Genomic DNA, 115,397 nt, shown 5'->3' with positions numbered 1-115,397 from the left:
TATTATAAGACACTTCAAAAAGTAAGTTCCATTACAAATTTGATTTATTGTCTTAAATGACTTATTTCTACTGTTGTGATACTTAAATAAGTCTCATGTAAAAGTTCATTCTTGTGTTATACCAAATTGACTTAAAAAATTGATTATATTGTGAACATGTGAACTTGGGAGACCATTCTGCAATGGTCGGAGACCATTCTACGGGGCAATTTTCCTTAAAATATGTTCTTATATTTTCTTTGTGAGTGAAACATAATGATATTAATCCATTGTTTCTGTCTTATATTAAATGACTCAAAAACACTTGTTAGATTACAAAATCATCATAATCAAACTAAAATTTAATTAAAATTGTTTGTTATCTTTAAAACATCATACTAGGATTTTGCTTCAACCTCCGTAGTCAATTCTACTACTATAGCAAGCAAGACAGAAGCTAGAAGGCTGCTATGGCCCCGTAGTACTTTGCTTCGACTGTAGCAGCAGAAAAATAAGAATTTCATTTGGTTTGGTCTCTTCATTTCATGCATTGATCATGTACTTAATCTATAATAATGTCTTGTAAGTGGTGGAACCAGAAAAAATATTGTGGGTGTGTCGAAAAATAGTCAATCTATTTTCAAATTGAATTTTTTTGTCCCTCTATTATCATATGTTACAATTTTGGTACTAACGATCTATATTTTTACTCAAAAAATTGTGATTTTTGGCCATAAAGGTGATTTATTGTCTTCAACATTGAATCTAAAGATGAAATATCAAATTTGAGACCAAAATTCACATTTTTTTGACATTAAAATTCGCTATTTTTACGACAAAAAATGAAGAAAAACAAAACAATAAATAGGACTAAAATTGCAACAAATGTGAAAATATGAGACTTAAAAACTTAAATATTAATTAAGCATATTTTTTTATGTAATTTCATATTTAAATATGCTAGTTCAATTGTTAATTTTATCTAATACTATAAATTCAATTAATTATGAACTAATATTTAAATATGTGTACCGGTTACTTATAATCATCAATAGTAAACTCTAAAGAGGAGTGCTAGCAACACACTCTTTAACAAACACACTCCAACACACTCTTTTTTATTGGTTAAAATTCACTTGGGACCCATGTAAATTTTAACCAATAAAAAAGAGTGTGTTGGAGTGTGTTTGTTAAAGAGTGTGTTGCTAGCATTATTCAAACTCTAAATTAATATTCATACAAATATATATATTGAGTGACTTAAAATGATTAATAATACATTTAAATTAATAGTCTACATTATAAAAAAAAAATGGGATGGGGGCCGTGGCCCACCTCAGCCCATCCCTAGGTCTGCTACCGGTGGCTGTTGTGTTGCACGAAATTAAGATCATCTAGCTAGGCTATAAATAGAGCTTTATGCTTATGGTAAAGATGAACTTTCAATCTTTAATTTTACCCAAAAATTAGTCCACCAATCATAGCTCAATTAAAAAATTGTTAAAATTGTTAGTGAATTATTGTCACCACGGTTTAAATCCTGACTTTTGTACTAGTGTGTGTGAGTTTTCAATTACTATTATTATTTGGTCTCTACACCCTAATTTAATATTTTAAAACAAAATCAAATTTCATTTCATAGTATTAAATTATCATTATTATTTTTATTTTTTTGATAAGCTAAATTATCATCTATAATATGTAATAAGCCAGACTTATTTCCCTTTCTCTCTCCTCTCCTCATTCAACCTCATTCCTCACATTTAATGTTTCTTTTGCAAAAGTTATTTAGTATTACTATAAGTGGACGAACATGTTAATTGATTCAACATTTAATAGTGGATTTGTCCAATTACTCATTCCCCTATTCAATTTTGTCCATATCATGTTATCGTTTACTATTATTAAGGATCGAATCAATTTTGACTAATAATATTAATGATAGTTTTTGTATATATGGTCATCTATAATATGAATAAAGTCAAGGTTATTTGTCTTTCTATCTCATCTTCTCATTCATTTTCAATCCTCATGCATTTGATATTAAATGCTATTATTACAATAATTAATAATTAAATTAATATTTTTAAAAACAATTCATATTTGATTAAAAATTCCCTTATTTTGAAATTAATATATTATTTTCGTGCAAGTTTTTTTATAAAAGTTCTTTTTTTTTCAAATATAAATTAAAATAATAATAGATTTTAAAATATTTTATAATAAATTTCGAAATTATTATTATTGTTGTTATTATTTTATTGGAAGGAATTATTATTAATTTTTATATTCTACTATTTTTATTATTATTTTATATTTTATAATCAAATGGAATACATATGCCTTTCATTAATAGTGAATTAATGTGTGTAAAAGTCAAATAATTGTTATCATTAAAAAAATCGTTATTTTTTAAAATTAGAAAAGGAATCAATATATTTGTTTTTAATGAGTTTAATTGTACATGCCCATTTTTTTCTCTATAAATATGATCTTTGTGTGAGCATTTCATCTCATTCATTTTCTAACTCTTTTCTCTTTCTAACTCATATTTGTTGTGTTTACTTTTATTTTCTTCTTTCTTATATTTTTTTTAATCTTTTGATGATTTTTTCTTCATCTATTTTTTCAGGAATATCAAGAACATCTTGGGATGAGTCACAAAATTGAAAACAATAATGGCATACTGTTAATCTAGATTTTTTGTAGAAAAATATTTCTTATGTAGATGTTAGTGGGAAAAGTGGTTATGAGAAGATGAACAATAAAGTTTTTTGATTGATAATATATTGTTTATTGCACTCTAAACTAACCATTTTGTTGCTAAATATTAATTAATAAAATAATTTATGTAGTATGTATTTTTCTTTTTTTAAAAATAGAATAAAATAATATATACAGTTCTATTTACTAATTTATAATAAAATAAAACAGGCTTTGTGCTAATGTTGAGTGTTTTTTCATTTTAATACAATATGTTCCTCGGTTTGAAATTGAGGTGATGTATATAACGAGAAATAAAATTGGTAACAAAAAATTGAGATGATTTAGCAAATTATTAATGTGAAGAATTATATACGACATAAAAAAAATATATTATGCTATATATAGTAATATAAATATGATATTGTAGGTGATCATATATAATTGAAAAAAAAATTAATTGAATATCATAAACATATTAAATTGGAAAATAGATGACAACGAATTAAATTAGAATCTATTATTATATTATTTGGGACCATTTTTCAAAGAAATTTGTACACATGACATTTGTAAAAATGTAAAATGCCAAACTTATTTGCCTTTCTCTCTCCTCTTCTCATTCAATTTCATTCGTCATGCATTTGACATTTATTGTAATTAATAAAATTAATGACAAAAAAAAAATCTGTCCAAGGCACATAAAAATGTGATTGATGAAAGTTAATTTTCTGGTCATAAAGTCGTGGCAATGCACTAATATGTTTTACGTAAATCAACAACTCATTACATCTAAATGCATTAATATTCTTTCCTTTTTTTTTCCTTCATAATATGATGTTGACTATCAAAAAATCTCTTCGTAAAATTGAAAAACTAAGAAACAAAAGTATATAACTAAATAATGATTGATAAAAAAAATATAACTAAATAATTTTTTAGAAAATATTACTTCTATTGTATTACTTTTAAATTTTTTAGAAAAATATAACTAAGAGGCATTGTTACAGTTTTTTTTATTTAAAAAAAATCATCTTTTTTAGAAAATTAATCACTTTTAAAAATATTACTTCTATTGTATTACTCACATATTTATTCTTCATATTACTTCCTGATATATCGTCCAGCTCCGTTAATAATATTTATTGGCTTGACCATAAAAGACATGATAATTCAAATAGTTACCGTATTTAAAATTTAGAAATAATAATATAGGGAATACGAATTATTATTTTTTGATAAATAGGCTACGAAATTTTAGTGGTACATCTATTCCTTTTAATTGCTTCAAAAAAAGTTATTCCTTTTAATAGTCAATCGGTAGCAATGCACTATTCAGTTATGGAAGAAAGTTTTTATATGGATGGGTGTTGAAGCATCCCTTCAGGTAGGAGGTAGGCAACACTTTACGATATTTGGCAACAAATTATCCAGCCTATTAGCGTATTGATAGCAAGTCTTAAAATGTTGTATGTATTTAATATGCTTTTTATTGTTCTTTTCTTTTCTCTTTTGATAATAAAACGCTGCAATTTATTTGATGATTTATAGTTGTACCATTAATACTAATAATATGCAAAACTGGACGTTATTAAAAACATTCTATAATCAAATAAGCGATGCAACATTCTATTAATAGCTCTACAGAAAATTCACATCGTTAAAGAATATTATTTTTATCGCAAACATTAATTTTATTATATTTTTATAGTACCGTAAAAATAATATCCAAAGCAATGTTTTATATTGGATTTAACCATTTATTATATTTTATTCGCGGATGAATAGAAAGACTATGAAAATAATGAATTAAGACCAAGATAGTTGCGATTGAACTTGACGGAATCAATGATATTCTTTTCTTAGAGTGGATTAAATTTATTTGATTAGGTTAAGATTATTTTCTGTATCAATTTTTTATTTATTTAGAGAAGACCAAAAATAAAGAGGAGGAAGAGAATACAATTATTTTAAGACATTTATACGGGATTTTAAGACATTCTCCTTTTTTTTATTATTAATTTTCCTATTTTCCTATTTTTTTATTTTTTATCGTGGTTATATACTTTTATTTTAAGACATTTATATGGGATTTTATACTTTTACTTATATATTAATACATGGACCTATTTTTTTGTATTTTTATGTGGCCTGTGTTTTTTTATTTTTTTTATTTATATATGACCTATTTGTTTTTTTATTTATGTGAGACTTTTGCACATGTATTATTTTGAGGATACACACGTACCTGGCGGTTGAACTATTAATTATCAGAGAATTCTTCCCCTAAGAACAAGATGGTAAATACCAAGCACGGGTAAAAATGCGATTAAAAAATATCATCTTAAGACTAAATTTTTTATAATTAAAAAGAGTTTAACGAATATGCTCTGTCGGTGTAAATTAATTTTACATTGACATCTAATAGGAATCTAAAAATTTTCCATGTCATATAATTGAAATGGGATGTAGTGGAATGATTTGGTGAAATACATGGTTAAAATTGATTAACAGTATAAAATTAGTTTTAAAAAAATGTGATTAAGGGAATTTTGTCACGTGCTTGGCACGAGTCCGAATACTAGGTGAAGGCAACTGTTCTGGTGGATTTTTCTTTTGAGTGTCATGCTTTTCTTATCTTCTTAAAAGACCGAGAGTGAAGAATAATGTTAGGTTTACGAGTATAGCCGAAAAAGGCTGTGGTGAATTGGTAGGGACAAATGCATGTTTTATGAGAAGATTTTTCTATTGTATTCTTTAATTACCTTTATCATTTATGTTTTTCTATTGTGTAGGAAAGTATTACTGAACATTTTGTTATTGTTAGTTTAAACTTCACTCAAAACTTCATTGTAGAATGAAAAGGCTTTTATACCATAGTAATGAGTAATAAATAATGTTATTATTGGCTAAAAACTATTGCGTTATATTTCTCTTCTCTACTATAGTAATATTATGTTTCTCTGATTTTAAGTATATATGGATATTGTTGTATTGTTAACAATATGGATATAATGATGTTGTACACTTCACTACAATTCTAATTTTTTTTCCGATACCATAGCGTATAATTCAGTTTCAGATTTTTTTCTCCTGATTGTTTTGCACTTCAAGATTTGGTGATGCAAAAATCCTTGAGGTGATTAGTACAATCTATATAGACAACTGAGTTATTTGAAACGTTGATGTGGAATGTGGATAGAGTATCTCAATAGTCATCTTTTTTTTCTTAAGACAGTTACTCAATAATCTCATATAATTTGTTTCTCTTGAACTGTTTGTATAAAAATTATGTTCAAGAGATATCATATTTGTGGAGGTTGACCATCTCCTTCCACCTTTCTACCTCCTTCAAGAATACAAGTGTATGAGGAGGGATGAAATTAATAAAATATAATAAATTAAAAAAACAAGAGAAAAAGTATTAGAGAAATAGGCACAAATTAGTAAAGGAGAAAGTGGGACAAAATTGATTGAAAGAGAGGATCTAAGTTCATATTTGCGATAGTGCATGACTTTATAACCAAAATGAATAAGATTTAAATCCTTCAAAGACAATTGTAAAATAATTATTATTAACACTATTAACAATACTAATTTTTTCTTTTGTAATTAAAAAATACACTCTTCTCTTGTGCATTTAACAATTAATTCTCACTTAGTCAAAAACAAAATAATTAATTATCATATTAAATTATTTTTTGGTTTATAATTAAGGTATGTTTTAATTAGAATATGTCTGAAAATTCTAAAAAAACAAAGTATGTAATTTAAATTCAAGGAAGATCGATGTTGATAATTAGTGTATTAATATTCTTCTCTCCTACCACATGGCATGCTTGCAATAATCCTCTCTTCTCCTTGATTTGATATTTAGTCTATTAATATTCACAGTTATTACATGTTGACCGACCTAAAATTCCACCATATCTCAATTTCTTAATTTATGCTATCAGTAAAAAACAATTTATTGATTGCATATTCTTAAATTTTAAATTGGTAAACATTTATGTCAATTATAAATCACATTTATGTCAATTTTTTTTTTGTTAATTATAAATCGCATTGATGCACAATGAAAATTGTATTACATGTAACTGTAAAAAAAATTGATTTGATGCCTTCTCATCATGATATATATATACACACACATACATATATTAATTACCTGAGTGCAGATCCCCATTGCAAAGGTCCAATATCCATGGATTTATTTTTGTAGGAGTTATAGGATTATCTGTGTGATTTAGTTTCTTTTTTACGATTATGTAATGTAGTTTATTATAGGATTATTTATGTAATGTAGTTTTTTTTTCTTCTTCCAATTATGTAAAGTTTATGGATATATATAATTGATAATTTTATATGGTGGCAGAGAATTATGAAAGTGGTGCGATGCATTTGCGGTTTTTGGATCCGTAAAATTTGGCAATTAGAAATCACATTCATTCTTTCTATACACTTCTTTTTTCGCAAAATTGGTGCTGATTGATATTAATTAATTGATTCACTCATCAATACATTTTTTTTACTGCAATTAAAATCATATATGGCAAGAATTCAAAGAATTCTAATTCTAATAAATGTTTACTAGCTCATTTTTTTTCAGCAAATAAAATAATGAAATTGAAATATATTAATATATTTGGGCGTAAATTAGCCACGCATTTTTTTAATTAAAATCTAAATATCAATCTATATAATTATAGCAAATTCGAATTAAAAGTATGAATAAAAGAATATCTCTAAAAATAATTTTGTATTAATCTTTGGCATAAAATAAAAAACTAATTAAAAGAAGTATTTATCTAAATGATTTTTTTTATATTTTAAGGAAAAAGATTTTAATTTTTATATTTTAAATAAAAGGTTTTTAATAATTTTTATTTTTTAAAAACTATAGGTACATTAAAACGAAATAAATTTTTTTAAAATGAAATATTTTTTATAAATAATTATAGCTAAACTAATTTCTTTTTATGAATACATTAAAAAAAATTGACTGTAGTATATATATTTATTGACTGTAGTATATTTAAAATAGTTGGAAAATATATGGTAATGCAATATATTTTTGGAAATGTCAAATATTGGATGAACCCCATAAATTAAGGCATTTTCAAAAATTAAGGGATTAGTAAAAGCTTGTGGTGGTAAACAATTTCTCTACCATAAATTCATATTACATTTTTTCATCGATGGTTGAGATGTAGAAAACCCTGCATTTATACTTTTTTTCTTTGCTCGGGGGCTTTATTTTAACACGTTTATACGGGATTTTATACTTTTACTCATATATTCATATATTGACCTATTTTTTTGTATTTTTTATGGGGCCTGGGTTCATTTTTTTTTTGTTGTTATTTATATATAACTTTTTTTTTGTTGATTTATATGAAGACTATATATTTATATTCATATATTAAGACGAGAATCTATCTTTATTCTATAATTTATGTGAGACTTTTGTATTTATAATTTATATGGGCATATATTTTTGCACATGTATTATTTTGGGGCTATACTTACATGGCGGTTGAACTCTGAATTATCAGAGAATTCTTCCATGAGAACAAGAGGGTTAATACCAAAAAAATATATTACTATAAGGACTATATTTGTATTCATATATTAACACAAAGACAATTTTTTTTTTTAATTTATACGACGTTCTATATTTTTTTATTTTGAGGATATTGATGTGAAAATTAACTAATATAAGATATATTCATATAACTTTTTTAGGGTATTTTTGTTTCATATTTATTTTCATATGGATATTATGACATTAATTTAACTTTTTTTGTTTGTTTGGGGGACTCTTTTTTTTTTTTTTAAAGTTTACACACAAGTCTATATTTTTTTTTTGTCTTAGATGAAGTGATAATCCACTGAAATTAAACTCACGTATAATTGTGAGATCCCGGATTCGAACCTGGGTCACGACGTCCAGCGTAACAATTTCGGCATTTTGTCAGTTGAGCTAGGACTTATGGGACCATCCGTCTATATTTTTATGTATAAGAGAAATGATTTATTTTTTTGTAATTTATACGAGGCCTCCTTTTTTTTTTGTGATTTACACAGGAACTATATTTATATATTAATACAGGATCATATTTTATTTAACTTTTGACAAATACGGGATCCTTCTTTTTTTTTTTTTAAAGTTATAACTTTTCATTTTTCATTCTTTTTATTTGAGAATTATGAAAATTTTAATATTAAAATGTTAAATTTTTGTCTCATTTTACCCGTGCTTGGCACGGGTCCGGATACTAGTTATGTAAGATAAGATATTTTTTCATAAAAAATGGTTGTCTCTTTCAGGACTGTCTCATTATAGAATAGAGGAGTAATTATTTTAAATTTAAATATTTATGCCAACATTAGTCTGAAATAAATAGTAAATATTTGAGATCTTTTAACCATGAATCTCATCTCATTTAAGATAAAAATCATAAATATCACGTGACATTTTAAATTTTTTTCCTACAAATACCAACTTTTAGGCACTGAATTTTCTTTTTACTCAGTTTTAGGCACGTGTTTAAGGTTGATATATTATTTTTATTTTGACAAACGGTTGATATATTATGAGGAGATATTCGTTGACTCGAGGAGTAAGTTTTTATTGACTTACTCTGCTTAATAACTCAATATCGGCATTATATTTCTTCAATCCAATCGTTGAATTTAAAGATCTCATTGAGTAGATCAACTCCACAGAAGTTTTATAAAAATTCAAAAAATGTAGTTATGCATTCAGACTATTGAAATTCAACGGTTATTTTAAAAGTTTATTGTACGATCAATTGAAGTTATCAGAAAAAGTATCAAACAATTTTGAATTTTTATAAAAATTTGTGTAGTTGATCTACTCAATGAGATCTTTGAATTTAACGGTTGGATTGAAGAAATATAATGCCGATATCGAGTTATTAAGCGGATAAAGTCAATGGAGACTTACTCCTGGAGTCAACGGATCCCTCCTCATATATTATTATTTAAACAATTCACAAAAAAAAAGTTAAAGATTCAGATATTTTTTATCAAATCATTAAAAATCATTATTTTGTTTCTCAAATTAGGGTTATAGCTAGTCACTCATTGAATAATTTGTGTGGCACTGAATGCACTTGATTCGGAACCTATTATTATTAATAATAATAAATTAATAATATTTATTTTTATATATTATATATATAGAGAATTGAAAATTGTTGAGATTGCGTAGCATTGCAGGGCAAGGTGGGTAGCCAAAGGAAGAAGAAGAGGCTGCTTCTTGATACAACAGTGTCATCTTTTTCATTCTATCATCAACTCTCTCTTTTCTTCAATTTCTTTCTGTAAGTTCTATGCTATTTTTTTTTCCTTTGCATTTTTTTTTATATATTCAATTATTTATGAGACCTTTTGTTTTGCTTTTGCATGTATCTTTTAAATTCCCTTGATTTTTTAATAAAACATCGTACCTTTCGTTTAACGTTAATTGGGTGTTTTTGTTTGATTCAAAGATGCAATTTTGTATTTTTGGTTAACCTTAATTGTGTGTTTTTTTTTTCTGTTTAATTTAATGGACGTGGTTAAATTTCAGGTCTGATTCAATTTTCCTTGATTTTAATGTTGTTTTTTTCTGTGGGTGTTAATTTTTTTTTTTTTTTTTTTGAAATTTGTGAAATTGATTTGCTAGAAACAATTATGAGAATATCTTAGAAATTTAAGCGAGTTTATAATTTAGAGAAGAGGAAAGAATAAGCTATAGATTTCTATTGTATAAATTGATTTTTTTCTTTGTTTTTATTTGTTTAATTGAAGTCACAATTTATATCTTGAATTGAAGTGTTTTCTTTGTGGTTGATAATGTTCATGTGATTCTGTTTTATTCAATAGGTTTGCGTCTTTTATGCGGATTTGTCTCTGGATTCAGCTTGCTGAAAAAGAATTTATTTCACTCTGGCCGCTATAAAAAGTTCAAATAATTCTCGCACCTCTAAAAAGGTGTGGGGTGATGAAGGAGGAGTGATTTCGGTTTGTGTTTTACGTAGAACAAAGGCATCAGACATATGGAGATTGTGCCGTGTTTCGGTTGGATTGTCCGTTGATTATGGCTAAGGGTGGCTTTTGATTTGTCCCCAGAAGCCCTCTAGTACAATAACAGCAAATTTACGGATTTTGGTTAGGCTTCTGGAAAATTGACGAACAATATAGATTAACATTGGTAGTGGTTAGATGTAGCTCTCAACATTGTTGCAGCGATGTTTAAATTTTCTTGTTTTCATGTTAATGTCCAAGGCAACAAAACAAAGGTAAGAAGAAATGAATTGAAGTATAGACTTTTGTATAACTTGGATGTTATTACATGAATTTGTTTTGACTTTAAGCTTTTTCTTTTAATCAGAAAATAGCTCAACCTTCTTCTGAAGAAATGTCGAAAGCTTTGCGTGATAGTTCCAAAAAGCTAGTTAGTAAAGATTTGTCTACCCCTACGAGCTTAAATTCGTCACCTTCAAAACAACATTCACATAAGCTAATGAATGTTTCCGAGAATGATATTCTTGACCAGGATTCAGTAGAGCGCATTGGTAGGTTAGAGGATATGAATAGCAAGTTTCTCACTGAACTTGACAGAAAAGTCCACCAAATTGGGCGTCTCAGGAAAAGTCAGTCGGATAGTGAGCTTTGCCAAGGGATAACTGAGGGTGATCATGATGATATGGGGTTTTCCAAGAGCCACCATGACTCACCAAATTCAATAGGCAGCCCTAATGATCAATCTAAAACGGATTCGAACTTTGAGTTTCAAGTCATTCCTGGCCGTTGCAATGATAGCTCACTTTTTTCAATAGGAGATCTGACGCCTTCGGAGAAAGATGCTCGTGAAATTTCTGATACTCCATTATCCGTCGATCATGCCGGTGACTCTGCTGGCCGGAATTCTGGTCCCAATACACCATCTTTAAGGAAGTCGTGTTCCTTGCCCAATATCGTTGCTTCTATGCTTACTTCTGGAAATAAACATGATTTTAAACATGCATCAGCATTGTCAAGATCTTCTGATGATCTTTGCGCTTTAAGCTTGAGGAAGAAAGAGGTATTCATCAACGAGTCTTATGATCAAATTAGGGAAACTCAAGAAAGTATCATGGAAAAAACTGAAGATAATCATATGGACAGATACTTTGACGATGGTTTTGATTCGCATCTTCTTTCTGGTGTACCAAAAGACTGGACAAGACCGATTACAGACGATATAAGTGATGCAGAACCTCTTCAAGGAGATTCCTCGATTGAATCTCCTAACATGAATTTTAGCTTTAAGCGGATTGAGGATTGGGTAAGCAGTTTGCAGGACTGCGAACCACCTCCAGAGGATATAATTGAATTGCCTGAATCTGTTGTTGATCCAGTAGTTGATGTTAACACCGCAAATGCTGTGGCTGCTTCAGTTGTGGATCATAAGATCACTCCGGGAATGGAAGCCGCTAAAAGATATATATCTTCATTGACTGCCAATGCCACTACGGCTCAGCTGGCAAATCATGGGCTGGTTGTGATCCCCTTTTTGAGTGCATTTGTGAGTTTGAAGGTGCTCAATTTGTCTGGAAATGCAATTGGTTAGTAGCATGTTTTATTTATTCGTTACTTTTGAGTTGTGACAATCTTTAACTTTGGCATTAAATTTAGTTCATTTATTTTGCAGCAAGAATAACTGCCGGTACTCTTCCTCGAGGACTTCACACATTGAATTTGTCAAAAAACAATATTTCCACTATAGAGGGATTACGTGAACTTACACGGCTTCGTGTCCTGGACCTCAGCTACAACCGTATACTAAGAATTGGACACGGTAAAAGAATATCTTGATTACATCTCTAGTTTGCTACTTGAAAATTAATCTGCTTAGTATAATTTTCCTATGTCATTACCTGTTGAGAATGAATTGTTGATTTGTGATACTCCTTATCCTTAAATGTGTTTTGTGTCTTTTGTTTAATCTTTTCCTTCTTTTCAAAGGTTTGGCATCATGTTCTTCTCTAAAGGAGCTGTACCTTGCTGGAAACAAGATCGGTGAAGTGGAGGGTCTGCACCGCCTGTTGAAACTAAGTATCTTGGATCTTCGTTTTAACAAGATTTCAACTGCTAAATGTCTTGGACAACTTGCAGCCAACTACAATTCTTTGCTAGCTATCAACTTGGAAGGTAACCCTTGCCAGAAAAACGTCGGAGATGAACAAATTAAGAAATATCTGCAAGGCCTACTTCCCCATCTTGTCTACTACAATCGGCAGCCGTTCAAAGCAAACGGTTTGAAGGACGGTGCAGATCGTGCAGTTCGATTAGGAATGAATTCACAACAGTTTGATCGCAGTCTTAGAGTGGATCGCAAGTCTTCAAGGAAGGGGTCATCATCTTCTCGGAGGCCATCATCTACGTCCTCACCAAAAGTGTCCACGCCAAAAGCGTCCAAAGGAAAACAAGCCCACCTCCCACCTATCAGAACCAAACCATCAATCCAAACTCGCTCTCATTTTAACTCACCCAACAAATTGAATTCGGACAACTTCATGCGCAAAAGTCACAGCGAGGGCACTCTTCTTGGAGCTTTGTAAGAGGCTATTGCATTGCAAATTGATTCGTTCGATGGCCATGTTTCGGTATGCATCAATTTACGTTGGTGATTCATATTCATGTCATGTTTCCAGTTTTTTTGTCACTCCCTCCTGTTTAATTAGTTTTGTTTGCTTGCTGCACAAGGTTTTTAATACATTGGATTGTGTGTTGTACTTGGTTGCCCAATAAGTGGCTTTATGCTTCTGTATTTTCTATTTCATTAATGTTTTTGTGGTTCATTATGTTGTTCAAAACATCATTGTCAATTTGTTTGGAAAGAAGTTTGGTGCAATGCAATTTTTTTTGTACAACTTTCCTTTTTTTCCTTTATTAGTTGCATTTATGATCATTATTTTTTTTTAATAATTAGTATTTTGAAGTGATTGTTATTTTGTTGCTCTATAAATCTAAGAGGAGTGTTGCGCAATTGTGGAAGAAAAAAAAAAATCAAAAGATATTAATTTTAATGGTTTTTCTTTGTTAAAATACATTATTCAAAACTACTCAAAGCTACAATCTTATTTAAGAAGGAAATTTTTTTTAGCCAAATCCAACAGCTTGTTTCATCTACTCAAAGCTACAATCTTATTCAACTGTTTGCTCAATTTTCCATTTGATTAATTTGCATTTTGAAGTATAAAATAAAATAGGCTAACATATGTCCTAAGGGCACATGTTAAGTATACTTCAAGATAGAATAAAAAAGATAAAACTGAATCTTTTTTTTGAAAATAGAATCTCTTTTTTTTGTTCATTATTAAAAGATAGAACAGAAGCTAAGCTATCAACCACAAACAAATTGGATTCTACATGGAATGCGGTAAGTGGGTTGCCACTTGGCACGCGTTTGAGGGAAATGTCAATTTAGTAGTATTATTTAAAAAAGAAAACAATAAATTATATGACTATATTGGCTAAAAACAAATTAAACAATATACCTATAAACAAAGCTACATGTGGTAAAGTGGGGCGACCCGCCCGCCGGCCCCGTTTAAGTCCGCTAAAAAGTGGGGTGGGGTGGGGCGGGCCAACTTAGATGTCTGAGCTTAAAATTTAAGCACTTCTATTTATTAACGAGTTGGCATGTCGGTCCGTCAAACATTTTTTTTTAATACAATTTGATTTACTATATAATTTACAAAATTATTAACCGTTACCAATGAGGTCGACTAAAAATATTTTTTAACAATGTATAATAGAGCTTCAGCAAATTTTAATATCAATGTCATATTTTTCAACAACATAAACAAAATAACTTAACTATAACACCAAAAACCGAAAACAAACACATTAAAACACAAAAATAATCCACTTGGTTCAAAAGGAAGAAAACATAGTTTTAGATATGGAAAATTCTATGGTGCAGCCCCTTATTTGAACTGTTTTGGAGTCGTCCTAATCTGGCCAATGAAGATGTAATGTTCACTCACTTTGAATTATCCGGTACAAACCAATTATATGGTACTTACCATATATCTTTATATTTATTAATATTTCAACTTAGTCCCTACCATATTAAAAGTTACAAAATTACCCCAATGTTTAAATTGTTTTTAATTTTAATCGTGATCGTAAATCAATTAAAACAAAATTACAACTAAAATTGAAACAAAAAACAACAAAGTCACAAAATCAATAAAATTGAAACTTCTGTTCATGACTTGCGTTCATCAAAGTCACTAAAATTTGAAGGAGTTGAGAGATACAATTAATAGAATTTACGAAAAAAACTCCACAACGTGATAATCACTACCACTAATAATCGATGGATATGCATCTAAAGAATGTAGAGGACCACACCACCAAGTGAACCAATTTGCCATTCTTGTACACATGGTATAAGACTACCAGTAATACAATATCCGCTATGAATATTTGACAACCTCTTGCCCTCATAGAGAGAAAATAGCAGTACAGAGAAATCTTAGGATCTCGAAGAAAAGGAGAAATTGATGATTTTTCAATTTCATTGCATCGTTTTCTTCCGGAAAACAAGAAGATGGAGACGAACAATAGGTAGAATTTGGAATTTAGGATTTTTAATTTTATTTTTAATTTGGTCAAATAAAAAATATTATAAATTATATTATCTGATTTGTTTTAAATTGAAAGAAAAAATTGTAATTTTTAAATGAATATTTATTTGATGGGGGACTTATATGCAATAAATAAAAGTTTGTTAAAAAAAAAGGACTCAGCATGAACTTGCGCTGATGTTGGAATTAAATTGAATTCTATTGGTCAAAAAGAAGGACCGCACCAAAACAGTCCAAAAAGGGAATGCACCATATAAGCTCCCTTTAGATATATAAAATACGTATATTTATATAAGAAAGAAAGAGAGAAATGTCAATTTTTTATCAATAGAGAAGGAAAAAAAATAGTGGAATGGACTCGTAAATACTATCCCAATTTTCATTTTAAGTATAAAAAAACTTGCGGGCAAAACCCGCCCTGCCAATGCCTATTTTTAAGCAGGCTAGGCGGGTCAATTTAATGAACCGAGTCGAAATCCTTAGCCGACCACCAAAAATGGCGGGTCAAATGAGTCGGTCCGACCGGACCGACTTGTTTTTCCACCTCTAAACACAGCCAACAAATTGGCTATTAAGCCCAACAAAAATATATACTAAATTTTTTATAAATTAGGATGAACTTTATTTTAATTTGATTTCTGGTAATTTCTTAGTTTGTTTTTATTTGAATTGTAATAGTTTTAGTTTTGATTAAAGGGTCATGCTAAACAGTGTCCCGAGACACTAGTTAAGCATACTAAAAAAAGAAAGAGCAAAATTAATGATGAGAGATAATAACTTTTTACATCTTTAAGATATTGAACTCACAATTTTCAAGATAAAATTTCCATTTTGATATACTTAACCGGTGCCTCAGGGGTACTGTTTAGCATTTTCCTTGATTAAATAATGTAAATCTAATATGGGCCTAAAATGGTGTTACTTATGGCCCATGTAGATTTAGTGTTTTGTTTTAAATAGACATTTGTAATCTTATTTGTAAAAAACATTGAAATGAAGTAGAATTTCTCTCATGAGGATAGAGAAATGTGAGTGAGCTGGGTCTCCTCTTTTAGGTTCTTGGATTGGAATTCTAATTGATTTTTATTATTGGCATCCTTACCATTGTGACGAATCCTCTTGGCTTATCAACTTTCATGATTATGGCGCCTTCTTTTTCTTCATCTTCTCGCTCTAATCCATATTTTGTTTCATTCTTTTCTTCTTTTATTTTTCAATTTGTTGGAAGAAATTATTTAGTAAATCCTTCATTATATGTGGAATAAACTCTATCCATTTTGTGTGGGATGACGAAACTGAGCAAAGTTGAAGAGAAAGCCGATCAAAGCACATGTGTTGACTATTTCGGAACCAACCCAAAAATATGTAGTGTTTTGTGATGCTTTGTCAAAGGCACTCATATGTACTTATAACGGATAATAAAGTAGTAGTCGATGCATCCAGATAGCTGAAGTCTCATGAAGAGAACTACCTCATTCATAATCTTGAGTTAGAAGCTTTAGTTTTTGAATTGAAGATATGGAGGCATCACTTGTATAATGTCCAATTTAAATTATTTAGCGACCACAAGAGTTTGAAGTACTTGTTTGATCAGACAAACTTAAATACGAGGCAAAGGAGATGAATGGAATACCTTAATGATTTTGATTTCGAACAAAAGTACCATCTTGGAAAAGTGAATGTTGTTGTGGATGCTTAGAAAAATGTAATAATATGTATGAAAATTTGAGAAACCTTAACCTTAATGCCACGTCTAAAGGGTGAAATCATGTTAATAAATTAGAGATTTCTTGTGACCTAAGGTGAAAAATTGCACGAGAGCAGGAGATGGATATGAACCTTAATTACATAGAGATTAGGACAACATGAGTTTGCCTTAAAACCGAATGGAGTGATCCTTTTTTGGACAGAATTTATGTGTCGAGCGACCTGAAATTGAAAAGATTGATCTTAGAGGAAACACACAACAATTGATTCTCAATTCACCTAGGTTCCACTAAGATGTATCAAGATTTAAAGAAATATTATTGGTATTCCGGTACGAAGATGTACATTGCAAAATTTGTTGTCAGTTGTGTACCAACAAGTAAAGATAGAACACCAAACACCTCCAAGTTTATTAATTTCAACCCTTGGAGTTTCCATAATGGAAGTGTGGAACGAATTTCCATGAACTTCGTAGGAGGTATAACGCGCACCCAGAAGGGACATGACTCAATTTAGGTGATTTGCGTATCGATTGACTAAGTCATTTCATTTCTTGGCTGTGTAAAGCTGTAACAATAAGAACTTCAACATTCTGATGTGATGGTGATGGTTATGAGGATTTAGTTTTGGATATGTTTGGATTGATCAAAATGTGATGATGTTGGGTAGTCAATTAATGGTGTGGTAACATCAATCAATTTGGTTCTTGCCATTATTTAGAGAGGTTTAAGGGTTTGAGAATGAGATAAGATGAGAGAATGGTCATGATGAGAGAGCTACGTGATTGAGAGATATGAGATCTAAAAATGATTTAACAAAAATGGAAATAGTTGTTTATAGGCAAGAGAGAGATAGGTCTAATTAGATTTGAACTAGGATCATTAGACTTAATCATTCTCTTAATCATTGTATGAGATAGAGAGTAAAATTGAAGAAAGTTGTTAAGCCAATTAGTTGTGATGTTTACAACTACATCTTGTAATTTATATTTCCTTTTAAACTTTTAAATTAAAAATAGATAATTATGATCTAAAAATAGATAATTTATATCGTGAATAAAATATATGGAGAAAAATATGTATTTAAATTTTGATTAAATCATTACTCGGGTAAATTCCTACATATGTGAACCTAATAAAAGAATAAATATTTTGTAATATCTATTTGATTTACTTGGCTTATTTTCGGTTCTTAAGTTTTGACTTCGGTTGCTTAAAAAAAAAGTTTTTACTTCGGTGATGTGCTTGGTGTGCATAAGAAAAATATGTATATATTTTTTTAAAATATTCGTTCATTCTATTTGATCAACTCATATAAAAATACATATAATTTAATTATTGTAAAATATAAATTATTTAACTATTTTCTTTTTTTATTTTTTATTAAACGTGTGTCATCAAATTAAATAACTAAATTTTTGTGATCATCTAAAATAAAACTTCTTCCTTGCATACCATTTCGTGGTGTGGATACCTGACACTTGTCAAAGAAGTCCAAACTATTAACTCGTAAAACCATAACAAATGTAAGATCAAGCATTTACTAGGAATCTATGACTTTTATCTAAAACAAAAATTTACTAGGACACAAGAGACAGCATCAAATAAAATAAAATAATGGATGCAATAACGATCATTTCGTATGAAGAATTAATAATAACAAAAAGTAAATAAAAACAAAAACTCTATTTGGACTTTTCTACGAAGTGTAGGAAGGAAATGCCCATGAGTTGAATGTCGCACATCTAAGACCATATGGTTTATAGATTAAACTAATTTTTTCACTTCCCGATACTTTATATTATTTTCTCTCTCTTCTACATAATAATTAGTAAATTATTATTCAACTTTTATTACTACAATGGTTTAGTTTAAACCAAATACTCTTTCTTTCAACTCACTTTCATATACCCCACAATTTTTATTCTTTATTTATATTATTTAATGAGTTTTATTGTTAGAATATCTGTAATTCATAACTGAATTGAGTTAGTTTAGAAGTTAGTTAATTAGTTACAACAAATTGTAAGTGAGTTAGTTACTTGAAGTGTTGTTACTTGTCTCACAAGCAATGTTATGTAACTACTATAAATAAACTTTGTAACTGTGTAATTTTCAATCAATCAATAATACAATTTTACATTTGCAAACTTTTCTTTGTTGTTCTGTTTTCATTCTTTCAACATTTTTACTATGTTCATCTTGCTTAATTAGCAAGCCATGCCCGCGAGCTGAGCCTGCAACATTGCCAAGCTTGGTCCTTGCATTGTGTGTGTGCTGCGCTAACATTTATTTATATTCTTTCATTGCACAAAGAAAAACTAGAGAATGAAGTGTAAAAATGAGTTTTTTTTTATGTTGAAAGTATATCAAACCATACCTCTATTTATAGAGTATTAAAAATTATGAATTTTGGTATTAAAAAAAATATTGAAAAAAATATGTTATGTAATAATTGCCCTGAAAGTATTAGAATAAATAAAAATGTACACACCCAATTAAAATATGACACATATATTTTCTTCAAAAAAAAAAATATGACACATATATATACATTTAAAAAAAAAAATCTGAAAATCATGATTCACCTTCCTCTTGAGCAAGTGCACCTTACTTGCTGGAGCTGGCATCTCAGCTCGCGCCAGATGTCTCATCCACTTTCCCACTTTCCCACTTTCCCATTCTCCCACTTTCACTTTTTTCTACTTTTCTCTCCATTCAACAACCCCTCTCTTTTCCAACTAATTCAACTTCTAGATTAAACTCACCATTGTAGCATTTAAACTATTGTTTTCGGTAGAGGTGGGAATAGGCTAGGCCGAGCTAGGCTTTGCCAAGCCTGAGCCTGGCCTGTCAAAAAATCGAAGGTCTGAGCCTGGCCTGTGGCCTATCATAGGCTTAAATTCTAGGCCTGAGTCTGGCCTTTTGAAAGTCTGATGTGGCCTGTTAGCCTGTTTAAAAGCCTATTTCATATGAACATATTTAAATAAATAATTATATTTATTTTGAAATATACTTATGAACTAATAAAATAATGTTCCATTTGATATTTTAGAGAATTTGACTATATATGTCATCATATTTCAATTCTAGTTTATAATAATACATTTATATATGTTAAAAACTAATGTAGATTAATAAACTTAAATTACTTAAAAAGTTAATAGATTTATAATTTAATCAAAGTATAAATTTTAATATATAAATAATAATCGTAATAAAAATATTATTCATGTTAACTTAAATAGGCCGGCCTAGTAGGCCTCAAAGGCTTTTTTAATGGCCTGCGGCCTGGCCTTTTTAGCTAAATAGGCTTATAAAAAAGCATTGGTCTGCTCTATTTAAAGAAATAGGCTGGCCTGGCCTGAGCCTATGTAGGCTAGGCCTTAAGGCCATGTAGGCCGGCCTGGCCTGTTCCCACCTCTAGTTTTCGGATTTAAACTCAACCATTGTAAGTAGTCTAAGACCACGGACAGAGCTTTTCTATTAATTTTTTCCTTTGTTTTTAAAATTTTTTCATGACAATTTATTTTTTTTGGAGACACAGACATCCTATATAATTGTTGGGAAAAACCGGCATAGAGAAAATAAATGAACGCAATCAACAACACAAGAATATAACGTGGAAACTCCAAAACCGGAGAAAAAACCACGGCCGTTGTCAAAACCGACAACCAGAGAATAAACACTATGTGAAAATTGTTACAACACATAGACTACCCTCAACCTTCCCTTGGCCCCCAATACACCCACACTTTCCAAAGCAAATACCTAACTACATCTCTCAACCCTATACAAGAGTACAAGAGAAAAACAAAAAAGTCAGATATAAGTTTAAAGTGCTACTGACTGGTGCAATTATAAACAAAGAACTTAGGTCCATTATATAGTCTTGATTCCCTCATTGCTTCACCATTCTAAGTGATGTGTGACTTCTTCAATATAATTTTTTTGACCTTTTTTTTTCTTCATTAGCAATGTGGGACTTACATTGCAATCAATCCCAACAATAATTTTGTAGTTTTTTAAATTATTATCCCTCTATTCAAGACTGGTGTTCATATAAATCCCATTCAATAATTATAAAATGTCGAAAATTGTGTATTTATGAATAATAAGATGAGGTGACATTCATTTTTTATACACCCATATGATACCTGATAAATCACGTTAGAAAAAATAACTCATTAAATTGGTCTTATTTTTGTAGGGACATAGCATTAAGTATTAACCAGGCTCTGATACCATACCATATTAGAATTTTAGAGGCCTATACTCAACCATAAAAGCTAGCTTGAGAGTTGAGGTTTGCACTACACTTATAAAGGCTATCTTTGTCATATCTCTAGCCAATGTGGGACTTCTAACACACCCCTTCACGTCCAGAACTGAACAAGCTGGAACGTGGGATCAACAACAACGGGTGGCCCAAATATGGGAGGTCTCCACAACAAACAACAAATGGATCTAGGATAGGCTCTGATACCATATTAGAATTTTAGAGGCCTATACTCAACCACAAAAGCTAGCTTGAGAGTTGAGGTTTGCACTACACTTATAAAGGCTATCTTTGTCATATCTCTAGCCAATGTGAGACTTCTAACAGCCGCATGTGTTAGTTAGATATACACACTATATCAAAGATCCAGAAGTAGTAAAATGACACTGCTACACATAGAAATTGATTACATCCGTTAATTTGAGATTAAACAGTTTTTTAGTTTACAATGGAGTAAGGAATCGAATCCAGAATCGCATGAATCTATTGGAATCCCTCGCCACTAGGCCAAATATAATGGCTTAAATTAAACAGTTCAAATTAAAATATCAATTTTAATCCCTCGGACGGTTGAGAACAATAACTTCGTCAACACTACATTGCGGCCAAATCCAGCTGCATTACAACACTCACTTTCAATCTTCTCAGTCTTTGTTGACTTTGGAAACAAGAAAAAAATAGAAGATACTATCATCATTCCAACACGACCAAGTCATTTGTTAGACTCATTCTTCCATATTTTCTTTTCACATTCCTCACCCATCAATCACATACTAATATACTAATATCTTACTTCTCTGACAACATTTTCATCTTTGAAACCAAACTATCAACAACAGTAACAACATGAAGAAAAAACCACTCTTCTCACTTTCTCTCATCATCATCTTTTTATCTTTTCACACATACCCTTCACTTTCTGCTCTAACCATCATTTCATCAAATCAATCTCTTTCTGGTGATCAAACACTTGTCTCCAAAGATGAAAAATTTGAATTGGGTTTCTTCAATAAAGGTAATTCTTCTAAATTTTACATTGGCATGTGGTACAAAAAGATATCTATAAAGACATATGTTTGGGTAGCAAATAGAGATCATCCAGTTTCTGATAAAAATTCTTCTAAGTTAACTATATCTAATGGTAATTTAGTTCTCTTAGATCAGTCTCAAAATCTTGTTTGGTCAACAAATTTGAGTTCTAGTTCTAGTTCTAGAACAAGTTCTGTTGTTGCTGTTCTTTTAGATTCTGGTAATCTTATATTAAGTAATACGCCTAATGCGTCGGTATCAGAAGCTCTTTGGCAGAGTTTTGATTTTCCGACGAATACATGGCTTCCTGGTGGTAAAATAAAGCTTGATAAAATAACAAAGAAGCCTCAATATCTTACTGCATGGAAAAACAGCGATGATCCGGCAACAGGTTTATTTTCGCTTGAATTAGACCCTAATGGAACCAATTCGTATTTGATTCTTTGGAATAAAACCAAACAGTATTGGACAAGTGGTCCTTGGAATGGACAAATATTTAGTTTAGTTCCTGAAATGAGGTCAAATTATATCTACAATTTTAACTATGTGTCGAACACGACTGAGAGTTACTTCACGTATTCTGTTTACGACAGTTCTTTGATATCTCGTTTCGTGATGGATGTCTCGGGGCAAATCAAGCAATTTACTTGGCTTGAAAGTACTCAGCAATGGAATTTGTTTTGGTCACAGCCAAGAGGACAGTGTCAGGTTTATGCTTTCTGTGGTGCATTTGGTAGCTGTAATGAGAATTCAAAACCATCTTGCAATTGTTTGAATGGTTATGTACCGAAGTCGCAATCTGATTGGGATCTTGGTGATTACTCACATGGTTGTGTGAAAAGAAACAAATTTCAATGTGAGGTAACTTCCAATCCTTCTAATGGTGCTAAGGATAGGTTCTCACCCAAATCCAATGTGGCTTTGCCTGAAGATGCAAAACAAGTTGTGGAAGCTGGTTCAGTTGATGAATGTGATTCAACTTGTTTGAGTAACTGTTCTTGCAATGCATATGCTTATAACAGTAGCGGATGTTTCGTTTGGCGAGGAGAACTCTTCAATCTGCAACAGCTTTCTCAAGATGATACTAATGGACAGACTTTGTTTCTAAAACTTGCAGCATCCGAGTTTTCTGATTCGAAAAGCAATAAAGGGACAACTATTGGTATTGTTGCTGGTGCTGTTGGTGGTATAGCAGTTGTTCTTGTTCTTGTCCTAATCGTCGTGATTAGGCGAAGAAAAAGACTTGCTGGAGCAAGAACTACTGTGGAAGGTTCATTGATAGCATTTGCATACAGAGATTTACAAACTGCTACGAAGAATTTCTCGGACAAACTTGGAGGAGGTGGTTTTGGTTCTGTCTTCAAAGGAACATTACCTGATTCAAGTGTCATAGCAGTGAAGAAACTCGAAAGCATTAGCCAAGGCGAGAAGCAGTTTCGAACAGAAGTGAGTACTATTGGAACTGTCCAACATGTCAACCTTGTTAGGCTTCGTGGTTTCTGTTCCGAAGGCGACAAAAGGCTTCTGGTTTATGATTACATGCCAAATGGGTCTTTGGATTCAAGTCTGTTTCAAGAAAATGTGTTGGACTGGAAAGTAAGATACCAAATTGCTCTCGGAATAGCTAGAGGATTGACTTATCTTCATGAAAAGTGTAGAGACTGTATCATTCACTGTGACGTGAAGCCGGAAAACATTCTCATAGATTCTGATTTTTGTCCAAAGGTAGCAGACTTCGGGCTTGCAAAGCTTGTCGGAAGGGACTTCAGCAGAGTCCTCACTACAATGAGAGGAACAAGAGGTTATCTAGCTCCAGAATGGATTTCAGGAGTGGCTATCACTGCTAAAGCCGATGTATACAGCTACGGAATGATGCTTTTTGAGCTCGTTTCAGGTAGACGGAACTCTGATCCTTCTGAAAATGGTCAAGTTAAATTCTTTCCTACATTGGCTGCAAACGTAGTACACCAAGGAGGGAATGCGATTAGCCTATTGGACTCGAGATTGGATGGAGATGCCGATGCTGAAGAGATCGCTAGAGTCATAAAAATAGCTTCATGGTGTGTTCAAGATGATGAAGCTCATAGGCCATCCATGGGTCAAGTAGTTCAAATACTTGAAGGTGTTTTGGATGTGACTTTGCCTCCAATTCCTAGATCACTTCAAGCTTTTATTGATGACCATGAGGACATTGTTTTCTTCACTGATTCGAGCTCAACTCATAACTCACAGGTAAAGAGCAATGCTTCAACAGCCTCATCTCAAGCCAAAAGCAACATCTCATCTGCTAGCACATAGTCCTTAAGACAAAATTAGCAGGATACTTTTTAGTTGTTTCTCTCAATTGTTTGTGTTACAATAAGTTGTGCTATAGTTTTGATTTTGAGGTATATAATTGTAATGTATGGTTTCTTTTGATGAATTATTTCAATGATTGCTTGTATATATATATTCATCCTAAATAATGTCAAATGAAAACTCATTGTTTGCCTTGTATTTTTGTATTAGTGCTTCACTGGGATATCACACAAAATAAATCAGTTAGGTGGATGAAGCAATAGTTTGTTAATATATAAACTTTTTTTGGTTAACTCAGATCTTTCTCGTCCTGACTGAAAAGTCATTGAACGTGGGTTTGTTAGGATAAACAACTTATTTGCAACTTATAGCACAAGCGCTTTATGTATAAGCTTAGATAAGCAATTTTTATAGCAATAGTGAAATAAAACTAAATTGTTTCTACATATGCTACGAGCTGTTTTCATAAGCTATATCAGAGAGCTTATGAATATAAGCTGAACTTATGAATATAAGCTGCACAAAACTTATGAAAATTATCATAAGTTGTTTTCTTAAATTCTCCAAAACGGTCTCACAAAACTTATGTCAATAGATGAGCTCAAATAAGTCAATTCAAACAAGAATATAAATGCATTTTCTAGTAAAATTGATTTACCATGTTGTTAGAGACTTGTGTTGCTGTTGGACTTGACTATCGTGGGTTGTTAATCTGTCATTCTATCATTATGCAATGATTTGCTTCTAGTTCGAATCCTGACTTGGCATGCAACAGTGTTAAAACTTTTTGGAAGAGTTTGCCACTTATTTGAATCCCACAAGGTTCAAGGGGTTAGTTTATGCCGTTACACGCAGAAGATATATGTTTATACTAGGGATGAGAATTAGACCCATATCTGAGGGGTATGTATAAAGTGAGGCCTAGGTTGCCTTTGGAGAAATGTGATTACTTTGAAAGATAGGCAAAAAGTTGATATAATTACTTGTAAATAATTTTTACTCTTTCAATCAAATACCAAAATACTACAGTATAGTTTTTTCTCTTTTTCTTTTCTTCTGACCAGAAAGGAGCACTGAACTTCCCATCCAAAATTTACTTTTCATGAAAACATTTTTTTAGCTCAAAAACCATTTATTAGACACTGGTTTTATTTTCCATGAAATGAAAATTCTTTGATGAAGTAAATTTTCATTAACCTTCTGTCAACAACTTTTTCTACAATCCTAGTTAGATTAATCTAATGTCAGAAAGCAGTTCAAAAGAAAAGCTAAAGGACCTAAATATGAATCTGTTTTGTCTCCTTCACTGCCATCTGTGCCTAATAAAGCCTTGTCTCAGGGAGCACACATTCCATAATGACCCTTTACTGTATCTTGGACAATTTAGCAGCTTCTTCTGGCAGCTATAGTTTGAGTTCCAACAAAGAGAAAAAAAGTAGAGGCACATTGATGTCAAAATTATTCCAAATATTTTCCCCCAAAACACAGTAAATACTAAACTTATTAGAACCAAACATGTTGCATAGAATTCAAACTTCTTTTGCTTCTCTAGTAGTAGTGTTCTTCCACTGCTGCTTTCTTTCTCCTGTTTTCCTTTGGTTGACATGTTCTTCAATTGTGATACTTTTGGGCTTGAAAACGAGGAACTTTGTGTTGATAATGTTGACAAAGATGATTGAGAGGCTTTAGATTCTTTTTTATGTGTGGAACAATTTTTCTTTGATCCACCGAAACAATCAAGGCTGTAACGATTTTGATGTCGAGCTCTTTTATTCTGCAAGCCAAATATTAAAAATAAAATTAGTCTCTAATTTTTGTATAGATCACATTTAAAAATTTTAAATTGCGGTCTACAACTATAACTGCAGTTTCAATATAGTAAATAGTCAAAGAGGTCTCTACAACGCGATCACAACTGCAATAAAAGGCGCGCATTAATGGGTTCAACTCAAAAAAAATTATGTAAAAGACTTACCAATATGGTTTCTAATATCACAGCTTTGATCAACTTTGAAACGGTTCGTTTCTTAGGGTGCTGCATGAACCAGCTCTCTGAGCATTGAGCAGCAACTTTGGATTCAAGCATGGCATCTATATCAACAATCGGTCGAAAGCAATGAAAGAATTTGTTCTTTGAAAAGCTCTTCATGATGTTGCTAGATGAGTAACTCAAGAGAAAGAAGTTGTTCACAAAATGAAAACAGAGTAAGTAACTCTGTTTTTGATACTATGTTTTAGTGTTTAGAAGTAATGATCTTTGGTTTGATAGTTGGTAGTTATTATATATTGTTGACATACATGACTCACTATTTATGTGAAGTGACAGCTCAGTGGTTTCTCTTTTTTTTGTTTGTTTTTTACTTCTTTTTTTGTTAGGGGAAGTAAAGATAGAAGGCCACTTAGGTGCTCTGTAAGAGAGACAGGTTCAAGGATGTGAGTTTTATATATTAGTATTTCTTTTTAGAAAGAGAGATTTAGAGAAAAAGGAGAGGCTTTTTAATTGATATTTATTTCCATTACCATAAAGTTTGATGCCTGATGGGTTAAGTTATCTTGGTGAATATGAATTTAAAACCATGCATAATTAAGCAAGATTTAATATCTCTAAAGAAGAAAACCCTTTATACACCAAACTTCTGAATGAGAAAACAACAACAAATTAGTGAATTTAGCTTAAAAAAAAGGTGATGTCTATTATACCGCTTCATAATTTAGGGGTATTTGCTTATCAACAATGAGAATAAGTCATATAAGTAAATTTGCATGTGTTATCCACAACTAACTTGTAACCAAATTTTATTTCACATGCATATGACTTATTCTCATTTGATGATGGGTAAATACTTCCAAATTATGAAGGGATAGTTTAGAAAAAACCTTAAATAATAGTTTGGGAATGGTTTGTGCGCTATTTTCTAGTAGCTAGCCTAGTATGAATTAGCGTTGCTGAATAACCAACGCTAATTACGCAATTTTGATTTTTAGTTTAAATTTTGATCTCAAGCACAAGATAATTTTGGTTCTCATCGAAAACCATTTTTGTTCGGTGCTTTGGATTTTAAATCTTGACACGAAAGGAGATTCACTAAACACATTTTCTCCATCCTCACTCGATATGTTCGGGGCTCCCTCTCCTTCTGTTTGTGGAGATACAGTAAGCATTCATGTCATCTTCGTTCTAAGAGTTGTCACTAAAAAATTAGGGCAGAAATGTTAGAGATATCTTGGCCAGAATTTAGTAAAAGAATTCAGTAACCAATGTCAAATTAGTTGTTTAAGATTTGAATAAAGTGAAACTCATCGTTGACTATTTTTGTCACGTTAAACTATAGAAAAGGTTTGATACGGAGGTTAGAAAGAACTTTGAAATACGAGGTGCAACACTAATGAACAACATTCTAAAAAAGATTTGTACTACATTGTATAGATCGAGACAAATTGGATTTCAAGTGTGAGTGGTTAAGTCTCACATCGATTATGAATAAGAAGAATGTTAGATTTATAAGAGAGGTGATCTATTCACCTAATGCCTTAAGATTTTGTATGGAGAAGTGATGTCTTCCTCTCTTGTGGACCTGAAGCATTTCACCTGATGTTTCGCCGGACTCCACAATAAGCAAATACTGGATTGAGATATGATATGATACAATTATCATATCTTGTCTCTTATCCAGGCCACAAGGCAAATAGATTTTTAACGTGAATAAATAAAATGTTTAAGTTTAAACCTCGACTACTGCATATATAATATGATATTACAACAATTAAGATAAATTTACACGACCGTCTATCTTATTCAAATAAAAATACACAAATAGTTAAATTGAATAAATTAGGGTAAAATTATCATTCTCTTTCTATTCTCTTTTTATTTGTTATTTAATTATCTATTTATTTATTTATTATCTTTTCTTAATTTGCTTAAATGGTTAATGCATCAATTATTGTGTGGGAGAGAGTTCAATCCAATCCATTTTGTTTGTTTTGAATCCATTTCCTAAAACAAACCAAAATGCATTTCAATTTTACAAAAAAAGTGATACAAAAATCTATAATAAAATTGGGTTAAAGTTGCTCCTATAATTGCTTCCATTTTCCCTTCAATCTCAATGGAACTTTATACAAGATTCCGCCCACAACTTTTGTAGTTGCACTTCCACTGCAAATACAGTTTGTCTTTTTGTTCACAAAGTTGTGAAGCAAGACAAGTGTCTTCATTTCTACTTAAGCTAATTGAAAGCAACCTTTTCTTCAAAAATTATTCAGACTTTATGAAAGCAAATTATAAGAAAAGTATATTATAAACGATATAAAATAAACACGTGTAAACAATGATATTATACATTTTTTTTTTGGTAAATGATATTTTACATTATTGATAAATATGTTAAAATATTTTTCTAAAAGGCACATGTAACTTTTTTTTTTTTTGATAATAAGGCACATGTAACTTTGGATACAAATATCTTAATCTATCCCAAAAAGAAGATACCGGTATCTTAACTAGAAAGGATTATTTTTTCTTTGAATCATGTTTTCGAAATTTAATAAATGTCAAATTTGAGTTTGTTAATGATTAAGATACTAAAAGGATAGGAGAGAATTTTTACAAAAAGGAATTGAGAAAGGATGAAATGAAAAGATTTAGGTGGGGAAGAGTTTGGGAAGTTGATATTTCTTCCTAATACAAAATATTCCTAGTTTAGAGAAATTAGATAATTTTATTTATAAGTTGAATTTAAATTGTTATAATATTCTGATAGAAGATTATATCTAGTTAATTAAATAATTATTAGATAATAGTTTATTAACAATTATTTAGGTATAAGTAAGATTTAGTATTTTTATTGTTATGAGGACTTTTATGTTATTGGGTTGTTTAAATGAGTTTTATGCCTTAGGCCCATTAGGAGTATTATATATATGTAGTGCCTTATGCATTTTAAAAGAATGAATGAAAAATGAAGTCTTTATTTTATGTTTATTTTACTTGTTTTCTTTATTGCTTTTCTAGGTTTAGCTTAGTTGTAGTTTGATAGAGCCTCAACTCTCTATCAATTGGTGCTTTCATTCTTGAACACCAACACCTCCCATGGCTTATTCAAACCCTAATCATCTCTATTATCCGGATCCCACCACCATTCCAACCTTTTCTCCATTGGTTTAGCTTAGTTGTAGTTTGATAGAGCCTCAACTCTCTATCATATTCTCAAAATATAATTAAAAATATATTAATTATAAGCATTTATTTATTATTTTTTTATAAAATGACTCTCTCAAAAACAAGGTAGAAGAAAGTTTAAGAGAGTTTTTTATTTCTTGCATAGTTAATTACAACATAGATATGTCTGAATTTGGTTCTGTTCTCGGTAGTGTTTTTAGAAATTTTATGCTAGAGTTTGTGAGAAAAGAAATTGATGAGGCAGGTCATACTATTGCAAAAATATGCACATCTCTAATTAATTTTTGTTGAGTACGTTTCATATGCATCATGAAGAAGTCGAGGGCAGAGAAGCTGAACTAGCGGAGCGAATCGAATTCTATAAATATCGTGTTTTTGGAAAACAGTGTCGTGTTCGGTTCAAACTCGTGAAGCACAAAACACAGGGGGTCAATGACTATGTTCATTGTAACGTGTCGGGGGCCAACTAGAGAAGGCTGAAGTCTTTTCAAAGTTCAAATTGTATAAGGCAGATGTGGAGAATCAAACGGGCAGAAAAATAAAGTATTTGCGGCCAGATAATGGGACAGAGTACACTGACTCAAAATTCCAGAAATTTTGTGAAGAACATGGAATTCATCGGAGACATTTTTCAGTTCGCAAGACACCGCAACAAATGGTGTTGCAGAAATAATGAAAATGTCTCTAACTGAAAGGGCAAAATCAGGCGGCGGTTACAAACCAAACCCCCGCTAAATAGCCTGTGTAGGGGGGTTTCAAACCCCCTAAATGGACGACCCAGAATTCTTTTAGTGCTTTCCAGTTTGCGGGGGTTTCAAACCCCCTCTATTTGGAAGTGGACATTCTAATTTACAAGTTTGTTAACCTCCTTTAATTTTTTTTTTTTTGGTTTACCCCCTTTAATTTTTTTTTTTGGTTTACCTCCTTTAAATTTTTCAGCAAAAGAAAAATCTATATTATTAATAACTCATGTGTCCTTCTTAATTTAGTTTTTAAAGCATCCCTTCTAATGTTTTATTGTTTAATAATATATTGATGTTTTAAAATGTGTAATTTATTTTGTCAAAGTATTCAAGTATTCAAAGACGATCGGTAGACATGTTGTAAACATCCTGCGATCTTGTATAGCTTCTTAAGGGCAAAGAGGGCTATCGGTTGCAAGTGGGTGTATAAGCGAAAACTAGCAGTAACAAAAAGAAGGGGAAAAGTTCAAGGCTCGTCTTGTAGCAAAGGGGTACTCACAACAGAAAGGGGTTGATTATAATGAGATTTTCTCTCTAGTCGTCAGACATACTTCTATCAGGACAATGTTAGCCTTGGTAGCCAGCTGAGAGATGCATTTAGAACAAATGAATATGAAGACAACATTTCTTCATGGCAATCTAGATGAGCAAATTTATATGGAGCAGTCAGAGAGTTTCAGTGATACTGATAGAAAATTCACAAGGACAGGGGTGAGTATTTCGAAGGCTGTGACTACTCCATTGGCGAATCACTTTAAGTTTACATTGGATCAGTGTCCAAAATCATATGTAGAAATTGAGTATATGTCAAAGGTTCCTTATGCCAGTTTTATTGATTGTTTAATGTAGTTATGGTCTGCACTAGGCCAGATTTGGCACAAGCTGCATTATTTTCCATGAAATGAAAATTCTTTGATGAAGTCAATTTTCATTAACCATCTGTCAACAACTTTTTCTACAATCCTAGTTAGATTAATCTATTCTAATGTTAGAAAGCAGTACAAAAGAAAAGCTAAAGGACCTAAATATGAATCTGATTTGTCTCCTTCACTGCCATGCCATCTGTGCCTAATAAAGCCTCGTCTCAGGATGTACAGAGAATTCACACGTAAAAAATTAATGCTCATTATGGTACTTCACTTTGAGCACACATTCCATAATGACCCTTTACTGTATCTTGTGTTAGAATATTTTCCAATATTATGTGGGCTGCAATCAATTGTGAGTTTTGGTTTTAATAAAAACGGGTTGATGTTGTTGTGATCCATTTGATGATGCTTAAGTCCGATAATTGTGATCAGTAATAATGGGCTTGAACACTAATTCTGATTTGTGTAGAAACAAAGTGTAGGCCCAACTCTAGAGTCCATGATGGGTGGTACTAGGGTTGTGATCTTATATAAGATTGGCTAGGTCCCCTTTGCCGTCACGTACAAACACAATAAGCTCATTTGTTGTCTTCCCCATCAAAGACCTCAAAGACCGGAGCAAGTGATAGGCAGAGGAAGACCTTGTCTAGTATATCGATGTTTTCGATATTGGTGCAATTCCGGTAACGTTGCTTTGTGATTATGATTATCAAGTAAGTGTGTTCTAATTTCATATAATATATTGATCTCTAAGTTGTTTATTATTACATGTGGTATCAGAGCTTAATATTATATGATTAGAACCCTAATTTTCATATGTGAATCATAGCCACGATTGATCTTTGAGAAATTTTTATTTTCAATTCGAGGTATCAATATATGTTTTCGGTGTTTATGATTATCTCCCCGATTACATAATATATATAATTGGTTTGGTCCTGTGAGTGTATGCTTCACGGTTAGTTGTTATTCGGTTAATATATGTGATGCGCCGCCACACTTACGTTTTAAGACCTTTGGTTTTTCATATATTAAAACCTTGACATGGTTCATTTGTTTTATCCTCTTGTGCATACGTTGCAGTGCCATTATGTACACTTTATCATTAATCAAGTTTTTGCCAGTTGAGACCAAATCAATTCGAATTGTTGGAAACATATCTATATTGATGTGAATTTCATATCTATTGTTTTCAATTTCTATGTTAATCCAATCGGATTTTTATGTAGTAATTGGTTTCGATTGGTTTGATAACGACTAAATCAAAGCTTATTTTTGTACTTTGTTATGTTTTGTGTGATGCCATGATTTTGTGTTCTCTGATTGACAACCTATCCTCACTATTCGGCATCACGAGTTCAAGGGACTATTTATCTACTGATCTACTTATAATTATAATATAAGGCATCATAATTTATCTACTTATAATACAAGGCATCATGATTTTGTCATTTATTTTTATTTTGCATTTGATCACATTTATTCTTATTCTTTGATCAAATTTTATGTGACCATTAATATATAAGGACTATCCTTTGGATCCTGAGGTAAATTTCTTTTCTCTGTTTATGGATCATATATGTGTATATTTTGGTTTAGTATTTGTTATACAGAAGAGTACACAATGTCAGAAATTCTTGTTCGATGGCAAATACTTTGTGCACTACACTGAATTAGTTGGTTTGGTTTGGCAAAGAACCAGAAACTTTCTATGTCAAATTTCTCAATTTGGATTGAGTTCCCTTTATAAATTGGAGAGGAAAGAAATTGTTTTACTTGATTTGATTTCGATCCAATTGATGGGTTAGTTTGTTCGGTTTTCCTCCATCTCTGTAGGTTTGTTTTCTAACTCCATCTTTATAAATGTAAAGAAAGTATTCTTCTGGTGCTTTTATTGACTTAATTGATTGAAAATTTCAGCACATGAATACTTCCGTTGTGGTTAGCTTGTGATCATTACATGATTGCACAACTAGAAATATTTTATATTGCCGTTTCAAAAAAAAAAAAAAAGAAATATTTTATATTTACTTGAAAATAAATTGGATTTAATTATTACATTCTCAAAGTTTTGTGTACAAAAATTATGGTGAAGATTTCTTCCCTTTACTGTGAAACTTTGATATATCCAACTTAGTATATTTGTGTCATTAAGGATATTATTTATTTTTAGAATAAAATTGTGATTTTACATATTGCCACAACATTTCTATACATTATTCCGTACAAGAATACTTAGTTGTTTTAATAATATATTCTTGGTTTCAGGAATGAGATTAGTTTATGAAATATTTATATATATTTGGTGATTAATATGAGAATCATATGAAATTTGAGCCTAACATGTTATTTAAGAAAATCCCTTTAGCATCATATGTGTTATTTTAGGCTCAATTTTGCTAATTATGACACCAAATATTATTTATGTGAATTTATAGTTATCGTATAAATTCTATATATTGCCTTGTTATTAGCGTGCTAATTTGTAAGTATTATTAAAATTATTCTTTTGAGCAAATGGCAATTGAAAACAATTATCCTTACATTGTTTATTATTAGAGTCATTTTATTATGATATAACGTTTTGCCGTTGATCTATGGTTGTTTGAGATGGCGCTGTTGTAAAGTCATCAAAGCTCATTGACTCTATTTGCAAGGATGTAAGTCACACTCTTGAAGGTTAGTTGTGCAATTATTTTTCATGTTGTGACTTATTATACAATTGCATATAAGGAGAAATTTGTTTTCAATATCGTCTACTCCTTTTGAAATAATAAATGTGCAATTATATACTAAAGTTTTATTGTTTTTCCAAAATATTCTAAATTAGAAACTCTTTATATAATGATTAATTGATTTCACGTTATATACTCCAATTTTTAAAATTTTACTCTATTGAGTGGGAGTATTTCAAGTTTAATATTTTGAGAGTTCAATTTTGGAAAAATATAAATTTAGTGTGACATTGTTTGACATGTCCATTGTGTGATAGAGAAAATAGTTGAATATTTGTTTAAATATTTTAACACTTTTGAATTGGTAATTCAACTATAATTCTCTATCAAGTGGGAGAGTTTTACATGTCAACTATTTATAAATATTTGTTGAGACTTAAATCGGGGAAATATTGTCTTATGGTATTTATAATAGTTCGGGACTATTTGTTTTATATATATCCTCAATTGATTTAAAATTGAAGTCTCTTATTTTTCCGCTGCGTAAATTATGTATTTATTATATTGAGTTGATTGTTTCACAGTAATGATCTCTTATGAGTTGACTGTTTAATAGTAATGATCTCTCCCCTAAAATACTAATTTTCCGCATTAAAGGAAATATGTTGAGAATGCGAATTAAAATAATGAATGATCAGTTTAGATGCATTTAAATAATGCATATTTTTACTGAGTCGTGTTCTGACGAAAGATAATGATTCCTATGCAAGAGATTTCATGCATTAATATAGGCCGTTAACACCAAAGTGGAACTGCTTATATTATTGATTTGATGAAACTTTTCTTTGTAGTTTGAGGAATATGTTTATAATTATTGATTCCTATGCAAGAGATTTCATGCATTAATATAGGCCGTTAACACCAAAGTGGAACTGCTTATATTATTGATTTGATGAAACTTTTCTTTGTAGTTTGAGGAATATGTTTATAATTATTGATTCCTATGCAAGAGATTTTATGCATTGATAGGCCGTTACCACCAAAGTGGGACCGCTTATATTGATTGATGAAATTTTCTTTGTACTTTGAGGAATGGTTTTAATTATAACATGTAATTTTCTGCCCAAAGGTGATTATTATATGTTACGATTAAAAATTAATTTTAGATGAAGTTATTGGAGGATGTATTGATCGGAGGAATTTATCTGCCTAAAGGTGACAAATTTCAAAGTTCAATGTATACTCATTGATTAACTTATCTGAGGTTTTGACTGAGGATTTGACCTTAGTTTGTACATTCTGCCCAAAGGTGATTGCACTATTATATTGGCCTCATTATGATAATACTAATGAATTTCTCCACAGATAATTGTTATGTCCATTGAAATGTTGAATATCTTAAATTATAAGAAATTCTTTAAAAATTGTGAAGGAACGTTTGGATAAGTGGGAGTTTTAATATACCACTTGATTAGTGGAAGATAACTTATATTCTTTTGATATGCTTGATTAGTGGGAGTTTGAATTTTATATTAACTCCTTTTATAAATTTGAAATTATTTGAAATACATAAATAAATAAGCTCGGTGTTGTCGGGATCACTTAGCCGGTGATCAACACTATTTTGGAGCTGAGGCATTATATAAATAAATATTATAGCTCAGTGTTGTTGGGATCACTATGCCGGTGATCAACACTATTTTGGAGCTGAGGCATTATATAAATAAATATTATAGCTCGGTGTTGTCGGGATCACTTAGCCGGTGATCAACACTATTTTGGAGCTGAGGCATTATATAAATAAATATTATAGCTCAGTGTTGTCGGGATCACTTAGCCGGTGATTAACACTATTTTGGAGCTGAGGCATTATGGTATCTTAAGAACCATGTAATTTCTCTGGCTTTGAGGCATTTGAGAGAAATTATGTCTAAAATATTGGAGCTCGATGTTGATTAGATCATTATACCGCGGTAGTCAACATTGTTTTGGAGCTTGGACTTGTGGTATCTTATGGACCATAGAATTGCTCTGGCTTTAAGGCATTTGAGAGAAATTGAGGACTGACGAAGAAAATGATAGTATGGTTGAGATCACAAACATATCATTTTCTCGCTACACTCTACACAAATGACTAGTCGACGGAGTTTGGTGGTATTTGTAACCATGGAAGGTGTTGTGTCGATAATGATATAATTACCGCTATGATTCGATATCATTTAACTTTTGTTGGATGGAGTCTTAATTAGATGTTGCATCTTGGGATCATTGTGGCCACATTAAAATATGTTATCAACCCGAGAGTCGTTTTCAAAATGTTTTCTCAAATTAAAAATATACAATTGATTTTGCCCAAGTGGGAGAATGTTAGAATATTTTCCAATATTATGTGGGCTGCAATCAATTGTGAGTTTTGGTTTTAATAAAAACGGGTTGATGTTGTTGTGATCCATTTGATGATGCTTAAGTCCGATAATTGTGATCAGTAATAATGGGCTTGAACACTAATTCTGATTTGTGTAGAAACAAAGTGTAGGCCCAACTCTAGAGTCCATGATGGGTGGTACTAGGGTTGTGATCTTATATAAGATTGGCTAGGTCCCCTTTGCCGTCACGTACAAACACAATAAGCTCATTTGTTGTCTTCCCCATCAAAGACCTCAAAGACCGGAGCAAGTGATAGGCAGAGGAAGACCTTGTCTAGTATATCGATGTTTTCGATATTGGTGCAATTCCGGTAACGTTGCTTTGTGATTATGATTATCAAGTAAGTGTGTTCTAATTTCATATAATATATTGATCTCTAAGTTGTTTATTATTACATCTTGGACAATTTTGCAACTTCTTCTTCTGGCAGCTATAGTTTGAGTTCCAACAAAGAGAAAAAAAGTAGAGGCACATTGATGTCAAAATTATTCCAAATATTTTCCCCCAAAACACAGTAAATATTAAGCTTATGAGAACCAAACATGTTGCATACAACTCAAATTTCTTCTGCTTCTCTAGTAGTGTGCTTCCACTGCTGCTTTCTTTCTCATGTTTTCCTTTGGTAGACATGTTCTTCGATTGTGATACTTTTGGGCTTGAAATAGATGAACTTTGTGTAGATAAACTTGAAAAAGATGATTGAGAGGCTTTCAATTCTTTTTTATGTGTCGAACAATTATTCTTCGACCCACCAAAACAATCAAGGCCGTAATGATTTTGATGTCGAGCTCTTCTATTCTGCAAGCCAAATATTAAAAATTAAATTAGTCTCTAATTTTTGTATAGATCACATTTAAAAAATTTAAATTGCGGTCTACAACTTTAATTGCAGTTGCAATATAGTAATAGTTACAGAGGTCTCTACAACAGGATCACAACTACAATAAAAGGCGCCCTTTAACGGGTTCAACTCAAAATAAGTTATGTAAAAGACTTACCAATATGGTTTCCAATATGACAGCTTTGATCAACTTTGAAACTGTACGTTTTTTAGGGTGCTGCATGAACCAGCTCTCTGAGCAATGAGCAGCAACTTTGGATTCAAGCATGGCATCAATATCAACAACCGGGCGAAAACAATGAAAGAATTTGTTCTTTGGAAAGCTCTTCATGATGTTTGTTGGATGAGTAACTCAAAAGAAAGAAGTTGTTCACAAAGAGAAAACAGAGTAACTCTGTTTTTGATATGTTTTGTTGTTACAACTTAGAAGTTATGACCTTTGGTTTGATAGTTGGCAGTTATTATATATTGTTGACATGACTCACTATTTATGTGAAGTGATAGCTCAATGATTTAACTTTCCTTTGTTTTTTATTCTTTTTTTGTTAGTGAAAGAATTCAAAGTTGGGGGAAGTAAAGAGAGAAGGCCACTTTGGTGCTTCTTGTGAGAGACAAGTTCATGGATGTGAGTTATATATTTTTTCTTTTTAGAAAGAGAGATTTGGAGAAAAAGGAGAGGCTTTTTCAATGATTTTTATTTTCCATTAGCATAAAGGAGATAGAGAGAACTAGGGACTTTATGGTTCAAATTTGATGGGTTAAGTTACCTCGGTGAATATGAATTTAGAACCATGCATTAAGCACATTTTAATACCTCAAAAGACATTGTTTGATAAATCTAAAAAAGTAGTAAGCTTTTATGGAAAGTTGTACTTTTATTAAATTTAGAAGAAATCTCTTTATACCTAACTTCTGAATGAGAAATTACTACAACAAATTCGTGATTTAGCTTAAATAATAGTTTGGCAATGGTTTGTGCGCTATTTTCTAGTAGCTAGCCTATTATGAATTAGCGTTGGTGACTAACCAACGCCAATTACGCAGTTTTGATTGTTAGTCTAAATTTTGATCTTAATTAAGTGCAAGATAATTTTGATTCTCATCGAAAACCATTTTTGTTGAGTGAAATTGTTCGTTTTGGATTTTAAATCTTGACAAGAAGGGAGATTCACGAAACACACTTTCTCCATCCTCACTCGATATGTTTGCGGCACCCGCTCCTTCTGTTTGTGGAGATACGGTAAACATTAATTTCACCTTGGTTCCAAGAGTTCTCACTAAGAAATTAGGGCAAAAATGTTAGAGATATCTTGGCCAGAATTTAATATAAGAATTCAATAACCAATGTCAAATTAGTAGTTTAAGATTTGAATAAAGTGAAACTCGTTGTTGGCTCGTTTTGTCATTATAAACTACACAAAAGGTTTGATATTTGTCCACCTATGTGTGGGTTAGAAATAACTAGTAACTAGCTTATAATAGAAAAGATATCTAGTAGAATGATATTAAAGACCTTTCCACCAAATGGGTTTAAGATACAATTATCGTATATAAATACAATTATTGTATTTTGTTTCTTATCCTGGCCGTCAAATGGATTTTTAACGTGAATAAATGAAATGTTCGGGTTCAAACTCTTGACCACTGCATATATAATATGATATTAATTACTACCAATTAAGCACAAATTGTTAAAATGAATAAATTAGGGTAAAATTATTATTCTCTTTTTATTTATTTATATTTATTCATTTTTTTTATTACCATGATATTGGGACGACTAATCTTCGTCAGGGAACCTGTGGGACACACTGTGATAGGAATTAAGTATAGTTTAATAGTTTATTTTAAATAAATAAAATAGATCTAGGGACAAACCGGTAGAATCAAGTTCTCAAAGTAGGGATTCCAATGATGTAGAATTGAATCCGGTACCAAAGAGAGATTATGCCAAGCATAATACTGAATGAGAGAGTTTTTAGATGAAAAAGATAATTTGTTGAATATTGATTGATTGTTCCAAATGAGGCTCGTTGCTAGGGATGACAATGGGTAGGGTATGGGTAGGGTACTATAGTACCCATCCCCATACCCGCAGATTGAAAAAATACCCGTACCCATCCCCATACCCGCGTGGGTAACAACCTTTGCCCCCGTCCCTATACCCTATGGGTACCTAGGTCCCCATACCCGTACCCGTTACCCGCATTTTTACTAAAAATAAATTGATCAATTATAAAATATCATATAATTTTAATAGAATTAAAAACATTTCAAAGATTTTAATATTGACTAATGAAAATTATAAATAAAATTATTACTAACCTTATGTTAAAGTTCATATTTATGTTAAATATTCACATTATTTTTATATTATGTTATAAATAAACATTTTTATTAAAAATATGTAATAGTTTAGTAGAGTTGTATTGTTTTAAATTGATTTACATATATTATAATATAATAATATAAATAAAATAAATAAATATATATTATGCGGGTATGGGGCGGGGTGGGTACTAAGGTACCCGTACCCGCACCCATACCCGTTCATTTTTGCGGGTAATTACCCATACCCGTGCCCGTACCCAAAATGCGGGTTTTTACCCTACCCGTTGTGGGTAATTTTTGCGGGTACCCTCTGGGTATGGGTCAAATTGTCATCCCTACTCGTTGCCTTTAAATACAACCATCAGAGCTAAAAGAGTAAATAACATAAAATAAATTATTTATTTAAAATAAACTATTAAACTATACTTAATTCCTATCACACACACGAGGTGAGTTCTCTGCTCCCAACCGAATTTTCATCGAACGCATGAGTCAAAAATCGAACTCCTAACCACATACTTAAGGAAACAAAAACCTTTACCATATGAACTAATTCATTCTTAATTCCGTTAAATGGTTAATGCATTAATTATTGTATAGGAGAGAGTCCAATCCAATCCGTTTTGTTTGTTTTGATTCCATTTCCTAAAACAAACCAAAATCCAATTCAATTTTACAAAAAAGTGATACAAAAATCTATAATAAAATTGGGTGGTTTTGTTTTTTTTTTACAAAAAAAAAGGGGTGGTTGTTGCTGCTATATAATTGCTTCCAATTTGTCTTTAAATATCTCAATTGAACTTTGATCGTGATGATCAGAATGATGCGACTTCGCCGGCGTTTTGCGGTGGTTGAGAGCGTTGAGACCCCTGTTGAAACGGAGGGGGGTTGTGTACCTGCAGACACTCCGACGCTCAAGTCAGTTTGTGTTTTAGAGGTTTTCTTAGCTATAAAAAATGCGTACCTTGCAAATGAAATGGAGATGCATATATATAGCCCCCAGCGCTGGGCTAAGGCCCTTGATGGCATTAATGGCCATCAAGTGGCTGCCGGAAAACGGCTTGGAGGCCTTGATGTGCAGTAAATGCTCATCATTCCGGTTTACGGCCGTTACAATACGCAAGGGTATCTGACCGTTAGGACGTGCTCGGATGGTGTATGTGTTCGACACCCTCTGATGCTCGAGCTCTAAGCTCGGCCCAGAACAGGAGCCCCCCAAGTCGTTATGCTCGTAGGCGAGGGTAATGACTTGGAGTTTTATCAATTCATCTTGATTTACCGAACGTACCAGATCCGAGTTGGGCAGCTGAATTTTCGCCGTGTCCCTGTGGTCAAAGTCAAGCTTTGGAAAGGGAAAATCGTTTATTCCAAGTGGTCAACCCTAGGTTTCTGCAGCCGCCTCTCGCATTTATGGGATGTCAGGTGTGGTGACTGGTCCTTTGGGTGGCAAGTTTTGCTATAAATACTTGCTTATCCTTTGGCTTCCCATATCCTGAGTTTGAAGGCTAGTGATGGATAATAGGGATTCCAAGAAGGTTGTTGCTGATGGCTCTGAGTCTCGAAGAGGGAAAAAGAGAGCAGAAGTTCCTAAGCCTGCACCGGCTCGTTCTCAAAAGGGGAAAGAAGCTAAGGTGATGTTCCCTTCCTCGGATACTTCTGATGCCTCAAGTTCCGACGAATCGGCGGATTTTGCTGGGGCAATCGAGGAGTTCCTGAGGGCTCGTCAATCTCCCCACCTCTATCCTCCTGGCCCTGCCTTTGGTGAAGGAGGGTCCCAGGTTGGGAAAGAGGCTAAGATATGGCCAGAGGAGGTGCTGTGGACTGATTCGGATTCCGCGATTAGTTCAGGTTCCGAGCACGAGGATTAGGTGCTCGGTTCTCTTTGTAATCCTCTTCCCTTTGTAATGGACTATCATTAATAAAATAATTCTCTTTTGATTTTTCCGAGCATAATTTATTTGCACTCATGCTTTATGTGTGCTCTTAATTTAATAATGTCGCGGATTTTCCGAATGATTCCGAGCGGACTTTTTGGTCGAAAATCGGACTTCTTTTTCGAGCATGTTTTCGACTTTATGAATTTGTCGAGGAGCGCGGTGTTCTTATTCGGTTGCTGCGTCCTTCCCCGTATTTTTAGCAAAGAAATAAGGGGAATGGGTTCCGAGGATCTTGCATTACCTTTTTTGGTTGCGATTTTCTCGGGATGTGGTGTCTTGGATTTCGCGAGATTTGCGCGAGCAGACGGATGTGACTTGAAAGGACGAGTCGCTTCGTTTCCTTTCGCCACGTGTAAAGACTATTCACATAGCACTTGAGTGGCTATAGTTGAGATTTGAATCTCGAGGTCGTCTTGAACCGTTGGATTTTCGCGCCTTTTCGTTTATCCTGAGATTAAATCTGAGCCACTTGATCGTGATTGATCCGGACCGTTGGATCGATCCTGTGGTTCAGATGGGAGCGGCGCGGGCTTTCCTGTACGGTCGCGTTGGCCTATATATAGGAGGGAGGTTTTTTCGTTTGAAACTTTACAGTTTCTCACTTACTTTCTCCATCATTTTGCCTTTCCGGTTCAAGCTTTCTCTGGTGGTTTTGCCCTTCTTCTGCTCGGTTTCTCTTATGAGAACGGCGCTGATGGCTTCCGATGCTACGGCGAGGTAAAGGTATAGGGTTTCCCCTTCGTTGGGCCGCGTCAGGACTGGGGGTTCGGATAATGCTCGTTTTAAGTGTTGTAGCGCGTCCTCGCATTCCTTTGTCCATTCGAATGCGGATTCTTTTCTAAGTAATTTGAATAAAGGTAGCGCGTGTTGAGCGGATTTTGCGACAAAGCGAGATAAGGCTGTGAGCATCCCATTTAGTGATTGTATTGATTTCTTTGAGTCCGGCGTGGGAAATTCAAAGAATGCTCTGCATTTATCGGGGTTAGCTTCGATTCCTCTTTCGGTTAAGTAAAATCCGAGGAATTTCCCAGCTTTTACGCCGAACGTGCATTTTTCAGGATTGAATCTCATGTTATACTTTCTCGCCTGGTCGAATACTCTTTTTAGATGGGCTGTATGATCGACTTCCTCTTCGGATTTGACGATCATATCATCCATGTAGACTTCGAGCATGTCGCCGATTTCATTATTGAAGACTTTGTTCATCATCCTTTGGTATGTGGCGCCTGCGTTTTTAAGCCCGAAAGGCATTACGTTGTAATAATAATTGCCGGATTCGGTCATAAACGCTGTTTTCTTTTTATCGATTTCAGCCATTTTTATTTGATTATAACCCGAGTACGCGTCCATAAACGATAGTAATTTAAATCCTGATGAATTATCTACTAATTTGTCTATGTTAGGTAAAGGGTAAGCGTCTTTAGGGCAAGCCCTATTAAGATCGGTATAATCAACACACATGCGCCATTTTCCATTCGATTTCTTAACAAGTACAACATTGGATAGCCAGGTGGTATACCTAGCTTCCGAAATGAAATTTGCCTCGAGGAGGTCTTTTACAGCTTTTTCAGCAGCCTCCGCTTTTTCGGGAGACTGCTTCCTACGCCGCTGAACAACGGCACTAGCCCTAGGATCTAAAGTCAACTGGTGACAAGCGACCTCAGGGTCGATACCAGGCATCTCTGCAGCGCTCCAGGCGAACAGTTCAGCATTGTCTTTAAGGCAGGCGATCAGCTGCTTTTTGACCAAGTCGGGGAGCCCAGTTCCAATCTTGATCCTTTTGAGGGGGTCTTCGCCCAAAGGTACCAGCTCGAAATCTCCGTCCGGAATTGGGCGGTAGATTTTCTTTTCAGCCTCGGTGAGGTCCTTTTGCTTCTCTTCCTGATGCTCCTTTTTTGTGAGTCGAGCATCCATGTCGACGGAACCTCCAATAGTGTTTACCCCCGTATTTTTCTTTTCAGTTTTCTTGGGGGTTGCCACGGTGCTTAGATTCTTCGCCGCGGCCTCGAAGCATCTCCTCGCAGCAGCTATGTCGCCGTTGATGGTGGCGACCTGGCCATCCAGTGTGTAGTATTTCAGCTTCAAGTGAACGGTGGACGACACAGCAAATAGCTCCGCTAAAGTAGTTCTGCCGATGATGCAGTTGTACAGCGAGGGGCAGTCGACGACCATGAATTGCGTCCTTACGGATTTCATAGCCTTTTCCTCGCCGAAGGTGACGATGAGATCCACATATCCCCAAGGCTTGGTAGTCGACCCATTGAACCCCTGAAGGTCGGGTCCTACGTAAGGGACCAAGTTTTTCTCCGTCAGCTGTAAAGTTTTGAATAGTCCCGAGTACATTACGTCACACGAGCTTCCCTGATTAACGAGGATGCGGTGGACGTCGAAGTTCGCCATGCGAGCCCTCACCAACAGTGGTATCTGATAGTTTGGCGAGCCCCCAGGGACTTCTGATTTGTAGAAGGCCAGCGGATCGGAGTCTCCCTCAGGTTTGGTGACGGTGATGGGAGTCACCGAGCAAACGTTTTCCAGCTCCTCGAACTTTCTTTTTACCGATCCGAGGGTGATTTTGTTTAGCCCTCCACCTGTTATCACCAGTGCTTTTGGGAAATTTTCCCATGAGCCGTTCAGGTGGGCGTTGAAATGCCTCAGGAGCGCTCCCTCGTCTGACCCCGGGGATGGGAGTGGAATTTCAGGTGCTGAGATGGCAAGCGCCTGAGGGACGATGCCTCTGTTTTCCTGCTCGGGAACATCAATGGCCATTGCGACCTCTTGAGGCTCCCGCCTTTGTTGTTGTTGTTGTTGTTGTGCTTGTTCGTCGTTCTGAACATATCTTCGGGCATAACCCTTCTGTATCAGAATCTCGATGGCATCTTTTAAGTGGACACAGTCCTCAGTGACGTGTCCATGGCTTTTATGATAGCGACAGAATTTCGTCCTATCAGTATTTGCCTTCATGGGCTGCTGTCTTGGGAAGTGGATCCCAGCCTTTTTGAAGTCCGCAGCGGAGACTTCGGCGAAAATGCGATCTCTTGATGCATTCAGTGGAGTATATGTTGTGAATTTTCCCCGAGGAGGTTTGGAATCTTTAATCCTTTCCTCCCTTTGCTTTTCGTTACCTCTTCGCGAGGTTCCAGCTTCGTCTTTTTCGTGGTTCCTGGTTTTTTCTTGACCTTTGGGCCTTCTTAGATCTTTGGCCCTCTGTTTTTCCTCGTAGGCAATGTAATTCTTCGCCTTTTCGAAGAATGCATCCAGTGTTTTCGGCTCTTCGATACCGACAGCTTTAGCAAAGTCGCTGTCCGGATGTAATCCCCTGTCGAGAAGATACAGCTTCATGCCCTCCTCGACCTTCACTTCTACGGCTGCTTTGTTGAACCGTTCGAGGTAGGCCCTTAGAGGCTCGTTCTCGCCTTGGATAATGGCCTCGAGGGTTGCTTCGGTTTTTGGGTGACGCCTCGAGGAAGTGAAGTGAGCCCGGAAACGGGCGCACAGGTCCGACCAAGAGTCTATGGATCCTGGTGCCAAGCTCTTGTACCAAGCCATAGCGCCTTTCCTCAGAGTTGTGGGAAAGAGCTTACACTTGATAGAGCCTCGTACATTTCTGTACTCGAGGAGAGCTTCAAGATTTTCGATGTGCTCGTCCGGGTCTGTCGAGCCATCGTAGGTATCCATTGCCGGTGGTTTCTCGAGTCCGACCGGTAGGGGAAGTTCTCGGATCCTTCGTGAGAGAGGGCCTTGGTGACTGTCCCTCTCTTCCGGGGATCGGTTCCTTTGGCGGCGAGGAGGGTTGTCCCTTCTAGGGGAATGTCTCCTCGGTGGGGTGGAGTTTCGAGATATAGCCTCGTTTCTCCTTGGGCTCAACCTCCTTTCGCTTCTGTGGCGAGGTGGTGAGCGAGACCTGGAGTAGGTTCTGCTCCTCACTGGTGTGGGTGAACGGCGAGCTGGGCGAGCTTGCGCCGTGATCCACGACTCGGCAATTGCGTCGATGCGACGGCTTTGTTGCTCGAGTCTTTGATTCTGCTGCTCGAATCGCTGGTTCTGCTGCAGCAGTAAGTCCGACTGGCGGTTGATTGCATTGACCAGCGCAGCCATCATTTCTTGCATGGGAACGCCCGGAGGGATAGCCACTGCCGGAGTCGCCTGTGGCGGGGTAGCCACAGGGATCTGCGGTTCTTCTGGGTTGTAGGGCTCGTAATGCGCGTCTTGCCCTCCCTGGCCGTCTTCCGTTACGGAGGCGAATTGTCCGTCCAGCGGATGGTACGTCGCGTAGTCCATCGGTGATCCTTGGTTCTCCGCCACGTGCTCCGGGATTTGGTGGTTGTTAACGCCAGCCATTGGTCGTGAAAGGGGTGTTTTGAGGAAGTTTTTAGTTTTTGGTTTGAATAAACAGGGAAACTATTTTCCCACAGACGGCGCCACTGATCGTGATGATCAGAATGATGCGACTTCGCCGGCGTTTTGCGGTGGTTGAGAGCGTTGAGACCCCTGTTGAAACGGAGGGGGGTTGTGTACCTGCAGACACTCCGACGATCAAGTCAGTTTGTGTTTTAGAGGTTTTCTTAGCTATAAAAAATGCGTACCTTGCAAATGAAATGGAGATGCATATATATAGCCCCCAGCGCTGGGCTAAGGCCCTTGATGGCATTAATGGCCATCAAGTGGCTGCCGGAAAACGGCTTGGAGGCCTTGATGTGCAGTAAATGCTCATCATTCCGGTTTACGGCCGTTACAATACGCAAGGGTATCTGACCGTTAGGACGTGCTCGGATGGTGTATGTGTTCGACACCCTCTGATGCTCGAGCTCTAAGCTCGGCCCAGAACAAACTTTATACAAGAACTTTTGTAGTTGCACATTTTTATTTTCCACTTCAAACGCAGTTTGTCTTTTTGCTCACAAAGTTGTGAAGCAGGACAAGTGTCTTCATTTCTACTTAAGCTAATTTGAAAGCAGCATTTTCTTAAAAAATTATTGAGACTTTATGAAAGCAAATAATAAAAGAAAACTATATTATAACAAAATAAATAAACACATGAAAACAATGATATTTTACATTATTGATAAATATGTTAAAATATTTTTCTAAAAGGCACATGAAACTTAGGATACCAATTTCTTAATCTATCTCAAAAAGAGGATACCGGTATCTTAACTAGAAAGGATAATTTTTTTTCTTTGAATCATGTTTTCAAAATTTAATAAATGTCAAATTTCAAATTCATGTTAGGTTCGATATCTGATTTGGGCATGTATCGGTGTTAAATTTTTTACGAAGAGTTTGTTATCAATTTAGGCCTTACAATAGGGCTCGAGAGATTGACTTTTATAATGTGTATAGAGGATATTCGGTTTACGCCAAAAAAAGAAAGTCTCTTTGAGATAGTTTAGAATTTACAAAGACATGAGAGAATTTTGACAAAAAGGAATGATAAAGGAAGAAATAAAAAGATTTAGGTGGGGAAGAGTTTAGGAAGTTGATATTTTCTTCCAATTACAAATACTTCCTAGTTTAGAGAAACGTATATTAGGTAAGGAATTTTCAGAGTTTTAGAGGATTTGGATAATTTTATTTATAAATTGAATCCATGTTGTTATAATATTTTCAAAATATAATTAAAAATATATTAATTATAACTATTTACTATTTTTTACAAATTGACTCTCTCAACAATAAGGTATAAGAAAGAGACTTGTTGATGCCTTGCATAGGAACAACATATATATATATATATATATCTGAATTTGATTGAGTGTTCTTGGTAGTTCTTGTTAATTTTCATTTTAAAAACTTTATGCTAGAGTTTGTTAGAAAATAAATAAATGAGGCAGTTCATACTATTGCAAAAATAGCACATTTTTAATTAGTTTTTTATATTACCATTGATATTCTTAACTATATCTAAATTATTATTACGAATGAAATGTTATAAGCGTAAGAAAAAAAAGAGTTTTGTATCACTAATATTTAGGATAAATATAATTGATGTATTGGAGCCTCCACTAGAAGTATTATGGCTTTATGAAATGGTTATGCCAAAAAAGGAAAACATATTCGCACTAGGAAGACTAAATCTTTATGTGTTTCTTCTAAACTATAAAATATCGCTCCATTACTTTTTCTCGATTTTGTTATCCTTTCCATGAGATACAATTTTTTTTATCCTGCAAATTTATTATATATATTCAAGATAACTACACATAAATGAAGATAAACAATAAACAAATTGTGTTGTTCACTTTTCTAATGGCAAAATCAATCATATGAAAACTACATTCATAGACGTACAAGACAAGATATTATGCATGATATTTTGAACTCTTTTTAGAAGATTCACAGTCTCGGGTGTTTGGAAACCAAAAATACCAAACGTAATTGATATAAAAATATGTTGATTGTCAGAACACGCTTTTCTCAAATTTGAGTGCTTCCTATTCCACAATAAAATCTTAGTCCTTAATAAAATCATCATACATTAAATCAACACATGCATGCATGTTCCCCTCATGTGGGTCAGTACATAAGTCCACATGTGCTTCTTTCTTCACAGATACTTCCGCGCGTCTAAATACATCAAATTGACTCTGACAAAGTCATGCTTATATTTGAAGCTTGGAAGTTCCCTACAAAGAACTGCGTACTCCCCAATTTATCCAAGCACACCTTATACATAAAACATAACAAACTTCATCAATAGAAAATAATGGAATCATCGAGCGATACTTGGTGCTAGTATGATACCTACCGATGATGTAGGTTGGTCTATCCCATTAAAGGAGATAGCTAAAAGAAATTCATGAGCATGTGTTGCTTGATGTTAAATATGCTTGGATCTCATCCCAAAAGCTAGCTTAATGGGTGAGGTTGCTCACACATATTTATACACTTCACATTCCGGGAACTTAAGCAATGTGGGACTTCAAACAATCTCCAACAACACAACAACACATTCAACACTCACCCTCACGCCTAGCGTGGTCCTGGGTCAAATGCTCACATTGCAGTCCTTAACCCGGCTCTGATACCATGTTAAATATGCTTGGATCTCATCCCCAAAAGCTAGCTCAATGGTGAGGTTGCCCTCACATATTTATACACTTCACATCTCGGGAACCTAAGCAATGTGTGACTTCAAACAATCTCCAACAACACATTCAACACTTGCAAATACCTACAAGGGCTTACGAGCTACATAGATTTAGACTAGAATATAAACTATTTATTTAAATAGAGCATGTCAAAGTTTTTTTATAAGCCTATTTAGGAAAACAAGTCAGTTGCAGGCTATTAAAAAGTCTTTTAGGGTCTACTAACATTTTCAGTAGTTTAAGTTTATTATTAATCTATGTTAATTTTTCACATATATAAACGTATTATTATAAACTCGGATTGAAATATGATGTCATACATATATATAGTCATATTCTCTAAAATATCATGTTAAATATCAAAAGGAAGTTTAATCTAATTCATCGGTATATTTAAATATGCTCATGTAAAATAGACTTTTAAACAAACTAACAGATCATATCAAACTTTCAAAAGATCAAACTCAGACTAAAAAGTAAACCTATGATAGGTCACAAACCAAACACCGACCTTTAATTTTTTAACATGCCGGACTTATTCTCAATCCTAATTGGCATATATCACATATTCACATGAGAACGAACAACAAAACCTTTAGGACCATAATTAAGCTATGATTACCAATCTCAACTATATGAGTAAAGCCTATGCTAAGAAAGAGGATTCCTATCAAATTAGTGCTTGTGAAACCGATAGATATGATTTTTTTATTTTAAATTCTTGTTAAAGCTTCTTGCCTAGTTTAATATTTTTTTTGTAGCATATATACTATTCGTCTATGAAGCACGAACATAGACACGAACACCGGACACGACACGGACACTGATACGTCGACATCGATAAAAATTTGGAAAAATGACATAATTTAGTGTAATCATAAGTGTCGATGTCGGACATGAACACCAACATGTCCGACACGGACACACCTAATCTGAGGAATGTCGGTGCTTCCTAGCTACTCGTTCCTCATTGAACACATGCTGCAATATAAACGCGTATAGAAGGAGAGTTGAAACATAAAAACACGCGGGTTTGAAGAATTCCACTGTCAAATATTTTACTTTAAGAAAACTTTCCAAAAGCATTTTTATTTTAAGAAAAGTAATAAGGGGAAATAATTGTGGTAAAATAATCTTAATGCTACTGAAAATTCTAAGGGAATCTTATAAAACGGACTGTAAAATTTCCCAACAGGATCCTATATTTTCTATTCTTATACATGTTTACAATTTCCCTTCATACATATAGAAGTTCATTACTTTTCACGGCATCAATTCTATCTTGAATATACAAACGATGAAAAATGATATTTTGACATCAAAATTTTGATGTCGAATATAATTTACTCCTACTATTTTTTGACCTTTAGTTGTAATTTTTAAAATGTTAGTTGTAGAAGATATAAAGTACTAAAAAATAGATAAAAATAAACATATACGGTATCATATATACCGGCCCATTTATATTTTGATAAAAATAGATAAAAATAAACTCAATTTTATATGTTTTTCTCTCTTTTAAATAGACTCATCTATTGCCACTCGGATTCTTCACGTCTCCGAACTTATAGTGTGAGTCTATCCATCAATTACTGAATCCTAAAAAAGCTAAACTTATCCATTTCTTAAAAAAATGGACAGAATGTTAATCTCCATCTATCTATCTCCTTTATAGTAATGGAAAATACAAATCAAAGAAAACAACTCTCTTTCTAAAAAGAAAAAATAAATATTAAAGTTACATCCTTTAACATGTCTCTAACAAGAAGCACCTAAGTGGCCTTCTATCTTTACTTCCCCCAACTTTGAACTCTTTCACTAACAAAAAAGATGTAAAAAACAAACAAAGAAAAGAAAAACCATTGAGAGCTGTCACTTCACATAAATAGTGAGTCATGTCAACAATATATAATAACTACTACTAACTATCAAACCAAATATAATTACTTCTAAACACAAAAACATATCAAAAACAGAGTTACTCTGTTTTCTTTTTGTGAACAACTTCTTTCTCTTGAGTTACTTAACCAGCAACATCATGAGGAGCTTCTCAAAGAACAAATTATCTAGCTGTTTTCGCCCTGTCGTTGATATAGATAACATGCTTGAATCTAAAGTTGCTGCTCATCGCTCAGCGACTAAGCCTGTTTCGAAGTTTTCAAAGAGCTGGATCAAAGTTTTGTTGTTGGAAACCATATTGGTAAGTTCTTTAGTTAAATGGTTTTAAATTGCTTTTGCGGTCTCAGTTGTCTCAGTTGCAGTTACATTGCGAACATTTAAGATTGCACTAAAATAAGTTAAATTTCTCTCATTTTGCTAATATCTTAAACTTGCATTGTGTTGCAATTGTAGTTTAGACAACATTTTTAAAACTATTTGCATAAGCTCTAAAAAAAGCTGGGCCAAACGAGCCCTTGATAGTTTTATCATGATAAGCGCATAAGCATAAATTTAAGTAAGTTATTTCTATAAAAAAATAAAAAATAAAATCGTCTTAGTATATGCTATAAATTGTTTACATAAGCTATTTTTCTATGTTTTTTCAAACAGTCTCACAATTTTATTGTTAACTAATATTATTATGTTTGGCTTGCAGAATAGAAGAGCACATCATAAAAATCGCTACGGCCTTGATTGTTTTCGCGGGTCAAAGAATAATTATTCGACACATAAAAAAGAAACAAAACCCTCTTTATCAACATTATCTACACACAGTTCATCTATTTCAAGCTCAAAGGTATCACCATCAAAAAACATGTGCACCAAAGTGGAAGGAAAAAAAGCTAACCATGGAAGCACACTACTAGAGAAGCAGAAGAAGTTTGAGTTCTATGCAATGTGTTTGGTTTTCATAAGCTTGGTATTTACAGTATTTTGGGGGAAACTATATGGAATTATTTTGACATCAATATTCCTCTACTTTTTCACTGTTTGCAACTCAAACTATAGCGGCCAAAAGAACTACTACACCAAATATGGATGTAAGGGTCATTATGGAAAGTGTGCTCAAAGTGAACTATCATAATGAGCATTTATGTACTTCCTGAGACAAAGCATTATTAGGCACAGATGGCAGTGACGGACCAAGTAATTTTAGGATGGGAAATGTAACTGAAACACAGATTCACATTTATGCTTTGAAGTACCGACACTCCTGTTAAATATGCTTGGATCTCATCAGAGTTTGTCCTAACATATTTATACACTCAACAGTCCGGGAATCTAAACAAAGTGAGATTTCAAACAAACTCCGACAACACAACTACATAGTGTATGTTTGGTTTCAATTCTGGAGCATCCAGAATTGATTCTGGACGTGTAGAATTGATTCTGACTTGTTTGGTTTCTCAAAAGTAGAATTGATTCTGCCTCCAGAATTGATTCTACTTGAAGCTAGAAATCGTAGCTTCTGATTCTAGAATTGATTTTTACACTCAAATTTTTTGTTCAACTCACTTTTTCATGAATATATCCAAACATAAACCACTTCAGCTTAAAATCAATTTTGGCCAGAATCAATTTTACAGAATCAATTCTGCCAAAATCAATTCTCTCCGCCGCAGAACCAAATACACGCATATTCCATCAACGCCCACTGACACGTCAATGATAATAGTTTGAAAAAATGATATAATTCAATGGAATTATATGTGTCGGTGTCGTACCCTAGAAGATGCCTAATATAAGAAGTGTTTGTCTTTCATAGCATTTATGTCCTTTGCTTTTCTTTTGTATATTGATTTTCTGACATTAGAGTTATCTAACAAGTATGGTTGTATAAAAAGTTGTTGACAGAAGAGGTTATTCAAAATTTACCTCATCAAAGAATTTTCATTTCATGGGAAATTTTTGCCAAGTGTCTCTAATAAATGATTTGAACTAAAAAAAACTTTGGCAATCAATGCTTAAATATACTTCCTTCGATCCTTTTTATAAGAAATACTTTGAGAAAAAATTTTGTTTCTTTTTATAAGAAACTTTGACCAATTTTCAAATGTTCAATTTCACTTATGCCTTTATTTATTATGCGAGAGAATTTAAAAATAAGTAAGTTAGTTGAATAAAGACAAATTAAATAAGAGAGTACTACAGGAATGATTAGACGCTAGCAGTAATAAATTGAAGTGAATAAGTATAGGTATTTTTTTGGTAAAGTTATTTAGTTCCTCAACAATCTTCCCCCCACCCCCCCTAATATAGAATATTCATATTGATTGATTCCTTTGTATTAGTTTTAGGAGAAATATGTCTTACTAATATGGAAGTCAATCAAATAGTAAATAAAGTATGAATAAAATTTCTAATGGATTGAATTCTGTACCTTCGATAAATATTTGACCTTAACTGAATTTCCTCAATATTTCCAATCCAACCGTCTACCGCCTTATAGCTGCCCTAGGCCTCGTAGTCCCTCTCAAAAACAATATGAGAAGAAGGCGGGAAATAATGCACTACTGTTTAAAAGGCTAATAGAAAATATTCCCTCTATTCCACTTTTAAGTATCACAACCGATCTTGTTTTTTAGGGTCAACCCAACACATATATGGTGGCTTAAGACAAATTTTAAATTGAGGCTTTTTAATGCACAAACAAACTATTGTTTAGACGTTCAATTCAAGATTTTAAATTGCAGTTGCGGTCGCCGATGCGGTAATTGTTGTGGCGTAAAATCATTTTGAAATTTCACAAGCTATATAAAATGAAACTACTATGTAACTATACTATTTATCTACCATTGCATAGTTTTAGTTTATTCCATAAACACTAATTTGAATGTTCTTAAAATATACGGTTGAAATATTGTTAAAAATAATATTTTTCATTAGATTTGACACAAATTAGGATTTGAAGTTCATAAATTTTATTTCTTTGTGAGAAAATTTAAACGAACATCCCAAAAAATGTCTAATGCGGCTTCTGATGCGGTTACGATGCGGCGGTACACGTGAATTAAGATCACACCGCAATTGTGGTGCGATGCGGAAACTACCGCATCAATAATACTGCAGCCGCAATTGCGGATGTGAACTGCAATTTAAAACTTTGGTTCAATTTGTTGTAATATGTTTCCAAACAATGTAATTTGTTATTCAAAAATTAGGTATATAGAAATTTATTCTTTCTGTAAAAAAAAAAATTAAAATTATTCTTAATTTAATAAAAATACAACTGTACTTAAAAACTTATTTCTTTAGACTTGTTTAACAATGTCTTTTGAAATATTAAATTTTGCTTAATGCATGGCTTTAAATTCATATTCACCAAAAGATAACTTAACCCATCAGGCATCAAACTTGAACCATAAAGTCCCTAGTTTTCTCTATCTCCTTTATGGTAATGGAAAATAAAAATCAAAGAACTTTTCTCTAAATCTCTCTTTTTAAAAGAAATAATATATAAAACTCACAAGAAGCACCTAAGTGGCCTACTCTCTTTACTTCCCCTTACTTTTTGAACTCTTTCACTAACAAAAAAAGAGAAACCACTGAGCTATCACATCACATAAATAGTGAGACATGCCAACAATATATAATAACTACCAACTATCAAACCAAAGATCATTACTTCTAAACACTAAAACATAGTATCAAAAACAGAGTTACTTACTCTGTTTTCATTTTGTGAATAACTTCTTTCTCTTGAGTTACTCATCTAGCAACATCATGAAGAGCTTTTCAAAGAACAAATTCTTTCATTGCTTTCGACCGGTTGTTGATATAGATGCCATGCTTGAATCCAAAGTTGCTGCTCATTGCTCAGAGAGCTGGTTCATGCAGCACCCTAAGAAACAAACCGTTTCAAAGTTGATCAAAGCTGTGATATTAGAAACCATATTGGTAAGTCTTTTACATAAATTACTTTTAGTTAAACCTGTTAATGCGCGGATTTTATCGATGTTGTGATCGCGTTGTAGAGACCTCTTTGACTATTTACTATATTGAAACTGCAGTTATAGTTGTAGACCGCAATTTAAAACTTTTAAATGTGATCTATTTAAAAATTAGAGACTAATTTTATTTTTAATATTTGGCTTGCAGAATAAAAGAGCTCGACATCAAAATCGTTACAGCCTTGATTGTTTCGGTGGATCAAAGAAAAATTGTTCGACACATAAAAAAGAATCTAAAGCCTCTCAATCATCTTTGTCAACATTATCTACACAAAGTTCCTCGTTTTCAAGCCCAAAAGTATCACAATTGAAGAACATGTCAACCAAAGAAAAACATGAGAAAGAAAGCAGCAGTGGAAGCACACTACTAGAGAAGCAAACGAAGTTTGAGTTGTATGCAATATGTTTGGTACTCATAAGCTTAGTATTTACTGTGTTTTGGGGGAAACTATGTGGAATTTTTTTGACATCAATGTGCCTATACTTTTTTTGTCTTTGGAACTCAAACTCTAGCTGCCAGAAGATGTTGCTAAGTTGTCCAAAGATTGATGTAAAAGGTGATTATGGAATGTGTGCTCAAAGTGAGATTTCTCTGTACTTGCTGAGACAAGGAGCACATTTGGCAGTGAAGGAGACAAAACAGATTCATAGTTAGGTCTTTTAGCTTTTCTTTTGTATTTCTTTCTGACATTAGATTAATCCAATTAGTGCTTGTACAAAAAGTTGTTGACAGAAGAGATTAATGAAGATTTACTTCATCAAAGAATTTTTATTTCATGAAAATAATGTCAGTGTCTAATTAATGGTCTTTGAGCTAAAAAACTCTTTGGCAATCACTGCTTTAAATTTAATTGAAAAAGTAAATTTTGGATGGGGTTCATTGCTCCTTTCTGTTCAGAAGAAAAAATTGAGAAAAAAACAAAATTTTGGTATTTGATTGAAAGTGTAAAAATTAAAGAGTGTATGGAAAATTTCGGTTGGAAGCATACTTTTAAAAATTGGACCGGATCGTTGTCCCACATTGGTCTAAAGTTTAAGTTTTTTGTCTAAAATATGGTGATAAAACATGTTTTGAGTTAATTTTATGAAGAATTTTTCTTACAATTTTATCGATGTTGATATTATTTTTATCATCTGATCATACACCACGTCGTTTAATACATATTGCATTGTCAATTTATAGTTAAAAATTATGATAAGGACTAAAACTATTATATTTTAAAATTTGGGGATCCAATATGCAAAATGATAAAAATAGAGAACCAAACAATTAAACTTTTTAAAGAACTTTGGGAGAAAAGAAAACGCACTTTTACTTCTCATTCTCCATTCCTTCCACCTAAATCATCTTTCCTCACTCTCTAAAATCTCACTTCCTCCAATTCCATGTCCCAAAACAGTTTCCATGTATGAAAATCATGAACAAAAACTCCATCTAATCTGTTAGAAAGAACATAAAAAGGGAAATAGAAGTTGAAGACAAGTGGATAGTAGGAGAAGAAGAGGTTATAGAGCAACAAGACACCATACTCCATCAAATTCAATCTTTCCAACTAGAATCACTGTCAAGTGTTAAGGTAAGTTCTTATTTAGATTTGATTCATGGTTAGTGTAGTAAATATTAGTGTTATGTGAATGAAATATTAGTGTTATGTGAATGAAATGCATGTAAAGGATTTGGGGACTAAAAAACAGTAATTTTTATATTTTAAATATATTGACTACACAAGGTCCAAGGATATTATATTTCTAGTTTCCTTAACTTGTATCATGCTAATGATTTTATTGAAAAATGTTTTCTACTTTGAGGTTCATTCCTATGGTAGGTCTCTATCCTGAACGGTTGACATTATTTTGTGATTTGAGTATCATGCAACTTTAAGAATATGAATTATTCTTCTCTTTTGAATTGTACTATTGATGAGATGGTTTTTATATATACTTTGTTGATAGTTAATTGACACTTCAGAATGTTATGAAAATAGACGAGACACTGCCTAATCTCAATATCTACGTATTTTAAATAAGTATATGGGTTGTAGTGTATTAGGCTTGCCAGGCTAATTATATGATGAGTAGATGTTAGCCTGTGCGCCGGTCGTGGCCTCAGATTGGATCATGACATTACTGTATCATATGTATTTTGTCTGATATCCCAATGAAGCAATGCCACATAAATACATTACTTAGGATGAATACCATACATTATAATTATATATCTCAAAATCAAAACTATAGCACAACTTATTGTAACACAAGCAATTGAGAGAAACAACTAAGACTATAATCTTGCTAACTTTGTCTTAAGGACTATGCGCTACAGATGAGATGTTGCTTTTGGCTTGAGATGAGGCTGTAGAAACATTGCTCTTTACCTGTGAGTTATGAGTGAAGAAAACAATGTCCTCATGGTCATCAATAAAAGCTTGAAGTGATCTAGGAATTGGAGGCAAAGACACATCCAAAACCCCTTCAAGTATTTGAACTACTTGACCCATGGATGGCCTATGAGCTTCATCATCCTGAACACACCATGAAGCTATTTTTATGAGTCTAGCGATATCTTCAACATTGGCATCTCCCTCCAATCTCGAGTCCAATAGGCTAATCACATTCCCTCCATGATGTACTACGTTTGCAGCCAATGTAGGAAAGAATTTAACTTGACCATTTTGGGAAGGATCAGAGTTCCGTCTACCTGAAACGAGCTCAAAAAGCATCATTCCGTAGCTGTAAACATCGGCTTTAGCGGTAATAGCTACTCCTGAAATCCATTCTGGAGCTAAATAACCTCTAGTTCCTCTCATGGTAGTGAGGACCCTGCTGAAGTCCCTTCCGACAAGCTTTGCAAGGCCGAAGTCTGCTACCTTTGGACAAAAATCAGAATCTATGAGAATGTTTTCCGGCTTCACGTCGCAGTGAATGATACAGTCTCTACATTTTTCATGAAGATAAGTCAATCCTCTAGCTATTCCGAGAGCAATTTGATATCTTACTTTCCAATTCAACACCTTTTCTTGAAACAGACTTGAATCCAAAGACCCATTTGGCATGTAATCATAAACCAGAAGCCTTTTGTCGCCTTTGGAACAGAAACCACGAAGCCTAACAAGGTTGACATGTTGTACAGTCCCAATAGTACTCACTTCTGTTCGAAACTGCTTCTCGCCTTGGCTAATGCTTTCGAGTTTCTTCACCGCTACGACACTTGAATCAGGTAATGTTCCTTTGAAAACAGAACCAAAACCTCCTCCTCCAAGTTTGTCTGAGAAATTCTTGGTAGCATTTTGCAAATCTCTGTATGCAAATGCTATCAATGAGCCCCCAACAGAAGTTCTTGCTCCAGCTAGTCTCTTTCTTCGCCTAATCACGACAATTAGAACAAAAACAAAGAGAACCACTATACCGCCAACAGCACCAGAAACAATACCAATGCTTGTTATCCCTTTGTTGCTTTTAGAATCAGAAAACTCAGATGCAGCAAGTTTTAGAAACAAAGTCTGTCCATTCCTATCATCTTGAGAAATCTGTTTCAGATTCAAGAACTCTCCCTTCCAAATGAAACAACCGCTACTGTTATAAGCATATGCAGTGCAAGAACAGTTGCTCAAACAGGTTGACTCACATTCGTCAACTAAACCAGCTTCCACAGCATGTTTTGCATCTTCAGGCAAAGCCAGACTGGATATGGATAAGAATTTATCCTTGGCACCGCTAGAAGGCTTGGAAGATACCTCACATTGAAACTTGTTTCTTTTCACACAACCATGTGAGTAATCACCAAGATCCCAATCAGATTTCAACTTTGGTTCATAACCATTCAAACAATTGCAAGCTGGCTTTGAGTTCTCATTACAGCTACCAAATGCACCACAGAAAGCATAAACCTCGCACTGTCCTATTGGCCTTGACCAAAACAAATTCCAGCTCTGAGTACTTTCGAGCCAAGAAAATTGCTTGACCTGCCCCGACAAATCCATCACAAAACGAGATATAATAGTATTGTTATACAAAGAGTATGTAAAGTAGCTCTCGTTTTTGCTTTCCATAAAGGTGAAATTGTAAATGTAGTTTAACCTCATTTCAGGAACCAAGCTAAATTTTTGTCCATTCCAAGTACCGCTTGTCCAATACTGACGAGTTTTATTCCAAAGCATAAAATATGAATTGGTTCCATTAGGGTCTAGTTCAAGAGAGAATATACCTGATGTCGGATCTTCACTGTTTTTCCATGCAGTAAGATATGTAGGCTTCTTGTTTACTTTATCAAGTTTAATTTTGCCACCAGGAAGCCATGTATTTGTTGGAAAATCAAAACTCTGCCAAAGAGCTTCGGATTCGGACGCATTAGGCCTATTACTTAATATAAGATTACCAGAATCTAAAAGAACAGCAACAACAGAACTTGATCTAGTACTAGTAGAACTAGAACTAGAACTAGAACTAGAACTCAAATTTGTTGACCAAACAAGATTTTGAGACTGATCCAAGAGAACTAAATTACCATCAGATATAGTTAACTTGGAAGATTTTTTATCAGAAACTGGGTGATCTCTATTTGCTACCCAAACATATGTCCTTATAGATATCTTTTTGTACCAAATACCTATGTAGTAATTAGAGGAATTACGTGTATTGAAGAAACCCAATTCAAAGTTTTCATCTTTGGAAACCAGAGTTCGATCACCAGAAAGAGATTGGTTTGATGAGATGATGGTTATAGCAGAAAGTGAAGGGTAGGTGTGCAAAGAGAATAAAATGATGAGTGAAAGCAAGAACAATGGTTTTCTCTTCATGTTGTTAATTAATGCTGTTAAATGTTTGGTTTGAACTTTGCAGCTGCAAATGTTGTAAGAAAAGCTAGATTTTATTGTGAGTATTGTGACTGTATGAGTCTAACCAATGACTTGGTCAAGTTGAATTGAAGAAGATTGTATCTTCCATTTTGTTCTTAATTGCAAAGCCAACAAATTAAGATTTGTGAAACTTGAAAATGACCGTGTTGTAATTTGACTGGTTTTTGCCCCAATGTATACGGCATTGATATTAATGTTCTTTTTGTAGTTGAGAGGCACACGTGACAAGACTGTTACTTGTAACTGTTACTTATTACTCTCTTCGTCCCTAATTATAAGCACCCTTTCAAACATAAATTTTGTCTCTAAATATAAGCCCCTTTTCAAATCCCTGGACATATTTATTACTACATTTCCAAACATAACCCTACTTTACATTGGAATCCGAAAAGTTAACTACAAATATATCTTTTCACCAAGGACAATTTAATAATTGTAATATCCAAAAATGAAGGGACATAGGGAGTAATAGTTTCATTGAGTTAGTTGGGATTCCTAATAGATTCTATTTAGTGTGTTTAGCATCATATATATATATATATATATATATATATGGTATAAATAAGTGAACTATCACACTAGGCAACTTAGATTTGTGAATACAATCATTTTGATTCAAGCTTCTCATTCTTACAATTTTTTCTATCTACTTTTTCATGAAGTTCAATATTATCCTTTTGCAAAGCCACTTGGGTTGGTCCGGAGGTATTGGCTTGAGACCTTAGACTGTGTCCTCTTTAAGGTTTCAAGTTCGATTCTCTCTAGTAACAATTGTGGTGGGCTAATTTAGCTTCTTAAAAAAAATTATCCTTTTGCAAAAATGTAGTTAATTCAGTTTGATGGATGTTTAATGCAATCCACGTTATAGATGGTTAATGGAATTAATCCACGTTAACAATTGATCTTAATACATGTTGTAGTTGAATTAACCACAATTTTGGTCGGGAATTGAATTAATCATTGATGAAAATAACGGAGATGTCGAAACCATAACAAGAGTTGTCGATGGTGAAAAGGGTAATGATGCCATAATCGGGATGGAAACTGATTGATAACCCGGGAAAATGACACAACTAACTATGGGAGTTCCGGTTGATAAGTCGTAGGGATGACAATGAGTGGTATGGTATGGGTAGGGTACTATAGTATCCATCCTCATACCCGCAGTTTGAAAAAATACACGTACCCATTCCCATATCCGCGTGGATAACAACTTTTGTCCCCATCTCCATACCCTATGGGTACTTAGATACTCGTACCCATACCCGTTACCCGCATTTTTGCTAAAAATAAATTGATCAAATATCATATCGTTTTAATAAAATTAATTTTTTTAAAAAAAGATTTTAATGTTGACTCATGAAAATTATAAACAAAAAATTTACCAATCTCATGTTAAAGTTCATTTTTTTGTTGATATATTCACATTGTGTTTGTATTATATTATAAATAAATAATTTTATTAAAAATGTGTAATAATTTAATTGTTGTTGTATTTTTTAAATTGATATACATATGTTATTATATAAAAATATATATAAAATATATATATATATAGGTATGGGACGGGGTGGGTACTAAGGTACCCATACCCGTTCATTTTTGCGGGTAATTACCCATACCGGTGTCCGTACCCAAAATGCGGGTTTTTAGCCAAAATCGAGGCTAGAATTAACACAACTTAAGTCGATAAGCTACAAATACGGTTATGAAAACCAAAGAGAATAACGCTCAATTTTTACTCAATGAAAGCAAATTGCAATATGTAGAGTTTGTTGTTTTTTATTTTAGAAAATCGGTTTTGAAAATATGCCACCGAAAAAATTATCAAGTTGAATTATGGACTAAATCGCTCTCTTTAAGAGTCTCTAGGATGAAATAGACAAGTTCAAACTGTTACGATTTGACTGTTTAAAAAAAATAATTAGAGAGTTGTATCATGCAGCACCGTCCGAAACATACAGTTGTGAAGGGAAACTTTCTAGTATTTTTTGTCTTAAAAATTTATATTGTTGAAACGACATAGTTTTGAACTTTTAACATTTTACTTTTTTTTGTCTAGTGGTGAGGGATTTGGGTAGTACGCTGTAGATCTTGAGTTCGACCCCTCAGCTCATTGTAAATAAAAACATTTTACTTTTTTTTTTAGAGGAAACATTTTAGTTTTTTTAAATATAGTATCAAATGCAATTTAAGTATATTCAAAAATGAGATTGGACAAGGATACTCGAACTCCATTAGATGTGGAGATGGGGTTTCTAGTTTTTACCCCACCGGGACAGCTATGGAGATATCAATCATGTGGACATGTTCGGGTTTTCGAAAGGCGAAAGTTATCCCCATCCCTCCTCGTTGCCATGTGCAGACGACTCATTATAATTTCATTTTCTTTTATAAGAAACTAATTTCTTCTTTTATTTTATTTGGTTAGTCAAATAGCTCAGTAACTAGAAATTTCATCTTAAAGATGAATAAGTTGAGTGTTCTGAGTTCAAGTAGCAATACTCTAATCTAATTTTTTTATGACAGATTTATAATAAAAATTGATGTGTGTCAGATACATGATAAATTGTTAGTAGACTAGCTTAACTACTTCTTCCAAGGCTTTGACCCAGGTTTTCATCATTTAGGACTAGAGACTAGCTGCTTACGACAGTGAACTGTCACAAGTGCATTACATAGTTTGCACGTGTACTGGACATTTTTGGCTGTGTTTGTGTTCTGATTGTTTCTTCTTTCACTCTTTTCTTATTTACAGCTAGGTACACCGTCCGTTCCTTTGGTATTAGAAGGAATGAAAAAATTGCTTGCTACGTCACTGTTAGAGGCGACAAGGCAATGCAGCTTTTGGAGAGCGGTTTGAAGGTCAAGGAATATGAGCAGCTTTTGGCTTTGGTATTCAGGAACATATTGACTTGCGAATCAAGTAAGCTGAAAAGACACTTCTTTTTTATGCTGAAAGAGACTTGTTATTTGATTGATATACATATTTGATTTGTTGATATGTAGAGTTTGTATATTCTGATATGATTTTAACTTGCACAATTCTATCTTTTTGCTACTAATCAGTGTGTAGTATGGTTATTGTGGTTGTTTATGATCTGATATGGCCGTATCAGTTTGTGGTGGCAGCTGCAGCAGCTGAGATTTTGCTTCGACATCACACAGTGTTACGTGAAAGTTTAAACCATTTTTGTTCCGCAACAGAAAGTACCAACACTAATTGGTTTAGGTTTCTGTTGCGGTTTAGTTTCTTTCAATTGTTTTGTATAAATATTTTGAAATATTTTATACGAACCATCTACCAACACTATGGTTGTCTTTGTTTATCGATTCCTTTTCCTCTGCATCTCTGTTCTCTTATAATTCAAGTGATGAAGAATGAAACAGGATCACCAGAGTTCAAACTATTGTTGTAATGAGTGGATTCAAGCAAATCATTCAAATATGCTATAAAATAAGAATGTGGAATAACCATAATTTCCTTTTTATTCATAGATATTAATCCGAATATAAAGGTTTTTGAAAACAAAGAGAAACCCAAAGAAAAACTACTTTATATGAACATAATAAAAGCACTGTGTTCAAATACAGTGCAAGAGAAACATCCTATTATCAGCATAAACACTAGTGCTTATCCTTCTTAGGTATGTCTTTTGGAAGAACCTTTGATTGTAGTTCTTCTGTAACCCTGAAAAGATAGCAAAAATCATATCATATTACAACGCATGGATAATCTAATTATCTAATAAGCATTACGTAGATGAATAAATCATCAATTTAGTCTCTAAAGTATCACTACAATTTAGTCCCTAAAATAAAAATAAAAACTGGTCCCTAAAGTATGTGAACTTTAGTTCCTGCTATGATATTAGGGACTAACCTGACGGATTTTCATATACTTTAGGAACTAAAATGATAGATTTTATAGGGATCATAATGATTTGTTTCATATACTTCATGGACCACTTATCATTTTTACATACTTGAGGGACTAAATTGGAGAGAGGTTAATACTTGAGAGACTACATTGACATTCAAAATCATAATCAAATGATGCATTCAAGTAACTAATCCAACCCTTCTATCGCTACAAATAAACCATGATTTCAATAGACAGGCATTAAACTACGGAAAACTCAATGCAATCTATTCCAAACAAAACCATTCAACCGTTCGTTTAAAACTAGTTGGCACAGAAGTAATCAGAAAGCTTGAGAACTTCTCGAAATATTAGATAGTTTATAAATTCACTTCATTACGAAGCATTGCATAAACATTCTCACGATAGAGAATAATCAAATCCAACTGAAACTTGTCAAAACACATTCTCTAAAAAGATTCATAATTTGCATTTTTATAGGGTCGACCAAAATGAACCACAACATCATTTGAAGAAAAGATAGGTCCAACCAATTACAGTAGTTTTATTTTCCTTTCAATCAAGAGGGAAGGTTGCATGGTTTCCAAGATTCTTCAACAAATTTGTGACTCATTAGAAGATCTATATCAATTAAAAGTCTGAAAACATTGACAACTGCGACAAACATTGTGACAGCCAACAGAGTTTTCACATAATGTTATTGATTGTCAAGAACTCAGAATAATTCATAATTTTACTTTAGACATGTTTTAGTTTTAATTTGAAGTAATTAAAATGAACATTTTTTTTGAAGAAACAACCTTTAACTAACAAAATATGTTTCTACTTACGATTTAAAGGTTGTTACTTCAAAAAACTTGTACCTACCACGCACAAGTTTGTTTTCCACCACTGAATCAATAAGTCTCACAATATCTCCCTTATTTCAATAGTGGAAAACAAACTCGTGCATGGTAAAACACTTATCTCACTTGTGTACCATAGAACCAACCTTGTTTTGATATACCATTAATATTTGTTTTGTATTCGTCGATCAATAGTTGGTAATACTCATTTTATACTCTAAAGTGAGCAGATTTTCTCTATAGGAACAGGATCAAAACTTAAACTATACTAATTCCTAATTCTAGTTTATGATTATATACACAATGCACACAACTCTCTAGTCTCTACACTAAAAAAAAAAAAAACTCTTTCTCTACTTTACCTTTTTTCATTCAAAATCCGATAAAACACAACCTTAATTATGTAATTAATGGTTTAAATGCAATTACAGAGCTAAAATTTTACGTAAACAATATTACAGAATTACAAAAAATAAAATAAAAAAAAAGGACAAGAAAAAGACCCAGTTGTGGAAACAAGAATGAGTATGAAAAACGAAGTAAACCCAATAATCAAAATCGAAACTTTATAAGGAAGAAGATAAATTAGAAAAAGAATGAAGTTAGGGAAACTCTCACTTGGAAGAACGAGTGGTTTCTTCTTCGAGCCAGTGACGAATGTGTTTAACGTTTTGTTTGAATATTGATGCTGATTTTCTTACGTCGCTTCGTAGAAGAAGCACGGCGGCGCTTACACCGGCAACTGTGAGGATGAAATTGGTTATCGCCATTGACGTTCGTTCGATTCACCTCTCTCAACTCTGTGTGTGCTAATACAAAGGCCCAAACCCATTGTGCTAATACAAAGGCCCAAATTTAGAGCACTATTTATTTGCTCAAATAATGTCTATTTTTTTAAAAAAAAATATTTTGTCATCATATCTACTTTTCGTGCGCCGTATGCGTTTCCATTTTTACTCTACCACTACTTAAGTAAAATTTAGGTGAGTTCAGTTTTTGATTAATGGGAAGTCTCAAACTTTTAACAAGATTTTTATAAAGTTAATAAATATACTTACATATTTTCGATTAGTGAAATTCTCATATTTACTCTCAAGATTTGAGCTCTCAAATTTTTGTAGAATATAAGTAAGAAGAATGTTAACTTGTGCCCTTAAGGGCACATGTTAAGAAGATAAATGTGGAAAAAAAAATTATTGAACTTGTGGTGTATTCAATTATCTAAAAATTAAATTTTTTGTATCATTAAATGCTATATTTCTATTTTTAGGTAGTTTAACATGTGCCCTTATAGCACAAGTTAACATGACCCTATAAGTAATAGGTGATTATATGTAGACTAAATTTTTTTAAATTTATTTTAAATGTCACAAAAACAATATTCAATAAAAATTTAATGGGGGACTATCAAATGCAAAAGGGAGTAAATTAGGAAGTCAAAATCGAGCAATTGAAATTTTGAAGTCTAAAATTAAGCAATTTGTGAAACTTGAAAAACTAAAACTGTATTTAATCATTATAGAATATACATTCCTGTCTTTTATTACATAAACATCTAATTAAAAAACTACAGGTATTAAGGAAAAAATTAAGAGTTGTGTCAACAAACTGTTGGGTAGCATTCAACATCAGTGATGAACCACAAGGAGCTCATTTGTCCAACCAAAAATTTATATTTTTCCCATCTCCTAGTTGCCACACAGTATGGTTCTAGAACTGGTCCCAAATGCAAGCAAGGGATTTCCATAGAGGGGAATCGTATGGTTGAGAACTAATAGCATGTCGGAGATCCTTCTTCCTACTATACTTATTGTAAAGGACCTTACACCAAAGGTTATCGGTATTAAGAAACATTGTTGCAATAATAAACTTGTCTAAAATATGTATAATTATTACTAAATTGTTCTTTATGTATAAATATATTCAATATTGGTAGTATAAAAAAAAGTATTCGATATTAAAGACAAATTGATAATATTAATAAATAATATATTTGAAAAATAATAAATACATGTAAATTTATGTAGAGATGTTATATTAAAAGATAAACCATAGTTATATATATTAAAAGATAAACAGTTTTTTGTAAAGGATCTTATGATTTAAAAAGGACGAATAGTATACTATTGTGTGTTACATAACGAGACTTTGACCAAAGACTTTCCATTGTAGAGAGTTTTCTTTCTTATTAACCTGTTTGTTTGTATTCCGAGTACATATATACTACCAGAAACCGCGTTATTTAGTTTGATTCGTACTCCACGGAATAGAAAAATAATAATCTATATGTATCTCTGACTTTTCAAATTGACACATGGTGAATTAGAACCATCACAATGAAAAATGAATAATGATAAATTAATATCAGCAGTTATGTAGTATACGACAATAGGAACATTATGGCCCTCATCAGGACGCATATAGTTGTTCTTGACAGTTGACAATACACAAAGTTTATAACTTAATAATAGAGAGGTGTATGAGAGTTGAGGAGAGGAGTGAAAAAGAGATCGGGGAAGGATGGTAAAATGGGTCAACTCGTTCAGTCACAACCGGCCGCGTCACTTTGTTTTTTAGCGGATTAGGTTGAATGGGACAACAACTAGTGGTGAGTTCAAAATCTCAACCCATCCGATCAAAAATAGTGGGCAATTAAAACTCATTATGGTCACTCACATTTGCACCGTGCGCAATCATGTGTGTACCACCGTGGCCTTTAAATTTATCTCGGTTATCTTATCAATAAATTTATTTCTATAGTTGCGAGCAAGAAATTAATTTCTGCAAATTATATATTTTGGGGACCAAAAGGTCAACATGGTCAATGGCTTGACTGTAATTTTGGCTGTGTTTCCATTTAGTAGAATTGTTTCACGTGTTAATTTAAAAGCTAAACGGAAGCATGGGAAATATTTCCCGTTGGCTTCCTGGAAGATTAGTAGCAAGTGATGGTCAACAGTCAACACTATTATTTCTACTCTTTTTTAATTGTAATGTGAAAATGAACCTTATTATTTTATATTTATAAAACATGTATTAAACACGTTTTGAATGTGAAAGCATGTAGTATAAATTCAAAAACTCCTCTCACACAAACTCACTTATCATTATCATAAGGATCAATACCTCTCATATTTTGTAGAAACACACTCCTCAATCACTCACTAAGTTTGAGTACACTTGTACTTAATTAATTTCTCAAAAAATTAATTAAGATGGCTAGAACTCCTATTTGTGACAAAAGTGGAATGAGGAAAGGAACTTGGACTGCTGAAGAAGATAGGAAATTAATAGCTTATGTAACTAGATATGGTTGCTGGAATTGGCGTCAACTTCCGAAGTTTGCAGGTCTTGCAAGATGTGGGAAGAGTTGTAGATTGAGGTGGATGAATTATCTAAGGCCTAATATCAAAAGAGGAAATTTCACTCAACAAGAAGAAGAATTGATCATCAGAATGCATAAAAACCTTGGCAATAGATGGTCAACCATCGCGGCCGAGTTACCAGGAAGAACAGATAACGAAGTGAAGAACCATTGGCATACATCCCTCAAGAAGAGAGTTCAACACAACTCAATCATAAATGAAGAAATCAAATCAAAACATATTGAATCCACACAAGAAAGGGATATTTCCTTTTCCCAAGTTACTACTCCAGCTAGTTCCCAAAACACCAATGGCCCATTATCCCCAATTTCATCATCAAGTGGTTTCTCCTCCACAACATATTCATATCAAAGTTCCAATCATGATTTGGATGATTTTGGTTTTCTTGATGGATTTATAGAATCTATGGATCAAAGTTTTTGGCTGGATGATGACCTTTCCACAATTGTGCAAGACAATACTAATTGTGCTTTTCAAAATCAAGATACTACCACTAATGATGTTTTTTTAGTGTCTCCAAATCATTCATCCAATGAAAGTAATTTGGTTTTGGATAATGATTTTAGCAGCTTTCTAGATTCTTATGAAGAGTCAACGGTTGATAGTTTTTGGACACAACCATATGAGGCTGACATGTCCCACGTTCTATACAACCAACAATGGGGTTTCTTAGAATAATGGAAAAATATATGGGAGCAATCTCGGAGTTTGAGTTGAGAGCGGTGACGGATATAGAAATTGTATCTTTTTTTGTTTGTTAGATTTAGAAATTGTATCTAATGTGGTGGTATTTATATAAATTTAAATCTTAAAAAGTATTTTATATTTATCATCCAAAAACACACATATATATATCTCTCGGAGTTTGAGTTGAGAGCGGTGACGGATATAGAAATTGTATCTTTTTTTGGTTGTTAGATTTAGAAATTGTATCTAATGTGGTGGTATTTATATAAATTTAAATCTTAAAAGTATTTTATATTTATCATCCAAAAACATATATATCGATTTTTAAATTTTAAAGTATAAATTATGTAATTACGACTTATGTAAAAAAAAAAAATGATTTGGAATATGAGCCCAAACTAAAAACCCTACTTTTTAGCATATGGATTATTAAATTCCATGTTTCGAGAATATAATTTGGTAGAAGCTTATGCAATCAAAGGACACACAATTACAAGTTCAAGACAAAAATCAACAACTGCATAAACTGTCATCTCCATAATCTGCCATCACACTACCACCACACGACTCTGATGACAGAGACAACATCCATAATCTGCCATCACACTATCAAGGCAGGGGGATTTGTCCCACAACCATCATCAAAAGAGAAGAAACTCTGATTCCTCTCACATAAGACACTTTGACTCAACGGATTGTGGATTGTGCCATCCAAAAGGCTCTAGAGAAGCTACGAAAACTAGGATCATACGAATGAACCGTTGATCCATACGATCACGTACACTATGTTTGTTTCTAAAGAAAGAAGAAGAAAATAAAGTGAGAGGAGGGAAATATGATGGAAAGATTACCTTTCCCTTGTTTGGAACAACACCAAAAAGGCAAGGAAAGAAAGATGTAGGTGGGACCCATGTAAAAATCCTTTCCCCTCATTTATGGACGGAAAGTGATAATGGACATGTTTTTTCTTTTTTGTTGAAAAGACAAAAAACCCACAAAATATATTTTATATTTTTATTCTATAATACTAGTATTTTATATATAGAGAATGGTATTTTTGTCACTTAATAAATATATATTTTTCTTTCCTTCCACTTTCTCTTGTACCAAACATCCAAGAAATCATCTCACTTTCTACCCACTTTCCTCTTACTTTCTTTCCTCCCATTTTCTTTTGTGATCCAAACAAACCCGTAGAGTACATAGACACCGTACTCGACTACCACCGGACATGGGGGGCCATGAAGTGCAAACCGTTTATAGTCACCTTATATAAGGACCAACGATGACATAAGGAAGGAGACTCTTCAGGAGTATATGCAGAACTCTTTATGTGAGGGACCATAGCGGTGAAAGGAGCTGACGACAAGCTGAAGTGTCATATATTCGAAAAAGGATTCAAGTCTAATTCCATGTTTGAAGAGAAGTTATGGCTAAAAGAACCTCAAAGCATGAATGAGTTGCTTACTTGGGAAAAACTGTACATCAACGACGAGGAAAAACTCTTAGAGGAAGAAATTGAGAAGGTTAAAGCCCCAACAAGAATGGGGACGTCAAGCGTCATGACGACGGAGCCAAGGAGAAGAAAGGTCCCCGTGGAAAATTTTCAAACTATACCCCACTCAAGACTTTGAGAGAAAATATCTTAAAAGAATGCACAAACATAGAATTTGAGGAAGCTAGCATTAAATTTCCATGAGATGTTAAAGAGTCTGCACGTACAAACATGTCCAAATATTGTCAGTTCCACGTGAGTCACAGTCACAAAATCGATGAATGCATCCAGCTCAAGGATGCGATAAAGGAGTTCATAATATGGAAGAGCTTGTAAAGAGGGGCAAGCTAAACAGATACACCAAAGTGGACAATCACAGATACAACAACAAGAAACAGTCTCTCAAGAGTGAATCTTTGTGGAGGATGAGGTCTCCTTGCCAGAACGATTCCTCGACCAAAAAGACTGTGCACTACAAGAAAACCTAATATAATTAGTGGAATTTTTTGAAGGTTTTAAGCCCTCAATAAGTTACAAAACTGTCAATAATGTGGTCTACAATTTCAAAAAAATTTGACTAACAATTATTGAGTGCTTGTGTTCGTCAATAATGTGCTCCCGAAGGGAAAAAAACAAGCGTACACGTTATTGACGGCTGGTGTCCGCCAATAAGTTGGTCAACACATTTTTTATGGCTGGTGTCCGTCAATAACGCATGACCGTTGGACAATATTAATTTATCTCTAAAAAATTTATTTTCTATCTTTCACATTTGATGATAGTCAATTATATGATGTTTTTAGTAGTAATTTAGGTAGTTTTAATAGCAGTTGAAGCCCAAAAGCAAGCAAATACCTGGAAAAGTGAAGTTACTTGGCCCAGAAGCAAGAAAAGTGGAAAAAACAGCAAAAAAGGCACAAACATAATAAACAGCGCAACCATCGTACCTACGATGAGATCATAGGGTGGCGCGATGAGAATGCGGTTTAAATTGAAGAAAATCTGCAACAAATCTTTCCCATCGTACCACGATGACTGGTCATCGTGGCACGATGGAAGGCGGTTGAAGAAAACAGAAAATCTGGAGAAGATCTTCCATCGTACCACGATAGGTGCGATGGACGCGCAGAAAAGCTCAAAACCCAGCTGGAAAACTATAAAAAGAGTCTTCCTCCTCCTCGTCTTGTTTTATATTTATTTTAATACTGATCACGTTAGAATAAAATCTAAGGAGCTAGTGGATATCGGATAGGAAACGAAGCTAGTAAACCCGAACGAAGGACGGTGTGCTATGGCCAAGATGAGACCATTAAATTCAGTATCTGAGGTCTTAGAAGGACGGTGTGCTATGGCCAAGAATGAACGATAATTTCTACCTGAGACAGAGTTAGGACTAGTTAGAGGCACACGTGACAGCTTGTGACACATTGAGCCTTAAAGGTAATGATACCAACATTTGTAACAAAAAAGTGGAACCGACGACAAAGATATTTAAGCAGAGTAAAGACAACCCTAACTAGGTTCTGAACAGTTTGTAATAGAAATAGGGAACAAGTACTTCTGAACCTATTTTTAATAGTCTAGTTCCGATAGAGAAATTCCATCATGGGAGGACGTAATATGACCAAATAAGATTTGTAGAGAAATTCCATCAACAACATATAAAAAAATAGATTATGAAAAATATATATATCCTTGGATGACTTTCCATAATCCTAAGACAAAAACAACTATTCACACATAAATATTTTGAGTATGCAGAAAATATAAAATAAAACAATAATGTAAAGAACAAGAAAGTAAAGAAAATATTTGAATAAAAATTATAAGAAATTTTTTATGAATTACAAAGTGAAAGTTGATGATTGCATACCATTTTTATAGCCTAAGAGTTCTCAAATTCGTGCATTCCAATGGCCACTACTAGAGAATTATAACTGGTAAGTATATGAATGCAAGAAATAATAAAGAGATAAAACCGTTGAAAATTAGAAATATAATAATGATCGAACTCATGACCTCTAATATATTATTCAAATATATTACCACTAGACTAAATCTAGTGGTTTGTAGAAATATCATTGTTGTCATCTGATACTTTTACACTCTAAATATTTGCTTAAAAAAGGGCATCTTATTATAATATCATTTTCTTTTAAAAGATGTTAATTCCTTTTATAGCATAATAATTCCTTTTATAGCATAATATTTCATTCTGATATATAATGCACTTAGCTATGCCAATAGAATATCGCACTTAGCTAGGATCACTTGCAAACTTAATTATAAAAAATATATATTTTATGAGTTAAATAACAAGACTTTGGACCAAAGACTTTTCATAAAAGATGAAGAAAGTTTTCTTTATAAGTCGAAAATGTTCGTATTCAGTGTACATATACCAGAAACCGCGTTATATAGTTTGATTCATTCATACTTTTTTTATCTTAAAGAATTATTGAGTATCCGTCACCAGACTTCTTTAAATTTGCACGTGAAGAATTGGAACCTTGAGAACAACAAATGATTAATAATTTTAATATCAGCAGTTATGTATAGTAGGACAAAATTGAGTCAAAACATTGCACCAAAAAAAATTGAGTCAAAAGAAAAAATTGGAACATGTTTACGCACATGAGTCATGACAAATTGTAAAATATGATAAATTTAAGGGAACATTTTGGCCGTGCATGAGCATAGATTAATAAAAAAAAGTACTTAATTAAAGCGTAAATATATTCAAATTGCTGTGGTGGTTATTATGTCAGACTTACATATCGAAGGTCTCGAATTCGATCTTGGGCAGCAACATTTACAATAACAGGATACGACTCTTAGGATTAAAAACTAAAATTCATTGGTTTACGTGAGTTAAGCTTAACTCAGTTGGTAGGGACATTGCACTATATGTGCAGAAGCAAGATTCAAACCTCGATACTCCATTTATTCACCTTTAAGGTGAAATTTCTTTTGTTTTTTTTTAGGCAAAAGGAACTCATAATTTCTTCAATAATAAAAGACGAAATACAACTAGGAGGATAATAATAATGAACAATGAGACTAGACTGGAATAAAGACGCTAGCAAGATTGTGAGTAAGTCTATTGTCTTGCCTCCGAATAAACGCTATGTTGTAGCTAGCATTTGAACAAAGAATAGACCTTCAAGTAGCTAATAGAGTTTTTAACTCATTCTAATGCTAATGCATGCAATCATTAATCAAAGTATTATATTGCTACTTGACAAAAAAAAGTATTTAAACCAAAATTCATTAGTATATTGCTACTTGACACTTAAAAATGTGCTGACTGCTTAGGGCAATTTGATAAAGAAATAATAAAAAAATTTATCTGTCCGGTAGCTTTGTACGAAATTTTATACTACGTACTAAGGTACAATTTAGTTTTTAAAACAATGGCTTGACTGTAATTTTGTGAGTGTTATTTGCCTCACGTGTGGTAATTTAAAAGCTAAAAGGAAGCATGGGAAATGTTGTTTCCTATTAGGTTCCTGCAAAATTAGTACTTAGTATTATGTGATGGATAGTGGCACTATTCTTTGATGTAAATTGGATCAACAAACAAACACGAAATTAATTTGACTACTTTTAATTAGTACTACTAGACATAATAAAGTAATAATAATATCTGCTGAGAAAGACCATTATTTGGTATAGTCCCTTCCCTTTTACTATTAATTTTTATTACTAGTATAAAATTTGTTTGAATATGAAATTAAGCACGTTTTGGATATTTGAAAGCGTCTAGTATAAATTCAAAGACAGACCAGAAACAAACTCACTTATCATTATCATCTATCATAACTAAGTCATTTAATTATAGAAACATAACTAAGTCACTTAGTGAGTTTAAGTGCACTTGTTAATTAATTTCTCAAAAAATTAAGATGGTTAGAACTCCTATTTGTGACAAAAGTGGAATGAGGAAAGGAACTTGGACTGCTGAAGAAGATAGGAAATTAATAGCTTATGTAACTAAATATGGTTGCTGGAATTGGCGCCAACTTCCTAAGTTTGCAGGTCTTGCAAGATGTGGGAAGAGTTGTAGATTGAGATGGATGAATTATCTAAGGCCTAATATCAAAAGAGGGAATTTCACTCAACAAGAAGAAGACTTGATTGTCAAAATGCATAAAAAACTTGGCAATAGGTATTTTCACATATCCTATATAGTTTTGCTAATAAAACGGTGTGACACAATTGAAAATAAAAATTTTACTTTTTAAATTCATAGAATAATTGATGTATTTGATATAAAAAAATGGACCAAATACATCAATAATTTCAGCGGAAGTATATTAATAACATAAAATTTTGGGAATGTTAATTTTGATATTCTTTTCCATTGATGAACTTGTAGATGGTCAACTATCGCGGCGGAGTTACCTGGAAGAACAGATAATGAAGTGAAGAATCATTGGCATACTTCTCTTAAGAAGAGAGTTCAACACAATACAATCACAAATATTGAAGAAACCAAAGTTACCAAATCAAGAGATGTTGCCATTTTCCAAGTTACTACTACTCCAGCTAGTCCTCAAGACACCAATAGCCCATTATCCCCATTTTCATCATCAAGTGAATTATCTTCCACAACATATTCCAATCACAGTTCCACTCATGATTTTGATGATTTTGGTTTTCTTGATGGATTTATAGAATCTATGGATCAAACTTTTTGGCTGGATGACCTTTCCATAATTGTGCAAGACAATGCTAGTTGTGATTTTCAAAATCAAGATACTACTAATTTAGTGTCTCCTTATCATTGGTCTAATGAAAGTTTGGCATTGGATAATTACATTGCCAGCTTTCTAGATTCGTACAAAGAGTCAACAGTTGATAGTTTTTGGGCACAACCATATTAAGCTGACATGTCCCACGTTCTATACCACAATCATTGAGGTTTCGCATAATTTTGAGTGTTGTTAGTAGTAATTTGGAATTTAGGTGGATGTAATATTTGTTAGTGTTGTGATTAGGCTCGTGGCGCGCCAATGGGCGTGTTTGTGTGCATAAGGCAGAGCAGGCTTTGCCAGCAGTAGCTTGACTAGCAAGTTACCACTTGTAGTGTGTGTGCCTACTTGTAAGTGACTATATGACTTGTACTCCTATATAAGGCTTTGCCTAGTAATGAATAAACAAGAGATTACCATTTGGAAACAACAATTGGTATCACGAGACCTAAAGATCCAGTTTTTCGCAAAAACATAAAAATTAGTTAGTTACAACGGTGTAACCGTTTTCTTTCTCTTCTCTTTCCCAAAAGCTTCACCAAGCTTTATCCATGGCGGATTCTACTACACCATTCCATCAATCTATTCCTAAATTCGAAGGATTTTATGATCATTGGGTTGAACTCATGGAGAATTTGTTGCGATCAAAAGAATTTTTGAGTTTGATTGAGCATGGTGTTGCAGTTGCTCCTGTGAATGCAACTCAAGAACATATTCGTGCTGCAGAAGAAAGCAAATTGAAAGATTTGAAAGTCAAGAACTATCTGTTTCAATCAATTGATCGCTCAATTCTTGAAACGATTCTTGATCGAAGCACATCAAAGAGTATTTGGGAATCTATGCGTCAAAAGTATCAAGGTTCAACAAGGGTGAAACGTGCTCAATTGCAATCTTTGAGGCGTGAATTTGAACACTTATCAATGCAAGAAGATGAATCAGTGGATGATTACTTTCGAAGAACTCTTGCAATTGCTACAAAGATGACGGCGCAAGGTGAAACAATGTCTCAAGCCACAATGGTTGAAAAGATAACAAGATCCATGACTCGGAGGTTTGATTACGTTATTTGCTCAATTAAGGAATCAAGAGACATTACTACAATGACCATTGATGAATTACAGAGTAGCTTACTTGCGCACGAAGGTAGAATGAAACGGCACAAAGCTAAAGATGAAGAACAAGCTTTGAAGGTATCAAATCTTGGAAGGGGTAACAATAATGCAAACAATATCAGAGGAAGAGGTCGTGGCTCAAGAGGGCGTGGAAGAGGTAGATCAAATTCCACCTCTAAAGAATTTGTTGAATGTTACAAATGTCACAAGCTTGGACATTACCAGAGTGATTGTCCATCGTGGGAAGAAAGTGCAAATTATGCAGAGTTTGATGAACATGAAGAATTGTTGATGATGGCACAAGAAGCAACAATCCAAACACGTGATCAGGTTTGGTTTTTAGACTCTGGCTGTAACAACCATATGATATGTAACAAAGAATGACTCTTTGATTTTGACCCAAATTTCAGAGAAACTGTGAAACTTGGTGATAATTCTATTATGTCTGTAATGGGGAAGGGAAATCTAAAGCTGCATTTAGAAGGGAAGATAAGTGTGATCAGTGATGTGTACTATCTCCTAAACCTTAAGAACAATTTACTTAGTATTGGTCAGATACAACAGAAGAATCTTACTATAGTGTTTACCAAAGACACCTGCAAGATATTCCATGAAGAGAAGGGGTTAATCATCTCAACTCCTATGACAGCCAATAGAATGTATGTCTTACTTGCTCCAGTTATGATGCCTCAATGTCTTGCAATAAGGCATGAAAATATAGAACATATATGACACTGCAGGTATGGTCACCTTAATTTCAAAGGTTTGATCACTCTTGCAAAGAGAACAATGGTGAAAGACCTGCCAATGTTGAAAGATACAGAAGAACTATGCCCTGATTGTGTGGTAAGCAAGCATCACAGGAATTCAATTCCTAAGACAACATCATGGAGAGCTTCAAACAAGTTAGAATTGACCCACTCTGACATATGTGGACCAATCAATCCCTCTTCCAATGGAGGTTGCAGATACTTCATCACCTTCACAGATGATTTTAGCAGGAAAACATGGACCTATCCCTTGAAAGACAAGTCTAGTGCTCTTGAAGTATTCAGAAGATTCAAAGCACTTGTGGAAAAGGAATCCAATCATCAAATCAAATATCTCAGAACTGATAGGGGTGGAGAATTTACTTCAAACCCGTTCAATGAATTCTGCAGTGAACATGGAATTAAAAGACAGTTAACTGCAGCATATACTCCTCAGCAAAATGGAGTTTTATAAAGGAAGAACATAACTTTGATGAATATGGTTAGGAGTATGATGTCAGGGATGAATGTGCCAAAGAGATTCTGGCCAGAAGCTGTAGTTTGGGCCACACATGTCATCAATAGAAGCCCAACATTGTTTGTGAAAGATAGAACACCAGAAGAAGCATGGAGTGAAATGAAGCCTTCAATAGCTCATTTCAAGGTATTTGGTTGCATAGCATATGCACATGTAGCTGATGTTCACAGGAAAAAATTAGATCCCAAAAGTATCAAATGCATTCACTTAGGAGTTAGTGAAGAATCAAAGGCATACAAATTCTGTGATCCTATTCAGAAAAAGATAATCATAAGCAGAGATATTGTTTTTGATGAGAAACAAGGATGGAAGTGGAATGAAAAAGGTGAAAAGAAAGAAATACAGCTAATAGATGATAATGTTGATGGCTCAGTTCAAGTTGAACCAGTTGCAGAAGATCCAGTCACTCCTGAACCAGCAGTTCAAAGTGACAGTGACATGGATACTACCAGTGAAGAAGATGACGACAACATTGAGAATGCTTTAGGGCAAAGAGCTAGAAAGCCTCCAGGTTGGATGAGAGATTATGTCACTGGTTCTGAATTACAAGAGGAAGAACAATTGCAAAACCTAGCAGTATTCTGCAATAGTGAAGATCCAACTTGCTTTGAAGAAGTAGTGAAGCTGACTGTATGGAGAGAAGCAATGGATCAAGAGATTGGATCTATTGAAAGGAATGGAACTTGGGAATTGACAGATCTTCCTCAAGGTATGAAGAAAATAGGTGTGAAATGGGTTTATAAAACCAAATACAATGAGCAGGGTAAGGTTGAAAAATATAAAGCTAGATTAGTTGCTAAATGATACACTCAACAATATGGCATTGATTTTAATGAAGTATTTGCTCCTGTTGCTAGATGGGATACAATTAGAACTATTCTTGCATTAGCTGCTTCACATGGTTGGAATGTATATCAGCTAGATGTGAAAAGTGCTTTCTTACATGGTGAATTAGCTGAGAATGTATATGTTGATCAGCAGGTTACAATAAGCAAGAGGGAAAAGTGTATAAGCTAAAGAAAGCTTTATATGGGCTTAAGCAAGCCCCAAGGGCATGGCACAGTAAAATAGAATCCTACTTTGCTCAAGAAAAATTTCAGAAGTGTCCTCATGAACACACTCTCTTTATAAAGAAAGATAGTAAAAAGAATATATTGATTGTGAGCTTGTATGTGGATGACTTGATTTTTACTGGTAGTAATGAAGATATGTTTGAAGAATTCAAAACTTCCATGAAAAGCAAATTCTCAATGACAGACTTAGGCAAAATGAGGTTCTTTCTTGGAGTAGAAGTAAAACAGTTCAATGAAGGAATCTTCATCTGCCAACAGAAATATGCAAAAGAGCTTCTTTTGAGATTCAAAATGGATCAATGCAACAAGGTGTGCAGCCCTATGGTGCCTGGGAACAAGCTAATTAGAGATGAAAATGGAAAACTGATTGATGCCACTAATTACAGACAAATGACAAGATGTTTGATGTACTTGCTTGCAACTAGGCCTGACTTGACATTTTCTGTATGTTTAGTTGCTAGATACATGGAGAGGCCTACTGAGATTCACTTGGCTGCAATCAAAAGAATAATGAGGTATCTCAAAGGAACAATGGATCTTGGTATTTGGTACAGAAGAAATGAAAATTTGACATTAGTGGGATGGTCTGATAGTGACTATGCAGGTGATCTGGATGATAGAAAGTCTACATCTGGATATGTTTATATGCTTGGCTCAAGTGCAATTTCATGGTCATCAAAGAAGCAAGTTATTGTCACTTTGTCCACCACTGAAGCAGAGTTTGTAGCAGCTGCTTCATGTGCTTGTCAAGGTATCTGGTTAAGGAGAATACTTGAAGAGCTTGGTCAATTACAAGGATGTACTGTAATATGTGATAATAGCTAATCAATTAAGCTTTCAAAGAATCCTGTGATGCATGGCAGGTGTAAGCATATTGATGTCAGGTACCATTTCTTAAGAGACTTAACCAGAGAAGGTGTGGTAGAGCTCAACCACTGCTGCACAATGGAACAAATTGCTGATATCATGACCAAGCCATTGAAACTTGAAACCTTCTGTAATCTGAGGGATAAACTAGGTGTATGTGATGTTCATAGCTTAGAATGATTGATGTATGTTTTTCTTGTATAAACTGATCACATGTGTTCAGTTTAGGGGAGTGTATGTTAGTGTGGGATTAGGCTCGTGGCGCGCCAATAGGCGTGTCTGTGTGCATAAAGCAGAGCAGGCCTTGCCTGCAGTAGCTTGACTAGCAAGTTACCACTTGTAGTGTGTGTGTGCCTACTTGTAAGTGACTATATGACTTGTACTCCTATATAAGGCATTGCCTAGTAATGAATAAACAAGAGATTACCATTTGGAAACAACAATATTTTTAGAAATATTATAATATCCAATATAAGTGTGTATTACTGGATCTTTAATTATAAGTTAAAGTCTATTTATCAGATTTAATATTGTATAACCCGGTAAATCTAATCTATATCAGATTCATGTCGATTATACGATGAATTTAAAAAATAGATTTTTGCTTATAATTAAAAATAGATAAAGAGTTAATTCGAAAGGTACTTGAAAGTAATTATAGAGTTATCTAATTGTAAATATGAATACCTCTTTGTATTTGACATCTTGTAGAAAATAATAAATAGATGTTTAAGATTAGTAATAGATTAGGCTATATATACGCATTGGACACAATCCAAATATGCTGATTAATTAATTATATGATATTGAATCCAAATTTCTACTCTCCAGCCATTTAGCCTCGCACAGTGGTGAGTGCGCATCATCTTTGAATTGAGTATTCAGCCTAATTCATCCTTACAAAACCGGCTTGTAAGGTGAGGATTGCCTCTAGTATATAAATACTTAGTCATGTCATCTCTCAACCGATGTGGGACTCTTAACACACCCCCTCACGCCCAGCACTATTAGGCTTGGTGCGTGGATATAAACGGTAGGTGGCCCGATAGCGGAAACCTGATAACAGGTGGTCCAACAGATCGTGGAGAGGCTCTGATACCATCTTAGAATTGAGTATTGGGTCAAACTCATCCTTACAAAACCGGTTTGTTAGGTATATTCACAAAAAACAACAAAAAATAAAAGAAAATAGTTAAATTGATTAATTTAATTTATATGTGTTGTCAGTGTAAAATTATTTTACACATGCATCCAATAATATACTAACACATCATGTATGGTATTTAAAAACACATTATGTCTCACGTTCATTAAATGATGTGGCAACACATCATTGGATGTATGTGTAAAGAATCTTTACACTGACAGTGCACAACAATTACAATATAAATTGATATGGATTGATGTGGCAATTTTATTTTATTTTTAATTTTTTTGATTTGTGTGTCTAAAGTTTGTGCCCAAATACTTGTGTGCAAGCAAGTATTTCTCTGGTGACACTTTTTTTTTTTTGTTTACAATGAGTGAGAATCGAACTCATGGCCTATAACATACTACCCAAACATTTCACCACTAGAACAAACCTTGTGGCTTTTCTCTGGTGACAGCTTTGATCATGGATTAAATATTGATTTTTTATCTTTGTAATTGTATCTTTAAACCTTTGATTATATTCTTTTCAAATCATTTTGATACAAAAGTGCTCAATTTCATTTTGGGAATTGGTGGGAGACTAACGGACAAGAGAGAACGATAAATCCATGAATTCCCTAAACAAATCGTTATGTATTTGTTGCGTGTTATCATTTGTGATCACTTTGGAACCATTTGTGATTTTGTGAGAACCATTTGTGTGGAAGTTAATTGCATTTGAAGAAACCAATGAACTTCGCACACAAGGTGCTCGATAAAATTCCTAAGGTCATCTCTAATGGTGGTATTTATATTTTTAAGTATCAGTATCTAATAGGTACTGGTTTTACAATAAGACATAGTATCTATATTATTTTTATGGGACTTATTTATAATGATGTAGAGTTATTGGAGAGATGTGTTATTAGTGGGACGAATTTAGAACTTTTTAAGAGGTTTTTGGTTGGAGGGATCAAGTACTTATTAGGTACTATTATAAAAAAATATAAATGAATGATGTGTACACGTGGAACCCAGTTAAGTACTAAAAAATTATTAGCTCAATTGTGGATGCTCTAAGTTGATATTGCTTTCATATTTTGCTAGTGAAAGCTAATCTAAACTATCTTTTGAAAACCATAGAGTAATTGATGCTTTGATTATTCAATTTCTCCTCTAAACTGAAAAATCAAATTATTTGCACGCTTGTAATCATCATTAGTCTATAATCGGTTTTAATTCACATATTAATCTGTTGGTGCAGCTGAAACTAGGCACAAAACTCTTAGGCTCGCACAAGCTCATTCAAGCTAGCAAGAACACACGCGCGCGCTGCACAGTCCCTAGGCCTTGCCTATGAGCACAAATTGCAGGATCTACTGTTCTTGCTGCTACAGCAATGGTGAATGAATGGAAAGAAATGAAGAATGTTTTATGATAAGAAAGGATTGAAGAAGATGAAGATGATTAGGGAAAAGAGATCATTTTTATTCATCCTCATAGGGGCAAAAATTGATTACATTCACTAATTGAGCCAAGCACTTTATATACTAGATTACCACACCTTTTGGTAATTCTCTTAGGCCCTAACAAACTAATAATCAACTCATAACAACCTATGAAACAAACTCTAACTGACTCTAGTTAGCTATTCTAACAAATTCACTAACTAACTTGCCACATAAGCAAGTAGTTACACTAACTCTTAATTGCTTGCACACCAAGCAATGCTATGAACAATATGAATTATACACTAGAATCAACTTAGATTCAACACTCCCCCTTAATTCATGTTGTCCATTGTCTCAATTCCCATTTCACTTCTCAAATTTTCAAACACTTGTACTGTCACAGCCTTGGTTAACAAGTCTGCAACTTGCTCTTCACTTCTGCAATGCATTAGAGCCAAGTTTCCATTGCTTACGTGCTCTCTTAAGTAATGGAACCTCAGCTCTATATGCTTGCTCCTGCCATGAGCAATAGGGTTCTTTGCAAGGTTGATAGCATACACATTATCAATCTTCAAAGTAACTGTCTCACACTTGTCTTAGCTTATCTCTTCAATCAGATTTTTCAACCAAATAGCTTGACAAGTGCTGAGTGATGCTGCAATATACTCTGCTTCACAGGAGGATAGGGCCACTACAGGTTCCTTCTTTGAACACCATGATATTGGTGATCCACCATAGAAAAACATATAACCAGCAGTTGATTTTCTATCTTCATGATCACCACACCAATTTGAATCTGTGTAGCCAACTAGCTTGCACTCTTTCCCTCTGTCACTTGCAGGGAACATGATACCATAGTTTGTGGTACCCTTCACATATCTGAGTATCCTTTTTACTGCTATCAAGTGTGAACCCTTAGGCCTTTCCATGAACCTGCTAGCAATTCCCACACTGTAAGCCAAATCAGGCCTTGTATTGCATAAATACCTCAGAGAACCAATCAGCTTTCTATAGAATGTAGGGTCTACATCCTCTTCTTCTGCACACTTTGTTAGCTGTGACCTTGGTTCAGCAGGTGACAATGCAACATTGCATTTGTCCATCTCAAATTTCTTTAAAATCTCTGATGCATATCTAGTCTGATGCATTAAGATTCCTTGCTCATTTCTCAGAAACTCAATGCCTAGAAAATATGTCATAAGGCCTAAATCTGTCATTTCAAACTCCTCCCTCAAGTCACCCTTGAATTCACTAATGTAAGATTCATTGCTTCCTGTGATAAGAAAATCATCTACATATAGACAAATTATAATGACTCCCTTTGCAGCATCTTTCTTGACATACACTCCATGTTCTGTGACACATTTCTTAAACCCTATTTCATTTAAGAACTTGTCAATTCTTTTGTTCCAGGCTCTTGGAGCTTGCTTTAGTCCATAGAGTGCTTTCTTAAGCCTGTACACTTTAAACTCTTGACCTTTCACTTCATAACCAGGTGGCTGGGCAACATATACTTCCTCTTCTATAGGACCATTTAGAAATGCTGATTTCACATCATTTGATACATTGGCCAGTCATTTAGGTTAGCAATAGCAGTTACTAACCTTATTGTTTCCATTCTAGTAACAGGTGCAAAAACTTCATCATAGTCAATTCCTTCTTTTTGAAGAAATCCCTTTGCCACTAGTCTTGCTTTATATCTGGTTATCTCACCCTTTGAGATTACTTTCAGCTTGTAAACCCATTTCACATCTATTGCTTTCTTTCTCTGTGGAAGATCCACCAGCTCCCATGTTTGATTGCTTTCAATTGAATCCAATTCTTCTTTCATAGCACATCTCTACTTTTCACTTTGTAGAGCACTATTCACATCAATTGGTTCAGATTCAGCCATGAATGCTAAGTGAATCAACTCACCATCATTGTTTACTTGACCATCTGAGTTCATTTCACACTCTTGTAATCTTGCTGGTAGAACTCTTGGCCTATTTGATCTTTTTACCTCAGGAACTAGTTGATTTACTTGTTCTTCACTAATTTCTTCAATCATTACACTAGTTGACTTCTTTCTGTCATTAGTGTTCCAGTCTCATTCCTTTAGCTCATCAATTATTACATCTCTACTGATCACCACACTATTATTGATTGGATCATAGAGCTTGTACCCTCCAGTTGAATGATAACCAACCAATACCATCATTGTTGACTTATCATCCAGCTTCTTTCTCAATTGATCTGGTGTGTGTCTGAAGGCTAGTGAGCCAAACACTCTCATATGGTTCACATTTGGTTTGTGTCCTGACCAACATTCTTCTGGTGTGATACCCTTCAATCTCTTTGTAGGGCATCTGTTAAGTGTATAAGTAGCAGTAGACATTGCTTCACCCCATAGCTCCTTAGGTAGATGTTTCCCTTTCAGCATACACCTTACCATATCCATTATTGTTTTATTTTTCCTTTCAGCAGTCCCATTTTGCTGAGGAGTGTATGGTGGGACTATGTCATGCACAATACCTTCACTATCACAGAATTTTGCAAATTCATGTGACACATACTCTCCACCCCCATCTGTCCTTAGGGTTTTGAGTCTCTTACCACTTTGTCTCTCAACTTTTGCTTTAAATTTCTTAAAGATTTCAAACACATCACTTTTCTTACTTATCAAGTAAGTCCATAGTTTTCTGCTAAAATCATCTATGAAACTTACAAAGTACATGTTACCTCCAATTGAGCTCACTTGCATTGGTCCACATACATCTGAATACACCACTTTAAGCACACTAGTAGTTTTACTTGCTGCATATTTGCTGAAGCTCCCTCTGTGCTGCTTTGATTGCACACACTCTTCAGAAATTTCTTCAGGAACTTGCAGACTTGGTAAGCCTGCCACCATCTTTGATTTTTGCAACAAGTTGAGGTCCTTGAAATTCAAGTGCCCCATTCTATAGTGCCATCTTCATTCTTCTCTGCTTGATGCTCGTCAAGCACTTGTGATTCAGAACATTGAGCTCAATCTTGAATGTTCTATTCTTAGACATTTCAGTTTTCAACATCAAGTTACCTTTAGTGTTGTACACTTTCAGCAACCTATTCTCCATTACAATTCTATAATCTTTCTCTAGCAATTGGCCTATGCTGAGTAGATTACACTTCATACCTGGTATGTACAATACACCAGAAATCACATAACACTTACCATCCTTTCTTTTGATGGTTACATCGCCAATAGCTTGTACTGCAAGACTGCTATTGTCTGCAAATTTCACATTATGATTCTGAGTAGCTTTAAGGCTTGTGAACCAGTCTTTTCTCCCTGTCATGTGTGTTGTACATCCAGTGTCAAGATACCATTTCTCTTGAAGATCACTTTCATCTTTTGTAGTTACAAGAAGCATCACTGAGCCCTCATCATCATCATCATTTCTAGCCATCTTTGCCTCAGCATCACTTGATTCCTCTCTGAATCTACATTCATCTGCAAAATGACCATAATTTTGGCAATTATAGCATTGAATGTTTTTCTTATCAAACTTTCCTTTGCCACCTCTTCCACCTCTGTGACCTCCATTGTAACCACCTCTTCCACCATTAGACTGTTTCTTCTGATTTCCACCTCCTTTGGTATCTTGATTTTCTTTTCCATTTGCATTCTGATAACCACATTTTCCCTTATTGCCTTGCCATTTTCCCTTTCCTTTCTTGTCTTTATTACCCTGCTGAACTTGTAATGCTATTTCTGTTGGAGTAAGCCCTAAAGGCCAATCTATTTTGATAGAATCGTCTTTTGTATGATGACTTTGATTTATATATTTAATATATATAATAAGGCATTTCTTTATTATGTTTGTTTCAAGCTAATAAAGTCCCTAGAATAGCTAGTCTAATTAATAGAACATTAAGTGTGACTTAATAGTGAGACTCCATTAAACATAATGACACTATTCTTAAAGTATCCATAGTCAAGTTTTACTGTGATGTGGGATAACAGTAAAACATAGAGACTGTTATGTGAGTAGACCGATGACTTCATCTCACGAGTCATGGATATGAGATATCAAGTCTTCACATAGATATAAATATTAGGAGTAATATTTATATTGGATTGACCCGCCATGAGAATGCTACATTGTATGTTATGAAAAGTGTCATAAGTTATTCTCATAGTGATAATGGTGTATACCACCCTTCGACTTGAAACCACTATGGACCCTAGATGTGGAGTAGAGTACTTAGTTGCCGTTCAAACATTGTCCGTAACAGGATGACTATAAAGTCGGTTGATGGGTACTCTACAAATCATGCTGAGAGACATGAGTGACCTAGATGGAATTTGCCCCTCCTACATAACAGGAGCAATATCTGTAGGCCTCTTGATGGAATATGACTGATAAAATGCGTGGCCACGCCGAACTAAGTCAATATGAGATATTGAGCTTATTCGTTGTTCAGTATATTCTGGGATCAAGAAATAAGATATTGAACCATACAAGGGTGACACGATCTATGCCTTGTGTTCAATATAGATATAAGGGCAAAGGGGTAATTATACACAAGATTGTTATCACGGAAAGGTTTCGTCAGATCACATGACATTCTCGTCACTTGGGTAGCAGTGATGTGTTGCTAGATACCGCTCACTGTTTATAATATTAAATATGTGATTTAATATTATTGCCAACGTTACGAGAACCTATAGGGTCACACACAAAGAACAGATAGATGAGAGAAATAAATAAGTAAGACTTATTTATAAAATAATAAGTAGGACTTATTAGTAATTAAATAATTAAGTATGACTTATTATTTAATTTATGAAAATAGAGAAATGCGGTCCACCGTAAGGTACGGTGCAGTGCTTGGTTTGATGACCACACAAGTGGTTCTATAAATAGAACCCTTGTGATGAAGTTTTGTAAGCTTAACCTAATTCACAAAGTAAAACCTAGCCGCCGCTCTCTAAACCCTATTCTCTCTGAATTTCTGGTGGAATTGGCTAGCACCGGTCATCGGAGAAGTTCTGTTCGTGTGGACTGAGTAGATGCATCGCTTCTTTGCTTTGCTAGTGATCGAAACTATTTCCATACTTTGTGAGGTAACAATTCTATCACTGATTCATTCTAAGTTCGTAATGATCCAAGGAAAGGAAATCGTTTTTTTTTTTTAAATTCCGCTGCCTCTGATATATCGATTTCCCTTCAGTGGTATCAGAGCCAATTACGAAACCTTGAATCGGATTGTTTTGTTTACTGTTTAAATCGTTTAAACATGTTTATGATTAAATTGCGATTCTGTTTAAACTGTTTAAATCGCGATTCTGTTTAAAATTGTTTAAAACGCGATTTGTTTAAATTGTTTAAAACGCGATTCTGTTTAAATTGTTTAATCGCAATTGCAGTTCTGTTTAAATCGTTTAAACATAATACTGTTTAAATCGCTATTCTGTTTAAAATTGTTTAAAACGCGATTTGTTTAAATTGTTTAAAACGCGATTCTGTTTAAATTGTTTAATCGCAATTGCAGTTCTGTTTAAATCGTTTAAACATAATACTGTTTAAATCGCTATTCTGTTTAAATTGTTTAAAACGCGATTTGTTTATATTGTTTAATTGCAATTCTGTTTAAACATGTTTCTGTTTAGAACTGCTTCTGTTTAAACAATTTGTTTAAATTTGTTTAAACATTTTTGAATCAATTAAATAATAAAGGGAATTAAAATCGACATCGCAACAACTTTAAACCTTAAGCAATAATAGTATATGTGATATACTGATTTTTATCATAAAATAATTAAGTCAGATGATATTTGTTTATTTGATAATTGATATTTGAAACTTCGGAACCGTATCTGGTGAAGTACTTCGGAACCGTATCTGGTGAAGTGCTTCGGAACCGAATCTGGTGAAGTTTTAAAATATTCGATCATCATATAGAATAAAAATCAGAGTACTTGATTTGGTATGATCATGTTATTGCAATTAGGATTCATAACGGCGCATGTGTTGTGCCATTATAATTTGGGTTTGCAAAACGTATCAAATGTTGATGCATAAATTAGATGGTAACTCAAAGTGATTTTGACAAATATATTTAATTTTGAAATTGTTTCAAAATTTTAGAAATATCTTTTGAAATTGTTTTAAAAGATAATATTATCAATTTTTGCAAATACATTATTCAAAAGGGTTTTGAATAAATAAATTACCATATTTGATAATTAGAGAATTGTCAAAGATTTGATTTAAAATATTTGATTTAGAATTACAAGATTTGAATCAAATTTAATTATTTGAATTATTTAAAGTTTATTCAAAAGGAGTTTTGATTAATTAAATTACCATATTTGATGATTATAGAATCATTAAAGATTTGATTCAAAATATTTAATTTAGAATTAAAAGATTTGAATCAAATAAAATTGATTTGGTACTTTTAAAGCGATGATGAATCAAAAGGTTTGATTCTGATTTAAATTAATTCAAAAGTGTTTTGATTAATTGTTAAAGATTTGATTTAAAAGTTTATCATAAATTTAGCATAATTTTTTTTTTTTTATGAATCAAAAGATTTGATTGTAGATTAAAAGATTTGAATCAGTTTTACTTTTATTTGATATATATCCATGTGATGCGATATTATTTTGAAATAATATTAGTTTGTTATGCCAATAAAACAAAAAGAATATTTTATTTTTTTTGGTATATGGTTATGACCTTAGATATTTGGTGCGTTAATTTATACGGCCTGCGTGTCGTGGTTTATTTTAAAATACGGCCTGCGTGTCGTGCATTTTATTTATTTATTTATTTAGTTACTTAAATAATGTAATTGCTCGAGTTCAAAAGAGACAACGCCAAATGATGATACCGATGGAGAAGCTTGAGAAGTTTGCTCGAGGGTCAAAGAATTGTAATAAAGTAGTTTATTTAATTCTTGTGCGTTAGGAGGTCATAACCATACTACCTAGTCTATTTTATTTTATGTATGTGATGCATGAGATGTATGTTTTAATTATATTTGCCATGTATGTTTTATATAATTATTAAACGCATATTTACATGAATGTCATGTAAAGTGAAACGCGTGTATAAGATACACATGTCGGTGAGATCAAATTTAATTAAAAATCCTTCAAGTACTCATAAAGACTAATATTGAAGATGTAGGTCTTGCCAACGCAAGGTGCATTTTCTATACTAGTAAGATGTGTCTATATTAAGTTTTATGCTTTCCAAAGAATAGCACCCTTCAAGATCAATATCGATTAATGTAGGTTTTGCCAACGTAAAGTGCATTGTCAATATTGATAAGTTGCGGTGAGATAACCAGTTTATCCGATTGTTATTTATTGGGTTTAACTTAACTAAAGAAAAATATAATATGATTATATGACTTTAGAAGCAAATGTTGGGTTATTCCATATGATGGATTAAAATAAGTATTATTCACCCAACGGAAATGATATGAGAGTTGTATGAGATACAATTGGAAACAGTTTCCTACCTAAATAACTACGTTTTGTGTAATCAGCCCAACGCTGACTTAAAACAAAGTGAAATATGGATCTCATTCCCACTAGAAAATTTTCAATGGGATTTTCCGAATCAAATGTCGAGGGTCATTTGTTTTGAGTAAAATAGTGGGAGCATATTTAATTAAAGACCTAGTTAAATATGTTTTAATCATGATACAAATATTCTTATCTTCATAATTAGATATATTTGGCATATAGTTTATATTTCACTAAAGGTCCTTACGAAGGACATAAGGTTCGGAAAAGAGTTTCTGAATTGGTACATATATTGAGAATTGTTCTCAAATACGAGAAAAACTTCTAATAGTTTTGAAAGAGTCAAAATGGAAGAAAGAAGTAAGACTTCTTCATACATCTTGTTATAGAAAGTTAAATTATTTACTTTTACATCTAAGGTATATGATACTAGATGCAAATTTCATATTTATTGAAATATGAAATTGTTTTAAAGAAGTAAAAATTTGACTATAGATAAAATCAACTTACGTTTAGAATGAAATAGTTTCATTGATCGTATAAGTTGAGTTTAACATGAAACCAAATAATTGTTATTAAGTTTCATTTAATAATAGAAGCATTGAGCCTAAACCTTGTATTGACAAGAAAAGGACTACTTGTTTCATTTCTCTTACTTCATTTACATTGCTAATAAGTTTAATAGATGTGAATATGTGTATTTGACACAAACTATGATTCTTTGAATTTGTTCAAAGAATTCATGAATGAATGAAGTAAAGGAAATTTTGAAAAGTATTTAGACCATACGAACATGTCGTGATGGTAAATGCTTAAATAAGAAGTATAATAATAACTATTTATATTACATCATGTTTGACATGTTTACATATAAGATAGTTCATTTATATCTCTTACGACTCTTTTGAAAAATTATTTTAATTACAGTTATTCTTTACCCACAACAAGTTCCAATAAATCAAATCATAAAGACACCATATTCGATATGGAGGTAAGAGTACCTTGTTTGACTTTATGATAGTTTGAGATTGTAAGGTTTATTAGATAAACTTAATCCCAAATTGAATGAATGTGTATTTGTGGAAGTACCTAAGGGATACTAATTTTACGACACTCTCTAGGATAAAAGTTGTTTTATTACATGAACTGAAATATTTCTTTAGAAGAAATATGTCTCTAAAAGAGACAGTGGGAGTGACGTAAAACTTGAGTAAATTCAAGTAACACAAAACACATGTCCTTTCAAAATTGGAACACGAATCAATTCCACAAGGTTGTTGTTGAACTACCGGTTCGAGTAGCACAAGAACTAGATGAGTCTAATATGTCCTATCAAAAGTTGAAGGACATGGCCTCACCATAACACTTCTGGCGGATAGATAACGAGGTTCTATTCCTTAATTGGAATGACATTACATATGTATTTGACATATGGATAGGGTTTTTATTAATCTAAAGCATGCTAGAAAAGTATATAAATTACAAAATTCATTTGTGAATTTGTTCAAATTTCTCAAAGTTGAATTATCAATTTTATGATCAAGTTTTATGAAAACAAAGATTAATAAAGGAAATCTTGTGCACACAAGAAAGTCAGTGGGAGTATTTAAATTAATCTGGTATTGTATGTGGATGACGTACTGATCATCAAGACAATTTTTCATACGCTACACATGTAAGACATGATTAGGTAATTGTTTCTTGATGAAATACTTAGGTGAGACTTCCTAAAAGTTAGGAATCAAGATCTATAGAGATAGATTGTTGACATATACCAACCTTAGCCTATGTACAAATTTGATGAAGTGTAAAGACACCTCATGTGCTTAAATTATTGAAGTTATTGCATACATCACATGATGTATTTTGTCTCAAAGACAATATCCAACCTCATTGGATGAGAAAGGGATGCATGAGAAGTATCCAAATGCTTTGGCAATTGGATTGATCATGTATATCATGATATGTACTAGACCAGATGTACTATATGCTATTAGCATAAACAACATGTACCAATTATTTCTAGTGATTGTCATTAGATCACCATCAAGAATATCCATGGATATATTAAAATCACTAAGGATGACTTCTTGATCGGTTCTGGAAATGATCATTGTAAATGAGTTACAATGATATTGATTGTCCAAAACTGAAGAACAGTATACCCAGATTGTAGTCTGGAATAAACTTTATGCTCGGATGTCAAATCTGTAAGCTTACAAGCTTCAGAAGATTGATATATCTATTACAAAGGTCAAATATATGATTTGAATCGTTTGTCTCATAAGATGAGGCAGAAAATTGTTTTCCTTACGTTACAGATTCCCTTGACCTCATTAAAGATGGTAATGGTTTAATCTTGCAAGCAACGGAAAACCAGATCACACCAACGATTCAAATACAAGTTTTGACACTTGATTTTTTTATAGAAGATCAAAAGTGTAAATTGGAAGATGTAATGGGTACCAACATAAGAAAGAGTTTCTTATCCACTAATAGAAAATCTTGCATAGAAGATGTTTGATGATGACGCTAGTCCAATAGATGTTGAGTTAATATCTGATTGGCTTTAGTGCTAGTGGGAGATTGTTGGAGTAAGCCCTAAAGGCCAATCTATTTTGATAGAATCGTCTTTTGTATGATGACTTTGATTTATATATTTAATATATATAATAAGGCATTTCTTTATTATGTTTGTTTCAAGCTAATAAAGTCCCTAGAATAGCTAGTCTAATTAATAGAACATTAAGTGTGACTTAATAGTGAGACTCCATTAAACATAATGACACTATTCTTAAAGTATCCATAGTCAAGTTTTACTGTGATGTGGGATAACAGTAAAACATAGAGACTGTTATGTGAGTAGACCGATGACTTCATCTCACGAGTCATGGATATGAGATATCAAGTCTTCACATAGATATAAATATTAGGAGTAATATTTATATTGGATTGACCCGCCATGAGAATGCTACATTGTATGTTATGAAAAGTGTCATAAGTTATTCTCATAGTGATAATGGTGTATACCACCCTTCGACTTGAAACCACTATGGACCCTAGATGTGGAGTAGAGTACTTAGTTGCCGTTCAAACATTGTCCGTAACAGGATGACTATAAAGTCGGTTGATGGGTACTCTACAAATCATGCTGAGAGACATGAGTGACCTAGATGGAATTTGCCCCTCCTACATAACAGGAGCAATATCTGTAGGCCTCTTGATGGAATATGACTGATAAAATGCGTGGCCACGCCGAACTAAGTCAATATGAGATATTGAGCTTATTCGTTGTTCAGTATATTCTGGGATCAAGAAATAAGATATTGAACCATACAAGGGTGACACGATCTATGCCTTGTGTTCAATATAGATATAAGGGCAAAGGGGTAATTATACACAAGATTGTTATCACGGAAAGGTTTCGTCAGATCACATGACATTCTCGTCACTTGGGTAGCAGTGATGTGTTGCTAGATACCGCTCACTGTTTATAATATTAAATATGTGATTTAATATTATTGCCAACGTTACGAGAACCTATAGGGTCACACACAAAGAACAGATAGATGAGAGAAATAAATAAGTAAGACTTATTTATAAAATAATAAGTAGGACTTATTAGTAATTAAATAATTAAGTATGACTTATTATTTAATTTATGAAAATAGAGAAATGCGGTCCACCGTAAGGTACGGTGCAGTGCTTGGTTTGATGACCACACAAGTGGTTCTATAAATAGAACCCTTGTGATGAAGTTTTGTAAGCTTAACCTAATTCACAAAGTAAAACCTAGCCGCCGCTCTCTAAACCCTATTCTCTCTGAATTTCTGGTGGAATTGGCTAGCACCGGTCATCGGAGAAGTTCTGTTCGTGTGGACTGAGTAGATGCATCGCTTCTTTGCTTTGCTAGTGATCGAAACTATTTCCATACTTTGTGAGGTAACAATTCTATCACTGATTCATTCTAAGTTCGTAATGATCCAAGGAAAGGAAATCGTTTTTTTTTTTTAAATTCCGCTGCCTCTGATATATCGATTTCCCTTCAATTTCACCATTGGATTTATCAGAATTTCTCTGATTCATCCTTTGTTCATGTGCCTCTAAAGATCCTTGTAGCTCCTCAACCTTTATACTGTCAAGATCCTTAGATTCTTCTATAGCAGCTACCACATAGTCAATCTTTGGAGTTAAAGATCTCAATATCTTTTCTACTCTCATTGTACCAGACACAACTTCTCCACATGCTTTCATCTCATTAACAATTTTTGCAATTTTGGTGAAGAATTCACTTACAGTTTCTTTCTCTTCCATCTGTAGCTGTGCAAACTTGCTTCTCAGGGTTTGTAACTTCACTTTCTTCACCTTCTGATCTCCAGCATAAGCTGTACGCAAGATATCCCAAGCTTGCTTAGCAGATTCACAGTCACCAACTTTCTCAAAGATATCAGGACTTACACTTTGATGAATTATGAACAATGCATTGTAGTCTTTCTTCTTCAATTCTTTGTGTTGCGTTCTTTGAACCTCTGTTGCACCTTCTGTGAGTGGTTCCACACCACTAATCACTTGATCCATCACATCTTGATAATGGAACAACACTTTCATCTGCTTGCTCCAATTATCATAATTCTTTCCATCCAAAACTGGTAGATTCGCAGGGAATTGACCATTGTTAAAGGTTGTTATGGTTAAAGCACGAACCAGGCTCTGATACCAGATGTTGGCGCAGCTGAAACTAGGCACAAAACTCTTAGGCTCGCACAAGCTCACTCAAGCTAGCAAGAACGCACGCGCGCGCTGCACAGTCCCTAGGCCTTGCCTATGAGCACAAATTGTAGGATCTACTGTTCTTGCTGCTACAGCAATGGTGAATGAATGGAAAAAAATGAAGAATGTTTTATGATAAGAAAGGATTGAAGAAGATGAAGATGATTAGGGAAAAGAGATCATTTTTATTCATCCTCATAGGGGCAAAAATTGATTACATTCACTAATTGAGCCAAGCACTTTATATACTAGATTACCACACCTTTTTGGTAATTCTCTTAGGCCCTAACAAACTAATAACCAACTCATAACAACCTATGAAACAAACTCTAACTGACTCTAGTTAGTTATTCTAACAAATTCACTAACTAACTTGCCACATAAGCAAGTAGTTACACTAACTCTTAATTGCTTGCACACCAAGCAATGCTATGAACAATATGAATTATACACTAGAATCAACTTAGATTCAACATAATCTTGTCCAATAGGGTTCGGTATAGACGTGAGTCGATCCAGAAACACTTGTACACTACTTTTGTAAAAGATTCTCCACATTCATAGAGAAGGAAATGCTTGTTATGGGATGTTTGGACTCCTTGTCTAACATCATTAGAGAACAATTTTTTAAGAATAGATTAATACTAAAAATCCAACACTTGACACTTAAAAATGTATGGTAATACAAATAAGCTAGCTTATAGTTTATTATATGAGCTTATAAATTTGTTTCAAAAAATTAGAGGTGTTTGGTAACAAGCTTTTTTTACTAGCTTATAGCTTTTTTTAAATGCTATTTCAAGTAGCATTTTAGCTTATAACTTATAGCTTTTTACCCTTTAATTTAATAACTACCCACTCTAAAAAAGAAACTATTCCCACTGTTAATTATGTCATTTTATATTTATTAACCGCTTTAAAATTTAATTTTATCAAACACTTTAATTTCAATTAGTTAACTTTTCGGCTATCAGCTATAAGCTAGCTTTACCTTATAGCTTATTTTTACCGAAGGGACCCTAAGAGTAATTTGATAATAAAAAAATACAACTACCTGGTATCCTGCTTTGTTTGAATGTTTATGCCAAATTTGGTTTTCAAACAAATAGTTGGAATTTCCGTAAAATATATTTTCTGGGGACCCAAAGAAAGTCAACAAGGTCATAATGACTTGACTGTAATTTCAGTTGTATTTGAATTGATAGATTTGCCTCACGTGGTAATTAATTTGAAATGAAATGTTTAGCTTCCTGGAAGATTAGTAGTACCATATATGTGATGATGGATAATGACACCATTCTTTAATTAATTACTCTTTAATTTGATGTAAAATGGATCAACAAACAAACACGAAATTAATTTGACTAGTTTTAATTAGTGCTACTAGGCATAAAGACTGTCCCTTATTTGGTACTATGGTCTATGGTCCCTTTTACTAATGATTTTTATTATAATATTTGTTTGAATATGAAATTAAACACGTTTTGGAATGTGAAAGTGTGTAGTATAAATTCAAAGAAGACCAGACACAAATTCACTTATCATTATCATCTATAAGAACCAATATCTTCTCATCTTGATTGTAAAAACATAATCAGTACTCACTTACTGAGTTTGAGTACACTTTTTAATTAATATTAATTAAGATGGCTAGAACTCCTTCTTGTGACAAAAGTGGAATGAGGAAAGGGACTTGGACAGCTGAAGAAGATAGGAAATTAATTGCTTATGTTAGTCGATATGGTTGCTGGAATTGGCGCCAACTTCCTAAGTTTGCCGGTCTTTCAAGATGCGGAAAGAGTTGTAGATTGAGATGGATGAATTATCTAAGGCCTGATATTAAAAGAGGAAATTTTACTCAACGAGAAGAAGAGTTGATCATCAGAATGCATAAAAAGCTTGGCAATAGATGGTCAACCATTGCGGCCGAGTTACCAGGAAGAACAGACAACGAAGTGAAGAATCATTGGCATACTTCCCTCAAGAAGAGAGTTCAACACAACACAATCAAAAATATTGAAGACACCAATGGCCCATTATCCCCAATTTCATCATCAAGTGAATTCTCTTCCACAACAACATATTCAGACCAAAGTTCTACTCATGATTTTGATGATTTTGGTTTTCTTGATGGCTTGATGGAATCTATGGATCAAAGTTTTTGGTTGGATGACCTTTCCGAAATAGTGCAAGACAACACTAATGATGTTTTATTAGTGTCTCCCAATGAAAGTAATTTGGTTTTGGATAATGATTTTGCCAGCTTTTTAGATGACAGTTTTTGGACACAACCATATGAAGCTGACATGTCCCAAATTCTATACAACAATCATTGGGGTTTCTCAGAATTTTGAGTGTTAGTAGTAAAATTATTTAGAGATGTTGTAATATCCATGTAAAAATCTACAAGTCCATGAAATATAAAATAACTAGAAGTATGTATTAATTAGGAACCTACTAGTAGAAAGTACCAAAAAAAGTTGTTACATTAGAAGTTTAGAACCTAAACCACATTCATACTATTTAGAGTTGAAAATTGATCCGTTTTGGGCCGAAAATCTTCAAACGTGATGGATAATTTGGCAAGTGTATAAATTCGTTCAAGTAATAATAGTTATAAACAAAATCGCCTCCAGAAATTGAGATTGAGATTAATTATTTAACTCAACAATTTTATCAAACTTAGATCGTTTTAAATAGACCGAGTCCAATCTCTTGGCTAGCGATCCTGTTTATATCTAGTAATATGATGATGAATGTTTGATTTGGTTTTGCAAAGATAAGAAGATAACAAGAAATAAACAACAAAATCTAAACACCTTATATTAATCACAATGATTTCGGTTATGTTATCCTCTCTTACTCTAAAGACATCAAGTATGTTTAAAGACGGGATCCTGATTTGTATCTATATACTCTCTCGAGTCAATTAACGGAACGCTCCGCGCAGTATGTTCATCTTTTATCTAAATCCTTCGCTTAGAGGGATAAGGAATTTTATTAAGTGCAAATTATAAATTGAAATATCTCAAGAAACTCTATGTTATTTTCATTCTTTCAGATTCTCGCGTCTAATCCTAATTTCCCAACAGTGACCTTCTTCATTCGATACTTTAGTCATTATCTACATACATGTAAATGCGTTGATCACTATACTCACAAGAAAATAAAAAACATAGGATTAAGTTAAACATACAAGATATCATAGAATAAAGTAAAGAAAGAAAATCACATAACCTCTACCAAGGTTATGCAATTTGTCGTTCTATGCTATTAATATGGTTGTTGTGAGTAGGGGTGTACATGGTTTAAAAACCACACCACACTAAACTTAATTTATGATTTGGTTTAGATCCAAAACCATTTAAATGAAAAACTGGTTATTTTGTAAAATTAATTAGGATCTGATTCATAACTGGTTCGAAGAGAAACACTTGCTTAGACACACCCGTTTGGACACAAGCTTCAGGCACACACACACATACAAATAAAATAAAATCAAAATAAAATAAAATTATCACATCAATTCAACTTTAACCATTTTATCTTTATTTTTTTAAAAAAATTTGTAAGTGTGCCTAACACATATAATTTGTGTTTGTGCCTATAGTAGACTTTCTTCTGGTTCGAAACCATATTTTTTTTTTTTTGGTACATGGTTCGGAACCAATTTATAACCGATTTATAATAAAAATTGGGTTACTCTTTGAACCAATTTATATCGATTTTTTACTTAAACTATTTTTTTCGATAATATTAACAGTACTCAAGCCAATTTACTTTTTTTTTTTATTAATTGATTACTAAAAACAGATTTATTAATTATTTTAAAATATAAAATAGATTTGTTTACATTCAACCCAAAAAGTATTTTTTTAGCCCATACATAATTTTTACTTAGCCCGAAACATCGTTTTTGCACCTCCATTTTATTAGAAACTTTAAAATATTAAAATTTGAAAATAGATACAATGATACATTAAAAAAAAGAGCTACTTTTTAATATTTTCATAAATAATTTTTTATAATGTTTTGAAAACATTTTTTATCATTTAAAAAAAAGAGTAATTTTTAAAATAAATTCTATTTGTTTGAAATAAAAAAACTGATTTTTATGTAAAAAACTATTGATATTTATTATATGAAAAAATAATAAAACATTGGTTGTTTTAAAAAAATAAAAAATATAACAAATCTGATTATTTTAAAATAACAAAGTTTTTAAACAAAATATTAATTAAAATATTCAGTAAATCACTAAATATTAAACCGTGGTTGGCGGCGGCAGGCTTCCGGAACACCATTGTTGACCGTCATACGGCCTCCGGAGGTGCGCAGCCACTAGAAAACCACCTTCCGCCGCGCTGAACATCGGTGGTCTGGCGTTGACCGCCACATTGACAACCAACCCTCCACCACTAGTGTTAATTATTGATTTATTAAATTATATATATATATATATATATATATATATATATATATATATATATATAATAGTATAATTTAATGAATTTGATAAATTGTGCATTTGGAGTTGAATTAGCTATACAAAAAATATTGGACCTCAATTTGCAAACCAATTAAAAAAAGTAGATATGGTTTACGATTGATTTTTTTTTTTATTGAAGTGGTGTTGTCTTTTCAAAAAATGGATTGGGCTATTAATATTGAATATGGTTTGGTTAATGGTGTGATTATGAGCAACTTGATTTTTTTAACACCCATAATTGTGAGTTTGCTCGCAATTTCATCTTTTTTATTTTTAGCATTTTGAGTTGTAATGTATCAGTGTATTCTAAAAATTTAAATGAGTGAATATCTTTTATTTAATAAAAAAAGAGGTTAATTCCTTCTTTTTTTGTATAATAGAGGGCAAAGCCCAAGAAAGAAAAAAACTATAGAATTAATCGCACATTTTTATGCATGCAGGTCCCAAAAATATCATCAAAGAGAATTTGTTGCAGCTCACTAGGAGGTGTCTCCAAAACGATCAAATTCAGATGATCCACCGCCTTAGTGCTAGAGTTAGCAAGCCAATCAACACTCATATTTTCTTCGTGCCAATTATGGAAAATTCGCATATGCTATTCATTTTTAGCAGCTTCATGATAAGTTGAACTAAAATAGAGATATTCCCACTAAATTTAAAATTGTCAAAGGTCATGTTGATCTATATTTTCTAGTCAACTTTTAATTATAAGATAAGAAAAATGTTTCCTCCAAGCCATGTCCAAACCTAAATACATGAGTTATACTTTGGGTGAACAATGGAGGCTAGTTATTAAAACTTTTTGAGCAAACATAATATGAAATAAAATATATACACGTAATAAAAAATAATAATATAAAATATAGACTACTTTTTATGAGTTTTACTTTGGGTGAAGAATGGAGGCTACTAAAACTTTTTATGAGTTAAATAACGAGACTTGACCATTGACTTTCCATAAAGGATGAAGAAAACTTCCTTAACAAGGAAATATTTTTTTTTTACAAATTAACAAGTAAAAAATGTTAAACTAATTAGTCTGCTATTAATCACAATGATGATAAATCAATATCATATTCAGAGAAAATATACCTGAAACCGCGTTATTTAGTTTGATTAATACTTTCATTTTTTTGGAAGGAATATTAAAGAATAATTAAGCATATATCACTAAACAAATGAATAGAAAAATAATAATCTATATCGCTGACTCTTCAAATTGGCACATGATGAATTGGAACCCTGACAACGACAAATGAATAATGATAAATCAATATCATATATAGTATATAAGTAGTTATGTAGTAGGACAAAGAGGAACGTGCACACGACACGACCATAGTAGAATTCACAATTTTTAAAAAATATTTTAAATTTAAATTATTAACAAATGCTCTATAAACACTTGTTCGCATTTGACAAATATTATAGATCCGTTTAAAAGGTTGATTTATGTTAATTTTGATAAAATATAAATTAATTTTATGTTTTATAGGATATTCTCAATTAAGGCTATGACTCTATAAATATTTCAAAAAATCTTTTATTTTATTAAATTTTACTTATATTATAAGATATATATTCTCAAAATGATATAATATGTTATGGACTTTATCTTCTAGATAAGGTCACTATCACCCAAAACAAGGGAGATGTTGCTAGTTGACTTAGAGTCCTTTTCACATACTGCTTCACCTGAACAATTTCTCTTTACTTGCCAGTATAGTTTCCACGTTATGTTCATGTGTTGTGATTGTGCTTATTTTCTTCTTCAACTATGTTATTCACTAACAGTGTCAATAGCTTCGCTTCGATGAGATATCACAATTCTTAATATGCAATGTAGATGCAGCATTGTCTCATGTTTCACATCAAGAAAGAAGTGTGATATTGTGAAGGTGCTGAAAAAGGGGATGGTAATGTGAAAATGTTGTTTAGAGAGGTTTTGGGTAAAGAAAAACTTGGAATTTAAGTGTGTCTGTTGTGACCCACCTCTCTTTCTTGGGAACCTACCTGGTGCACAATTTACTGTATGTGTGCAATTATTATTTCTTATTCGAGCTCTATGAAGTTTTTAAATAGAGAAGTTTTGTGGAAGAATCAACTTTGTCTTATGGAAAGTACAAGTAGAGAATTATTACCATGTCTAAACCGACAATGTCTAAATCCACAACTAGAGAATTATTACCATGTGAATTCACCCTAATACCGTTGTACAACCACACTCTCACAAAGCAAATGTTTAAACAAAGTCGGATATAAACCTAAAGTGTTACTTCTTATAAAAAAAAGTATTACTGACTGGTACGTTTAAAAACGAAGAACCTAGGTCCAATATGTAGCATTGGTCTCCCCTTGCTTCACCAAACTAAGCAGAGTGAAACTTCCCAATAACTAATTTTTTAACTTTATTATTTATTTAAGAGGCTGGACAATGTAGAAGTTAACAATCAACCCCACCACAAATTAAGAATAAGTTGTAAAATATAGGGATTTATTTAACAGTAATTAATTAAATATATAGATCAACATAACACATTTAGTGTGTCTTAAAAAACAGAAACTGATTTAGTGATTTACCCATTTCTATATTAATATAGAATTCAATTTTACTAATGGATACTAATAAAAATCCTTATACTATTTTTGGGAGGGGAGGTCTATATTAATAAAAATCAAGATTAAATGATGTTCATAAATGTGAAATAAAAACCAACTTTTTGCTGTGTATGCAATCTAAAGTATTTCCTAATAATGGTTTTTGATAAAACATAGTATTTTGCAAATAAAAGTATTTTTGTCTGGTACACTAGCTTGGGTATAATTGATATGCATACAAATTAAAACAATGTTTGGCATTTCCTTAAAATAATATTTTTTGAGGACCAAAAGAAAGTCAACAAGGTCATAATGGCTTGACTGTAATTTTGGCTGTGTTTCCATTATTAGCGTAGAATTGTATCACGTTACAATGCTAAAACTAAAAGGAACCATAGGAAATGTTTCCTGTTAGGTTCTACGAAGATTAGTAGTAGTACTGATAGTGACGCTGTTCTTTTACTCATGCATTTGTGGCTCGTGTGTACGTAGTAGAGTCTTGTTTACACTCACGTATAATAATCATTCGATTAAAGTCAGACAGTTCAGATTAAAACATAATTCCTTTATATTTAATTTAGATCAGACTCTTTATGAAAATATAAATTTTACTATAGCAAGAACTTTTAAATTAACATCAAACCTTTTTTTTCACAATAAATTAACATCAAACCTTATTTATTTGTGTAAACTATTTTTCATAAGCTCAAAAAATTGTAATTTAAACAAGCTCTAAAACCTATTCCTTCTACTTCTATCCAACAAAGAAATATCCATCTAAATTACCTACATATCCCTTACCTTCCATATTCTCAAAAAAAATACATGTGGCACTTGCATTAAATGCACAACCACTTTCTTTTTGGAGGCAAAATTTCAATTTCAAATTTCAAATTAAATAGTTTTTCTATATATCAATTAATAACATATACTACTTTTCAACCAATCTCTCATTTCTCTCTTCTTTCTCTCACTTTTTTCTATCTAAAGTTTATTATCTTCTTTATTTTCTAATCTCAATTTTATATTCATGTCATTTTGCAGGAAAGTTATGTTTTTTTGTTAAGAACAACAACATAGCAACACAGGTATTTTCTTCTTGATCAAACTAATTTTTTCTTTGTTGATTTACTATTTGCATGTTTTATTATCTTCATATAATCTTCAATCACTTTCAATGTTTGCTTCAGATGCATCATCTTCATCTAATCGCAAGCGGTATCCTTTATATTCATTCTTTCAATTTTTCTTTATTGCTCTCATATATCTTTCTAATCTTCGACTCCATTACTTAACAAACCAGTTTTTTTTCTTATTTGCAGAAAAGTTTAAAGCTCACCATAACAAGTGGATCTGGATAAATAAGTGGTAATATTATTTTTTTATGCCTTTACTCATTTGCCTCCATTTATTTTCATTGATATATCGTCAAAAATTATCTTCAAAAATAAAAACAGAAGCATATATAAAAAAAACTTCTTAAACCCAAAATAAAAATTAACAAAGCCAAATCAATTGTATAGTATGAGAAACAGAGCTTTTTTTCAAAGTTGTAGAAGATTACAATCAAACACAACAAAATAAATTTAAAAATATATTCAAGTCCAAACAACAGAAATAGTAGTTTTTTTTAGATCTACTGCATTAATTTTTTTTTTTTACGAAAAAAAGAAAAAATAAAATTAGATGGATGAGCTTAAAAAAAACGGTGACAACTAATGAAGAAAAGAAAATTTCGTCAAAAAAAAAAGAAAAAACTAATGAAGAAAAGAAAAATCAAAATAAAGGGAAGTATTGATAACATAATCATTTACATTAATTCAAACCATCTTATTATTTCTAAAAAAAATAAAAATATTTTGGTTATAGCTGTGACAAAACTAATAAAAGAAATATAATTTTTTTTTTGTTTTTTGTTTTAGTTCATCAATTGTAGTAGATCTAAAAATTAATAGTGAAAGTAGAGAACTTTGCAGAGAAATAATGAATTAGAAAACAATATCAAATCTAAAATAAATGAATTATTTTTTTCAACCTAATCTTTTAGATCTTATTATAAAAAAGGTACAATCAAACATAATTACCGTTTAACACATATGAAAATAAAAACAGAAGAGGGTTCTGTGATTTCCGATGTGATGGTTTCCGGTGCGGTGCTCTCCAGAACTGTGGTATCCGGCGAATGTATTTTGATCTTAATTTTTTTGTGGGTTTTGTAGATCAGATGGAGGAGTGATTTTATTGCGATGATTTTTCAAAAAGCTCTTTTAACTGAAAATATTTTTGATCGATACAAAGATGTCTTAAATATTTTGAACATGTCTTAAATATAAATATTTATAAATTTATTTCAATTTTATATATGGTTTATAATTTTTCAAAGTTATCAAGTAATGTTAACCCGTGCGAAGCACGGGTTCATAACTAGTTTGTCCTATTAAAATAATGATTATTTATTTTTCTTCTAGAAGAACAGTATAGAATTTCAAAATACAAAAATATTGTAAAAATAAGTAATAATTTAAATTAGAAAATTAAAATAAGAATTTTGTTTTAAAATATCTAATCTTGATTGAATTATCTAAGAGCACTTAGATGAAGTTGAGTGAGTTTCTTCTAACTTGATCAAGGATTTCTGGCTTGTGGCACTATTCATCCTTTTAAGTCTCACAAAGTTCAAAAGATTTCTCTTTGCAGTTGTGTGTAAAAAATACCTAAATTATTCCAAAAAAAGATCTTGATTGAATTGTCATCAATGATCAATGTCCCTAATAAATGATAAAATTGACCGAATTGACTCAATTTTCTCATTCTTTTATGTGAAAAGCATGAAGAAATTAAACATGTAATTTGACCAATTGTTTTACTATATAGCATAAAGAGCAGACACTGAAAAAGACCATTATACTATTTGGTAGTCGTGTGAATCTTTTACTAAATTTTAAAATTTGTTTGAATATAAAATGAAACACGCTTTGGATGTGAAAACGTGTAGTATAAATTCAGAGACTGCTATGATCTGACACAAACGCACTTATCATCATTAATGTTTCTATCAATTTATATAAATACACTACTCACTCACTTACTAAGTTCAAGAGCACTTGTTAATTTCTCAAAAATTAGTTAAAATGGCTAGAACACCTTCATGTGACAAAAGTGGAATGAGGAAAGGAACTTGGACTGCTGAAGAAGATAGGAAATTAATAGCTTATGTTAGTAGATATGGTTGCTGGAATTGGCGCCAACTCCCTAAGTTTGCAGGTCTTGCAAGATGTGGGAAGAGTTGTAGATTGAGATGGATGAATTATCTAAGGCCTAACATCAAAAGAGGGAATTTCACTCAACAAGAAGAAGACTTGATTATCACAATGCATAAAAAGCTTGGAAATAGGTATATTATCATATATCCTACTTTGCTATTCTCAATAAACTACAAATTTGTATAGGAATATTTGTTCGTATATTAATATTTGTTCAAAGAAAACAACCCGTCACTACAAAATTACTTTAATTTATTGACGGTTTAATCCTTCAATTAGTTACTGACGGTTTAAGTTCCAATAAATTAGAAAAAAAACTCTTACAACATTAACAAAATAATTTTTTTAAAGTTTAGTGGTGGCCTAAGCCGCCGGTAATATTAAAAAGAAAGACATAGCATTTAGTGGCGGCTTAGAGCCGCTAGTAAAAAAAATATTGCCCTTGTTGTCAAGCCTTTTCATTTAGTGATGACTTTAGCACTCGATAACATTCCCAATTGTCACAACAACAAAAGAAAAAAGTGTTTCTTTATCGAATTCGCCGGGACCTTAAATGTATTGGGATAACAAGATATATATAGCCAAAAATTATAGATGTCAAAGTTACTAATTAATTTGGCAATAACACAAACATGGATAATTTGTCAACAAATAAACATGGATGAATGTTAAATTTGATATTCCTTTCCATTGTTGAACTTGTAGATGGTCAACCATCGCGGCGGAATTACCTGGAAGAACAGATAATGAAGTGAAGAACCATTGGCATACTTCCCTCAAAAAGAGAGTTCAACATAACACAATCACAAATAGTGAAGAAATCAAAGCTACTAAATCAAGAGATATTACCATTTCCCAAGTTACTACTCCAGCTAGTTCCCAAGACACCAATGGCCCATTATCCCCATTTTCATCATCAAGTGAATTCTCTTCCACTCATGATTTGGATGATATGAGTTTTATAGATGCTTTTATTGAATCTATGGATCAAAGTTTTTTGTTGGATGACCTTACCAACACACCAAATGGAATAGTGCAAAACAATACTAATTGTGATTTTCAAAATCAAGATACTTCTTTAGTGTCTCCAAATTATTCTTCCAATGATGATAGTAATTTGGTTGTGGATAATGATTTTGGCAGCTTTGTAGATGCGTACTACGAGTCAACAGTTGATAATTTTTGGACACCATATGAAGCTGAAATGTCACATGTTCCAAGCCACATGCTGATGACAACTTTGCCGATGGAATCTGAATATTTTTCGGTAGTATATGATGAGGATCTTTGGAGTTGAAGTAATTTGTAATACATACTAGTATAAGATATTAGACTTTTTAATTAATAAAATAAACTCATGATACTTGTTGGAACAAAGAGAACGTTTTTTAACTCCTGTAACAACAATCCTCCTTGTGTTTATGGTTGTAAAACATTTTGATTTTGATTCAAATATCATTTTGAGATTCAGAATCTAATGCTTTAATGATGCACAATATATGAGCATGTCGGAAAATGTTTCTTTCAACTGAGATTCGAACTTTAAGTTGTGGGTATTTAGTCTCAATTAGGCTTATTTTAGTCTTAGGTTTTAATAGAAAATCTAAAATATACATAATCATAAAAATACCCTATCGGAGGTTACACCAGCAATTTTCAAAACCGCTGGGAAATGATGACACCTCCCAACGGAGGAAAAAGTAGTGCTTGGGAACCACCGTGACAAGCATTTATTGGCGGTTGAAATTCCGCCGCTTTCCCATTTTGACCGCAACCGTTTTTTCTTTTTCTAGTAGTGATTTTTCTAGTAGTGATTTGAAATATTAAATTCTTTTATATTATTAGATTCAAATTTTCTATTTTAGATATCGTATTGAATAAAAAGGAGATTAAAAAAATAAACGGTAAGTTAATTAGTGCCCTATAATGAACACTAATTAACATTTTCCAGAAATAAAAAGGAGATTAAAAGTTTAAAAACATGGGAAAAATGCATTTAAGATTATTAATTAATTAGGAGAAAACTTATATACAGTAGGGGGTGCTCGTGGTGTGGTTTGCTTCGGTTTTAAGCATAAAAGTCATGCTAATCGCGAGATAAAATTGCATACGATTCGGTTTGGTTCGGTTGGTTTTTAAAAGTCATCCAAATCAAACCAAACCAAACCAATGTTTTGATTGGTTTGATTTGTGCGGTTTATCGCGATATAAAAAATATGACGATATTATCAACTTGTTATAAAATAACATTAGGAAACTTTAATTTATTTTATTGTTTACACGATATAATATGCATGTACAAAAATTGCATATACACAAGAACTTATTTTTAATACCGACAGTATAATTATGGATCGCATTAAATGATATGTTTTGACAGCCTATTATTTTATAGACTCAATTTGGGTTGGACTTGCTAAGTTGAACTAGGTAATATGTTGATTGCTACTGGTTGATAAGATTAAGTTAAGTGTTGCGGTTTGGTTTGGTTTGGTTTTCTAAAATGAAAACCGCAAACCAAACCACGCGGTTTAGAAGAAAAATCATCCGTGTGGTTTTAACTAAACGCGGTTTTTTACGGTTTCGGTTTGGATTGGTTCGGTTTGCGATTTTACTTTTGAATTAGTTCGGATACGATCACCCCTAATATACAGTACCCTAATTATTGTTGGTTCTGTTCTCCTATAAAAAAGGTGACATGTGGCTATTTATTATCTATTTTACTAACATCTTTAGGTTGAGAATATGTTAGGCCGAACTAGGCTTAATTACCAAGTTTAAGTCTGGCCCGTTAAAAACTTGAAAGCCTGAGTCTAGCCTGTGACCTGTCAGAGGCTTGTTTTTTAGGCATGAGTCTAACCTTATGAAAGGCGGATATGACATCTTAACTAGCATGTTTAAAAGCATATTTCACATAAACATATTTAAATAAATTATTATATTTATTTTTAAATATACTAATGATTAATAAACCAATGAGATTAAACTTTCTTTTGATATTTAACATGATATTTTAGAAAATTTGACTATATATGAAATTATATTTCAATTCTAATTTATAATAATACATTCATATATTTCAAAAACTAATGTAGATTATTAAAATATTAAACTACTGAAAAGTTAATAGATTTATAATTTAATCAAAGTAATTATTATTTTTTGGGTTAAGTAGTCTAATGATTAGAAAATTCACTTAAAGATGAATAAATGGAGTATCCCGGATTTAAATCTGGGCTCACGGGAACAATCAAAGTAAATTTTTAAATATATAATAGTAATAGTAAAATATTGCACCAGTGATGAATTAACCTACGGAGTTAGTAAGTTACAAGCTACTCCCTCCGGAGTATTAAAATCGGAGTTTATGTGTCACCCTTTTATACGGTGTATTAATAACGGTAGTTAGGGTAATGTATACTATATAAAGGCACATGTTAAAAATATAAATGTAGAAATATTCTCTTGTAACTTGTGTATTATATTTTTTAAACATTAAATTCTTTTATATTATTAAATGCAAATTTCTATTTTTAGATACCTTAATATGTGCCCTTGATGCACATGTTAACATGACCCTATAAATTTTCTCCTATTAATCACTGGTATTAATTACAGTATGCGACAATTGCATGATGACTTCATCGTGTTGACGCCACATGCTTACGCATTTAGCGCGTTCTCATTCCGTTACTTCATCCACTCAGTGAGAACGCAGAACATTGACCTAAACTAAGTCAGAAAATTGTACTGTATGTATTATACATTGCACTATATCAGCATCTTGTGGATAGAGGATGCCTTTTGCACTATTGTTTGGCCTCTCTCGCTAGTAAATGAAGGAATGAAAGTGGTTGCATAAAATATACTATTTGCCATATTTGCTTCTCATTTATATATAAAGTGTTCAACATCTACTATTTTATTTAGGGAGCTTCTACGGTACATTCGAATAATTTGAATGTACCGGTACATCAAGTCAATAAATTGATAAATTAACGATTATTTTTATGAAATAAAAAATTATTAGTCGATTATTGTATTTTAGAAATAACAATATCACAAGAAAAAACACAATTTCATTGTTTATAAGTATTATACTAATTTTTCTAATATTTGTTTTTTATAAAATTCAATATTGATTATTATGATGAATAAAAATTCAAAAAATATCGAATTTTATATTTTTGACGATTTTGATGAATAATATTTAGTTACTATAATTATTTTAATGATAAGAAAAATGATTTCCTTTAAAAATTATTCATTTACCCATTAATTTAATTATCTAATATACCAGTACAATAAAAATTATTATATGTACCATAGAGTTTGCCTTTTATTTAATGTGGAACTCAACTCATATTTAAAATACCAACATATATGTTATTAGGAATAGCTGGCTTGGGATACTACTTTGATTAAAGTACTCCTTCGAGCAAAGGATGCACTCTTTTCCTTCCAACCCATTAATTTGTTACAAATCTTAGAAAAATAAACAATTGGTTCTTAGAGACTTTGTCATCTTGTCCACTATTCTAATAGGCGTATATCATCTTGAAATCTATTTTTGACATTAATGTGAGTGTTTTTTGCTTCAACACATATCTAAAGCCTTTTGATAGATATTGTTTATATTATTAGTTAATTCCTTTGCCTCTTCATTAGTGGCTTTGTAGAAACTTATCATCAACCCAAAGAACTGATGCCATGCAAATATATGTAACTTAAAATTATTAAGCTACTTATCCTACTCTCCTAAATATAAGAGATAATCTATTTTTTAGATTCATTGATAATTTAATGTATTTGGTCTATAATATAAATCAAATACATCAGATTATCAATAAATCTAAAAAAAATGATTTTTTTCTTATATTTAGGACTGGATGGAGTATTTTTTAAGAAATTTATCTTTTAAAAAAAATACAAGATTTTATATTTTTTTGGTTGGTAAGATATATGGACCACAAGGATATTTCTTTATGTGCAAGACTAGCAATCTTGTTTGGAAAGTTGTAATCGATAAAGCGTTGTCTTGAAGTGCAAGACAAGTAGGTTGTGGTCTATATATACACGGCTTCAATTTTAGAAAGAGAGCAAGAGATTGAACAAGTAGAGAAGCGAGATGTAGAGGTACGGATTAAGATTTGCCATCACTAAAGCTAGGGTTTTAAAAAGAAACAAAAGGGACAATTTCTCTTCCTACAATTCTAGAGGTTGGAAAAATTATCTTTGTATTCATCTTAGGAATACTAAATCATTGAGTCTGTTGGTCACGAGTTAGAGATTCAGAAAACTGGTACAATTATGATTAAGGTTAATTCTTGTAATTCCTTTGGGAATCTCGTTGTAACGAAACTCATTGACATAGTAGAATGGATGGCTGCTCCTCCCCCATACATAGGTTATTGTTGAACCAAATTAGGTAAATAAATATTGTGTACTTATATTTACGGGAACAAATTTTTATCTCCCGATATGATAAAGTTGATACGATAAAATTTCTAAAACTATGTATTTTCAAAATGCCAACATAATGTGATAAAATTTTGAAAACTCAAGAATATTTTTAAAATACTAACATTTATTTAATATTTCTATAAAATATTTGTTTATTTTATATATGAAAACTCTTTTAATAATTTTTTTTTGTTATCAACTCTTTTAAGTTCACACTGAATTATTCCCAACCCAAGTTCACACTGAATTATTCCCAACCTAAGTTCACACTGCATTTATTCCAAGCCAAGTTCACACTGCCTCATATAAGACATTAAATTTAGTTAACTCTCAACTGAAATTCGAAACAGGGTTGTTAAAAGTAATTAAGGCCACACAGCAATAACCTATTTAAAATATTTTAAACAATAATGAAACCTAAAATTGTTTAATGAGATGAACTACAACAACCAATTGCAGTTCATCTCACTAAAAAAAAATTACTTTATAATAAAAGACTTCATTACTGTTTATCAAAAATAAGATTAACAAATTTTACTAAAATTAATTTTGCCTCAACAACTATTAAATCAATTGACTTTATTTTCAATATAAAACTAAAAACCAAATGAAATCAATCACAATAATTTAATAAACAATTATGTGTCTCAAAATGTATTTACTATAAAAGTATAAAGGAGTTGGAGGACTAGAGTTCAACTAATGTATCAATGTAATATACTAGCAACTAACAATTTGTCATTCAAAAAAATAGGCCCAGTATTTTTTTTGGTTTATAACTCTCTGATTCCAAGAGAAAAGGAACCTTAGTAGTCCAAAGTTCGACCGCAAGATAAGGAAAATTCGGCCAAAAAATTGCTTCGCCAAGAATAGGCCCAGTATTTTTAATGATTCTAAATAAACCTTAACATTAAATTTATTTTAGATCTCCTAATATATTGAATCAACCCTGATTTAAAAATGGATAATTCTTTGAACGGAGATCCGAATCTTTCTTCATCACCTTTGTGGTTGAAAAAAAGATAGTTGATAAACTAATTAATATTGACCTATAGCTCTTTTTAATTTTTTTGGTAAACTAAGAATGAGTAAAGCATCAAGGAGAAATTAGACATATCATCTTGAATTTTCGAAAAACTATGTTGTTGCTATAAAGCTTGCGTTTCTGGAACAATATTCGTCTTGAAATGCACCGGTTCCTTGACCCCCTCGACCACTATTTCCTCAACCACTAATTCTTCAACCGTGACACAATCATTTAGGAGATGTTTCAACAACAACAACATCCGAGACAGTCACGACTTTATTTATTGTAATCAAAATTCTCTCTTGTTCTACATAGACCCATTGCAAAAAAAGCTTTAGATGTGTCTTGATGGTGATTGTTGATGTGTTTCAATTATTATTTTTAATTGATTTTAAAAATACTATAAAATTAAAGTATTTCCTAAAACAAGTTTTATTGAATTAAAAAATATAATAATGACATGCCTATTAAATTTGTCCACGTGGACGCTAGCTGCCACGTCATTAGTGGCAATGCAACATCAGCAAAATGGACTCTAAAATGGAGTGGGGATCAAAACACAAATAAAATAAATAGACCAAAACTTTTTTTTTTTTTAAAATAGAAAAATAAAATTACATTTGAACATAACAAAATTTTATATAAAATTAATAAAGTCTCCCCAATTATTAAATCAATTGACTTTATTTTACTTTTAGTTAAGTAGCCTAGTGGTTTAATAGAGAAAAGAATCTTTCTAAACTAAGGCAAATGGAAGCCTGGCAAAATTTTATCTAAACTTAATAAAGTCTCCTCAAGTATTAGATCAACTGACTTTCTTTTATTAGTTAAGTAGTCTAGTGGTTGAATCGAAAAGAGAAACTTTATATAAACTAAAGCAAATGGAAGAGGTATATATTGTTTAAAAAAGCATTAAATTGGCTAGCTAGGGTTTCTCACATATTTTATTTTGAAAGTATGTTTTCCCATTGAAATATAGCTACAGCCTATAGGCGCATCCTTAAACTTTTTTTTTCTTCTTTGACAAAGTTTTTTTTTTCTTTGACAAAAGTTGGATCTAATTAAACATTATTTTAGAGCACTAAATATTACTTATTTATTAGCCATCACATGAATTATTTTAATTACGTATTTTTCCAAAAAAAATTATTTTTGTTAAATTTTGTTTCCAACTTTTAAGAGAAAGAGAACAAAAAAAAATACTATTGATCAAAGAAAAACTAACAGGTAGGAGTACATCATTTTGCAACTAAGGAATTGTTCTACTTCCTATAAAAATTCTAGCGTTGAGTTTGTAATGAGATAAACAAATGAGGTTACTCACGTTCTTGTTATGACGGCTCCATTTTTAGATAGTGTTCAAATTCTAGTTGATATGCTCAATTATATTGGGCACATTTTAATCAATGATATATGTTATAAGTACTTTATCGTATAAGAAATAAAATAAAAAACTAACGAATTGTTCCAAAAAAATAATTTGCATTACATTACATGAAAACATGCAAAAGGACACGCGTTATTATCTTTTGAAACAGATTCTTGGACGCAGAGTGTAGTAGCTTTCGGCAACTGTATAGCTATTTCCTACAACTTAAGATAATGGTTAACAAACAAAAATATGAGTTTTTAAATTTTGTTTTTTAGAAAAAAATTTAATACATTGGGTGCACTATTTTTATGATTAATATTTTCTTAATTAATTACAGTTGGAGGAGTATACATCACTCTACCAAAATGACATCTAATAAACACATCCAAAAACTTTTAGTTTTTTGTGGTCTTCGATTTTTTAATCGATTTGCGGTTTGAATTTAAACACCCCTATTTCAAAGTACCAAGTGATAAAAAGTCTTAGTTGTCTTAAGCATATAGCCAAGAGTATGATTTTTGGTTCATAGTGTGAAGAAAAAGTTCGCCCCGAAAAAATTATTCATAGGTAACACTCGATAGTGAAAATTTTGTAACAATGTTTGAGTAACAAAAAAATATCGTTTCAACCAATTGTTAATTGCTCTAGTGGTGATTAGCGCTGAACTTAGTAGAAAATACTACGGTTCGATCTCCAACAACTATAATCAAGAAAGGACTGAAACAACTTGATATTAAAACCGACCTCTAAACCATATTAGACGGTCAAGTTAACCGTATAATAATGGTAAAGAAACAAAATCATTTCAAGGTGTAAAATAGATGGGGCCATGCTAATACTATGTCACGGTTTTTAGTTTATCACCCCCGGCCCATAAATGTATATAATCATAAAAAGCAGAGAACTTCTAAATTCTATGCTTTTAGTTGTCTCCAATAAAACACAGAAGTCCAATATTCATTAAGTGATGGTAAGAGGTCCATTCTATGACAAAAATGGAGTTAAGAAAGGTGCATGGAGTAAAGAAGAAGATGAGTGTTTAAGTGATTATATTCATAAACATGGTCATTCTAATTGGCGTCAACTCCCCAAACTTGCGGGTACATACTTCTTTCGTCCCAATTTATAAGCAAATATACTTCTACTGTCCTAATTTATAAGCAAGAAAATATCATTTTATAATCATTTATTAAGAAAATCAAAACATATCGTAAGTAATTTAGAGCATGATTCTTTTCTTTTTCTTAAAATAAGGTTTTTGGAATATATATAAAAACAATTTTTATTAGTCATTGATTATAAAAATATAAAATGAGATAGAAAACAAATTAAATATAATTTCATAGTAATATAAGTAAAAGAAATTCTTAGAAAGACAAAAATTTATCTTTTTTACTTGTTATTTAAATTTCATTTTTGAATTTGATTAATATGTAATTTAAGCTTTGTTGATTTAAGAAAAATAAATGTTAATTAGTCATGGGTACTATTTGAACACAGGTTTAGCACGGTGTGGAAAAAGTTGCAGACTTCGTTGGGTGAATCACTTAAAGCCAAATCTTAAACATGGGAATTACACAAGAGAAGAAGATGAAATGATCATCAAATTACACCACCATCTTGGAAATAGGTATATAATAGTAATAATTTCAGTTTTGTCAGTTTTATTGTAGATTCTATACTAAATTTCCAGTTTGTCAACTTTAGAGGAGTAACATTACAGATTTGTCTATTGAGATCTACTTTTTTTTCTTTTCATCTAACATTAAATTGGGAAGATAAGTTAATGATAGAGTTCAATTTAATTTAACTAAAATATTGAATTGATTCAAGTGGTAAGGATCTTGGGATCCTTAAGCAGGTAGTCAGGGATTCGATTTTCGACAGAGATTAGCTAATTATCACCAATGACAGAAGAAACTCATACATATATCAAGTTGTTCACGCTCTAATCGCACGGTCAGTTCATCATCTAGATTTAAATTCGTGTCTCTTTAGAAATCAAGGACACGGTAGTACGATCATATAGAACAAATGTTGTTCAAGTAAGGTTGTACTACTATATCCTTTATTTCTAAGAAGACATGAACATAAATCTGAATGATGAACTACGACCATATGATCAGAGCGTGATTAATGGTTTGGATGATATCTCAACTAGTAACCTAAACAAAATTAATTTGCAACATACCAAAATCATATAAAAGAGTATATTGTTAGCTGTTGATTATTGAAGGGTCGTATATTATTATTATTATTATTATTATTATTATTATTATAGTTATCAAAAAATGAAAAAATTATATTTAATATTAGAAAGATGCATAATTTTCTTTGCTTCTAAATTCCGATGTTAATTTATACGTGCTTAATGACAATTCCTTTTCAGATGGTCTTTGATTGCTGAAAAACTGCCCGGAAGAACGGATCATGAGATAAAGAACTATTGGCATAGCTACCTAAAAAAGTGCTTAAAGAGCAAAGAGTACAAAATGTTGGACTTGAAATTGAAACCTTGTGATAATATTATTGAAGAAAATGATACTCATCATTTTGTAGCACCCAAAAGCCCAATTTCTAATGTTGGTAATAAGGACTTTCTTTATATTTTAGAAAGCTCAACATTGCCGATGCCCGCAGCTGAAACATCACCAGAAGACAATTCGCCTAGCTCAACGAACAGCCGCGGAATAGAAGAAGACAGCGCTGCTCAGTGGTTAGCGTTTGAAGCATTCAACGGTGATTTTTGGACAGAACCATTTATCGTAGAAGATACATTGCCGGAAGACAATTCGCCTAGCTCAACGAACAGCTGCGGAATAGAAAAAGACAATGCTGATTTGTGGTTAGCATTTGAAGCATTCAGTGGCGATTTTTGGACAGAACCATTCATCATAGAAGATACATACACCACTAATGAGATATCAAATAAAGACATAGACTTATTGATTTCAGACTTCTATGATGGTTCATATATGTTTTAGAAATTAAAGTCTTCCTTCGATTTTTGTATGTTTTTCTTACTAGTTTTTCATTTTATCAAAGTAGTCTAATAGCTAAAATTCTACTTTTAAGGTGAATAAGCGGAGTGTCTGGGTTCAAGCGCCGACTCCTACATATATAATGTAATGTCTATACCAATTGAGTTAATTAAACTCATAGATATGTCTTTGGTTAAATACTATATTGTAAACAAAAAAAAAATTAAATATTTGATGGTGGCTCTGTAAGTGCACATAATCGCAACCAAGTAGTAAAATGATAAGTTATCGTTCTCCATATGGATTGTGCCAAAATTACTAGTTTCGCTTAGGAATTTAGAATAATAAAGTGATTTGCATTCGCTTTGTTTGTTTGAAAAGGTCTTGCATTTAATAAAAGTAAATAACAATAAAATATATGACAAGAAAGTAAAGAGCAACAAATAAAATAGTGTTTGTGGCCACACGGAGT

General features: G+C 32.6%; 11 protein-coding genes across 11 annotated transcripts; 8 read left to right on the top strand and 3 right to left on the bottom strand.

The window, feature by feature from the left end:
• The first annotated feature begins 9,879 nt into the window (after window positions 1–9,879).
• On the top strand, window positions 9,880–13,607 carry LOC123924788. The gene is made up of 5 exons (XM_045977759.1): window positions 9,880–10,031; window positions 10,576–10,991; window positions 11,084–12,299; window positions 12,386–12,532; window positions 12,700–13,607. Exons 2-5 carry the CDS (start codon window positions 10,941–10,943, stop codon window positions 13,293–13,295), a joined length of 2,010 nt encoding a protein of 669 aa, XP_045833715.1. The 5' UTR covers window positions 9,880–10,031; window positions 10,576–10,940; the 3' UTR covers window positions 13,296–13,607.
• An 8,338-nt stretch (window positions 13,608–21,945) lies between these two features.
• On the top strand, window positions 21,946–24,842 carry LOC123920666 (G-type lectin S-receptor-like serine/threonine-protein kinase At2g19130). Its single transcript, XM_045972959.1, has one exon. It carries the CDS (start codon window positions 22,164–22,166, stop codon window positions 24,642–24,644), a length of 2,481 nt encoding a protein of 826 aa, XP_045828915.1. The 5' UTR covers window positions 21,946–22,163; the 3' UTR covers window positions 24,645–24,842.
• Window positions 24,843–25,816: 974 nt separating this feature from the next.
• LOC123920665 lies at window positions 25,817–26,996 on the bottom strand. Its single transcript, XM_045972958.1, has 2 exons — window positions 26,620–26,996; window positions 25,817–26,418 (listed from the first exon to the last, which is right to left on the bottom strand). The coding sequence occupies exons 1-2, from the start codon at window positions 26,791–26,793 to the stop codon at window positions 25,948–25,950; spliced, it is 645 nt and encodes a 214-aa protein (XP_045828914.1). The 5' UTR covers window positions 26,794–26,996; the 3' UTR covers window positions 25,817–25,947.
• A 9,901-nt stretch (window positions 26,997–36,897) lies between these two features.
• LOC123922137 lies at window positions 36,898–38,336 on the bottom strand. The gene is made up of 2 exons (XM_045974882.1): window positions 37,539–38,336; window positions 36,898–37,338 (listed from the first exon to the last, which is right to left on the bottom strand). Exons 1-2 carry the CDS (start codon window positions 37,710–37,712, stop codon window positions 36,898–36,900), a joined length of 615 nt encoding a protein of 204 aa, XP_045830838.1. The 5' UTR covers window positions 37,713–38,336.
• A 12,342-nt stretch (window positions 38,337–50,678) lies between these two features.
• LOC123923591 lies at window positions 50,679–52,176 on the top strand. Its single transcript, XM_045976282.1, has 2 exons — window positions 50,679–50,937; window positions 51,334–52,176. The coding sequence occupies exons 1-2, from the start codon at window positions 50,776–50,778 to the stop codon at window positions 51,760–51,762; spliced, it is 591 nt and encodes a 196-aa protein (XP_045832238.1). The 5' UTR covers window positions 50,679–50,775; the 3' UTR covers window positions 51,763–52,176.
• A 2,225-nt stretch (window positions 52,177–54,401) lies between these two features.
• Window positions 54,402–55,391, top strand: LOC123923524. Its single transcript, XM_045976213.1, has 2 exons — window positions 54,402–54,575; window positions 54,777–55,391. The coding sequence occupies exons 1-2, from the start codon at window positions 54,402–54,404 to the stop codon at window positions 55,281–55,283; spliced, it is 681 nt and encodes a 226-aa protein (XP_045832169.1). The 3' UTR covers window positions 55,284–55,391.
• LOC123923523 (G-type lectin S-receptor-like serine/threonine-protein kinase At2g19130) lies at window positions 54,409–59,643 on the bottom strand. Its single transcript, XM_045976212.1, has 2 exons — window positions 57,004–59,643; window positions 54,409–54,519 (listed from the first exon to the last, which is right to left on the bottom strand). The coding sequence occupies exons 1-2, from the start codon at window positions 59,422–59,424 to the stop codon at window positions 54,508–54,510; spliced, it is 2,433 nt and encodes an 810-aa protein (XP_045832168.1). The 5' UTR covers window positions 59,425–59,643; the 3' UTR covers window positions 54,409–54,507.
• A 6,992-nt stretch (window positions 59,644–66,635) lies between these two features.
• LOC123924750 (transcription factor MYB14-like) lies at window positions 66,636–68,579 on the top strand. The gene has a single exon (XM_045977719.1). It carries the CDS (start codon window positions 67,428–67,430, stop codon window positions 68,274–68,276), a length of 849 nt encoding a protein of 282 aa, XP_045833675.1. The 5' UTR covers window positions 66,636–67,427; the 3' UTR covers window positions 68,277–68,579.
• A 4,999-nt stretch (window positions 68,580–73,578) lies between these two features.
• Window positions 73,579–74,964, top strand: LOC123921798 (transcription factor MYB13-like). Its single transcript, XM_045974476.1, has 2 exons — window positions 73,579–73,948; window positions 74,159–74,964. Exons 1-2 carry the CDS (start codon window positions 73,686–73,688, stop codon window positions 74,664–74,666), a joined length of 771 nt encoding a protein of 256 aa, XP_045830432.1. The 5' UTR covers window positions 73,579–73,685; the 3' UTR covers window positions 74,667–74,964.
• A 28,886-nt stretch (window positions 74,965–103,850) lies between these two features.
• Window positions 103,851–105,636, top strand: LOC123921797 (transcription factor MYB13-like). Its single transcript, XM_045974475.1, has 2 exons — window positions 103,851–104,213; window positions 104,788–105,636. The coding sequence occupies exons 1-2, from the start codon at window positions 103,951–103,953 to the stop codon at window positions 105,377–105,379; spliced, it is 855 nt and encodes a 284-aa protein (XP_045830431.1). The 5' UTR covers window positions 103,851–103,950; the 3' UTR covers window positions 105,380–105,636.
• A 7,199-nt stretch (window positions 105,637–112,835) lies between these two features.
• Window positions 112,836–115,044, top strand: LOC123923337 (transcription factor MYB13-like). Its single transcript, XM_045976023.1, has 3 exons — window positions 112,836–113,044; window positions 113,445–113,574; window positions 114,334–115,044. Exons 1-3 carry the CDS (start codon window positions 112,912–112,914, stop codon window positions 114,926–114,928), a joined length of 858 nt encoding a protein of 285 aa, XP_045831979.1. The 5' UTR covers window positions 112,836–112,911; the 3' UTR covers window positions 114,929–115,044.
• Window positions 115,045–115,397: the final 353 nt, after the last annotated feature.

This window comes from Trifolium pratense, linkage group LG4 (genome assembly GCF_020283565.1).
Source record: "Trifolium pratense cultivar HEN17-A07 linkage group LG4, ARS_RC_1.1, whole genome shotgun sequence".
In the NCBI taxonomy this organism is placed as follows: Eukaryota; Viridiplantae; Streptophyta; class Magnoliopsida; order Fabales; family Fabaceae; genus Trifolium; species Trifolium pratense.
The sequence above is the reverse complement of the archived record's forward strand: the minus strand, read 5'-3'. Positions and strand labels throughout refer to the sequence as shown.

Excerpts from the sequence above, each read along its gene's own strand:
- LOC123920665 (XM_045972958.1), bottom strand. The coding sequence starts at position 26,793 with ATGAAGAGCTTTTCAAAGAACAAATTCTTTCATTGCTTTCGACCGATT. Across the intron at positions 26,419-26,619 it reads TGATATTAGAAACCATATTG|AATAAAAGAGCTCGACATCA; the intron begins GTAAGTCTTTTA and ends TTTGGCTTGCAG.
- LOC123923591 (XM_045976282.1), top strand. The coding sequence starts at position 50,776 with ATGAGGAGCTTCTCAAAGAACAAATTATCTAGCTGTTTTCGCCCTGTC. Across the intron at positions 50,938-51,333 it reads TGTTGTTGGAAACCATATTG|AATAGAAGAGCACATCATAA; the intron begins GTAAGTTCTTTA and ends TTTGGCTTGCAG.
- LOC123921798 (XM_045974476.1), top strand. The coding sequence starts at position 73,686 with ATGGTTAGAACTCCTATTTGTGACAAAAGTGGAATGAGGAAAGGAACT. Across the intron at positions 73,949-74,158 it reads CATAAAAAACTTGGCAATAG|ATGGTCAACTATCGCGGCGG; the intron begins GTATTTTCACAT and ends ATGAACTTGTAG.
- LOC123923524 (XM_045976213.1), top strand. The coding sequence starts at position 54,402 with ATGAAGAGCTTTTCAAAGAACAAATTCTTTCATTGCTTTCGACCGGTT. Across the intron at positions 54,576-54,776 it reads TGATATTAGAAACCATATTG|AATAAAAGAGCTCGACATCA; the intron begins GTAAGTCTTTTA and ends TTTGGCTTGCAG.
- LOC123921797 (XM_045974475.1), top strand. The coding sequence starts at position 103,951 with ATGGCTAGAACACCTTCATGTGACAAAAGTGGAATGAGGAAAGGAACT. Across the intron at positions 104,214-104,787 it reads CATAAAAAGCTTGGAAATAG|ATGGTCAACCATCGCGGCGG; the intron begins GTATATTATCAT and ends TTGAACTTGTAG.
- LOC123920666 (XM_045972959.1), top strand. The coding sequence starts at position 22,164 with ATGAAGAAAAAACCACTCTTCTCACTTTCTCTCATCATCATCTTTTTA.
- LOC123923523 (XM_045976212.1), bottom strand. The coding sequence starts at position 59,424 with ATGAAGAGAAAACCATTGTTCTTGCTTTCACTCATCATTTTATTCTCT.
- LOC123923337 (XM_045976023.1), top strand. The coding sequence starts at position 112,912 with ATGGTAAGAGGTCCATTCTATGACAAAAATGGAGTTAAGAAAGGTGCA. Across the intron at positions 113,045-113,444 it reads TCAACTCCCCAAACTTGCGG|GTTTAGCACGGTGTGGAAAA; the intron begins GTACATACTTCT and ends ATTTGAACACAG. Across the intron at positions 113,575-114,333 it reads CACCACCATCTTGGAAATAG|ATGGTCTTTGATTGCTGAAA; the intron begins GTATATAATAGT and ends ATTCCTTTTCAG.
- LOC123924750 (XM_045977719.1), top strand. The coding sequence starts at position 67,428 with ATGGCTAGAACTCCTATTTGTGACAAAAGTGGAATGAGGAAAGGAACT.
- LOC123924788 (XM_045977759.1), top strand. The coding sequence starts at position 10,941 with ATGTTTAAATTTTCTTGTTTTCATGTTAATGTCCAAGGCAACAAAACA. Across the intron at positions 10,992-11,083 it reads TCCAAGGCAACAAAACAAAG|AAAATAGCTCAACCTTCTTC; the intron begins GTAAGAAGAAAT and ends TCTTTTAATCAG. Across the intron at positions 12,533-12,699 it reads TATACTAAGAATTGGACACG|GTTTGGCATCATGTTCTTCT; the intron begins GTAAAAGAATAT and ends TTCTTTTCAAAG.
- LOC123922137 (XM_045974882.1), bottom strand. The coding sequence starts at position 37,712 with ATGAAGAGCTTTCCAAAGAACAAATTCTTTCATTGTTTTCGCCCGGTT. Across the intron at positions 37,339-37,538 it reads TCATATTGGAAACCATATTG|AATAGAAGAGCTCGACATCA; the intron begins GTAAGTCTTTTA and ends TTTGGCTTGCAG.